At 48.1% G+C, this 141,157-nt stretch overlaps 1 protein-coding gene across 2 annotated transcripts; it reads left to right on the top strand.

Moving 5' to 3' along the window:
• The first annotated feature begins 76,347 nt into the window (after nucleotides 1-76,347).
• LOC144167749 (chitinase-3-like protein 1) lies at nucleotides 76,348-140,912 on the top strand. 2 transcript variants are annotated; one of them, XM_077696932.1, is made up of 10 exons: nucleotides 76,348-76,505; nucleotides 99,874-100,162; nucleotides 101,912-102,041; nucleotides 102,324-102,448; nucleotides 105,394-105,550; nucleotides 127,854-128,033; nucleotides 133,305-133,514; nucleotides 135,650-135,721; nucleotides 136,373-136,495; nucleotides 140,742-140,912. In XM_077696932.1, the coding sequence occupies exons 1-7, from the start codon at nucleotides 76,385-76,387 to the stop codon at nucleotides 133,320-133,322; spliced, it is 1,020 nt and encodes a 339-aa protein (XP_077553058.1). In that variant the 5' UTR covers nucleotides 76,348-76,384; the 3' UTR covers nucleotides 133,323-133,514; nucleotides 135,650-135,721; nucleotides 136,373-136,495; nucleotides 140,742-140,912. The 2 variants fall into 2 exon arrangements, with proteins under 2 accessions (XP_077553058.1, XP_077553059.1); XM_077696933.1 differs by lacking the exon at nucleotides 135,650-135,721.
• Nucleotides 140,913-141,157: the final 245 nt, after the last annotated feature.

Raw genomic sequence — 141,157 nt, 5'->3', positions numbered from 1 at the left:
GTCTGCAAGGGTGGCGTGTGGCCACCTCTCGCCTGATGACATCCCTGGCCACATCAGAGCGCACCAGGGACGTGCAGACTGGAACCATGGGGGAGTCGTGGTCTGCTTTGGCCAGATCACCTGCAGCCTCGCTCCCTGGTATGCCAATGTGGGCAGGAAACCACTGCAGGGGGAGGCTGCAGCCTTCTTCTAGCAGGCTGCGCAGGTTGGCAGCGACGGACAGCTCGAGGTGGCAGCCTCCATCCATGGCACCGATGCCCCCCTCAGACGGAGGAGCGCCGGCAGGGAGTCGCAGAAGATGGTGGCCGCTGGAGTTGGGTACTCTAGCAGCATATGTCCACGGCCAAGGGTAGGTCTGCCAGCTCGGCCACGGTGGAGCTGGTGTGAAACGGCAGTCGGAATTGCCGGTGGGCTCCTCTGGCCGGGATAGTGCAGGCGGCAACGACTCTCTGTTAAGGGTTAGGTGAGTGGCGTCGACGTCTGTCCGCCCCTCAATTCAGCCATCTGGCCAAAAGACGCAAGAATTCCTTGAACGAGAAGTTTACATAGCCAAAACCATTCCGAACCACTAAAGCTAGATACGCATTTTATGCTTGTCTACCTTGTGTAGCAAAAAAAGCATATATTTGAGGCAAAATATGAATACACAACTGGTACTCGCCGTGCGTTTTTAAATGAATAAATATGGGTTTGATTTTTTATGGTTGGAAAGAAAATAAAAGCATTGAAAACCAAATTTTGACCCTAAATACAAAATACTAAATACAAAAAGAGCTCGCACGAGCCTGGGCCTTGTGGCAGTGTTCCACAATCAAGGTTAACAAAAGGTTCTAGTAGATGGCGCGAGCACCGCAAAGCCGAAAATTCAATTGGCTTTACCAAACCTCCTTTGTGTTTACAGTGGGGGATTTCAAAGGGAGGGAAAGAGCGTGACAGGTGCCCGGTGGAGAAAGGGGTGGCATTTGCGTGGGAGGCGTGGTAGAGGACTACGGTCTTTCAAAGAAATTTGCCGCGAAGGGAGCATAAAGGCGACCATTTTATTTTAATTTCTGCGCAAGAAATTTCAATAGTCCCGAAGTCCTTGCGCGGAAATTTTACTATACATCGTACACGCGATACACACGCATAAGATTTGCATGATTGTGACGCAGACATTGCCTGCAGAACAAAGGTAATGCACGCGGAAGCGCGCTCTGAGAGGGGGTAATTTCGTCTTTTCTTTCCCGGCCCGGCAGCGCAGACAGCGCTTTTCACGGGTGAAAGTGGGTGCTGAAGCAAAGACGAAGTGCGAAGCGGGAAAAGAGACGGCATCACGTTGACTGGGTCACGCATACTCACATGCTACTATAATCTCAAACTAGCCATAATTAGAGCAGGCCACCCGTGCAGCCCAGAGCAGGCCGCTCGCGTGTTATGGACGAGCGTTTTGCGCACCATACAAATTCTTTTATTTAAGCCCATTTATGCATTTTTTGCATCTTAAAGGGCCACACGAGTGGATTTGTCCAACTGTTATTGTTTTCTACGTTGTGGAGTTCAGAAAATGTAACCCGCTATATAACATTCAGTGCATTCCCGGAGCCTAAGTTTGTCTGAAAATCTCCAAAAAAGAGAAAATGTCTTGCGCCTTCTGCCGGCGTCCTTTTAAACCAAAGCGATCGCGTAACATTTATTTCAAGCGTGGTTTTATGCTACCGTATAGGCCTCGAGATCCCTATGTTCATTATTATATTTCACGAGCTTTTTGCTATTTCAGCGGCCAACCCCTCAAACTGCCGGAAACTACTAGACCAGGACACTTGTCCTTACAATGATACCCAGGAAAATGAGGAAGAGGGAGTCTACGTGGAAGACGGAGGGCAAGACGGGAAAGAAGGCGAGGTAAAAGGTAAATGACACTTCTGAAATCAATTGGGTCGTAAAGACAAATGCTCATGAGTAGGCCGAGAAAGGGAAACATTCAACATACTAGTGTGCAGGAGGATGTTCTTGGGGCCTTCACCCAGTGAGAGCTATCGTTAGTCTAGAACGTAAACTGCGCACTCTGGATTTTAAGTGGAAATAAAAAATAAGACCATGTATATTACTTTATTCAGCGGCATTTTAAAGGCCAGATTTTTGACAAGAAAAAATATTGCACGAGTTTTAGGCGCTCGCACGCATTACAATAACCGAAGCTTATACTACCCCTTAGCTATTGTATGAGACGGGAAACGTAGCAGCACATATCAGTTGTCCCAAAAATTACGTGTGGAAATGCCGGCAATGATACGTGCGATTCAAGCTTCGTTATTGCTACCAGTTCTCTTTTTACAAAACTATTACATTTTAGCGGTTCCTAGGTACATCGAGGTTGGGGCTGTAACCTTCGCTGTAATAGAATCTGTGCAGGGGCAACAGCGTAAGTACACACCTTGCGCTGTTGTCTTTCTGCAGATCATATTTCCTACTCAAATCTTACGCCGGGCCTTGTCGATCGCCGAATTCGTACATTCGGTCACGCTGATTTTTCGTTCTAAATCCTTGCTGTGAAGCCGCCCTGAGGCGATTTCTTAAACTCTACAGAATTTTCTGCGTCTTTTCGTGTGACCTTGTATGTGGTTTTATTTGTTTTTTGTCGGTATATATAATAAAAGAACAAATACGCGCAAGCCTATGATCATACATCACATGCACAATCTATCGCATAAATTAGAACGAAATAGTGGCAGAACGCGTCGATGATCAGGTTGCACTGTCAGCCACTAATAATAAGGTAGGAGCACAATCAACGCAAAGCTGCTTGTACAATCACCGCAACAAACAGGATTCATGTATGAAGCAGAGAAAAACCCAGAAGTTGGAAAGGATGGCCTAATAAACGACTGGAACATGCGAGCCATGTTCACCGAGGTTCAGGTGACGACAGGATCATAACTGCCCCTGCCATACGTTGGTTGTACGCTCCTATTTGCACTAACTGATGGTTGTGGGATAAAAACAGAGAACAAGTGGCACATGAAACCATCAGAAAACATTGTTTATTAGCGCAGGTACAACGCACACGGAAAAGGTGACATTGGCGGATTCATAGCAACAAATAGTACAAGCCCAACAAGTTCTTTGAGAGATCAACGAAGCAATCGGAACTGCACAAGAACCTAAGTGTTTTTGAAGCTGTGAGCCAATACTTCTCCACGGAATAAATTTGCATGCCTAATTGCGAAAAAAAATGGTGTCACGCAGCCGCAATAGTTGCCTATATCGTTAAGAACTACCAATTATTTCTAAACAAGGTGTCAGTTTCGATATACTTCTGCAAGATGTTCCGGCATGCACATATATTACAAATGTCTGTTTATTTTTAACATTGTAATGATGGTTCCTAAACCATATACATTATGTCCTTCGTAGAATCAAACGAATTGGAATCCAGCTCCGGTGTAACACTTCCTAGCGGTGTTTGTTCTTTTATTTTTGCTATTGGTCCTCGGTTTTGTTTTTCTTCTTGCGCCATGGTGAATACAAGCAAGTTGATATTGAGTGTTTTCGAACGTACCCACATCATGCATATTTTTTGTAAAAGAAGGGCCTTTTACAACAACCTATAATAATTGTAATGAATATGCCTGCTCTTTACAGTTACCGCCCCTGTAATAACATGGTGTGTTGTCATATTAAAACAAAGGAACGATGAACACAGAGCGAATGCGGAAGTACAATTTATCTCAACGAACATAAGATTCATTTTATATCGGATACACACTCTGGAAAGAGAAACATAGAGAGAGAGAGAAAACTCACAATTGAAAGACAGAGTTTCTCACGGCGTTTCAGTTACATGGTTTTCTTCCGGGTGTTGGGGCGTACGAAAAAGGGATATAGAAATATGTGGACCGGCAGAGAAAAAAAAAGAATAATGGCGTGTGCTTAGTTATGATAGGAATCTAACTTGATTTTTTGAATATGGGTAAGAGTATTTGCTCTTTCAAAATTTGGCCCTTGCCGTTGACAAAAAAATAACAAACAATGACGAGCACTGCGCTGCTTCGATACACAAATTCATCGTCCTAGATATTAATCAAAACTGGAGGTCGTAGGAGGGTTAATTTGTATAATACTTGTACAAGTTATCGCTTACAACAAGACAAAGAGAATAAGGATGCAAAACAAGTGCTGTCTGCAAACTGAAGGACCTAATTGGAAACCCTCAACGACAAAGTGGTGGAGAGAACACGATACGTGAAATGTTATATCGCGCGTCCAGGTGGCGTATTTCTTCTAGGGCGCAGCCCTTTGGCGGCCGTCTCTGGGCTGAGCCGCGTTGTCGGCGTAACCGAGGGAACGATGGCAAGACCAACGAGGGTAAGAGAGAGAGAGAGTAAACATTTATTTCTGAAAATTGGGTGGGGGTAAAAAGGGGGTTAAAAGAAGACGGACAAGGGCGGCCACCCTAGTCCGGTTGGCCACGTGCCACGGCCGCTGACCTAGCCCGTTCGACCAGTGCAGCCTGGTCCTTGAGCTGGCCGCTGCGCAGCACGCACTCCCACTGCTCGTAGGTTGGGTGGGTGGGGGGTGAAGGGATAGTAGGGCACTGCCACACCAAGTGGAGCGTTGTCAATGGGGAGTTTCAGTGTGTGCAGTTTAGGGAGTAGGTGGTTGGAGATATGTGGTGTAGATGTTGGTGGTTATAGAAAGTGTTGGTCTGTAGGCGCCGCCAGATTCGAGCGTCCGCGGTGGGAAGGGAGGGGTGAGGTGGTAGGTAGTAGCGGCGGGACTGATGGTAGTGGGAAAGCATATCGGCGTAGGTGGGGGGTAAAGGCTGGAGGGTAGGAGGGTCTGAGGGTGGTGGGTGGTTCATCCCCTCCGGCAATGCCCGGTAGGTTAAGGCGCGGGCAGTGGCGTGAGCCACCTCATTCCCGGGAAGAGACGAATGCCCTGGGATCCATACGAGACGGATGTCCGGTAGTGTGGGTCGTTGGGTGAGGATGGAAAGGGAGAGGTTGGTGATGCGACCCATAGCGTAGCGACTGCAGGCGGATTGGGAATCAGTCAGGATGGTGATGTGCGTAGCAGGCGTGTGTGCAATGGTGGGTGCAATGGCCGCCTCCTCTGCAGTGTCAATAGATGTGGTGTGTATGGTGGCTGTAGTGGTGGTGTTGCCTGTTGAGTGTATGATTGCGATGACGTGTGCAGGGTGTGTGCTGTATGGGGCGGCGTCTGTGTAGTAGGCGGTAGGGTCTGTGCTATAACGTTTAAGTAGTAGTCGTGTGCGGTGTGAGCGGCGCCCCTTGTTGTAGATGGGGTGCATGTACTTTGGTATTGGGAGCACTTGGATGGCAGCGCGGGTTGTGGGGGGAAGGGTGCAGAAGGTTTCGGGAGTGGGGTTGGAGGGGTAGCCGAGGCGGGTTAGGAGGTGGCGGCCACTGGAGGTAGCTTGTAGCCGCTGGCGTTGATTTGCAAGGTGTGCTTCAATAAGCTCGGGAACAGTATTATAGATGCCCAGCCGAAGGAGGCGTTCCGTCGAAGTGAAGTTGGGAAGCCCAAGGGCTTCCTTATACGACCTTCGTATTAGTGTGTCGAGTTTGGCGATCTTTTGGGATTTTATAGCAAGTTATGGGGCGCCATAGACAATGCGGCTCGTGATCATGGATTGCACGATCCGGCAGGTGTCTGCCTCTCTAAGTCCGTGTAGGATAGCAGTGCTGGGAGACCTGCCAGGGCAATATTAAAGAGTAGAGGCGATATGACAGAGCCTTGTGGTGTGCCCTGCGCTGACGTGTGAAAGCAGTCACTCTTGTGTGGGCCGATGCTCAGGGTAGCAGTGCGGTTCGAAAGGACCGCTCGGGCATAGTTGTATGTTGCGGCGCCGCATCCGGTGTGTTGGAGCTGAGTTAGAATCGCTGAGTGGGTTACATTATCAAAGGCGCCCTTTATGTCTAATGCTAGAATGGAGCTTGGGTGGGTCTTGCTCAGTTTGTCGATGACTTCTTCTTTAATTTGGAGGTGTATGTCCTGGGCGGAGAGGCTGGCCCGGAACCCGAACATTGTGTGGGGGAGCTGGGCAGTGCTTTCGAGGTGGGCTGTGAGCCGATGGGTGACCAGGCATTCCAGTAGCTTGCCAATACATGATGTCAGGGCGATGGGCCGAAGATTGTCTAAATTGATCGGCTTCTTGGGTTTTGGGAGAACGCTGATATCTGCATGGCGCCATTGTGGTGGTAACGTGCCGCGGCTCCAATGGTCATTGTAGTATTTGAGGAGGGCCTCTAGATGTTCGTCGTCGAGATTTCGTAGAAGTTTGTAGGTGACTTGGTCATGTCCGGGTGCGGTATTGCGGGTGAGTTTAGCGAGGGCTTGAAGGAGTTCCGTGTTGGTAAAAGGTGCGTCGAGGTCCGGGTTTTGGGCCCCTCGGTAATCCGGGTGATGGGGTGGCCTGACAGGTGTTGGGAAGAGTCGTTGGCGGAGCGTAGAGAGAAGCTGCGCTGGGGGTTTGCGTTGGTTGTGTATCAGACGTGCGATGTATTGGTTGGGGGCCGTTTTGGAGGGGGATGTGCCCATGAGTTTGCGGAGAATGTGCCAAGCCCATTTGGTCGTTAGAGCCCCCGCTAGTTGATCACAGAATGAGCGCCAGTTATGTTGTTGAAGTTCTCTGGCATATTGCAGCGCCGATTCTGTTAACTGAGCGATGCGGCGTTTTAGGTTGTGGTTGTGTCGATTGCGGCGCCAGCGATTCAGGAGGCTTCGTCGTGCTTCCAAGATGTGGTCGAGATGGTTGTCAGCTGCTGGGAGATCCTCTGTTAGGTGGATGGTTCTGGTGTGTCGAGCCTGGGTGTCGATTATGCTTTGTGCCCAACGGTCCAGGTCTTCTGCTGGAGTGGTGCGGGGGAGTGAGTCCACGCGGAAGGCCTCCCAATCTCTTAGCTTGGCCACACCTATGCGGTGTTTGTGATGGGGAGAGGGGATGGAAATTTTTATGATTAGGTGGTCGCTACCCAGGGTGTCTAACTGCGTGGTCCAGGTTGGATTTGCGACGTTGCGAGAAAAAGTGAGGTCGGAAATTGTGTCTCGGGTGACGCTGGTGCCGATACGGGTGGGTTGAGTAAGGTCATTCTGTAATGTGAACTGGTGGTGCTGAATGGCGTTGAGCAGTGCCGTGCCTTTCCGTGTGGCTTGCGGGTGTCCCCATGTGACGTGGGGGGCGTTGAAGTCGCTTATTACGATGCAGGGGTCCGTTTTGGCATGGCTGCTTGTGACGTTCAGGAGGGCTTCAATGTCGGTGAGGGGTTGCTTCGGGAGGCTATAGACGTTTAGTATATAGATGCTGGGGGTGGTGGGTTGCTGGGGAATGAGTTCGATGAGCACGTGGTCGATAGGAAGCGTGGTGGGTATCACTTGGGCGGTAAGAGTTTGGGATACTAATACGGCCGTACGGGTGTTGGGGGGATTGGTATATGTATCGAATCCTCGAAGGGTGGGGTGGGGGGTGTCGGTTTCTTGCAGTGCAATGATGTCGGCTGGATGTGAGGCGAGATAAAGTTCGAGGGCGGCCTTTTTGTTTCTGAAGGAGCGGCAGTTCCACTGGTATACCGTTTATGGTGGGCGGGCGGGGGGTCTATTGGCCATCTTGGGTTCGTTGTTTTTTTATTAATGGTGGGTTATCTGATTGCATTATACTCTCTATGTGTTCGATGCGTTCGTTGAGGGAACGGAGAAGGTCCATGGCGCCGGTTATGGATAAGGTGAGGTTAGCCGTGAGTTGCTCTTGATGCTTTTCTACTTGCGGGATGAGAACAGTCTGGAATTGGCAGTCGATGATTGTGTTCAAGCGTGCGTCGACAATTGCTTCATTTTGGGCGTTTGTAACCTCCTTCGGCAGTGGGGGGAGGAGGGGTGAGGGGGGTGGTTGGGTGCGTTCAAATTCAAGTGCTTCGACACGGGAGAGGAGCTTGGCAATCTGCTCTTGAAATGTGGACATCATTTCATTTAGGTCGGGGGGTTTGTGCGGTTGGGTTAGTTGGGGAGGTGGTAGAGGCGTGGTCGATGGTAATGGGGGGAAATGATCGGTAGGTTTGGTGGTGGTAGTGTAGGGTTGAGCAGCGGGGGAGCGCGCGGCAACAGCAGACCAGCTTACCTGCCGGGATGTATGCGTGTTGGTCTTGCGGGTGGGTGGTTGGGGGAGATAGCGGCGCGGGCAGTCATTGCTCGCCGTGGCATGTGGGAGAGAACACGGCTGACATTTGGGTGCACACGAGTCGTCTGTGGGTGAGTCAGCGAGACCACAGTCTACACACTTTGAATGTTCTGGGGTTGGGCAGACGTCCGTCCGGTGTCCTACGTCACCACACGCACGGCACACTGGAACAGTTCGTCGGAATGGGCGGCAGCGGTGCATTACGCTGCCCACTTTCCCGTAGAATGGCACGTACTTCGTTTGGAAGGTGAGCAGGGCGGACCTGGTGTGCCCCATGAAGCGAGCGTGCAGAAGAGTCGGGCCGTTTGATTGCAGGTACTCCATGAGGTTAGTGCTTGTTATGGCAGAGTCTAGTCCGTGTACAACTCCGCGACTGGTGCTGGGAGGCGGTTTCATGTAAGTACAGAATTCTAGCTGACGGTTGGCGTACTGAAGGTTTTCAATTTCGCTGAGGGTGATCGCGAGCTCCGGGTCAGCGGTGCTGACCACCATAACATAGAGCGTAGGTTGCAGGAGTATGGTCACTTGCTTGAAAAAGTCCGGGAGAGAGAGGCCACATTTCGTTGCGAGTGCCGACGTAAGGGTTTGGGTGGTGAGTGTGGCTACGTGGAGGCCGCGCGGGCGGTAGACAATCGTGAAGTTGTTGGGAGGTAGGCGGACGGGTGGTTCTCGGACGGCAGGTTTGGTTGTCGGTCTTGCCGGCGGCGAGTTTGGCGGACGCCGGCGGGCGGCTTGCTTCGGTTGTTGGCGGTTTCCTTGCAGCGCTTGCGAAGTACCGTAATCCAGGGGTTGGTGCATCCGCTCGAGCCCGTTTCGGCAGCGTCCGCGTCCATAGACGCAGCCGGCACGCTCGGCGGCTGCGGGTGAGCGTCGTCGTCGTCATCCATTGTGCGTCGGTGTCGCTAGGCCTGCACGAGGCCTAGCTTTGCCGGCGAGGTGTCGAAGTTGTTGTGGTGAACTAATCGAGTTCCGATGGTCGCGCCTGGCTGATGTAGGTATCGATCCGCTCCGAAGGTGGTTGGGCGCTCGATGATGAGTTCGGTTGTAAGCTGGGGCCGAAGATTCACAAATTGTGAGACATTAAACGGGAGCCGAAGTGGAGTGTGAACTACCACGTCCGCCCCCTGGCGGTGAATCCCAACGAGGGTAAGAAAACGTGAACGATGAAAGAAAGCAAAGGAGGAGAGTGTTGCGAAATCGGGAGGGGAGGGCGGTTCGCCGTGGCGGCGCGAGCCAGCGCCGTCCGAAAGAGTGCGGTGGAGGAGAAGAGGGGGCAGTATGCTGTGCCCGCACGAGGCCCTCGACGGCACGACGCTTGGCGAGAACGTTAGGGGGGCGTGCGTGTGACTATGATGTGCATTCGGTTAAGGCGTAGCCCGCGGTCCCTTCCTCAGACGCACTTCGCGCCGCCGACGCATAGGCTCGTCATCGCTGCCATCGATAGAACCCACGAGTGATAGCTGCCTCAGCGCACTGCTGCTGCGCCCAAATATCGCATTATAGGGAGTATCGTACTCTGCTCCCAATTTTTTTGAACTTGACATTTACAAGTCAGCGTGGAGTGCTGCATCTTATCCTTCATCCCGCCGTATTCACTGTTTTTAAGTTGCATGTGAAGGGTGTTAGTCCTAGAAACTCACCGCTGTGAAGACAGCGTGATTCCTAGTAATGACAACCGCACATTCCGATCAAATATGTTTGTCTGTCCCTACAGACGAACAAGTAGCGCAGTAGGGGTACTGGCACTCTTCCGGAAACGAAACTGCAGCCCTTTGTGTTTTAGGCGGTCTACATTATTACATTTTATGTGTGCCATGAGGCTAAAGCCTCAATTCTCGGGCAGTTGCTCACAGACTACACCCGGCTTTGTATTCCATGTTGCAGGGTTCAAGCCTGGTGTGCGGCGTATGTGCTATTTAACGCTGCCTTATTATTTTGATCTCACCAATGAGACTGCGTACTTGTGCACGCATCTTATAGTCGGATTCGTGAAGACGCTGGATAATGGCACGCTGACGATGGTGCGGACTTCAGACCATGACCAGTACGAAGCTCTTCTTAAACTCAGGAATTGCAACCCAAAACTAAAGGTGCTTGTAACGACGGGAATCAACAACCACAATAACAACAACGGCTCGTCCAAATTCAGCCAATTGGTCAACACGACGGATGGCCGGCGCAAGTACGCTCTTTTGTGTTGTTCTTTTGTTCATTCAAGGATAAACTCCGGGCGGACGAGGTGTTTGGCGAAAGTTGGTTGCGCCGGTGCCACTATTGGGTGAATTTAATGTAGCACTTATCTCTAAAAAATGCTTTACGCAAATACCCCCCTCGAGTACATTCCACGAAGCACATTTCAACATGCATCCCCATAAGCTAGGTGTTCATGTTTCCCTAAAGCTGCTTATGCTGGTATGGACTGGTTTGTTCCGAGCTCACGTAAAACTAATACCATGCCTTAGAAAATTTCCAACAAATAATAATAACCGATACTGACGATAACTAGAGAATTTCGCAGTGCACACGTTTTCCTCCGCAGCCATCATGAAGTTTTTTCTTTGACAGCTTTGTTAACTCATCTGTGACGTTTGTTCGGGAACACGGATTTGACGGTCTGGACGTAGACTGGGAGTACCCTGGACACTATTTGAATAACCCTGTTACAAAAAATGCTTCCGAAGACAAAGAAAACTACGTCCTTCTTCTCCAGGTGATTCGTCGTAAATTTCTTACGTTGTGTATTTTACGGCGTTTTTTTTATAGTCTATTTTGTGCCATTTATTTTTATTTCAGGCAGCCTGCACGCAACAGGCTTAAAAATATTGGACAGCTAAGAGGTATTGCGAGACGATAGTGCGTGTTTACAGCGAAGTGCGTGTTTACATTAAGGATTTAACAGCGATAGTGCGTGTTTACATTAAGGATTTAACATTTCGTATGAGTCAGTTTTTGGTTCAAAAAATCGGATGATGTTATCACCGAAGCTTTTTCAGCGTGCCAGTACATATGAGAGCAAGCTAAGACAACAGCCTTCGTTTACTCCCAAGTGGCCCCTCAAAACGTTAGGCTTTATATAACGACGGTGCAATTGCTGATTATGACGTCTGCGGCATTGAGTGCTTTAAGCTTGTTTGAACTCACTGCAGTTTCCTACATACAACAAACGTTCCACACGTGGCTGTTTGTTAGTTGGTCTGCATACAAAGTAGAAGCGTTCTAGGGAACCGGCGCTTCCTTCCTAGCAAACGACAGCATAGAAATCATCCTTAGTTATATAACACAGCTAGTACGTTAAAGTCTTGTTACTCGCGACACGCCGTAGCTGCACAGAATTCTATTCTCTCCTTTTAGGCCCAGGTACAAGTGCACGCATAAAACGATTCGAAGCTCACTTTTAATAATGCAAAGATTTACTACTTTCGTCCAGCGGTTTCACCGCGAATACGCAAGTTCCCCTTTCACCGCAGACACGCCCCTTGCGACACACCCCTCAAAGCGCATCGCGTGATTCCCCGATCCGCTTTCGGCGCTGCGCCCAATGCCCCGTTTTCAGTCGTTCTGCTCCAGCATGTGCGGCAGTGGCCGCGGTGGTTGCGGCCGATCATCTGATCGGCAGCCGACCACCACCGCAGCGTCCCACGCATGCGCCGCTGGGTCGTCTCGGGCTACGTGACTCGTCTTGCGCCGCGTTCGCCGTGAATGAAAGTGCGGCCTCACCTCCTTTTGTGAGCGTTGCACGGAGAGAGTATACGCTCTTCTAACACATATTCTACTTCGCACTAAAAAGGCACTTTCACGAGCTAAAAAGTCTATATAGGCGCGAACATAGAAATAGGCATTTATACGAACAATGAAGTATTGCTTAAATGGAATTAATCAAGCGAAGGATGAAAGAGAGTTGCTACACGGACAAGCGCTAACTTCCAACTGATGATGTATTTTAGAAGACAGAAATATATCAGTATTCAAACATTATCCGGATTGCGCGTAAAACATGCCAACCAGACAGGCACCCCGCATAACAAAGATACCCACCATATCTATAAAAAAACGGCAAACAAAAACGCGTGATTTAGCATGTGCGGAGCACCGCCACAGCGAACAGATAACACAGTTCTTTTCCTGATAGACTGAGGGATGGCATACTGATGCATACGTCGAGACGTGCCATTTCGGCGGCTTCTACTATCTCTCTTGTTAACTGATTGTTGCTCCTAAAAATGCTTCGACACTCATTGTACAGAAAGGGCAGTCCTTACGAAGGCCATAATCCTTGAAATGGGCGCTCAAGGGTACGGTGTGCGCACTCTGAACATTCCTAAGGTGTTCACGAAGGCGGACGTTAAGGCACCTGGATATCTGGCCTACGTACTTTTTTTCCGCAGGGGCGTGTAATGACGTAGACGACGTTCTCAATGGAAGGAACAAACTTATTTTAGATGCAACGCATCTCATGCTCGCCCCTCTGTCCTTCCTGCGTCTGTCCGGCGTTGTCCGCACAGCTGCGCCTCTTCATGTTTTATCTGGCAGCCTTTCTTCTTTGAGTTTGCAGGAGATGTTTCCTTGCAAACGTTTGACGGTTTTCGTCGCGCTGAAAAAATTACATTTACCTGGGAACTCGCCTCTATTTGATTCAGCCTGTGAGACACCTGGTGGATGTACGGAACCACGGTCACTTTTCCAGCCTTCTTCCCACCGTCCCGATGTTCTTCAGGAAAGGCACGGTTGGCGTCCTTGAGCAGTTGATTGACGAGGGAAGCAGTAAAATGCCGCAGTTATCCCGCCTTCAAGAAACGGTCCACCTGACCCTCGAAACTATTCGTGGAGTGGTGGAAGCAGGGATTCCTCTCCGGAATGGTGAGGCAAACTTTTGCAATGTCATGCTTAACTACTTTGGAGTGACCCGAAGAATATGGGAGCAGCGGCTTCCTGGCGCGGGGCCTGTACTTCCAACAGGTTGGTTGATCCTGAAGTGCAGCCGTATATCCAGGAAGCGGATCATGCCTCCTTCTAGTACCTCAGCGTCCACCGAAACAAATGGAGGACCAGCGATACGGCTGAGTCAAATCATTGAACTGATGGGTCGAGGGCTATGAGGTAGTCGTCAACGTAGCGGAAAACCCGAATCACGTTTGCCCCTTCTAAAAGCACTGCCAACCTGCGGTGATAGCTGCCAAGAACAGGTCACTCATGACAGCGGCCGCGCACTTGCCGATGCAAACATCTTGCTTCGGAGTAAAAATTTTCCAATTCCACTCTGCAAACGTCAACCTCAAATAGAAATATACCAGCTCCAGGAAACCTGGAGTGGTCACCTCCGCTGTATTCTGGAAGGCTGTCACCCCGAGAGAGCATACGCTCTTCTAGGCAGCTCGTAAGCTCGTCGTGTGGCATCGAGTAGTATACACCCTTGATATCCACGCTAAATGCCTTGAAACCCAAACCGGGCCTCTCCTTCAGGAAGAGGATGACAAACGCGGAGTCTTTGCACAGAAACGGATCATCGATGGCAAGGAGGCCTAACTGCCCTCGCAAGAACAGCGCAAGAGCGCAACACACTCGAAAAGACGGAGGCAGGTTTCTTGAATTTTTTTTTTGGTCAAGAGGCTTTATATCCTCCTCTCTGCAATAAAGTCATTTATTCATTCACTCTGCTATGACAAACAAACCCGGTGCCCCCCTACGAGTAATCGTCTCACAACGAGGTACGTGGCAGAAGTGTGTTGCGCTGTTCTTGCTAAGCTAGTTAGGCCCCCTCGCCATCGATGATCCATTTCTGTTCAAAAACTCTGCGTTGGTCAATCGCTTCCTGAAGCAAAGCCCGGTTTTGGTTTCAAGGAATTTAGCGTGGATATCAAATAATTATACTACTCGATGCCACACGACGAGCTCATGAGCTGCCTAGAAGAGGGTATACTCTCTCGGTGTGATAGCCTTCCAGAATACAGCGGGGGGGGGGGGACCACTCCAGGTTTCCTGGAACTGGTATCTTTATTTTAGGACACCGTTTTCCGAGTGGAATCGGAAAATTTTTATTTCAAAGCAAGGTGTTTGCATCGGCTCGTTCGCGGCCTCTGTGATGAGTGTCCTGTTTTTGGCAGCTATCGACCGCAGGTTGGCAGTGCTTTTAGAAGGGGCAAACGTGCTTCGGGTGTTCCGCTACGTTTACGACTACCTCATAGCCCTAAACCCATCAGTTCAATGATTTGACTCAGCCGTATCGCAGGTTTTCGATTTGTTTCGGTGGACGCTGCGGCCGCTGGTAGTTACCCATGAGGTACCAGAAGGAGGCATGATCCGCTTTCTCGATATACGGCTGCACTTTATGATCAACCAGCCGGTTGGGAGTACGGGCCCCGCGCCACGAAGCCGCTGCTCCCATATTCTTCGAGCCATTCCAAAGTAGTTAATCATGACATTGCAAACGTTTGCCTCACCAGTGCGCTAAGGAATTCCTGCTTCCACCGCTGCGCGATTAGTTTCGAGGGTCAGGTGGACCGTCTCTTGAAGGCGGGCTACCCGCGGCATTTAAATGCTTCCGTCACCAATCAACTGCTTTAGGACGCCAACCGTGCCTCTCCTGAAGAACATCGTGCGGAAGGAGAAAGGCTGGAAAGGTGGCCGTGGTTCCGTACATCCACCAGGCGTCTCACAGGCTGAAGCAAATAGAGGCGAGTTCCCAGGTAAATGTAATTTTTTCAGCGCCACAAAAGCCGTCAAACGTTCGAAAGGAAACATCTCCTGACAACTCAAAGAAGAAAGGCTGCCAGATAAAACATGAAGAGGCGCAGCTGTGCGGACAACGCCGGACAGACGCAGGAGGGACAGAGGGGCGAGCATGAGATGCGTTGCATCTAAAATAAGTTTGTTCCTTCCATTGAGAACGTCGTCTACGTCATTACACGCCCCTGCGGAAAAAATTGCCCCCACCTCCTCGAAGGGAATCGTGAGGAAGTGCGAATGCATTTCTTGCGCCGAGAGTACACGGCGTAGTAATTCTGCCATCGCCTTGAGAGGCGCAGTACCGGCTAGGGGGAGCTGTCAGGCGAGGGGAGAGGCGCGCGCCGAGGGTGAGTGCAAACCTAACGGGGGGAGAGGCGCGCCAGCTGAAGAGCATGTGACGTCACGGCGCGAGGAGCGGTGCGGGAGCCGGCGCGGGCGCGTGCAGCCACGGCGCGGGAGGCGGAGCGCGCGCGGGTCACGTGGGGTGTGACGTCGCTGCGCCGTTGCTACAGACGCTCCTCTCCGCTCCTCGCGCCGTTGCTAGGGGAGAGGAGGAGGAGCAATGCGGACGGCGGATTCAGGGTCGCTTATAAAGTGCATCGCACTTAAAAAACGTACGTAGGCCAGACATCAAGGTGTCTTAACTTCCGCCTTCGTGAACATCTTAGTAATGTTCAGAGTGCCAACACCGGACCCTTGAGCGCCCATTGCAAGGATTCTGGCCTTCGTAAGAACTGCGCCCCTCTGTACAATGAGTGTCGGAGTATTTTTAGGAGCAACAACCAGTTAACAAGAGATATAGTAGGAGCCGCCGAAATGGCAAGTCTTGGAGACGCATGCATCGTATGCCATCCCTCAGTCTTTCAGAAAAAGAACTGGGTTATCTGTTCTCTGCGACGGTGCTCCACACGCCGCGCTAAATCACGCCTTTTTGTTTGCCGTTTTTGTATAGATAGGGTGGTTATCTTTGTTATGCGCAGTGCCTGTCTGGTTCCTACGTTCTTTGCGCAACCCAGTTAATGTTTGAATACTTCAGTATTTATGCTTTCCGAAATAAATCATTAGTTGGATGTCAGCACTTGTCCGTGTAGCCACTCTTTTTCGTCCTTCATCTAATTGTTCACGCAGTAAGCATTAATTCAATCGAGTACCAACTGGCCTAATCTCTCACGTTAATTTGCTTAAAGCAGCCATACAGACAAAATACAAGTTTGCTTTATTCGAAAGATTCCGTGCTTTATGGTGGCGCCGGCGCTTTCCCGGCAGTAAATGATGCCGTATTCACTGAGAAATTGATGAATTTATGTTAAAACTTTCATTCTCCCTCCAAGATCGGCCACCAGGGGGCCAACACAGTCGAACACGGCTTGTTTCGGCTCCCGTTTTAAGCTCTTCTAAACCCGATCTACCGCTTCTGGCCATTCGCTGACTACACCACTGGGCTCCCTACATCACCGGGAACCTGCGCAGACACCCCGTCTGGACTTCTCACTCACCAGACAGCTCGGCAACGGGACCTTCTCAACCGACCACGCCGGCCCCACTGCCCCACTGCTAGGCCTTGCCACCAGGCCTAATGAGTGCGGTCGCCATCCTCCCAAGCCGGCGCAGCGCGGCCACCTGCGCCTCTCTCCTGCCACGTCGCCCGCACCGGGCGCGCTCAGCTGTCCCCAATAATGCCTCACAAATACGCGGGTACATCGCACAATGCTGCCTCTAACGCGAACGCCCCTGGTAACGTCATTCAGCCAACGGACACTCCTTCCATCGATTGCGAAGTAGACACCTCGCACAACGCCGCCGCACGTGTACCAATGGACACCACCAACGTGGACGCCCCCGGCAACACCACTCAACCAAGTGACCACCCTTCCATCAGTTACGACTCCCTCAGCGGGCGCACTATTCACGCCCCCAGCCCATGGTTAGAGGCTGTGGCCTCTCGCAAGTCTAAACACCGCAAGGACAAGCTGGAAAGTACTCCAGAGACCCCCAAACCCACCCCGACCAAGCCCCTCATACCTCCACCCAGAATTCCATCTACCCACTACGTCACTGTTTTCCGGCCGCAAAAAGGGCACCAGGTTTTAGACCTCTCCAGTCACGACATATCGCAAGGCCTCTCCCAAGCCAGTGGAATCCAAGACAAGCAATTTCGCGCCCTCATCACATTTCAAGTACAACCTCAACAAAACTTGTTTGTGATTGGCACACCAGACCCGTATGTCGCCGACAGGCTCGCGCAACTCACAAGCATCCCGTTCCGAACAACACAGATGGAAGTCACTGCGTACATGAAGCCACACCCAGGGACGTCACGGGGTGTCATACACGGCCTCCCCGACGACATCACTCCTGAGAAGCTTCTGGACTACTTAGATACAAACCACCCATACCTGATTCATGCACGCCTTATGGGCCGCTCCAAATCGGCACTCCTCACTTTCAATGGTACCCGTGTGCCTTATTACGTGAAATTCAACTGCGAACTGATCCGATGTCGCCCATATCGGCGTGTCATTCAAGTGTGCAAGCAATGTGGCGAGATGGGCCATCGGCTAGACGTCTGCCCTCATCCACAATGACAACTGTGCACGAATTGCGATACTTCAGATCCAGCTGCGGACCACACCTTCCAGCCTCAGTGCAAATTGTGCAACGCGCCCCATATCACTGCAAGTAAGGACTGCCCGAAACGCCACCTTCCTGCCGCTCCTAAGCGCCGCCAAGATGCGGCCACTCCAAACTCGAAGCACAGCCCCCTTGACTTTCAAGAGGACTTTCCGACCCTGCACCCCCTCCAAACAAGACGGCCACCACCACGAGCACCCCAGCCAGACATCCAACCGGCAAGCTGGTCCGCCAAAGTTTCTCACTCTCCTTCTGCTCCATCCACTCCCCACTCCCCACCACCTGCCTCCCCGTTCACTTTCGCTCAAGTCATTACACACATCCAAGAGAAAACCAACGAGGTCCTCCAGCAGCTCTCTGAAATCCCCAAGCAAATCCAAAACCTTGCGGCGAAACCCCTGCCCCTTCCCCGCCACCATCCATCGACCTGGAACGAATACTCACCAACATGGAAGAGAAACTCTCTCAAACTGTCAAGCAGATCACAGAATCACACACAACAATGATTACCCCGCTATGCGAAGGACTCCAGACTCACTCACAGACAGGACAAGCTAGAACTAGCATTCCGAAGCATCTCAGAATCACTTCACTCCTCTCATCCCCCCAAGAAATCCAAGCATCTCCCGTATTATGACTAAACCGCCAGACGACCGACTTTCGATACTACAATGGAACTGTCGCTCCTACAACAACAAGAGATCCCAGCTAGCACTTTACCTCACCTTGTCTCACTCCGATGTCACAGCGCTGCAAGAAACAGACACTCCTCACTCTATATACTGTTCCTGGATACCAAACCTACACGCAAGACACCCTTCATCGGACGGCAGTACTGGTGCACAGCTCCCTTTCTGCCCAGGCGCATTCGCTCTATCAGGACATCCCTAACACGTTTGTCGAACTGCTGCCCCGCCAACCACTGCACCCGAGCACGTAGATGATAAACATATATAGCCCTCCCAGGCAGAACTTCCACGCGTTCGAGGAACTTCTCCACGCTGCCAGTCGCATCTCGCAACGTGATCCCCTCCTCGTCCTAGGGGACTTCAACAACCCCCACACCCTGCTTGGGGTTACCCACGGGCCACAAACAAAGGTGCAGCCTTAATCCGAGCCACACACAACCACGACCTTGTGTTACAAAATGACCCTTCTATGCCCACTAGAATCGGCAACAGTGTCACTCGTGACACCATTCTGGACCTCACATGGTCCCGGAATTGCCCTCACACCGACTGGACCTGTCACTCGGAAACCCTCGGCAGCGATCATTATATCATCACCATACAGATAACGGTGCACAAAAAACCGCTCAGCAGAGGTACTGCCAAACTAACAGACTGGCCCTCCTTCAGAAAGGACGCCGGGGCCCTTCCACCCATTATGGATGATCTCAGTGCCTGGACGGAGGCACTCGAACAAAAATTCAAGCTCTACACTCATGAAGTGACACTTACCGACGATCACCCAGCAGTCGACGGCCATCTGCTACATATCTGGGAGGGGTGCCGCAACCTCACTAAACGCTGGAAGCATCAGCGCCACAATAAAACACTCAGGAAACGCATTGCCCTCCTCTCTATCCAAGCGAAGGAATATGACTACACGCTTCATCGGCAGAACTGGTTCTCGCTATGCGACCAACTCAAAGGCACGGTAAGCTCTAAACGTACCTGCCACCTACTTCGCCACCTACTTGACAACACCACCTCCCGTACCCAGAGTAACCACCAAATACAGAGGCTTATTCGAAACAGTTCTCTTCACCCGAGAGATCTGCTCCATGCGGCTCAGAAGAACCTCTTCGGCGCTCCCGCAACCTACCCCTCTCCCCCCACTGAGACTTACACCGGCATTCCCAACCCTGCACTCGACGCCCCGTTCACCATGGAAGAATTACAGGCCATATTAGCTAATCTGAAACGTAACCCCACACCTGGAAAAGATCGCACTACAAACCACCACCTTCGTAACCTCGACATCCTTGACCTCGACTCCCTCTTGCAACTGTTCAACCCTCACTGGACGAAGGGCACTCTTCCAGAGCAGTGGCGGCATTCGAAAATTAATTTAATTCCAAAACCCCACAAACCTGTTTCGCTACCATCACTACGTCCGATCGCCCTTACATCATGCATTGGCAAACTGTTCGAGCGTCTTGTACATCACCGCCTCACCGACTACCTCGAAGAAAAGCATTTATACCCACTGACAATGTTTGGTTTTCGCTCCAAACTGTCAACGCAGGACATTCTTTTACAACTTAAGGAGCAAGTGCTAGACCATCTGAGCCGCATCACGCCTCGCACCATCCTTGCGCTGGACGCAAAAGGCGCATTTGACAACGTTACTCAACAATCGATTCTAGACAACCTCAACGCCACCCACTGCGGGTCTCGCACCTTCAACTACGTTGCAGCGTTTCTCCGAGACCGAACGGCTACTATCAAGCTCGGAAGTATAACCTCAGCCATCATCAGAACACCTCAGCCATCATCAAGGCACACCGTAAGGATCTGTAATATCCCCCCTACTTTTCAATATCGCCTTACTCGAACTACCTACTCTTCTGAACAAAATACCCAACCTTCAGCATGCCATATACGCCGATGACATTACTTTCTGGACTACCTCTGGTTCCAGTGGAGGACAGGAAGACGCCTTCCAAAAAGCTGTAGACACCACCGTCAACTACCTACGCCCCAGGGGCCTGACCTGTGAACCTGCCAAATCAGCCCTTTTCATCCTGCGGGCCCGATCACGTGGCCGCCCTCCTCCTCCCACACCTGATCCTGAAGTGTCGATTCAAGGTGAACTTATCCCCTCGGTGACCACCCTCCGCGTCCTCGGCGTCCCTTACATCGGGACGGCACGGGTACAGCGCTCCTTCCGCAACTCCAGACATCCATTACTCGCCAAACCCATCTTATCCGCAGAATCCGCAGCCGACATCGCGGCCTCACAGAATGGGAAATTTGTCGTCTGGTCCGAGCTCTCCTGATCAGAAAAATCCCCTACCCCACACCATACCTCAATCTTCGACCACAAGAAACCGCTAAAATTGAAGCCTTCACGCGTAAAGCATACAAAACAGCTAATGGCCTCCCCATTTACACCTCTGCGGACGAACTGCTCAAGCTGGGCATACACAACGTCCTTGGCGAGCTTGTGGAGGCTCAGAGAAACTCCGAACTTCAACGCCTCAGTTTCACAAAACTGGCCATTCCGTTCTCCGCACGCTCGGCTACCCTACACCGCTAAATCAAGACCAACCACAACGCCTCCCAACTACCATCAAGCACCGTATCCACGTTTCCCCCATACCGCGCCATATGCATTCCACCTTCAACCGAGGCCGTCGGGAAGCGCGGGTCCGCTATCTCATGAAGAAGCTAGCGGATGACCCCCAGGTCCGTTATACAGACGTCGCCTATAACTCCTGCGCTCGACGCACAAATTTGCACGCTGGCCGAATCTCCACGCCTGCCACCACGCACACCAACAAAATACAGACGGCAGAAGCTCTGGCAATCGCCTTCGCAGCCACCACCCACGCTAAGCATCCGCACATCACTGTAGTCACCAACTCACAGCAGGCATGCCGCCTCTACCAAGCAAGTCTAGCCCCACCCCAGGCCATTCCACTCCTCCAGCGTCTACCTGACGAGACCACCATTACGATCGTCTCGACTCCCGGACACTCCAGCCTTCTGGGGAATGAAGCGGCCCACGCCGTCGCCCGAGCTCTGCACTTCCGGGCATTCTCCACCGATGGTCAAGTGATCACATCACCCCGCACGAACGACCACGACCTCCTCCAAATTCCTCTTGATAACACGTGCAATGCCCTTCTGTCCCACTACACCCTTACCCGCCGAGTCTACCCCCTCCACACCATTCCCTAACCAACCAGCAAGCCATAATCTATCGTCGCCTTCAGACCCGTACCTTTTACAACCACGTCATCCTCCACCAGATCGCACCTACTATCTACCCCCGTCAATGCCAACACTGCGACACCCCACTCACCACATTCCACCTCGTATACTCCTGTCCCCACTCCCCTAACCCACCCCCCTTCCCCACCCCGGAGCAGTGGGAGACTGAGCTGACCAGGCCGGACCCGGCCCGCCAAAAGGCCTTGATTTCTCAGGCCATTGAGTCGGCCCGGTCAAGAGGCATCCTGGACTAGGGACGCTTCACCACCACCATTTTCCCTTTCCCTTTTGCTCCAATAAACGTTTGCTACTACTACTCCCTCCAAATCGCATGTTTTTGTGACTTCTTTCATGACGTCACAAGGACGGGTATTCAGATGAATTTCCAGTGCGTCATTAGGCTCTCCAGCCTTGCTTAGCGAAAATCCTCTCAGATGGCGCTACCATACGGAGCCGAGGACGTTGTCCGCCGTTGCTTTATTTTTAGATGCGAACGCATCTCATTCACTCGCCTTGTCCCTGCCTCCATCCGGCGTTGTTGTCGGCGTTGTCAGTATCCACCCCTCCCTCATTCTCTTCACCGCGCCAGCTGCGCTCTCCGCCGCTGACCCCCACTCCTCTCGGATAGCGAACACTCTCTCGCGAGGGGCATTGGATTGGATTCGATTGGATTGGCTTGGCTTGGATTGGATTGGATTGGATTTGAATTGGATTGGATTAAGGTGGATTGTGTTGGATTGTGTTGCGTCATAGCCGCGGCAGACGCACTGGCGCCGGCGCATGTGCACTACTCTCTCTTCCGCGGTCTCTTCTCCTTCGGGCGCGCTGCGCATATAACCGGTGTGCTGCTCTCCGGCGGCCTTTCGGTCGACGGTTGCTCTCCGCTTGCGCTTGGAACCCCCCTCAGCGTCGCATCACACCAGGGTTCCCGCGAGGGGAGGTGGGCGTAATTTGTGACCGCATTTGCACCTGGCTCATTTTTGTCACGGTACGAAGTAACCGTTTCGTAAAACATGGAGTATGCTCGACAGACAGGGTCACGTAAGACAACGTCGCTTACGCCAATCTGCCAGTGTCATGTAAGACAACTCCAAGGCGGCGGACTGCTGTGCAGCTAAAACAAGCGTAGTGCGCCCAGTACCAGCAAGAGTGCGCATTGGTACTTCTATGTTTGCGTGTATTTTTGTAACTTTCATTGTTTACCCCAGCATTCTTACGGCTTTAAAATGAATATGTATTACATTTAGGCGCAAATAGCTCGTTCGGGAAGCTAATAAGTCCTGTCTAATTTGCCCCTGCTTTTATCGGCCTCAGCCAATCGCACAGCTCGGGACATGACATCATAGGTTCTGTTGTGGGAAATCAGCTAGTGGGTCGCATGGACACTTTCTTTTTTCCTGATTATGTAGCTTATTTGGAGTACATTGGGCGTTAAAAGTGTCAATATGATTCTACAATGTAATCTTTCCAATGAACTAAACTTGTGTTTTGTCTGCATGGCCCTTTTAAAGTGTTTCAGTTCCCTACATTCATGCTTAAATGCCAAAAAGGCTTGATACGAACCTAAGAAAAAATAGACATTTTGCCTAAACTTCCGGTCTCTAGTAATAAGGTTAAAGCCAAAATATTGGCTTCTGTTCCCGTCATCTGCTTTAGGTCGTCGCAAGATGGAACAAATTCTTAAAAATGCATCTTATATAAACATTTCGTGCACTCTTGCGAATATTGCCGTGAAAAATTCACAACTATACTTCCAAATTTCGGACACAAGAGTGCGCGTTCACTAAAAAAAAGAAGTGTTATTGCATAAAGGCAGCATTTCGCATGCTAAGCTTTTTAACTCTCGCCATAACACTTCCAAAATACCTTTAAAAAGCTGAAGAATATTTTACGTAATGCGATTTCATCAATTCCTGCTTATCAAGTAACATCGCTCCTAATGGGTTTGATCTGTAAAAACTCAAAATCTTTTCTTTTACTCCTAATGTTTTGCTCAAAGTAATATATTGCCCTGCTATCAAAATTCCAAAATACAAAAGTCACGAACTTATGATTTCGTCGTCGTGAGAGTTTTGCGACGTACAGAAGGGCTGCACATGCTCCTCCCTTTATGTTCGTATCTTGTTATTATAATTAGTGAACGGGGGGGGGAGAAGGGGTAGCTTTGAAAGGTGTGCCTGCTATTGCTCCACCCTATCAGCTCTTCTCAAACAATTCGCGGTACATGACTAAAATTCACGTCGGACTGTTTCCTTCAAAAACGGAATGAGTAGGCGCAATATATCTATCTAGTGTTCCAATGTTCGTTAGGGAATATGACGTCCTCCAAAGAGGCATGCAAGGCAACTCTCTTTCGCAGCTCTTTGAACAAAACTAATCTCTTCATCGCATGCTGCGGGGCAGCCGACAACGAAATGTCCCCGTTCCCCTGGTGCACCACACGTAAATGGACCCGCGAGCGATGAGATCAGTTTCAGCTTGAGACACCACGCCAGTGTTCATGTTGAATTAGTCCTGATGTCCTGCCCTTTTCATTGCTTTGGTAATGCAAGGTTGGTATTGTGGACGCCAAATAACTTTAACTGTTCAGTAACAATGGTATTTAAAATTTGCCGTTCGGCTGAAGCAACTTTAGAAATAACGAGAATATAAAATCGCTTATCTGACCGGGGTGTCAGCAGCATGGTTCTCTAGTATGTGTGTGAAGGGAGTCATTGAAAGCAAAACGTTGAGGATGTTTTCATTCACATTATGGTTGAGTCGTATGAAGAGTTCGAAAGTGCGGTTTACGGGAATTGCGTGCTGCACTAAAGTTGCATCTTGGCTGGGAGGCCGTTAGAAAAACCGCACGTGGCACTCGATGGGACTTCATCTTTTTCTAAGGCCGCCTCAATTGCAAAGCCCTCCGGCGTTGTGAACGACGTCATATGGCTAGACGAGCAGCCCGTAACAAACAATAAGGCTGACAACTCCGCAGTGAGGGAAGCATGAAAACACCTCGAACGTTACAATGCGGCTAAACGATAGGGAAGAAATACTGATAATTTAGCATTCTGGCAGACTGCATTGACAGTACTCTTCTTTTTGTTGCTTTAGGTGAGTTTTACTTAACAGGCAATTTTTACTTAACATATTTTTTTTGTGCAGGAACTACAGGCAGCGTTTAGGAACAATTCAGATCCGGGATACTGCAAGGACCTGCTGCTGTCGGTGGCTGTCTCAGCCACGAAAAGGCACATAGACGACGGCTTCGACATATACAACATCTCGCAGTACGTTTGAGCATTATTATTGTCGGTTCAAGTTTCGTTCTCTTCGTCCTAAGTCATCCCTGTTAAATAAAAAGACTCAGACTGTACTAGATCTGAGACTCGTGCCTAACCGCAGACTTGGTTCCGTTCAGGAGAAGTTTACTGCCAAAAACAAACTCCTCAAACCAATGTGTACGATTATTTTATTGTTAAATTTGTAATTCCCCTTGAATTGCGCTGGTCAAATAAGACGGCGCCTGAACAATCGCAAGTTTCCGCGAGGCTTAGAGACTTCATAAGAACTATTTAGCTCTTGTGTGTTATATAGGTCAGAACGAATCTTTGGTAGTCTTAGGGTCAGCAGGCTTATCCAGAACATCAAACTTGCGAAAAATATTTCTACCTTCCGATTTTGCCGTCCCTCTTTAAAGGTTTTAGCTAGGCGGAAAAAAGGTTAGGGAACTACCCGAAGCAGATTCGTTCTTGGCATACACAGGCAAGATTTATTTGGTTCGTTTACTAATTAATAACAGAGTTCAAATGGGTCCTGCTCGTTCTCTTAAGCGTGTGAACCAGACTCATCCTAAATGCTTATTTATTAAGCGTCGTTAAATACACCTCTTCGGGTGCATGCTGCTCTGTGAGTATGCAACACTGCGTTAGGCTTCAGAATAAGCGCATAACCGAATTACTGAATGTCGCGTTTACCACAAGAAACCTGCAGGTTTCTTGTGGTAAACGCGACAATCGGTTGCCAGGTTAGTACAAACTCGGCAATGCTTCTACTCACCCAGCCGCCATATACTGGCTCGCTTGAAACATTTGCTCTATTATTTTCACCAACTGCTAAACCTACTTCGCTATTCGGCCTCATTAGGCTAGGGGTTGAATCTCGGGGATCTACGCGAACAGCCGGGTTTCCAGCCAAGGGGTGCCAATATGTTCTGCCGCGATTAGTCATTCTCCTTTAACTCTGACACGTTTTGTTAGGTCACTTCGACACAGATTCTTTTTGTAAATAAGGGCGGTTTCTAACCTCTTACGTCCGTTATGTGACGGAGCACGTTCGATTCGCATTGTGCATCCCACAGGAACTGCCGGGTTTGCAGCTAACTGAGAACGAAATATGGCCGGGGGGATATCCCTAACAGCGGCATAGCCAGAAAGTATTTTCGGGGGGTGTTTCGGGAGGCCACCGGCAAAAGAAAAATAATAAAATATAAAAAGGAAGATAGCCTTCGCCCAACCATCATTTCACTTTAATATTGTTATATAATTTCCTTATTTTGTTTTACATATTAATATACCAATCTCAAGTGTGAGCAACTTGGACGAGAAAAAATGGCCGCGTATCTGCTCCTTTCGTTGCAAATGTCGCCGAAAGACGATAGTCTACTGGCTCCCCTGTCAATTAAAGGCCTCCCTTCTCTTTCTGGCTCACCTCTAATGCTGTTACTTTCCAGTCTCGTTCCTCTCAAGATAACACGCTAGAGGTTTTCTCAAGTCAAATTAAATTAACCGCGTTCTACTGCTCCAAATAGGGTGTCTCGATGCCAGCGCTGCCGTACGGTGGAGACGCGCGTGAATCGAGGCGCCCTACTACCTCTATATAACCACGTTGCCCCACTGCACGAGCGTTCCAAACGGAACGTGGATCCCATCTTTTGGAACCTTTTGTTGCCATTGCTGTTTTACTTCTAAATGCCACCACGAGGTAGCGCTGGCAACAGCAGGCGTAAGTTTTCTGTTGATGTAGTATTTCATTTTCTATCGCGAAAACCAAGCATCCATAAATTTGTTAATAAATGAACACTGCAAATATCACTTATGTATTGATTTTCTGCCTGATATTTGCGTGATGTCTTGTTCTTGTTCAACAAAGTTTACAAGTATGAACATATAAACCGGGCTTAGACGTTTACATTTGGTTTAGATTTGGCTATGAATATATAAGACTATTGGACGGGTGGCTGAATCGAGTTCCTGACAGACAGACAGACAGACAGACAGACAGACAGACAGACAGACAGAGCAAAATTTCTGCGTTTAAGTATCCCAACAAAGATCATCGTCTTTTAAAAAAACGCGGTAACGACAAGTGGACAGTGGGAGGAAGCTCCGCTCAGAAAAGTTTGAGGAATTCTGACACCGAAACACCCCCCGCCCCCACGGATTCCTAGTGATTTATTTATTTATTTATTTAGAGACCACGTGGAGACTAGTGGAGACCACGGCCGACCTGGGAGCGCGCGTTCACACCGGCAGTGGTGCGACGAGAGGTGTGACGTCATGAGCGCCCTCCTGTGATTTCGCGAAAGTTCCACCTGTGATCGTTATAATAGCAAAATGGACAGAATTGGTCGAACGAAATTGTGAAAATGAAATAAATAACAAAAATATTAAAAAATACGCAAAATGGTAAATTGTATAAGGCAATGCATTTCCACAATAGAGAGTTTTAGCTGAACGTTTCTACGGTCCACTCCGCTCCGATGGCAAGCCGGAGCGCCATTCCGCATGCGTAGCGCGCTAGGGCGCTAGTGGTGATACCGGAACGAGGCCCCTTCTCCGCTAGCCGTTGCCTCTTAACGGACCGTCGCTGCAGCTGACGTTGCCGCGCGGAATTCCAACATGGCTGCCTCCCCGCGAGGTGGGCGCACTACGGTAAACTGCGTTTCTTCAGTTGAAACACGAGCGACGGAACCGCAAAAGCGAGCTTTCGCACGGAAGTGAAAACCGTCGGCCGAACCGGGAGCCTGCTTCTACTGCTTCTACGCAGCTCCCACAAAAACAGCCTTGTCTTGGCTATTCGAAAATTGAACGGCTTCCTTTTAAAATATTTAGGACCATAATATCGTTTCAGTTACTACAAATTATATGAAAAAGTTGAAATAAGGCAATTTAAACGGTATTTTACTTTGTTTCAGTGAGTAAAGTATCTATGGATGTTTGATTTACAAACGCACACGGCACGAGCAATGACGCCACTAATTCCCCGTTGAGGGAGATACGGTTATCGCTTAGATAACAGCTTTTCGATCTGCTGACGCTCCGGTTGTGCTAAGCGGGCCGTCGTTAGCGGAGCGGACTGTCATAAAAGGTCAGCTAAAACTATCTAAAATTGCAGATTTTGCGGGCGCTCCGCATGTAATCGTTACATTACCGTAAATGAAGATAATGGGTCGAAGAAAATTTTGAAACATGAAAAAATAAAAAATAATAAAAAAAAATTGGCGAAAAATGGCGAAGCAGGTTTAACACCCTGCATATTCACAAGAATGCAGATTTCGGGAAAGTTCCACCTGTAATTGTTCTAATAGCGTAAATGGAGGTAATTGGTCGGAGAGGATTTAGAAAAACTCAAAAATTTGCCTCCAAAGAACTAATACACATGTCAAGCGCCTTAAGAATTGTACGCACAAGTAGACAATTCTCTGAATTTCTGCAGAATATTTCTTACTTCGTCGACTTTACTAAGTTTAATCTCTTTATAAACTAACAAAATGAAGTCACATTCTTCAAAGCACAAATCATGCCGCGGATCAGTTTTCGCTTCGCGATCGACCTGTGGAGATGCGTCGGTGGTTCGGCGAGCCCATCAGTACGCGCAGTCAATTCAATCCGCAAGAGTATGCGTGCGTCATATAGAAACGTCACAGGAAATTAGCAAGGAGGATTCAGGAAGGACAAGAGCACTTTCGAGTTGATTTTCCTACTAAATAAAATCACTTGCACATCCCAGTGACCGGCTAAAGATCTTCACCGAGGTCAGTCCGGTTATAGAGATCTCGGGCCGCCTAGTTGGTTAGTTCATTTCCCGGGAGAGAATAGCGGCCCGGTGTCTAAAACAGGCGAACAAGACTAGAACGAAAAAAAAAATAACTTTATTTTGCCGAAAGAATTAGGGGGCGGTGGGCGCGACCCTAAGGGTGGCGACGACTTCAGCCGCTCGAGTAACGAGCTCTTTCTGGAGCTGAAGGTCCCAGCAGTCCAATGACTCCATACACTGGTCGGGAATTCATGGGAGGGAATGGGTCTTCTGCACAAGCCCACATTTCGTGCTGAACGTTGCGCTTTCAGCTCAGCGGGAGCAAAGTGAGGATGTGCAGAGGGAAGGGCGGACGTAATGCAAGGCGGCTCCGCAGGGAAGAGGTTCCGTTTCCAATTATACGTTTGCTCCCCTGTGTTGGAGAGAAGCGTTCATAAGGGTCGTCCTAAAAGTACAGTTTCTTCAGATCCTGGTGAAAGGACTTTTCATCTCCATCATACATGTGAAGCAGAACTAAAATGATTTTGCTTTTAACCATGCGCCCGCCGTCAGAGTAATATGCCGTGGAGAGTGTGCCACGTTTTTGTGTGTTCATTTTATTGCCCATGCGGTCGCATAGGATCTCCCATTGATGGTTGGTGAGATTTGTAGCGTGGACGTCGATTTCCTTATTCAGGCGTTCCAGGCGACGCGAAGAGCGCGGTTGTGCTTTTGCTTCTGGGGGTGGTTCTGGATGCTTTCCTTCGCTTCCCAGATCTACCTTAAGTTTGCTTCCTCTGGGACCACGTGTGTGACGAGGACAATGTGTTGTTCGCTGTACTGGACGCAAGCATTGAAGTCGTCAATTGATGGAGCAGCTGTCGGCACTACGTTAGTTGGACATTTGACAAACAAACAGTGTGTCTTCGACGCATGGCTTTTGTGATTCGTGCTGTTAGAGTAGTTTAAAGAAAACTATGGTCGCCGCCGAGCGTTCCGAAGTAGTTTGGCAAATGTGGCGTCCGCGACATTCTTAACGAAACTTAGGTCGGGTGTCGGGTCACACTGGACGCTGTTGCGTCTCCTAGTGGAATATGCGGGGTCCGTGAGGAAGTGAGACATAGAGAATGTGCATTCTCCAACAGCATTCGCCCTCTCTTGGTGTCTGTCTAATATACGAACATTGCAATCTCCGCGATGAAAGAGCTGAGCTCTTCCGTACTTCTGTCACTGGCGTGAAAGCCAGCCGGTGGTGCCATGGTATTCTTGGGACGAAATAGGCTCACTTTCAACTGCAGTAATCATGCGAGCTGTAGTGCCGAGGACATATGCTGCTGTAGCAGTAGCATCTGCTGTTGCGAGCGAACCGTCGCCGTCGTAGAGCACAGCTGTTTCTTCCCCGTCCTCCATCATCGCCGGGGAGGGCGGCCTCGCCCCTGCCTTGCATGGGCTTAGACAGCCGGCGTGATGGGTAGAGGCTTCAATCAGCAGTAAACATGCTCCATGTCGCGGAAAATCTGTGTGAGTGGTCTGCATAGGTAGGTATTCCCGAACCGAAGTAGAACATCTGAACTTGAATTCGGTGCTAGGGCATCAAATTCACAGAGCCGAAAATGGTGGGTTATCGAACAGCTGACGTCTGTCAGTCGCATAACATGCGTTGTCTTTTTTTTGTATTTTTTGTTCAGTTTTAAGTACATTTTAATTTATTGGTCATGGAAAGTATAATTTCCTTTTGTAGTGCAGCCAGTTCTATAAGACGATCTGATGCAGATTTGTTCTTTGAGAGCAATCACATCTTATTTGTTCACGTGCGTCACTCAGCGGGCCCAAATGGGTCTTGCTTGTTCGGTGCGCATCATTTTGTGTGCTTTCTGCTCCTATCGTTCTTTTCCCTCATTGTCACGGTTCGATCGTCAATCTTGCGCGCTGTTGCTGATCGTGGAGGCCATGAACAACACCCGCGACCCATGCCACGTATGAAAGCTTCACCGCGCTCTCCCTCTGCAGGCAGGCGCGGCGTGAGCTGCGTCGCACGTCCTGTTTCTTCTTCGCCCTATCCTATCGTTCTTTCTCCACAGCTTCGTGCTTCCTGCGTACCGTCGCTCTTTGTCCCACGTTCTTTCGCGCTTGCCGAGGATTAAAAGCTTCAGACACACGCACAAATCTCTTTCGAGCGACCACCCTATGCTTACGCAATAATTGGCTTTCTAGATGGCTACAAATAGCAACGACCTAAATCTTGGTTCCCCGAAAGGCTTTTGTTGCCGTTGTCGCTCTGCACTGAAGCAAGCAGAAATGGACTAGTGGGTTGGAGAATGCATTTCCTGTGCTTGGACTGTGAAGAGGCAAGCGAAGGGATAGACCAATAAAAAAGGCGACGCATTTGTAATCAGCGCTGTTATTACGCAGTGAATTAAAGCTAGCTTTATTTAAGTTAGATAGTGTCTAAAACTTACTGAATTGTACCGTGCGAGAATTCACCATTCCATTTCGATACACATTATCTCCACCTGTCTGTGTGCGTCAGAGTGACTGTGTCTGTAATAAATGAGCTCTAACAAGATCACCATGCAGACGGAGCGGAGACACTGTAGGGACCACTTGATGATGGAAACGTACCTTAAACCAAAACTTGTGCACAGTCAACAAGATTTAAGGTAATCTGATCTCTTCCAAAGGCTACAGATCCGTTTTACCGACTTCCCTCACCTACATTGGTCTACAGACTAGAAGATGTTCATCTTGAAAACCTGCTGCGGACTAAAATCACCCTCCCGTGCTGGGATTTTCAAGGACTGACAGCAGAGCTCCAGATAGCGCAAGCGCCGCACTACTCTGGACTTGGTCTTCTTACAGAAAAAATGAAACTCTTCCGGGGCTTTCAACGGCGTCTCCGAGCTAGTCTGCGTTGCCGAACTGGGTCCGAAAGGACCGATCAACATAGCAAGGTTTGGGACAGTTAACCCGATTCATTTTAGGCTGCACGGGGGCGCCTCCGATTCACAAACTGAGCGGCACAAACGCGCCCGCTTCAGAAAGGATTTCTCCTTTCCTTAAAGGAGCCATGAAGAGAAAATACAACTTCGTGTAATTTGAAAGAACTAGGATTCAGTATCTCACTCAGCTCCATTACAACCACAAAATATGTTTTTTAACAAAAAAAAAGCAAGAAGTATTTAAAAATTTTCAAATTTTGCGCCACAGTGACGTGTTATGAGAAAGAATGACGTCATACGGGCCAACAATAAAACATAATTTTCAGTGCGTTAACTGCACGTTAGCATTCAAGTGATGCGGACAAATGGAACTAGAGGCCCTATTACAGACGTCCAGTTATGTGTCGTCGTGACAGGTCAGTTAGGCGGCCGCCAATAGCACAGACAAGGTTCCGTGACGTCATAGAAAAGTTGCGGGAAATTGGCTAGGGGGTCGCGACTGCTTCACACGTTTTCTTTAATATCTCCGTTACTTGTTCGAAGATTGCGATGATATTGGTGTCATTGTTATCGGGACTAAGCGGTCTTTCTAATAAACCCAACTTGTATTTTGTCTTCATGGCTCCTTTAAGGACCGACTGACCCCTGTTCAACTGCGGTTCACATAGAACCCCTCTGCACTTAAGTTCCCAAGGTCAATACTCAAGGTACCCGCCGCGGTGTCTCAGTGCCTAAGGCATTCTGCTGCTGAGCACGAGGTCACGGGTTCGATTCCCGGCCGCGGCGGCCGCTTTTCTGATGGAGGCGAAAAGCAAAAACGCCCGTATGTACGAGATTTCGGCGCACGTTAAAGATCCCCAGGTGGTCAAAATTAATCCGGAGCCCTCCACTGCCGCGCCTCATCGCCTGCGTTGCGTCGGCGCGGTCAACCCTACAATCAATCAATCAATCAATCAATCAATCAATCAATCAATCAATCAATCAATCAATCAATCAATCAATCAATCAATCAATCAATCAATCAATCAATCAATACTTAAGGTAATCAAAACTGGAAAATTAACTTTCAGCAAAATTTCATGCCCGAGAATAACGCCGCTGCTCAGAAACTCAGTCAGTTACGCAGCACACAGCATCCGCGGGGGTCAGACAAGATAAACCTTAACTTCATGTTCTGACGTCTGTCATCCTATGCACACCAAGTTCCTTTCACTTCTTAACTGATCTTTTCAACCGTTGTTACTTCCTTATTAAAGCGAAGCTGTATATGACTAGGCGAAAGGTAAATCCGGTCGTCCAATTCACGCAGAAAACTCCTCCTGTTCAATTCTATGCGCATGCGCCGGAAAAAAGCAGGTTGGAGAGGAGTTAGAATGGGAGAGGGATTGGCTGGGTCTATCGCTGCAAAGCGCGAGCACAGCGAGCTACTGCGTGAAGCACAGCTCAAACGACAACTGTGGGCAGGAGCGGCAACGATGCTGGCGAAGCACCGTCAACATGGGGATAACAAACAGCGGCCGCACGTTCCTTCGAAGCTGGGAGGCCATGCACTACTACGTAGTACGCAGGCCGAACGTTACAGCACGGCTAGGTCAGTGGGTATACCCCCCAGAGAAGCGAGAATTCCGTCACTAGTGCCAACTTGTCCCCTGGTTCTTGGTAGAACAAACCGTCAAACCGAAAAAAAATCCTTGGTACTGCTATGGCAACGCTCTCGTTGATGCGCGAGGAGACAATGCCGTGCCGCTTACCGTCTGCTATGGGCTCAACGAGCACGACTGTCTTCGTGTGCCGCAAGCGTGGACCAACACCGCTTGCATTTTTCTTTTCAGATGGTGTTGCTGCTGCACATCTTGCTTTCGACAGTTTTAACTTGCTAATTTGCTTGGATTCTCGGCACGTGCACAAGACATTTGTTTGGAAATCATTCTCAGTTCAATAGGCACGAGCTAGCACGCCCTGAATCGTGACAATTTTGTTTGGGCCAGAAAAAGGAGTAGGCGGGAAATGCGGTTTATTCGCGAATTTTATGAGCAGCGTATCGCAAACGAAGAAATCGGCTCATGAGAAACTGTCGACAAGTAGCTTCACATGCTTACAAAAGTACTAAAAATGCCTTGTGCCAACAAAAATAAATTCATTCTAAAGCAACAGAGGAAGATTTTTCGATTCGCCCTGCAGCTTTTCTTATAAGAACAGCGATATGATGTTCATAATTTAGTCTGAATAAAAAGTGTGCTTACCTGCCGTCCGCTGGGAAGCGGAAAAATTTCGCTGTACTATTCCTCCCCCAGTTGTCGCACCACACAGCAGCGCATCACGCCTTGTGTCCTTTTCTCAGTTTCTCTGACATTTTGTGCCCGTTCGTACTCACAGACACCAAAATGTTTACCATTTAGGCATACTACAAATCTTCTACACGTGCATAGAGTAAAAGCGGCAGGAGCAGACGAACAGGATGGCAGCAGAAGAGATAAAAGCTAAAGCGCCGCCCGTAGGCGCAGCGAATGAAACGACTAAATAAATAAATAGGCCGTCATAGAAAGGAAATAGCCAAGAACACATTTTATTTCTACACATAACTCCGTCACTTTACTTTATACCTGCGTATGTTGGAAAGGTAAAGCCACATGTGCTAAAGTTGCTGAATTTTCGCTTGGCTACCAGCGTCATAGCGTAACTTTATTTCCAATACCGAAACCAGCCGAAGTGATTGATTGATTGGAGGGTTTAACGCACCGACGCAACGCAAGCGATGAGGCGAGCCGGAGTGGATTAATTTTGACCGCCTTGGGTTCTTTAACGTGCGCCGTAATCTCGTACACACGGGCGTTTTTGCTTTTCGCCTCCTTCAGAAAAGTGGCCGCTGCGGCCGGGAATCGGACCCGGGTGCTCGTGCTCAGCAGCACAACGCCTTAGCCACTCAGCCACCGCGGCGGGTATTAGCCGAAGTGTCCGGCCCCTGGTTACAACTTCGCTGGTTAACACTCTTTATGTAGTGCATGGGCGCGGTTTTTAATAGCGGAGCTGTTGTAGCTGGCCGTAATGTGTGGCGCGTAACGAGTTACAAATACGAAGCAAATGTCCAGCGTTCGTGGGCGCGTGACTCTGCACCGCCGACCATCCCCGGCAGGCGCAGTGGCTCCAAGGTAAATATAACTGGTAGCGAAGCTTCCATAGAAGCCCATACGTTCAGAAAATGGCGGCTCTTAAGCTGCTCATGGGGCTTAGCGCCATCTGTGTGAGGAGGGAACACTTCCGGCGGAACAAAAAATAAACAGGATGTGACGCAAGATCCGGTCAGAAAGTGACGTCATTTTCATGGCATTAGCGGGAAAATTTGACTTCAAAATAGCCTTAGCAGGACTCTGATCGCTGAGGGCTCATGTCATTGCCATCTGACGCAAGTTGGCGAGCCCTTGCCGTGCGTGCTTCAAGTCAACGCCAGCTTATACTCGTGACTAGAGAAACGTACTTTAGCATACTGTCGTATGATTCGCCTCGGTGTGTATAAAAGCATCTTGCATTTTCTCTGAACCTTTATTCTGTATTCATGCCTTGCACTGCTGTATAAAAGCAATCAGTTGTTTATTTTGATTGCAGCGGGTGGCAAACGTACATCCCCCCCCCCCCCGACCGGAATTTTTTTTCTGCCTTGGGATACAGAGCCCAAAATGACACTTGACCACTCTCCCCGGCCCCCCTTTTATATAAAAAACGTGCCCACTCCTTACCCCGATACCAATTTCTACCAACGCCACTGCTAAGTTTAATTGCGTCGCACATACGCAGGTAGGCGTGCGTGCCTTAAGTATAGAGGTTGTATAATGCTTGCTCAGTTTGTGTACTTCTGTTCTAAGAGAAGAAATAACGCAAAGTCATGCTATAATCAAGACATTTGAATTTTATTCCAGGATGAACATAAAACAAATTTACCACACTGCACAAAAAGAGCACGTGTATAATAAGTACAAAATGTTCATGGGCACTACATGCATTATGATTTTCCTTACGCGCCGAAAAATTTACTTTACCCGTAACACATAGCATTATGAGCAATGAAAGCGTCAACAGCAGAACTACTTCGAAACAAGAGAAAATAACTAGGCACTGCATCTTGACGCAGAAAACCGAGCCGCAGGAATGCCGATTCACGAAAGTGCAGCGAGCACACCGCAGCTGTCCCGGCGTCTTATCAAGTAGACAAGGGTTTCTACAGAAGTTCACTCAGTATTCACGCCTGCAATTTCCTGGTTGCATTATTAAGCAAGTGTCGCAACAGATAAGTAAAAAGAGGAAAAATGGATCAATGCAAACGAAAGCGACGGCAGTATGTAAAAGCACATAGCAGGAAAGATCTGGCAGCAGCGCAGCACGGAGCAGCACAACACAGTACTGCGATGGAAATAATGATTGCGCATACAAGTGCGGGAAGCAACGAGCACTACAAGCGTTGTAATGCAATAGAGAAGACACTGAGATATACAATTAAAGCGACTCGTTTAAATTCGAGTGGTACTACGCCGAGAGGTCCTAGAGTAATTGACACAACTTGCTCTGAGGCAGCCTGAGGTGAAATCAAGAGATAACTGTGACATAACAAAGCTTTAGACCCATTTTTTTCGAAGCACCACCACGTCCCCTTACACAACCCCCGTGCACATATTAACAGTACAATAGTTTCGCGTTACCTGTGGAAATGAGAGGAAAATGGTGCAGTAAAACGCCAGGTGTACGGGAGTTGCTGTTGCAACTTGTACAGCACATCGTTTCCGTAGGTACCGACGAAAGCGCTCCGGTCCAACCGTTGGCAGCATCGTCCCGTAGTTCACCGTGCCTGCCGGGCACGGTACTACACGTGTTCACCGACGATACAACGCACCTCGCAACTCCGCGTACCGCAAAAATTAAGTGCACACCAAATTAACAAGGAAAAACGAATGCAAATGCGCACCACCAAAACACGCGAGGGGCGTTTCCTAGCAGACGAACTTTAGGAGCGTCTTTCCGATCACTACAAGGACTGCATCACAAAGCAATGACATGTGCCATTCTTCAGAGGGCGCTACAAAAAATATTTTTAAGAATGAACGGCATTTTCATAAATTATTTATACACTGTGCCTAAATAAATGTGATTCAGAAATAAATATAGTTCGTAAAATATAATTGTTGTTTTATTGTTGAACAAAACTTGGTTTTTTGTTACTAGTGTTTGTTCCCTCCTCACCTAGTCGCGCTTCAATCGCCACTCCCATAAGCCCCCATGCTGATGTCGCTGGCAATAGGTTCTGAACCGCTTTTTGCCCGAACCTTCGCTACCATTTATATTTACCTTGGTGGCTCTATCAAAAACTAAAAAAAAAAAAACTGGCGAAAACGTTGAGGAGCCCCTCGTGTTACCTAGCAACCAACAACGCCACAGTGGCGCAAAACCTGCTCCCCGTAACCTCGACGCTACTCTAGGAACGCCGCGCATGCGTCGTTCACTTATGCGACGCTGCTGCGCCGCAGCAGTCGTCAAGCGCTACCCCGCATGTAATGCTTAGCATGAGGAAGAAGACGATATAGGTGCACATGACGCTGATTACTAGTAGCACAGTGCAAAGGGACGACGGAATATTCAAATAAACAATATCAAGCCTGTAAAAATGCGTGGTGATGTGTCCTTCAGTGCTCACGTACAAAGAAATCCTGCAGCTTCGCGATGACTTAAGGCTTCTGCGACTTAGCGCAAGTTGTGCAAGTTTTTCTAAAGGAAGTGTCTACTCTACCGGCAACCGGGAGAAATGCGTAGCAGGATTTCTGCCGGCACTCGCTTCTCATTGGCTTACAATAACACGTGACATATACCTTCAAAATAAGCGTTTTTGTTGTTCTCACGACACGTCTCCAGCTGTACAGTGTCAATTTTTTCGCACCGCCTCGATCGCATCGCGAAAGTTGCGCTTGGCGGTGTTGCACCGTTGGTAGGATAATTTGATTTTTACCGTTTTACTGGCAGTTTGAAGGCCTTGCGCTCAGCTCCGTAGCCTTCGCTCCGACATTACTTATCTAGGAGGAAGACCGGAAATCTCCGAGGACTTGTTGTGGACGCAAATGTCTTCAGTGTGACCATACAGCAGGCACTGTACTAGCGAGGTGTCTCCGGTAGTGAAAGCATGATGAATTAGCGTGCGAAGCGATGTACATTTTCGCGCCTAGTAGCTGTACTACGACTGGAATCTGCTGCTCGCAGTAAGAGGGGCGTATTCCGCGTTGTGAAGTACCGGTATAATTTTCCCGGACAGATCATAAACTTGCTCTAGCTACCGTCGCATTGATTTGATGTACCGCAATTTAATGCAGTACTGGTAACTGTTTGAGTTCAAAATTTTCGCTGGATCTAATTTTACGTTGATCGGTCGCATGAACATGATTGATTGTGGTGGGGTTTAACGCGCCGACGCTACACAGACGATGAGCCGCGCCGTAGTGAAGGGCGTAAAATTGCATGCCCGATTTCCGTTGTGTTGTTTTTACGCCATTTTCCGTGACCGGGAACCTACCGCTACACTCGTGCGTTCAGCGACGAGCTCGTCAATTAACTGCACATTCGCATGACAGACAGTCAGCTGCATGAGGCACTTGACGAGGTTTATTAGTTTTGAAATTGCACGTCATGAAAGGTGTCTTTTTAGCACTTACAACACAAAAAACGTTCAGAAACAGTGATGAAAAAACAATCATTTCAAAACAAGCAGAACATTTCAAGCTACACAGGACATCGGGGGGTCTTCAATTGCATTCCCTGCATTTCCAAAGCTTTGCCTTCGGAGTCTGCTTGAGCCCGGCACATGTTTGATGGCTCCAGCACAAGCACCAGACACACATTACAGACTTCTCATCATGCAAGTTTGTCTTGCATTTATGGCACTTCCATGGCTCATCCTTCCTAATCTTCATTACCATCTGCACAGCATGTCACGCATCGTTACTGAAAAAGCGCCGTGTAAGGCTGACATCTGCACATTCATCCCGAATGTCATCAGGAACATGGTGTGGCCTCTGTCCAACCGTCTCTTCCCCAAGCAGCTTGCCTCGCATCGTTTCTGCTGCCTTCTCAGCTCCGGTTAACCATGTGAGCAGCTTAATTTTTTTTTTCTCTGAGAGGAAGCTTCGCATAGGGCATTTCACCAGTTCGTTTGCGCTTTTTTGGTATCCCTATGACAGTCAAGGCTTGGCCTTTTGGTCGACCACACTTCCTCATGGCCACGGGCACCTTGATTTTTTCTAGAGTGTCCAAGGGTCCTCCTGTAGGCTCTCCGTTTCCTTGGTCCGATTGCCCACATGCCTGCACTTCATTATTTGTACATGAGCCTCCGGGAAGACTGATGCTGGGCTCAGGTTCTGCAATTAGTTCGGACAAATATTCCTCAGCTGTAGCGTCTATGCTGGTCATTGTGTCACAACCGTTCAAAAGGCCAGTTAGCGGTTGTGGCGATCGCACCACGGCGACAGTCACTTCTTTTCCATCTCGCCAACTCTCAAGTACAGTTTCTAGGACTTTCATCCTATTTTTGAATGAAGCTGTGGAGCCTTCCGCTGTCACGTCGGCCAGCTTTAATGCGATCCCAGCTGCCTTCTTGTACTTCTGGGGGCCAGAGAGAGCTCTTTCATCTACTCTAGTGGCAACCTGTAGGGGCTCTGCTTCATCGTGGTCCACATTTCCTGTCGAACCATAGCTGCGGATGTATCCATCCAAGAACCACCTCTCAGCACAAAGTGCCTGCTCAAACCTTGGCATGTTGAATTCGTCCCTTAGAGCAAAAATACGCCTACAAGGCAGCAGCATTGCTGTCCTGAAAGCACAGGCACAGTAGTCGGTTCCTGTGCAAACCTTCTGTGCATCAGTGTGTGCAGCAGGGCTTTTCTTGACATCCAGTTCTTCTTTTACACGATCATAAGCATAGGGCGTCAGCAATAGAGTACTGAACACTTGCTTCGTCACAAGTGGTTACAACACGGTGTTTCTGCACCATTGCTCCAGCCTTGCATTCCCTCTCATTTCCTTGTGTTGCAGTGAGAGAATACAAGCTGTTAATAAACTCTTCAAGAGAGCTGAAACGTTCGACAAGCTTTTTTAATTTGCAATTCATACTCTCAGCACGGTTGTATGTAGCGTTAAAAACGTTCCCGTGCAACCACTTCAAGCCCATTACCCACTCTGCATGGATGGAGTGCCAGTTCTCATTAAAATACTCCACTACTGATTGTGAAGCAGACATCTGCAGTAGAGAATACAGTTCCTGGTACTGCTCTTCACTATTTGCATATACCATCCGCTGCAGGATGTCGAGAGCTGTCTCCTGTTCGCCTTTTGTGATGCCAAGTTTTAGGACGCTGACCTCTCGACGAAAGGCCTGAAGTGTATGAAAGGCACAAATGTGCAATGCTGACAACGGAAACTGCTGCTTCACAACCTGGCGTTCCTTGATGTCTTTGTCGGCCATCGTCACCCTGACTGCTTCCCACTGAGGATTTAAGGCTTTGAAGGCCTCGAAAAACCGGTGCAGTGTTTCTGCATCTTCTCTTCCAAAGACTCCAACCGCCACAATTTCACTTTCGCCGTTGCCATTCTCAATTATTACCAAAAAGCATGCCATTCGGGTGTCCAGCAGCTTGTAAGTGGCATCCACAAATATGAGCACTGGATACGCTTCAAATGATGCTTTCATGTGCTCATCCTGAAAGTAGAGTGCCTGTAACTCGTTGTTCTCGTCGGTGAGCAGACGAACCGCTGCCTTGTGTTTTTCCTGCAGGATGCGCACAACTTCAGGCAAGTTATTCCTTGGCTCAGCACGTTTTCCTTCTGCGGAAATGTTCGAAAGGTCTTTCAACGAAACAGCATGGCCGCTCTCTCTTTGTATTTGCTCTCTCACCAGCATCTTGTTAGCTCTTAGCTTCAACAAATGACGGGCCTTGGCCTTGAGGTCAGGGGGTAATCGTCTCTGCTGGGGAAGCTGTTGAAAGAGCTGTGGTGCCACGGGATGGTTGTGCTCGAGGTTAACAGAGCGGACCTCCAGGTGACTTCCCTCTTTGTTGGCTGCTACGTAAATGCTGAACTCGCAGTCCTTCTTGAATGTCCTGCAAATAAAGGACGGCAAAAGACAACTGTAAATCCAACAAATCCAGCCCAATCACAACAGTGGCTCACAAACCAGAAAGGCCCCACATGGTTAGAGCATTCAATGCTCACTCATGCAATGTACCAACAGGCCCAGGACCAAGCTTTTCTACGATATGCAATGGCATGCTGCCAAAGCGCGGCCCTGGAATATGTGCTGCGAACAGCCGCGGGACAAACATTAAGGGCACGACGTAACGGTTCCTGGCAGCGGAATATCCCAGCTACTGCAGTAGCACACAAATGAAGGCGGCAGCGACACACGCCTCGCTCTCGTTGAATAGCCTGCCCTGACTGGACCAGTTAGAGCCCACAGCAACCTGCTTCTCCACGTACGAGTGCAGCACGTGTACTGCGCCTCTCCATCTGTCAGCGTGGCAGCTCCAAGCCAGTTCACGACACCTTTCTTGTGCAGGCCGTGCAGAAAACTTGTCCCTCACGCACAGATTCTACACGCACGAACTTGAACTGAACTACTGAGACTGATGCAGGACTCCCGCGACTGCACAATAGGAAATAGGCGAAGAGGGACTTACGATGATTTGCGTGCACCCTTGTTGCTGCAGACGAATTTCATGCCGCCGTGGATGCAGCAAAATCGAAGTTGGTAGAACTTCAATGCTGCAGGCATCTTGGATGCAATTTTCCCGACGCGCTTTTTTGCCGCCTCGATAGTCCTTGGATCCCTTTTCCAAAGTTGCACGGAGTTTGCAGTGCTGTATCTCGTGATCCTCTGTTCCAGTTCAGCAAAAGACTCAAACCATTCACCAACAGTGAGCACAAGATGCATCGTTGCTTTGTTCCGGCAACCGTACGCACGGAGTACAAGGGCCTGGCATTACCGCTGCATCGTTGTTTTGTTTCGGCAACCGCACGCACGGAGTACAAGGGCCTGGCGTTACCGCTGCATCGTTGTTTTGTTCCGGCAACAGCACGCACGGTGTACAAGGGCCTGGCGTTACCGCTGCATCGTTGTTTTGTTCCGGCAACAGCACGGACGGAGTACACGGGCCTGACACTAAACACTGGTTGGCCGACATACCGTAAGCAGAACTGCGCACGAAAGCCAGTACAACAACCAAAAAAATACATCAGTCCGAAGGGTGCATCTACAGCGCACGAACCGCTTCGCTAGGACAACTTTGAAAGCAAGTGAGGCACAGTGAGGCTCGTGAGCTGACAAAACGCTCCAAACCCTGTGCAGGTTAGGTCACGTGAGAATAACGAAAGCTCATGGAGGAAAGAAAAGGTTAGGAGAGGCCCTGACGTCACATTTGTGAAGCCGAGTCCCGCCATGACTTGAGCCCACGGAGCCCAGCACTCTATCCCATCATCCTTTGCTGTCTCCGGTTTGGTTTGACTAACATGGCGTCGCCCTGCCCTGCCGCTTCGAAGCGAAAACAGCTTCATCGCTAATGCCTCGGTGCGATGTCATCTTCTAAGCTGTAGATTTCGCCTTCAATTTGCCCATTCTAACCCTCACCCGAAGTTTAAATCGAAAAACGGCCTTCGTTTTTGAGATAGAAGGACGATTTTTCAGCTATTAAGCCTGGCTAAGTAGCGTTTGTCGTCGTCATAGCAACAGGCTGGCGGGATGGCGAACGCAGACGCCTCCGACGGCAGAGTTTTCAAACCGGCCTAATTTAAAAACGTTTTTCGTAGCGACTGCGCTGGTTTGCAAGCGTAGCGAGGCAGCCACATGCCAAGCGTCTTAAAAATTCGTCCGTTCTATTCGCACAAATTTGGCCGCCGCAGTTGTAAACAAGTAAGCAACATTGTCTATGGGCTCAAGAAAACTCACGTGACTTCCTCCACACTTTTAGCAATGCATTGGGGTGCTAGGGGCCTCTCCTGAGTATTCTTTCCTCCATGCGAAAGCTCTTATTTTCAAGGGAGGCATCACGTGACTTTGTAAGCCAATGAGAAACGAGTGCCGGCAGAAATTCGGCTGGGTATTTCTCCCGGTTGCCGGTAGACTAGACACTTCCTTTTCTAAATGTAGTACAGCTGTTCCTCCTGCCTAGGCCTTGATGTTACACTTCTTCCTTTTTTAATGTTTTTCGGTGCAGGTATGCGGACTATATGAATCTAATGTGCTACAACTACCACGTTTTCCAAGACCACAGGAATTACACGAGGCACAGCAGTCCATTGTTCATAAACGAAGAGGAATTGAACAGTTCGCTTATACCGGAGAAAGACAGGGAATTATTTGCCACGGCCTACGTGGTAAGGTCATTTTTTTCCGCGTTAAGATCGCTGCGCGAGGTTCTTAAAAATGGTGACAACGCTGTTATAAAGTCGCATGTGCTCAAACAGTTTGACACATTTTATAGCTGACAAACCCTCTATGGCTAGGGGATACAATGAATTTTGCAATTAAGGTAAATGGCAATAAAATACAAAATGCTAATAACCGTTCCCTTTACAATAACAGATAAACTAAATCTTACAAAAGCGATTCTTCTTTTATGGCTCCTTGATCGAAAGTGAGGACAGAACGACAGGGAAAAAAGCGATTTGAGAAGTTAGAAGCTTGGCAACACGAAAATATTGGATTTAGAATATAACTTTTACCTCGTCCTAATTCCCAGCTAGGTACTTACAAGTGAACGTTTTGGCGAGTTGGCCTGTGAGTATATAGTTATAGTTGGTGCGCAGCTTTCAGTACTGGCGAATAAACACAAAGGAATAGGCTGACGCAGGCGAAACTGTCCCAATCGTTTGCGCCAATCTGTTCTTTTTTTTTTGGTCACCTATATAAATGGGAAAATTTTCGTCTGTATGTGTCTGTCTGCCAGAAATGTTACTGGTTTGAGTGTTTAACTTACTTTGAATCGGTGGGTATGAGATACTTCGTAAGAAGAGCATGTCATAGGAAGAAAAAAAGGAGGTAGAGTGAGATATAAGTGAGGAGTGAGAGGTAGCATAGGAAAATAGGAAAGTACAAAGAAGGAATGGAAAGAGGGATTTGGAAGGAAATAGTGAAGTGAAAGGGGAAGAATTTGAGTGGAGGGAGGGATACTCAAGAGCAAGGGGAGGGGAGGGCGAAGAAAACTTGACGATAATGTAATTACGTGACGTGACCAGAACACGCAATATATTCCCAATTATTTAGAGCTGTTTGGAGGATGTGTTCAGAAACTTGTGTGGGGAAAAATAGGGGTATGAATAGATCGGAAATGCCTGATCCACCTATGATTTGAGGACGATAAGGTATTTTTAGTCAAAACAGTCCGTAATTACAGAACATGCTCTAACAAAAGTGCTGGAAAAGCTTGGTTGCAGAGTTAAAAATACACAAAAAGAAAAATCAAAGCTTATATTTGATAAGCATGCATCGGAGCGGTTCTTCAAGGTAGGCAACGATGTACTGGAAAAAGTGAGTAACTACATTCATCTTGTGCAAGTTGTCAGTGCTGACCCCAACCACTTAAAGAGAACTAAATGGAGAATACGTACGGAAATGGCTGCATTCGGTAAATATTTGGATATCCTGAGCAGAATGCTTCCACAAAAAACACTAAAAAAGCGGGTCTACAACCAATGCGTCCTTCCGGTAATGACTAAATAGGGGGGAATGAGGAATGGCATAAACACGGGGTCTCATTAGGTACGTTGAAAGATAACTTCGATTGGCCGACGGGCCAAGAAAAGAAAACTGCTAGGGGTTGCACTTAGCGATAAGGAAAGCAGAACCGCGGATTCGCTAGCATACCTATGTTGATTATCTAAGCACGCGTACATCGTTCCTCTATGCGTGCACGGGTGGAGCGGGGGGGGGGGGGGGAGGCAGGGGGGTGAACTCGCCAGACTTCGCGAGTTCACCGATGCCTTTCCCGTTATGCTGGTAGGAGATTTCAAGGTGGACGACTCACGGGCCAGTGCGACATGACTGCCCTGAGTAGTCGAGCGGTTTTAGACGCAGGCAGTAAGGTTCCCTCAGATGTGGGTGGGAAATGCTCAGCTCAATGTTTGTCCACTAGATTAAAACCCTTGTCTTCCGACTTTCATTCCTCTAATCAGCAAGGAAGTGGGCTCAATCAAAAGTTGCTAATAAACGTGCTCTTTTTTTTTCGCGCACTACTCGGAGTGCACCAGCTTCGCAAGTAATCTTTCTTCAGAGTGGAAGAGAACTGAATTCGTTTGGTTTTTATCTTACACCTGCAAAGTACTTTGTCTACCGTTTAGTTTAACCATTTGTTATTTGAATGTTTTTTATAATTGTTTCTGGCCATAACTAGTTCGTTTATGTATGTCTATACAATTGCCATGGCTTTTATGAAGATTTTTTCGTCCTACTTTGTTGCTGTGTTTGTTGTGTGGTCTCTACATGGTGAGCGATTACAAAAAAACCGCCGTTAATTGCATAGCTAATTCTTTATTCAAGTGAAACTAAACTTTATTACGCTAATCCTATTTACCGTAGGTATACAGGTATTACAGAATATGATATTTGGTTTTGTTAGTGGTTTGTTTTTACTGTTTTCATCCATAGAACCGCCTGTCGTAACTTCATTTACAACACTCCGATTGGCGTGTGGATTACTGTGTTTTTGCGTTACTTCTTGTTTATTATACGAGTTTTATTTTATTATCTGTACGGCAACACTAAGGCCAATCGCTGTTTCTAGGCACGTAAAAACGTGATTGATCGATCGATTGATTGATTGATTGATTGATTGATTGATTGATTGATTGATTGATTGATTGATTGATTGATTGACGTCTACGGCACTACACCCCCATTATCATCAGCATCACTGGAAAGAACTCTCCCCTACCCCAGACGGGGACACCCTCAGGTCTCTTGCGGGCACGAAACAATTCCGGTAGCGAACGTTGCTAGAAAACTCTAACTCAGCTGGATAGTCCTCAGTTCAAACAATAAGACGCAGGCACAGGAAATGTCCGGCCAAGTTATTTTACTTCATATGCACGTGGGCCGTGTAAACTGCAACAGCAGTCTACGGTAACGTTATTGTTTCTGCAGAAAGCGCTCATTTACTCAATTAAGAGCGCAATAATGAAGGCGATGCTCGCGTGACACAGACCTTAGTCCCCTCTGCGTTTGTGTCTCTTCACCTGCATCATTGTTTCTTAATCTTAAAACCTGCCTTTTGCTTTCTCTGCACAGAACTACACTGTTAATTATTTGATTGAGCTGGGCATCAACACAAGCAAATTGAATGTCGGCCTGCCGTTGTTCGGCCGGACATTTAAACTAGCGAATGCGTCAGATCACGATTTATTGGCCCCAGCCACTGGGCCCGGGCCAGGACGTGGTAAAGGCATGGTTGAGAATGACTGGGTAAGCTCCATTTCTGTATAAACGGCTACTCAGCTTCTACCTTAGTCGCAATTTCCAGTGAAAGGAAATGTTCATTAGAATTACGTACTAGAAAGGAGATCCACGCATTCCGTCTATGCCTCTTCAGGTTTCATGCCTGAAATAACCAATTAGTCGAAAGAATGACAATCGAGAATATAACATGGATGCACGAGGGAACACGATGAACATAGCATCATAAAACTAAATTGGTGAAATCCACTTTTTCTATAACTGCTTCCTGCCCATTGGCATCCACCAATGCGTTCGCCCGAAACCTAGCCTTCCCCAGGCGCTCATGGATTACCGTAATTACCCGATTCTAATGCGCCTACCGATTCTAACGCGCACCCAATTTTACTGGCCAGAAAACCTAAAAAACTTGTACTTTCGATTGTAACGCACAAGGAACTTTGTGAGCAAGAAAAACGAATGCGCGAGAAACGAGCGGTTTATTTCTCGAAGTAATCTCACTCATCTCACTCCTCGTCGCTCTCCGCTGACCACAACATCTCGTCCTTGGTGCCGTCAAGCGCGTTCGCGATGCCACAGGCACACTTCATAATGAACGTTCAACCATGATCGATGGAATCGTGGCCCGCGCCTCGCACGCCCATCCTGCGAACTTCTCCAGAGGCGCACACGCCCTGCGCCGCTCCCTTACCGCAATCTCGAACGCTTGGGGGGCTGGCGTGAGAAAGGGACTCACCTTCATCAAACACGAGAACTTCCTCGGCCGCAGCACCATCGAACACTGCGCGACCGAGGTGGTAATCGGCAAGAAGCGGCAGGAATCCTTCCTGCTCGTGAACGTCTACAGCAACCCCACGCACAGACAACAGAAGTTCAAGGCTCTCCTGCACAAAGCGACACGGACGGCTCCGAGCGAAACAATTGCTATCTGCGGAGACTTCAACGCCCCCCACAAAGAGCTGGGATACAGTCGCACAACAGTCAAAGGGCGGGACCTGCTCGACGAAGCCACGAACGCCGGCTTCATCCTCTACACGAACCCGGCAACCCCTAGCCGAATCGGCACATCCACCACGAGGGATACCAACCCGGACCTGTCCTTCGTCCGAGTGTCAGACAGGACCAAGGGTGATGTCAGGTGGAGCAATACAGGACATAACCTTGGCAGCGACCACTATATTCTCGAGTTGGTGCTACCGACCACCAGGCCCCACACAGAACAAAGGCGCAAGCACAGGCTCACGGACTGGGCCCGTTTCCGCTCGGTCATGGAAGGCACGCAACAGGACATCGCAGACATCGACGAATGGACCTCGGCCATCAAACAGGCGGCGTCTGAAGCGACCACAGAGCTGGACACTGATGATGACATACAGCAAGTGGACAGCAAGCTGGCCCACATGATAGAAGCGCGACAGTCGATGCAGCGTCGGTGGAAGCGCCAACGGCACAACCGCAGGCTCCGAAAACGGGTGGCGGAGCTTGGACGAGCCATCGAGAAGTACACTCAAGACCTGTGTACCCAGAGGTGGTACGCGGCATGCAGTGCTGCAGACGGCCAACTCCACAAGGGTCAAACCTGGAAACTCCTTCGACATCTCCTGGACGACACGTCGACCCGGGGATACCAACAGCACAGACTGTCCCAGACCATGCTCACTGCAATCAGAGAGCTGGGAGAGGAAGAAACGGGCAAGCGGATAAACGCTAAGTACCTGCCCAGCACAGCAGCCGAACAAAATACCAAGGCGCGGCCAACCCGACCCTCGATCAAGACATCGAAGAATGGGAGGTACGCGCAGTGCTGCAGGAACTCAACTGCAAATCTGCTGCCGGCCCGGACCAGGTCCCCAACAAGGCCCTGCGAAACCTCAACGACGGGGCGGTCACCGCCCTCACAAAGTATTTCAACCGATGCTGGCAAGCGGGAAAACTACCCCCACAATGGAAGACGGCCCGGACGGTCCTGATACCCAAGCCCGGCAAACCACCCAGCATTGAGAACCTGCGCCCGATCTCTCTTACATCATGCGTGGGAAAGGTCCTTGAGCACGTTCTCAGGAACAGATGGCAACGCTACCTAGAAACCGAAGGCCTCTACCCCGACACCATGCTAGGGTTCAGGGAGAAGCTCAGCACCCAAGATGCAATGCTGTTGCTGCAACACGAGATCCTCGACTCGTCCGTCCCCACCCGCGACAACAGGGCGGTGCTGGGCCTCGACCTCCAGAGTGCCTTCCACAAGGTGCGCCACTCGGCCATCTTGGCGCAGGTCTCCAGGCTGGGCATAGGACGACGTTCGTACAACTACATCCGGGACTTCCTGTCTGAACGAACCGTGAAGATCCAAGCGGGAAATTTACAACTGTCAGAAAGGGCACTGGGGAGCGTCGGTACTCCCCAGGGCTCCGTCATATCACCACTCCTTTTCAACCTCGTCATGATCGGCGTGGCCAACCGACTGCTCTCGGAGGTCCCACAAGTCCGCTATACCATCTACGCGGACGACATCACGCTGTGGGTCCCCGGGGGCAGTGACGGCCACATCGAGGAGACGCTGCAGTCAGCAGTGAACGCCATCGAAGACCACCTGGATGGTACGGGCCTCAAGTGTTCGCCGCAAAAATCCGAACTGCTGATCATCCCTCCATCGGGCAGGTACCGCAAACAGGCAACGGAAGACTCCGCGAAGATCAATCTTCACACTAAAGACGGCACCGTCATCCCCAAAGTCAAGACACTCCGGGTCCTCGGCATGTTCCTGGAGGCCAACAGAAGCAACGGCACCACAGTAGACCGACTCATCACCAAACTCGGGACTGCCACCCGTCTCATAAAGAGGGTAGCCACGAGACACCACGGAATGATGAAGCAAGCCTCCTCCGACTGGTCCAGTCCTTCGCCACCAGTCACGTGGCATACATCGGTGCGTTCCACTACTGGAAAGTGCAAGAACGAGACAAAATCAACGCAGCAATTCGCAAAACCCACAAGGCCGCACTGGGGCTTCTGAATTGCACCAGCACGGCCAGGCTTCTCGAGCTGGGGGTCAACAACACACTCGAAGAGATTGCAGAAGCTCAACGAACCTCGCAACTAGAACGCCTCTCGACGACCAGAACGGGCAGGAGCATCCTCACCCGGCTGGGCTTCGCAGGGGCAACAACACCACCCCAGCAGCAAGAAGCCAGAGTCTTACCGGCGGAAACCCTACAAAGGCTCAAGATAACACCGCTCCCACGGAATGTCAATCCCGACAACAACCCGGGGAGACGTGCCGCAAGAGCCAAGGCCCTTACAGACACGTACGCGAACGACACCGGCGCCCTCTTCGTGGACGCGGCCAAGTACGCAGACAGAAAAGACACTTACGTGGCAGTGGTGGTCAAAGCCACGACCGGTGAAGTGTACAGTGCCTGCAGCATCCGGGCCCCGTCGGCATGTCAAGCAGAGGAAGTGGCCATTGCGCTTGCCCTCACGGACCGTCGGTGCTCGACGATACTGAGCGACTCCCGCTCGGCAATCAAGAACTACGCCCGCAACTCAGTATGTACCAGTGCAGTGCGAGTGGTACATTGCAGTGCAGTGAACGACTCGGTGCCGGCCACCCATCTGAGGTGGTTCCCGGCGCATACAATAACTACAGGCAGCGGCAGCAGCAGCCATCCCAACCGCAACGAGACGGCGGACGCCGCCGCGCGAGTACTTACCAACCGCGCGGCCGCCCCCACCGCCCTCGCCTCGGCGGAAGGTGCGGACTGTGAAGACTGTGATATGTGCACTGATGACGACGACGAAACGGATCCACTACTCGGGTATGCGGAGGTGCTGGGCTGGTACCGGTACGGTCGCCGAACCATGCCCCCGCCCCACCGAGGACTGACACGCGAACAGGCGGTGTTATACAGACAACTTCAAACTAGATCCGTGCTCACGCCGGCGCTTGCGCGTTACTTGTGCCCGGAGGTGTTCGAAAGTGAAGTGTGCAGTGTGTGCAAAAGGGCTAAAGCAACTTTGACCCACATCCTCTGGGACTGTGACCTACATCCGGAAGAAGCGGTCGCCTCTCCCGGGCGACTGCCTGAAGACATAGCTCGTGCAGTGTTTTCGCAGGACTTGACAGAACAATTGCAGGCCGTCCAGCGGCTCGAGGTGGCTCTTGCCCGACAAACGCGTGGGGCTGAGCCGGCTGGAGACCGGGGGTATAAACCCCACAGGTCGACAGCGGGCCGGCCTAGCGGGAGTCGGGGAGGCAACACCCCGAAGACGCCTTAACTACGTCGGGTGGCGGGCGACCCTGCGTGGTCCTCCCCGCTACCTCCGCCGGACATTCTCAATAAAGTTTACTTCTCTCTCTCTCTCTCTCCAGAGGCGCACGCTTCAGCCGACCACTCGTTTTGAACGCGTGAGAGCCATTGCTGCCATTGCTGTTATCAAGTGCGCAAGTGGGACGATTTGACGATTTGTGTGAACGCCGATAGAAAAGCCTGGGCGCCTATGCTTCCTGCGTCCGAAAAATCGTTGCTAAAAGCTTTGGCGCCATCTTGAGATGGCGAAGGTGATGGGCGGGAAGAAATTTCCGTTGTTTCGGCAGTTTCGGTTTCGTATCCGATTCTAACGCGCATGCGATTTTTCGACCTTTTTTTCCGGAAAAAAGGTGCGCGTTAGAATCGGGTAATTACGGTAATCCGTTTTAACCTGGCACACTGAATGCTAAGCGGAAATTTTTTTACGTATTCATATTTGCTAAAGAGCATTAATTAAGTAAACAACATCATAAAATACCAAAGTAAGCGTCGAGGTTTCTGCACAGACTATAATTGTTTGGCAGCATGTCGCATTTCAACTCCTTGCCGGGTAGACGGGTCACCTCAAAACGCACTTCCCCACTCCTTTTCCAAAAGCAAAGTGTATTAACTTTTTCCAATACCTCTTCAAAGAAAACATGGGAGCAATAATGGACACAAAATCTTTGCTCCCACTTTTTAAATAAAGCGGTACTTTTATTGAATCCCTTTTCCAGGTTTTGCCCGGGCTGAAGTCTCACGTCCAATACTCAAACTTAAACAGTCATAACATGCAGTCGAGTGAAGTAGATACAGAGGTTCGATAATTTCGTGTGCTATAATCGTATATGTCACGTGAAGCATGTTCAATTGTAAGGTTGTGCCGGCCCGACATCGGACACAGGCAAAATATCCTGACGAGACAAATACATGAAGTGCACCAATGAAATCGAACTTAATCAAATCGGAACAGCTTTGACAGCTTTATAGACATACATCAACACGCATAGTCCTCGGAATAGTCCTTGTAGCCTAATAGAATAAATGGCCTTATCCCCAAAAGTTCGGGATCGCGATCGGTGGTTGTGATGGCGCGCTGGCTGTTGGCGTGGTTTTGGCCAAGTAATGACGCGGCGTTTGGGCCGTGCGCTCGGCGGGCGACTGAATACGCTGCGTTAATGAAGCTGGAGAGACCTCGTTGTGAGTCTTCAAGGTGAGAAGGAGGGTGTGGTTCGGCGTTAAGGGCCCCTTGGCATTGGCGTCCAGCCGAGAACTTTCCAATCATCTCGTTTTGTTCCCCATGCCTCCGATTTGCCACGCCTCCTCCGCTTCTCCGCCTCTCCTTATTTCCTTGCTCCTTTTAATGCGTAAAATTCTTTGCCGAGTACCCCCACAGCCCGGACGGTGTTACCCCCTGTATTTCCACAATAATGCAGGTTTCGCAGAAGTTCCACCTTTAATCGTTACAATAGTGTAAATAGAGATAATAGTTATAAAGAGTTTTGAAATACCGAAATATAAGAAAAAATATAAAGAAATACTGATAACGGCGAACCGTGTACGCCCTCTATTTCCACAAAAATAAAGATTTCGCGGGAGTTCCACCTTCAATCGTTATAATAATGTAAATTGAGATAAATGGTCCAACAAAATTTTTAAAAACCAAAAAATAAAAAAATATTCTTAATAGTGACAATGGCGAACCATTGTAACGCCTTTAATTTCCACAAAATGCAGATATCCCAAAAATCGAACTCATATGTGCTAGAAAGTACATATGAATTTGATCTAGTATGCAGGTTCCCGTTATACAAAGGAGGTAACGCTCTCAGTAACTGTTCATTGATGCTCCCTACATTTTTTTTTTAACGCACAAAGTCTGAAGACTAAGAAATACCACCTTTTTGATGCTCTCGAATACCCTGATGCTCCAACATTGTTTTACAGCAAAATAAACCACTTATTTCTTTTCAGACTCGTAATTAGGTGGTTGGTTCGGCATCCATAACAAATATACCTTTAAAACATGCCGGCCCCCTTAATTCAAAGGAAATATTCGATGCGGCTATTAGAGTCGGCGGAAGAATCGAAACTCTATGGTTCAATAAACCATCGTGTGTGTTTATGATGGAATGGAATGTCTTATTTTAGCGTCTTTTTTCGGACTAGGCAGTAATTAATGCCATGTGTGTGACATCTTCGAACAGGTGTGCGAGTTTCTGAACACGAGCGGCACGAAATCCATGTATGTCGAAGAAATCGAAGCTCCGTACGCCTACAACGGGACGTACTGGGTGGCCTACAACGACGAGAGAGCAATTACTGCTAAGGTATGAGCTGTTATGCCAATTATATTAGAGGTAACGAAACTAGGACGCGAGTTTACCAAGCATCCGTCAAGTTTGTGGACATTATTTTTGCAGTAGCGAACAGAAAACCGTCTGGTTTATTGCTTGTATACCTCGAGCCTTATAAATATGGATTTTACGCTTTTAACCCAACGTCAATTGCTAGGCATGCTCAAAAGAACCTCTGGAACCTTCGGATAATAAACGACAAACGTTTTGCTTAGTAAACAACGAAAAAGTAGCTGTAGCAATCAAACAACCGCGGCATGAAATTGTTGAAGAACAGGACTATATGTAAGCTGTATAGTGAACCTAACACACGAGCCTATGGGAACGACAGCCATAATGTGCGTCTGTAAACAATGTCATCACTGGAACACTAAAATATGCGGAATCGCCTTAGACCGTAATGTGTTTGCCGCTATACATTTCAGGTTTTCTGGGTCATCATGGATGTAAGTCTTCGATTCGCTACAATCGATATGGCCCCGGGTATTAACAATCACCCAACCGTTTGGGTCTGATAACGTAGATGGGAGGGGGGGCTTCTCGATAAAATTGAATGCGCGTAATTGTTAAGTAGTTTTCTAGTTTTGGGGGGATAGCGTTACACCGCTAAATCATCACTTCAGCTACGAAAAACATGTTTTTTAAAAAAAAAACTAGAGTAGTGCGCGTCAGGCTTGTCTAGGGCAAGCGAGCGTGCGGCTTCCGAGCACGCTGGCGACATCTGCTGATAGTGGCTGGGTTGGAGATAGCTTGCCATTGCGCGTGCGTGGATCTCGGACAGACTGGGGTCGGTCGTCTTATAGCAAGGGCCCCTCAAACTTAGAGACGCCACGCCCCACAAGGGGCGCTTTTATTCTGCAGTGCCAATCGTAGGTGGTGACACGGGTATAAGCACGTAATTTGACGTCATGCATTATCAGTGCAGCCGTTACTTAATCGCTCAAAAGTTTCGACGGAAAGCGCTGCACTGCGTTTTTGTTGCGTGCTTTACGTTTGCTAAACGTGAGATTCAGAAGATTAGCGGAGGTCGTTTTGTAGTATTACGTAACCGCCATCTATCTGGCCTGTCAACGCTCCCAGCTGCAACTGTGAAAGACAAGCGCCCCTCGAGGGTGGTGGCGTCTGCAAATTCGAGCGGCACATGCGAAACGACGACCGGCCTGACCGTGTCCGAGATCGGCGCACGCGCAATGGCAAGCTATCTCTAACCCAGCAGCTATCAGCAGATGCCGCCAGCACGCTCCGAAGTCGCGCGCTCGCTTGCCCTAGACAAGCCTGACGCGCACTGTACTGACGCTTTAATGGGAAAGTAACGTTGTAATTTATAATTATTCCTGGAATTTTTAACTCTACAAAATTATCTTTTCCTGCGTATGTATGTTCTTATATAATGGTTTCAACCGTACTAATAGTTGTGCTGCTTGAACTGGATGATAGGAACAATCTATGTTCTTTACAACGGAAACAGGTCTTTGTATACTATAGCTGCTGCTGAGTGAAACCGGCGTAGGTAGGATAGAACTCATGCTTATGCTATTCGCTTCCCAACCGCGGCGGCCGCTTCTCTGATGGAGGCGAAAGCGAAAACGTCCGAGATTTCGGCGCACGTTAGAGATCCCCAGGTAATCAAAATTAATCGGGAGCCCTCCAATATGGCGCGCCTCACCACCTGTGTAGCGTCGGCGCGTTAAACCTCACAATGAATTAAACTCAAGTTATACAATTCGATAAGACCACGCGTGTGGCTGCGAGTACAGTGAGAGGGCTACATAGTAGTAGTGAGAGGGCTACAATAGTAGATCTCCGTCCACACAACCTGAACTCACACGCGTCCTTGTAACAAACATGAGGCTGCATGGTCACCACATACGAGAAGTGTCGCTTATGGGCGAGGGGGATAATACAAATCTTTAACGGAAGAACAGAAGTAGTAGCAGTTAGTAGTAGTAGTAGTAACAGTTAGTAGTAGCGCGGTTATGACACTACGTTCATTACTGGTGAAGTCATCCCCCACAACGCCCCTGCCGCGCAGTGCAGTAATGCAGCAGTATGTGCGGAACTAGCGGATCATGCAGCCGAACATTGACTGACACTAGCAGAGGGTACGTCAACTAAACCGATATCATTACCTAAGCACCTGCCTAATAAACATCAAGCAGACTCACTAACGCTCCATGTTGGACACAAGAGTGATTACGAATTTATGTGCCACCATTCTTATGCAACTTCCACCCCAAATCTGTTAATCCGTCCGTAACGTGCAAAATGATGTCCTCTATAACAATATACGGGCGCGACGGGCCACAAAGTCCCCCCCCCCCCCCCCAACCAAAAAAAACAATCCCTTTCTTTTCAATAAATCCTTCGGCCTATTCGGAACCCTAAAAGAACTGGCCCTTTAGCAAAGGAGGCTAAGCTCTAGATCCAAGGGCCTATATTATGGTGACAGCGGTCAACATAATATGTGCAAGGGGGTGTAAGAGGGTTGAGAAGCACGTAGATGCCCGTAGACCACTGGCCGGTATAGCGGCTTTACGGCGTATACAGTCGTTACAGCTCACCGGTAATCCAAGCGCGGCGGCAGGCATTGGTGTACCTGTTAATTACAGACTGCCGTTTTTCTTCGCTGATTTAGGATTTCAGGAATCAATGGTCCATAGGAGAAACCGGAATTTCGTTAGCCGGTGCGTGTCCGCTATTCACGGAGCCTGCGGTTCAAGCATGACGACAGAACTGCGCATGATAGAACAGCAGGTGAAGAAAGGCACCAACATAATAACACGGGCCGAAACAGCCCAGTGACAAAAGGGCGTAAAAAACAGCACAGCGTCGACGGGCTTCCGGGGGATGCATAAATGGGAAATGATCTACACTTTCATGGAGTGAAATTGTTCTGAGTGCGCCAGATCTTCTTATGACTTTCTTCTTCTATTTCGTTTCTCTTTCCTAAAAAAGTTTTGATTTTGTTGGTTTCTTTTCTGAAACCAACAAAATGTGTGTCTGTGCCCACTGTGGCTAAGAAGTGGAAACTATTAGGGAAACAAAATTTACCAGTTTTAAACCTTTTTATTACAATTGTGCCATTTTCATGTGTAAATAGTGCGGTGTGGTTTTCCTCGTCACGTCACATTTTTGCACGTCACATTTGTGCACCTTGAGCTTCCTATCAGAGCGAAAATTACTGTCGTATAAATCACGAAAGCTATTTATATTAGGTAGTGTCTATTATCCCGGCAACCGTGAGAATTACCGTCAGAAATTTCTCACGGCAGTCGCCTCTCATTGGCTAAGCACGCTACGCGGAGATCCTATGGTATAAATATTCCCTACAAAGCCGAGTTCTCAGCTGCCCCTGTAGTATAGTACTTGGTTCAATTACACGAGAAGACTCAGGTTCGAATCCTACTATGCGATGTTTTTTTAATGCGTAAAATGCTTTGCAGAGTACCCCCACAGCCAGGACCGTGTAACGCCTTGCATTTCCCCAAATATGCATATATCGCGGAAGTTCCACCTGTAATCGCTATAATGGCGTAAATGGGCATAATTGGTAGAACGTAATTTCGAAAAACTAAAAAATAAGAAAAATACAATACAATTACAAAAAATGGCGACCGTATAACGCCCCGCATTTCCACAATATTGCACATATCGCGAAATTTCCAAATGTCATCGTTCTAATAACGTAAATGGAGATAATTGGTCGAACAAAATTTTGGAAACCTAAAAAATAAGATCAATATTTTGAAAATGCAGAGAATGTCAAAACGTATACCGCATGTCATACCACAGTAATGCAAATTTCGGGAAAGTTCCACCTGTAGTCGTTATAATCTTGTAAATGGACATAATTGTTGAACGAAATTTTGAAAAACTAAGAAAATAAGAAAAATAAAAAATAATTACGGAAAATGGCGAACCGTGTAAGGCCCTGCATTTCCACATTAATGCAGATTTCGCGAAAGTTCCGTTTGTAATTGTTCTAATAACGTAAATGGAGACAATTGGTCGGACGAAATTTTGGAAAACCAAAAATAAGAAAAATATCAAATAATTACGTAAAATGGCAGTTCGTAAATTGAGATAATTGGTCGGAGAGGATTTAGAAAAACAAAAAAAATTTGGATGGAGAAAACTCACACTCAAGACAGGCGGCATAAGAATGCTTCTTTTTTTAGCTTTCAGAATTTTTCGGTCATCGTGACTGTGTTAATATATTTTACTCCGGTTTTTACTATATAAAGAAATCACTGCACAGGACTTTCAGAATGGGTTGAATTACGTTTAATATAGGTTGTTTTCTGTGTCGTTTGGCTGGGTTGTTACAGTTTGGCTGGATTCGCGTAGGTGAGGACGCGTTCGGTTTGTTCACGCTAGGTTCGGTGAGGTTATTTTATGTTAGGTTACGTTGGGACGTAATATTATTCAGCAAATTTTAGGCCAGCCAGCTTTTATGGAAACTGCCGTGAAATTTTCTCGGAGGTAATTCTGACGACTGCCGTGAGATTAGACGCACTGTTTATATTAACGTTTTGTAGGCTGTCTTAAACGTTTCTACTAACCTTGAAAATTTAGCTTTTCGCAAATTGCGGTTAAGGTGGACTTTGTGACTTCCATATCGTAAATTTCCTTTTAGCAGCACCCCGCTGCAAATACATTTTGGCACACATCCGTTGATTCATCGTGTTGTAGCTACACGACATTCCTTCGGGGACATGGAAAGGTGCGAAAATTGTCATATTGCTTTGACAACCCTGCTGTAACAGCAGTTTTTCACTGAAGGATACGCAGTGTGTAAGCAAACCATTCTCACATTTCTTCGAAACTCATTGGATCGAGTGGATTCCTTAAACTACATCTGCATTCTAAAAGAATTCAATAGCTCACAGGTATTCCTACTCTATGTGATCATTTTAGGTCAACGTGGAATTAATTTTTTCTGCTACAAGATTAAAAATAGTTTCATGGGGGAGGGGGGGAGGTTACAAGTTTTTTTTCATCATTCGTTTTTGTTAATCGCGCCTCCATTGTGATGACAGGGTTCGTAGTAGCAGCCGTCGCGGAATTTATCGTATGACAGTCGTTTGCAGAAGCATTATTGCCGAAGCGGGGTCGCTTAACAGCGTTTCAAAAATTCTAATGGTCCCCCGTGATTCGCAATGGTCAACAAAGGCTCGAAAGAATTCGCGATTAACACTCTAACACTAACGCAGCCCATGCCCAAACGAATTCCCGACCGGGGAGCTGGGACACTGTAAGCAACACACAGGGTTTAAGGTCGACATAACGGTAAATCTAACGGGCCACTCAGATAAGACAACAAAACGGCGAACACAACGGTTCTCTCAAAAGTATCCAGAACGTTCCAGTTCATGGTCAAGTGGGACTGGACAGCGGCCAGTGCTTAACTAATCACAACAGGTTGCTATACTCCTGCATATTTTTGTTTTGTTTAGTGCCCTGCATGCACACGGATGCAAAGTTTGCAAAAGCAGTTCATAGAATGCGTTAGCTAAGCTTGATCACTTTAGACAAAGCGGAATAATACGTCAGCTTTAAGTGCTAAAAGGTATGAGATACCACGCAGTCTTTCTATGTTTCTGTGCGTTCGTTTATTGGTTCTAAAATATCGTACAATATACTTGCACACACTCCCGAAATCCTTGCGTCTACATTAATTTCTGAAAAGAAAAAAAATGAGCTCCGCTATAATAATAAGAAAAAACCTTTCTGCTAGTGTGTTACGCAGTTTTGAAGCAACGCACCTATCACCCCGAAATTAGGGGCCTCTGAGGTTGTTGCGCGTAAGCGTTTGAAAAGAGACGTCCAAACAAAAAAAAATCGCCGCGTATCTGCTCGCTTCGCTTCAAATGTCACTGAAGGACGCTATTTCTGAAGTCCTTGCCCCGTAGCTGCCTCTCCCGTTTTATCCGTCCACTTGTCACGCTGTTCCCCTATTTCTTCGGTCTACTCACTCGACGTTTGCTGAATTCAATTCAATTTTCCTGCGATCGCACTGCTGGGGTGTCATCTGTTTGAAGTGCTGGGACTTGTTTGGACTTCTCGCTCGACCTACGAGCACGAGGCTCGGCTGCAATCTGTTTTTTAAAGCGAAAGCTTTCTTAGTGGGACCGAAGGCGTCCTGTCAAAAAACTAATGCATTTCCTCATAGACCGGTTGGTCGACCAAAAAGCGCCGTTGAGATCTCTAGACACACCGCGTGCGTTAAACCGGGCTTCCGTTGTGTCAAAACGGTTACTCGAAAATGGCGAAAAATGAGCAGTTCTACATAATACAATACATGCATCGATCATGAAGAACGATTTTTATCTTTCGTATAAGCGTTTACTCAGTGCGTAAAAAATTGTCGCATGGGTTTGTTCGTTTGCGATTTGGGTCTTTGAAGGTTTCTTCCCTTGGATTGGAAGGATCTTTCGCGATCACCTCAACTTTCTCTAGGAAGAAATGGTAATCTTTTATTTGTTACCTATAACAGTATTTTCAACATGTTTTTTTTTATATTTTATCACGAAAGTGGAGCACACATCCACTTTTGACAAAAAAAAGAACACTGCAAATACCAGCTATGCGCTCATGTTTTTCCTCGAATAGGTCCAATTGTATCGTTTGCTGAACAATGCTAAAAATATGTAGCAAGTTTCTTGATTTAGTAGATTCAAGATGCGTTGCTTCTATAAATGTCTCGTTCTAGAATTCTTTTAACTTTGTCAGGGTGAATGAATAGAGGGACGGACGTGTGGTCGGACGCGCGCAAACACAGACAGGCAAACCAAAATTTTCGCGTTTGAGTAGCCCAAATGAGACTATCCTCTTTAACAAATATTGGAAGCTTGAGTCAAACGTCCACGGAGCCGCGGTCGGGCTATCGCGAATCTCTCATTTTAGTTACGGGGCCTTGTGTGTCCTAATACTTTCGTTTTGTTACATTTCAGGTCAATTGGACCGCTTCAAATGGTTATGGTGGCGTGATGACTTACGCACTCAATTATGACAACGTTAATAACACTTGCGGAAATGGGAGTTACCCCATTCACAAACTGATCCGCAGATTGCTCCCGCTGAGTGTTGATACGCCACTTGCACCAACTGTTACTGAATTATGACGTGTCGCCGAAAACAATTAATATATGTGATGTGAAATATGTGTAATTGAAACCAAATGAAGATCAAACCTGAGAAAATCTGTGTGGTTTGGAAAATAAAGTTTTTTTTTGTGTGTGTGTCAACCTTTATTCAATGCTTATTTTGTGGCTTCCCCCCCATCTTTCCTTTAATGCACGCGCGGTACTTGCCAGAAACTCTAACGACCGCTCTCTCGTCTACTAACCCTACATTGCTCATAGCGTTGAATGTGGTAGTGAATGCTGATACTGTAAGGGAAGCGTAACACCAAAGCCCATCGAGCGCAGTCGACTGTGCTTGTTTAATGGGGCCTGTGTTAGACTCTGCCATGGGCTTAAATAACACCGCTGCGTTATGTTGCACAGGTCTCGCTAGGAGTGTGGACTGAATTACCGTTATTAAAATGAAGACAAATGATCATGAATAAAATTTGGCGCAGCGCTATCGCTTTTAGACCCGCTGTGCAAAAATCAGAAGTTAACAAATTGAGACATTTTAGGTACTGTGTACCTAAATGGCACTGCGAATGGAACATGTTTAGTGGTTCGCGAAACACACAGAAACGTCATAAGGAGCCAAACGTCCCACAGTGCAGGAATAATCGTAAAGGGCGAAACCTGCTCCAGGAAAAACAATGAAATTGACAAAGTCAGGCGTCTACAGGCCACTTCTCGCGCTGAGAGCTGCGATTTGAGCTCTCGTCATTGCCCAGAGCTTTTCCCTTTTTGTGTGGCTGCTCTCTGAAAGCTGCTGCGACCGCGTGAAATGACACCGGTCGTCTTGTTCGACACAGGTAGAGCGCGCGGACGAGCGAGCGGGATTTTCCCCCGTTCATACGTTAGGCGCGCCCTCCTTGGAGGCGGCGTTCCCTCAGCGCGATGCGAGCTCACGGCTTTGCCCCTCTGCGTGCCCGCACTGAAACACGCGCCGCAAGTACGCGCAGAAGTTTTCCCTCTCTCCTCGTTTCTCACCTTTTCGCGAACGCGTTCGGCAAGCGAACAACGGAACGCGTTTACGTTCACTTCGCTAGGCTGGTCGGCTCCCGACTTCGGCTCGGCCACAGGCGACACCGGAACCTCAACTAGCTCAGCCGATGTTGGCCTATCATCGGGAGCATCAGCTGGGACTGAAACGGGCACGACGAGCTCTTTAGACACCTGAATCTCTACGATCTCGGCTGGCCGTTGCTCGAGGTCAGCTACCTGAGCTGGTTGCAGGACGGAATCGGCTTGCCCAATGGCGAGATCGTCATGACTCCCAACTGAACCGTGAAAACCGTTTGCTGCCTCGACTGTGGGCTTTCCCACCACGTCGCTCGTTTCTGTACTATCGTCCGAAGGAACAACCTCCATTTCAGCGGACTCGTGTTGCCTTTCGGTAGCCTCATGGTTTGCGCACTCCCGCGGAATGCTGTTAGCCCGCGAACTGCGCGCGTTCGGGTCGACAACCGTTTTCAAGGCCTCCCTTGATCTAGCGCACTTCGAACATGGCGACGAAACATCTCCGCTCACCGTAGGGGACTTACACACAGTGTACTTACGCTGCCCTCCGTCGTGAGCCTCTGGAAATGCCCAATCATCGCTTTCTGTCTGAGTTTCGCAATTCCTCACAGAGGTGGCGACCCTATTGTTACTCAAGCTCTTCGCAGCGAGCCCAGCTGGTTCTTTCCTCGGCAGTTTCTCAACATTGTACCCCTTTTCGCTTAACAGCTGATCCGACCTGTTCGAGAATAGGTACCTGTACTCCGGAAGAAGTTGTGGGGATACTGATGCCTGCGTCACAAGTTCACCAAACGGACCTCCGATGCTGACCTTAGCAATCGGCAGACGCACGTTTCGTGCACCTACGGTTGGCTTCAGCCAAACACACTGCCCCGTTAGCTGATCCGGTTCAACGTACGAAGGGTGGACCATGTCTACCATCGCCGAGGAGTCACGAAGAACTCGGCACGGTTTACCATTGACGACAAGCTCACGTACGTACGGCTCTAGAAACTGCCTGCTGTCCTCACTCTGATCTAGTACGTGAAAGACTGGTTTTCCTTTCTTTCAACTAGCAGCGAAATGTCCCGTCTCGCCGAAGTTGTAACACGCAGCCTGTCTGCGCACTTCAAAAGCTTTCTTTATGCGCTGCTCCTCAGCGTCTGCTGCTCTCTTTTCCTTATCTGAGCCAGTTTCTCTATCCACGAGAACGACTTCCCTTGCTCCACCGTCTTCCTGGGGAGCTCTGCCTTTCGGCCTTGATTTATCAGGCCTCGGCCTGAACTCTTTTTGGCCGTCTGTCGGCCCCTGTGCACCTCGACGTGCGACGAACTCGTCGGCTAGTTGAGCTGCCTGATCCACAGTATTTACCCCTGGCCTATCTTGCACCCAGAGTCTCAGGTTCTCCGGTAGTCGGCGGTAAAACTGCTCAAGACCGAAGCACTCAACTACCTTGTCGTGCTCTCCGAAAGCCTTTGCCTCTTTGAGCCACTCTTCCATATTTGCCCTCAGCTTGTAGGCGAACTCCGAGTACGACCGCCCCTAGCTTTCTCGGCTTCACGGAACTTCTGGCGAAATGCCTCTGCTGACAGCCTGTACTTACGCAGGACGCTCGACTTGACTTTCTGGTAGTCCTCCGCCTCCTCCTTTGGCAAGCGGGCCATCACGTCGGATGCCTCACCTGGTAAAAGCGTAAGCAGCTTTTGCGGCCATGAGTCTTGGCTAAACTGGGCCCTCTCACACGTACGCTTGAAGTTGACCAAAAAAAGACCGATGTCTTCTCCTACCTTGTAGGGTCGCATTAGGTCACACATTCGCAACGTAGGTCGCTCAGTCGCCGCAGACTGCACGCTGCTGCCACTCTGACGTCTAGGTCGAGACGCCTCGACGTCTAGATGCTTCATTTCCAGCTCATGCTGTCGCTCCTGTTCTCGCCTTCTATCCTCGCGTTCCTGTTCTCGCTTTTTCTCCTCGCGTTCCTCACGCTGGCGCTCAGCCTCTGCAGCCTGACGTTTCTCCTCGCGTACCTCACGCTGGCGCTCAGCCTCTGCAGCCTGACGTTTAGCGGCCTCCCTGTCATTGATCAGCTCAATGCACTCTGACAGCTCGTCATCGTCAGCCCCAACAGCGAGTATAGCCTGTATCAGCTCTGGCTTTCTCAGTGCGTCCGTAACATCCAAGCGCAACTCTTTTGCAAGCTCCAACAACTGCGGTTTTTTTAACGCCTTCAAATTCATGGCCGGTCTAGAGTACTGCTTTCCCACTGCTCCAACAATGTTTTGCGCGAATAACCCACGCGACAAAAACACACGCCCTACCAGCTATCCTCAGAAGCCTGGTAAAACTCAGTGAAGAAAAGTCCCGCACTCACCCTTGACCGCCGTGAATTCTGCGAAGTCCGAAGCCGCCTTGACGTCCATGGTGTTGGGTCTCGCACCGCTGGCTCCAGGTGTTACGAAGTTGTCATCCGACCGCTGCCAAGCAGTTGTTGCGACCGGGAAGGCAGACTGCAGCCGGGGAGAGGTCCAGAGCTGACAGGCCAACGTAACTGTTTACTTCATAGCGAGAGGTGAGCCGAAGTCAAAAAAACAATGCCCCGACGGGCGAGGTTACAATACAGGACTCGAGCAGAGCGACCGCATGGATTCGCTGCTCGAACAGGAATGAATTTCAGCGTTTGGGCTGCTTCTATTTATACCCAAAAGCAGCAACCGTCAAAACGCCAAGTAGCAACACGCCACGAACGTCACAGACACACACAACGCTCTTTCCACAGTTCGTGAGTCATCGATGGCCTCGTTGCACGTGGAGTCCGAGAGAGGGGAGAGAGTGTCCTTCAAACATGCTGATACATGGCTCGCCGGACATGTCGACGCGTGACTCACCGACGTGCTGGCACCTGACGTCTGGGCGCACGTCCGAGAAGAATGCCTGGGCGCGCCGCCGAATGTTGATCGCGCCGATAGCGAAGCGTCCGAGCCGGGCATGTCGAGACACAAAAGTATGATTCACCGACACGCGGGGGCCTGACGGCTGTGGCGCACGTGGTGGCTTCGCACGTGGTGGCTGATGCGGGAAAATACGGCGGCGTTGGCCGATTCGTAACAGCGGCTAAAGCAAGCGTGGTTCACGCAGTACCAACAGCAGTAGGCATCTGTACTTCTATGTTTACGTGTGCTTTCGGAACTTCCACTGTTTGTCCTACCATTCTTACTCATATAAAAAGAATGTGCCCTATATTTAAGCGCAAATAGCTCGTTCGGCAAGCTTGGAAGTTCTGCCTAATTTGCGTTTGCTTTTTCCGACCTCCGCCAATCGCAGAGCTGGCTGGTAGGACATCATAGGTTCTGTTGCGGCAATTGAGCGAGTGGGTCGCATGGGCTTTCCCTTTTTTCCTAATTACACAGCTTATTTGAGCGAAGTTTACGTTAAAAATAGTGTCAGTATAATTCTAACGCGGCAGTCTTTTGAATGAACCAAACTTGTGTTTTGTATTCATGGCTCCTTTAATCACTTCCGGTGCAAGTTACGTGGACGCACACAAATCTATTTCACACAAATGTGCATCGAGCAAAGCCATCGCTCATACATTTCGCATTATTGGTGTAAATTGCCATTGCGAAAGAACATGATTGATGAATTTTATAATAAAAACTTTGTCGCTCGAGTATTTCATGCACTGCGCATTATCTGTGCCCATTCCTATTATTTTTCTTTTTTACATACTTGCATGCTATTACAAGTGAACTGTTTTGTATTTCAAGATTTCCCGGTTTGGAAATTGCGGTTTTTTGGTTATGTTATTTTTAGAATTTAACATGCCGTCGGCTTATATGCAATGCATTGCAAGATGTACTGTTTCTTGAAATGTTGTACTGCTGTGTGTGCGCAGTATGACTGCTTTTCCTTAATTTGTGATTTGTATATGTATACTTCAATATTACAGGTACCCCCCTGTGATGACCTCTATAGCCTTGGTAGTTCGATTGAATAAAATGTTCAATGCAGTACAATATCTCCTGCGACCTCTTTTCAACTTCAGCAGAGTTACTTCAATAAATGCTTTCAAGCGAATACAGAATGATGTCATAAAAGTTAACTCTGCAGTCGTTTGCACGGCACAAACACATTATCTTCAGAAAATATCCAATAACCGAATTCGGCCAAAATCTAGGGAATTCAAGGGAATTTCTTCATCTGAAATAGGGATACAGTTGCTTCGCAGGTTGGCCGCTCTGGTGGTACAGCCAATGGCGGCGGCACCTGCCGTTACGTTTTCGCAATTTTATACGTTATTTTGAGTGGTGTATTCGTCGTCTGGGTGAGGTAATCCATCGAACTAGAGCAACTTGTGTTTTGTCTTCACTGTCCCTTTAACTTGCGCTGAAATCTCGATGCACGGGTGTTATCGCTTTTCGCCTCCAACAGAAAAGCCGCCATCGAGGCCAAGATTTAACCCGAGCCACTGAGCCACCGCGACACTACAATGAACAAAACCAAACATCACATAGATTTACGCGTCACAACCCTCAAAGAGGAACTGAGTCACAAACAGCGCAGGAACGAGACGAAAAGAAGATCACACAAACACGGCGCTACTCGTCCGTGAGCTCGCACACTTCCTCGAAAAGCCATACCACCGTCCCAAGTATGGACAAGTAGAGCCATCCAGCGGCAGCCAGGAAAGACGTTGCGCACGGCAGAATGTTTAAAGGAGCCATGAAAACAAAATACAAAAACGAGCGCCGTGTTTGTGTGATCTTCCTTTCGTCTCGTTCCTGCGCTGTTTGTGACTCAGTTATGTACCAACTGGCCCGCCTACAATCTGTGTTGCACTCAAAAAGGAAGTAAATGACTAAGAGCAACGCACGAAAAAAATACAGGCTCCCCTGCAGTTGCATATGCTGCAGTCTGCCCCTATAAAACGGATCATCATTCATAAAAACGACGCCACCCGAACACAAACAACAATGTGGCTGTAGAATTGTACGTCCCTTAAGGCTAACCGTAATCGCTCAGTTTCTATGCCGCGGAACACCTTCCTAACATGATAGCATTACAAGAAGTGAGCACGGAAAAAATTTAAATGAGTTGTTGCACAATATATGTCAGTGATGAAACCTCCCAACAACAATATTATGCCGAGTTATTATAACCGACACACAAAGACGACACCGAAAACGATCTATTATACACTTGCGGAAGCCATACCCGCCACAAAAAGCAACCAAGCCTGCATCTACTGCACATAGGCGTCCCATCCGGACCAAACGCTTACAAATAATAACCAGTTGTTAGGGGTCACTTTTATCCTTTTATTTTTTAGTAGTCGTTTATTTTTAGGCGCTTTTTTTACGCTCTGTGGCCACTCAGCAGGATGGGAGTCCCTGTTATCTGCTATATTCGGTAGCTCAGCACCCAGCACCCTGATTGCAGATGGCATGATGCCGTTTAACAATCACCCTGCTCAGTGGCGACGCCGTGTGAAAAGGCGCTTCAAAATAAACGACCATGCGTCGCTTCTCAAACAAGCAATTCCCATAACAGTAGACCGCACTCTCAAACGCTATTGAAGAGTGCGCATGCGCGAAGTTACTGACTTTGCAGCCAGACGGTGCAGCATTCCTCGGTGGCTGTGCGCTCTGTCGTTCGTGTCTCTTTTAATCCCCCCTGTGCATACCGCTGCGAATGGCGTTGTGAGAGACCCCGACTTCGCCAGCGTGCCGAAGTCGTCAAATACCACTGCCGTAGTCAAACGAAAGGGTGACGTGCATGATTGTGAGGACCCGTACTCCTTCAGCGGTACGCACCTACTGCTGGCTCGCCACCTTCGGATCCTTGCCGCGGGCCCAGAAAGGCCTCCGACTTGAGATGCGAAGTGCGAAAAAAAAACAGGAAAATTCCGAAAAAATACCTTTTTTTGTTTCTTTTTCGGCGCAGTTCGACAAATTGGCCAAAATTTCTAATGGGAAAAAAATTCCCCGCATTTCCCCGAGGGGAAGAATGTGAAAGTGCGAATGCACGAGTTGAATTTGCGCGGTTCGGTAATGTTCGCGAAAGAGAGATCACACACACACACACACAACTACAAAGAAAGAAAGATGCATTTATTCACAGACACCTATTTGTGTTGTCGTTGTACTTGATTGCTAGAGCGGATCTCAGCTTTGAAATTTCGTGTCAGTACTCCTTTAAGCGGGTGCATTAGCCCTTCTCACGCCCGATTCCTGGCCAATCCCCCACGTGGGTATGTGCCATGTCAGCGGCCAGGCAGCGCGCGCCCATCTCCCCCCGTTGCCAAGGAAGACGAGGAGATTCCTGGCCAATCCCCCACGTGGGTATGCTATGCGGACATCGCCGGTGGACGCAGGTTCAGGGTCGCTTAAGAAGTGCATCGCACTTAAAACGCGCAGAAATAAAGCTTAGGCAGCTCCCAGCATTGAAGGCGAAACTGAAACGTCGCACATGATACCGAAACACCAAACGACGGCTGACCACTCACCATCGACATCACATAACGTCAGCTCCAGCGTCAGCGTAGCTTCATCGTACGGGTGTGGTTTTTCATGTTTTGGTGACCATTATTGTTAAATTTTGACTTTCCCTGGTACACTTGTGCAACCTGTGGCGGAAGACCGCATATAAAGCCGTGTGGAAGCAGATTCTGCAATGGTACTGCCAATTTCCGGCGTGCGGATGCACATCACGTTCGGCGAGACCGTTGGATGGAAACGGGGTAGCTGCAAGCACACTGCTCAGTTCGTGAAATACCCAAGACAGGAAGGAACATCACGAAGCCGATCTCGCAACCCATCATGTAGCAGTCTCAGTTCAAGCAAAAATAATGGCGCAGTAAGCAGCGCAGTAAGCAGCGCAGCCTCATCGACTGGAAGGGTTATTCAGTTGGTCGATACGATGACACTTCAAGTGCAGAAGAACGCAGATAAAGCGTTGGAAAAGTCAATATATGCTTCCAACTTACTGTTTTCCAGCCGACGCAGCTTGGCTGGTACACTGCTCGACGCTGAGTACAAGGGGGCTACCGTATCCATGAATAATTCTATTGAAAATGCTTCATGCATCAGCCTTGTCACTGACGGCAGGGCTAACGATGAAGGAGAGTCAGTTATAAACTTTGTACTGTGCACACCATCCCCTTGTTTTTAAGTCAATCAACACCGGCACCAGCAGGCATACTGCGGCCTAAATGACAGAAGAAATCTGTGCTGTTATGTAATCGTTACGTAGCTCAAAGGTGAAAGCTCTGCTAACCGACAATGCCAGCAATATGAAAGCGACATGTTCTCTCGTTATTGAGTGATTTCCTCATGTTGCAGCCATTCGTTGCGCTGCCCACTCTCTGAACCTGTTGATGAATGATCTCCTTACTCTTGGCACAATCCACGATGTGCACAAGCAGATTAAGATAAAATCAAATACGTGAAAAAACCCACGTGCTGCTAACCACATTCAACGAAAGGCAGGAATCAAAGTACAGCAAAAGTGTGAGCTGCAGCCTGAAGCTTCCAAGCAAGGCAAGATGGAGTGGTGTCTGTCTCTCCTTTGAAAGCCTCTTAAAAAACATAGACCTTGCAGAAAATAGCTATAATGGAAAACTTGAAGTTCGACAAGGCTTTTAGGCTGGTAGTTGTGGACTAAGAAGAGTTCTGGGTCGCATTGAAATCATGCCATACTTTGCAGGAACTCCTCGCAAAGGATATCAAAGCTGTAGAAATGACGGAGCCCTGCTGTCCGCCGTCACAAATTTGTTTTACAATCTAGCGGAGGATGTTCCCTGGAATCTGTAGTGATCTGTTCTTTCGCCGAGTGAATGATATCTCGCCGAAAAAGTCTTAAAGACACGAAAAGCGTTTACAGTTCATCCCGTGCACTGTGCAGCAAACCTACTTGAGCAAGGGAAAAATTTGACTAAAGAAAAAGTCTTGTCTACGTTTAACTGGATCTCGGAGTACAGTACGCACATGAACCTCCAAGTTGGAAAAGTGTACTCCGATTTGGCACAATACAGGACCAATGCAGGCATATGTACAAGGTCCGGAATATGGGCTTCCGCTAACCACATGCCGCCTTCAAAATGGTGGGAGGGAATCTGCACGACTAAAACAGTGATGCCTCTGGCTCGAAACATTTTACAGATTCCACCATCATCAGCTGCTTGTGAGCGGAACTCGTCCGACTTCGCCAACCTTTATACTCCGCGTAGGAACAGGCTGCGTAAAGAAACAGTGCAGAAGTTTGTTTTTGTACCCGGATATCTCAATATGATGAAGAATGCTACAGATGAAGCCAGTGATACTGGCTCTGAATAAGAGGTAAAACTCATCTTTTTGCTATTTTGATCAATGTTTTGATAGTCGAAGCCACGACTAAATAGCCACAGAAGAGACATTTCAGTGTTCTTTCTTCTAACTGCCGTAACAATGCTAGGAAGCCGCACCAATTCACAGAGAACTGAGCGAATTCGCGGTGATGCATCTGGCCTGCATTCGATCTGTTAAACCCTGCATTCGTTTGTGAAAAGGCAGAACGCATTTCACTTCTGTTACATTTATATAGTGAGAGTTATGGCTTTTGACAATTGGCAATAAACTATTGCCATATGCTAAAGAAAAATGTTCTTTTTTCATATTTTCCGAAATTTCGGGAAAAAAACGTGAAAGAACAGGTTTTTTCCGATTGCTCAAAATTTCCATAAGTTTTGCATCTCTACTCCCGACACGATTCGACGGGTGTCGGTGCGCGATCTTGGCTCGTGCGTCGGGGCACGCAGCGCTCTACCACCCCACATATACGCGCGATAAACTACCAGAGCTCCGTGGGTTAGCTTCGAGTAAGTAAATACCGCGGCGAGTAGCATTGTGAGCGACCCCGCCTTCGCGTAGGGTGGCTGCCAGCGTGCCCACATCGGCTATGTTTTTTCAGCAGATTTTGCAGTTATTTAATTTTCAATATAACACCCCCGGGCGGGATGGCGCTGCGGTAGCAGTGCTGAGTGGACGTGTTCCTATCGGCTCCGTCCTTATGCCCGCTTTCGCAGTGTTAATTAGTTTGGATCCCGAAGATTTGGTTACCGATGTGTTCGTTAGGGTGTCCGCTATCACCCGATACCCCAGTTTCCATCGAAGGTGTGTTTTTCATCGATTTATCGGACCTTTCCCGGTTCATCGCCACGAGGAGCCGCTAAGCCTAAGCGAACCGAGGGCTCGCTAGGCCTAGCCAGCCGTTCTCTTGCCACGACAACATGGACAGTTCTGCGCCACTTCGACGCATGGTTCCCAGGTCTCCCAAGTGTGCGTGCAATAACAATAGACGGATAACAAATTACGCCCGAGGAATTTCAGCGCCCGCCCAGATGGCTGCACATCGGCGGGCACAATAGCCGACCACGCCGGCAAGCAACGCAGGGTGTGGAGACTTCTCTAACCGATACTCCGAGCTTGCAGCAGACCCCTAAGTTCAACAAGCCCCTCCGGACAGCAGTTATTCGGGCAGCTCGCATGCCAGCTATGCCTGCAGACGATATTAAGTTTGCCGTGCGCCCCGCGGAGCGCTCGATATTTCCAAGGAAGGAGCTGCATGCATGGCAACCGCCATCATGGCGGCAGCGGGAATTGAGAAGGTAGATCGCGCTGACGATATGGCGTGTCCCAATACCCAGAAAAACATTATGGTGCTAAGTACACCGAGCATCGAGCGAGCGGAGAAGTATGCTCGAATTCAAGTCATCAACGTCCAAAACAAAATATACGAAGTGAGCACTTTACGGAACGACCGCCCACGAGGGGCATAGGGTTCGAGTACAGCGAAGCCGAAATAATGCAGCATATCATTACCATGTACAACCCCCTTGCCGCGGTGGCGAAGCTTATCGGGAACACGACGACAGTAATTGTAGTGTTCAACGGTACGAAGGTTCCCAGATATATGCGTTACTGATCCACGCTCTACCGGTGCAGTCTCTACAGAAAGCAAATAGAAGTTAGCAAAGTATGGGGCAAGGTCGGTCACAGGCGCGACGTGTGCCCCACACCGAATGCACGAGTTTGCCTTACATGTGGAGTTTGTAATCCAAAAGAGGGCCACAAGTGTGTGCCCAAATGCAAGCTCTGCGGCGGAGAACACCCCACCGCGGACCACCTCTGCAGAGCCAACTACAAGGTTCCATACGTGGTGCGGCGGCGGCGATGGGAACGCCGTAACTCCAAAGAACATCAAAAGCAAGCACTCGAATCAGGCTAGTTTCCACGCCTTGGACGCTCCCGATCACGTAGTGCTTCCCGTAGCGGATCACACAGCGCGTCGCGTTTTGCCTCACGCCGTGCTTCCCGTCGAGCAACGCGCAGCGTATCCCGCGGCCGTGACTCATTTGACAGAGTCAGCTGGGCGGACGCAGCAAAGGGTAAAGTTACAAGCAGCAGCGTCAGCTCCAACAGCGCCACTTGTGGCCGAAGCACTCCGAACAGCTGGCAGGCGTGGATGAACAGCCCCTACTACGAGAACAACTCCGCGCAACCAACGCGACGCTGGTAAAAACCAATTCCAATTCTAATTCCATGTCCCCCCCCTTCCCTATCTGAAGAAAAAAAAGAAAGAATGTGGGGAGCGAGACCTGCTCGAGCTAGGCTATGGCAGGTTTAAAGCCAATATAAAATAAACAAACAGGGAGAAAAGCCAACCAAACAGTTTTAAGAAAAAGCCAATTTGATGATTTTTGATGATTGAAAACCACGCGTCGGCTTCCCCAAGAGCTAGGCGAGGTCAAGAAAGAACTCCAAGCACAGCAAGCCCAGGCAACCACTGTCCCACGTCAGTCACCCGAGACATCTATACCCGCCACTACCCCTGAGCAGAGTATTGACACGCCATCACACCAAGGCGCACAATCAATGGACACAGCCCAAGACGCGCCCCAGGAGGAGAAGACCACTGATCCAACCCCCAAGAAACGAGCACGCACGTTATCACAAACCACATGGAACTGACCCAATTGGAAAGTCAGCTCGAAGTGAAAATTGAAGCGCTCACCAACACATGCACCAGCACGGCTGCCATCACCGACCAACGACTGGCGCGGCTGGAGGAGTTGATCACCACGTCCTTCAGCAACATACAGAAACGGTTCGAATTCATTGAACAGACCCTCAAGCGAATAGTCTGCAGCCACATCTTTGCGGCGCAATTCGCCAACCACCCGTACCTGCCAGAACAGACGTAAGCCCCAACTCCGCTACAACCATGTCCCGGCCCCAAGCCACAATAGGATCGCTGCCACGCCTTACGGTCTGGCAGTGGAACTGCCACAGTTACAACAACAAGAGAGAAGTGCTAGAACAACACATCACCTCAGGACCCAAAGAACCCGACATGATCCTGCTGCAAGACACGGCGATGGCGACCCCCACCTTCCCTGGGCACCGCGGTCCGGCGGAGGGACGAGGCGTCTACACGTTCGTCCGCAAAGGGCTCTCGTTCGTCGAGCACCAACTCAAACACGGCCGCAGCAGGGTGGAATACACCTTCACAGAAATCCTTCCAAGCAAACAACGGAAACGCAGCCTGTTCATCGCCAACATCTACAGTAACTCCGAGCAACACACAGAAATTCAAGACTCTACTACACACAGCCAGCACCCAAGCCAAAGACAACACTTTGCTGAACGGAGAGGACTTCAACGCCGCCCATCGAGAGTGGGGTTACGTGAATGACACGGCCAAGGGACGGGACCTGTTACAGGATGCTCTGGACCGCAACTGTGCCCTGTGCTCTGGACCACAACTGTGCCTCTGGACCACAACTGTACCCCGCTCATCCCACCCGCGTCGGCAATTCCGTAGCACGAGACACCACACCAGACCTTACATTTGTCAAGAACGACCATGCGGAAAACGTAAAATGGCACAACACCGGCGTCGACCTGGGCAGCAATCACTATATCCTCAAAATTACGGTACCCAACCTATTCCGGGGCAACATCATTGCACACAAGTGGACGGACAGGGACGGTTTCTGTAAGGGACGTCCCACCACAGCGCAAGACATCACAGACATCCAAACCTAGACGGCAGAGCTCCGCGATGCAGCGAAGTCAGCCACCAAGACCATTGAAACGGACGAGGACGTCGTTGCCATGGACATTCGCCTGTGCCATCTGATCGAGGCCAAACGTTCGATACAGGCGCGTTGGAAGCGGCAATGGCTGAACCGCAAATTGAGAAAGACGGTGGCTAACTTAAACAGGGCCATTGAGCACCTCCTATACGAAACCAAGACCAAGTCACACCAGCGGGACCGCCTGACTCGCCTCATGCACACCACCACACAATATCAAGGAAAATACGCCGTCATCAAGAGCCCGGAAGCCAAGTATCTGCCGGACACGCCAACGGAAACCCACCCGCTGTACGGGGTGCTGACCAACGCGTGACTCGACCGAGACATTACCATGTCAGAGGTGCGGGTAGCGCTGCACGAGCTCAATACCCGCTCGGCAGCCAGCCCTGATCTCGTTACCAACCTGATGCTACACAACCTCGATGATGCATCGATAGAGTCCCGAACCCGTTACTTTAACGAATGCTGGCGTTCGGGCAAGCTCCCCTTACAGTGGAATACAGCGAGAACGATCCTGATCCCGAAACCGGGCAGACCACCGGATAATGGTGGCAACCTGCGGCCCATCTCGCTCACGTCCTGCGTGGGCAAGGTGCTGGAGCACGTGGTAGCCGCCCGATGTCAGGAATACTTGGAGAAGGAAAGCTCGAGACGGCATCCACACACGATTCATAAATAAAGGTCTTAGGGACTGCACATTTTGATATAAGACGAGTTATATTGCTCTGAAAAACGTCTTCCCAAAAAAGCAACGTGGTTTAGAGGTGAAGCCGACTTTAAATGAATTGGTGTAAGCTTGGTTTTTGTAAGCTTGCTTTCCCACGTTATGGGTTGTACAGTGAAGCATCGACATCTACGGAGGTAGCATGGTTAACGCAGCACTTGATAGGCCTCGATCTTCGCGACCGCTGCGCCGCCTGGTGCTGCATTTCCGCGGCGACTACGGGGTGTGCGCTGCGGAACTGGTAGGGGCTCATGCAGTGTTTTGGTTCTCTTTCGCTGCTTTTTGCCTCTCCCCGCATTAAAAAACTTGTTTTTCTCAAGTCTATAAGCAAATAGTACGTTTCGGCCATTTCAAAAACAGATGAGGCTTGGTGGAGTGCTCGAACGCCAACAAAAACTGTCTGCGGATGCGGTTCTGCGCTATTCCTGATCGCTGTTGCGGGCGTCAGCTACGGAAGCATCATATTACCAATATCCCCACTGTGACCTCCGAACACGTCAGACACAGGTGAATTCATATGCCACCTCGTTTTGGCCGTGATATCGGCACATTTAGAGGTTGCTTTCGCCTTGAAGCTTCGTTTTGAATATATACGTCGCAGAAAAATACGTTTCGGGGATGTGATTGCCCAATACCTGACAACCACTTTGCCTTTTATGGAAAGCCAAGCCAAAATGTTAAGCAGAGTGCGAGGCTCTGCAACATTAAATATGTGCACGCCCACGCCTTATAGCAAGAACCAAGGAACGTTAACAAAACCACGGAATAATAAGTGGTCTGCACGTCTGGAAGAAACGGAAAAGCTCTTACGACAATGAAAAAACCCTGTGCAGCTTCGAATGCGCTAAAGACGTTTGTATAAGCTTAAGCCATGTAGGACTCACAAGACCCAACTAGATGCGAAATGCGCTGCTATTTCGATAGCGCGCTGGGGGGGGGGGGGGGTCACTATTGTTGTGTTCGAATTTGGAACGAAATCAAGGAATCAACGTTTTAGTAATCACACACACACACACGCTGCGCGTTCACTTTTGTTTTTCCACTTCAACGGACAGCTGATCACTCGGCGGACGCATTTCTTGAAGTACAGGGTACACAGTTCACAAACGATAAAAGGCGCCGTTGGAAGCGTGTACTATCTGATAAAAGCCTTCTCATTTTAGTTTGTGCTATTTTCTGCAGGCTCCCTGCATCATATGGAGATGTTTGCAAGAAACGTTTAGTCTCGGACGCTGCTTACTCTATAAGCCCGTCGCCGCGCTGCTCGCGGAGGAAATATTGTGGGTGCTCACCTCAGGACAAGATGACTCAGCCTTTAATTCTTTGTCTTATGCTGATACCGAGTATAATTTTATATTATGCCCTATACCATCAGGTGTAGCAGTGCCAAAAAACACTGGACCTGCAACCAATCCCCAACCCCTCCATACAAACAGTGGACGGCGCGGTTGACCAGCAAAGACCCTATGTTCCAGCTTGACCTGGTGCAAAGGGCCCGCGCAGCCAGCCGGACTAGGGATCCCCTCCACCAGGCGGGTGCCGTAACAACTGCCCCTGTTGTTGTCAATAAAGATTTCATTCATTCATTCATTCATTCATTCATTCATTCATTCATTCATTCATTCATTCATTCATTCATTCCTCGTACCTCTTTGTAGAATGTTCGTGACATTTATGCAGCATGGACTTTTCCAGGGTAGTCATCAATATCTGAGGCATGATATTGCCAAGAGTAGCTGGCGTTTAGTCAGGTATTAGTACTCCGTTAGTTCACGTAAGCGCACAAAACCGAAATCCAACACGTGTATACCCGTAGCATGACCACCTGAAGAACGGCTGCTCACGGGGACACTGTTAGTAAATTTCAGGGCAGTGGACATACGTTCAGTTCCATGGATATGCCGGCTTCGCGACTCCCGCCTGTGACACACGCCTGTCGCTATAGAGACAGAATGTACCACACAAAGATCGCGTCAGAAACATTTACACTCTCGTAAATACACCACACTTGCAAGCACAGTCACCTCCTCGAGATAAACATGTATTGACAACGCATGCAAACGGTAAAACTCAGTCATGAACATACCGCAAAGGCAGTGCCGACAGCGGTGAGCGGACCGGTGCGACCCTCGGCCGCTTTCGCAACGGGCCGCAAGGGGATCTCAGTGGCGCCCCTACAAACCCCTAAATAAGGTCCCTGTATACAGGGGCCTTACCCCTAAAGGCAGCGCTTATGCCGCATATTCCTCTACACCACCACCGCGGATTTCATAAGTCGTTTGGTGGTCCTGTGCAGCTACCGAATTTTTTAATAATTTCAGGGGAGCGTTGACCAGAGGGGGGGGGGGGGGGGGGTCAGCGCCTCATCACGGTAGAAAGCGGCCAAACGAGCAAGAGTAGGTCGTATGCACGGAACGATCCCGCCATTGCAACCGTCATCTGTGTGGCTGTTCCAGCAACCACGACACAACTCCTTTTCTTGTAATCGGCCGTCTATCTTCAATGCTGAGCGGGGACCGAAATTTCGCGTGCGCCTTGTTACTCTCCAAATCCGCTTAAAATAAACTTTTGGCTCTCCCGCTCTCACTCTCTTGTTCTCTCCCCCTCTCTCTATCTCCCTCCCTTCCTCCCCGAATATGGTAACTCCATATGTGGAGCATTCGCCTGGCTGTTGACGAGTGAGCTTGTCAATCCATCATAGTTTATTTATGCTCCTATAAATATTTCTTCTATGTGACGATTAGGTGGTGACATTATAAACCAAAATAAGCAACGTCCCGGTGTTTGCACATGACGTAGACTTTATCATTTGGGAGTGCTTTCTTCAACGCTTAGAGGTTAGGATAGCGCGACCCCAACCTGTACAAACAACGCCGTGAATTCTTGCCATGTTGAACGCTGGGTTTCCTCGAGATTACGTACACATGCTACTCTGGAGTTTCGTCCGTGTCGCATTCATTTACGCGATCCTGTTGGAGAAAGTAACGAACGGTGAAGTCAATATTTCGGGTAAGCCTGCACCTCGATCGAGATTTTTGCATTAATTGCCATTGGGACTAAAAAACCGTCGTCTTTGTCTTTCGAACAAATTTCCTGTGTTTGGGTGACATGGGGGGCTAGATGCTAATTGCAGGTGCTTTAACCGGAAATCTTGACCCAATTACTTGATCTCTGTGATTCAGCTGTTAACAAACATTCGCAATAAGGATACAGGAGAATCTCCTCGACAAATCAATGGTAGTTCCCGCAGTTTGTTCAGGTATGTTCTTGCACTCTGTCTCACAGATTTATCCATTAAATTAGCTCTACGAGAGTGTTGTTGTTAATTACCCTTGCGAATTAGGCCCGCACTTGATGCACCTCAACGTTTTCATAATCCAGTAGGTAACAACTTCACGCTCTTTGCATACGATTCCTTCTCCATGTCCGGTAGTTTATTTATTTTTATATAAGGATATACTGCAGGACATAGGCCCAAGCAGAAGAGGCACAAAGAGCCGGGGCATAGTGCAAAGGACAATCAAAGGGCACAAAACATAATGCTACATGCGGCAGTATCCTCAGTTTCAGGGCATAGTGCAAAGGACTAGCAAATGCCACAAAACGTAATACTACATGCGGCAGTATCCTCAGTTGCAGGGGCATAGTGCAGAGGACTAGCAAATTGCATAAAACGTAGTACTACATGCGGCAGTATCCTCAGTTTCAGGGGCATAAAGCAGAGGACTATCAAAGGGCACAAAACGTAATACTATATGCGGATGTATCCTCAGTTGCAGGGCATAGTGCAAACGACTAGCAAATGGCATAAAACGTAATACTACATGCGGCAGTGTCCTCAGTAAGCTTCAATGCAATTGTGACACTATCCGTTTCTCCTGCATTGAACTATTCGCGTACACAGCAGGCGTACGGAGTGAAAAACGTAAATCTTTCTGCCGCAATTTGTCTGAACGTTTTCCCGTTAGGTGCCATATCACACGCCGTCAAAGAGAAGATTTGGAATGTATTCCCTTAACATTACAGGCCGCGTACAACGATGAAGGAGCCCAACAAACCTCGTTCAGTCAGGCTGTGGTATGAGATCGATGCCTTTTGCAGTCTACAGATGAATAAGGCCGCTTCCAGAGTTAACAGTCTTGCTTCACCGGACTAGACAGGAAATGCCGACGCAGCAACGAATGCTCCAATGGCAAAACTACGGTTAGACGGTGAAACAACGCCAATTGTGAAAACCGTCCACCCTCTTGTTCGACTTCATTCCCCCTGGTGACCGAATGATGTTAGATGACTGAGCCCGCCACTTTCTAATTGCATCAATGGCGGAGTTCTTCGTGAATTTATCCGCGTTACATCCCTGTTAAACAGGCTGAAAGGCCAACTTTAATTGTCAAAGGGCCATATAGCTTGTGCCAGGGGCGGAAATAGAATATCAAACGCCTGTGCGTTGACCAGAGGTCGGCAAACTCACTCATGAGTCCACTTACTCAGACTCATTTCGACTCAAACTCACGCGTGAGTTTGAGTTTGAGTGAGCGCGAGGCTATTGTGGCATGGTGAGTTTGAGCTTGAGTGAGTTTGAGCCGAGTGAGCCCAACTGAGTTTGAGTCCGATTGAGTTTGAGTACGCCTGAAACCTAGTGAATTCTGAGTCCATTTTGAGTTCTGAGTACATTTTGAGTTTGAGTTCCTTTTGAGTTCTGAGTACATTTTGAGTATGAGTCCATTTTGAGTTCTGAGCACATTTTGAGTTTGAGTCCATTTTGAGTTTGAGTACATTTTGAGTTTGAGCCCATTTTGAGTTCTGAGTACATTCTGAGTTTGAGTACATTTTGAGTTCTGAGTACATTCTGAGTTTGAGTACATTTTGAGTTTGAGTACATATTGAGTTTTGAGTACATTTTGAGTTCTGAGTACATATGAGTTTTGAGTCCATTTTGAGTTTGAGTACATATGAGTAGCCTAGCAGGCAGCTATGGTTGGCTGTTAAGTTTTATGCGTCGCTGTGGGCTTGGAATTCAGGTTACCTGCCGGTACGGCACCATTCGCGATCCGCGTGATCGGTTGGGAGGGAGGGGGTGTCTGATTTTTTTTACTTTCTTGTTGAATTTTCATGACCCTAAGCACTTGCTGTATACCAAGTTTTCGCGGCTGGCGCGTGAGTGATACTTGACTGGTGAGGTCATAAAAAAGGGTTGTGTTAACTTTTCCTCCTAATGGATCCACTTAGAGGGTGGGAAAGGGTGTTGGGAAATCACACTGCGGCGCTTGCTTGCTTGTTGTTCGCCTGCTACTGTTAAAGGCTTGATATATTAGGGGTCACAAATGAAGAGGTGAGAGCCGGGGGGGAAAGGGGGTGAGGGCTGTCCCTTCTGCTGTTTCAAATGAATTAGCTGAATTGACTGGGCAATGCCCCTTTAGACAGAATAATGACCGCATTAGATTGGGTGAAAAGTCAAACTGATGACGCTAAGGCGTGTAAGGTATCAAATGAAAGGTCCCGATTAACAGAATCACGCGGGGTAAATAAAAAACGCTGCCTGATTGTAATCATCAGGTATTCATAATAAGTGATAGATTGGGTTAAAATTCTAAATGACGCTGCGAGGGCATCTGGAGAATCAAATTCAAGGTCTCGATGTGGGGAATCATTCGGGACAAAATGAGTTATGGTAATATAATGACGTAGTCATGGTTAGTCATAGATTCGGTTGAAATTTAAGTTCATTGCGCTAGGGTGTGTGGCGTATCAAATTAAAGGTCGCGATGAGGGTAATCAAGTGCTTCCTGATTATTATCATGACATACTCAAGGTGGGTCATAAATTAGGTTAAAACTCACAATGACACCACTGGGTGTGCGGGGCATCAAATGGAAGGTTTTGTTGAGGGAAATCACGTGGGACAAACATGCGGTTGGCTATATCATGAGATAGTCATGGTTAGTCATTGATTGGTTTAACATTCAAATTGATTCCGCCAGGACGTGATGGGTATCAAATTAATGGTCTTGATGAGCGGAATCACGTGGGTGAAATACAAACTTGCTTCCTGGTTATAACCGTGAGATAGTCATGGCGAGTCTTATATTGGGTTGAAATTCGAAGTGACCCTGCTAGGGCGTGTAGGGTATCAAATTAACGGTCTTGACGACGGGAATCACGCGGTACAAATAAAAAAAAGGCTTCGTGGTTTTAATCATGAGATAGTCAATATGAGTCATAGATTGGGTTAAATTCAAGGTGAGGCCGCTAAAGCATGTGGGGTGTCAAATTGAAGGTTTCAATTAGGGGAATCACGTCAGAAATTTAAATAATGCGTCCTGGTTACAGTCAGGAGAGTCATGGTTAGTTTGACTGGCATGAATTCTATATGATCCTGCTAGGGTGTGTGGGGTATCAAATTAAAGGTCTCGTCGAGGGGGATCACGTGGGACAAATATAAAAATGCTTCCTGATTATAGTTATGAGGATATAGTAAATGGTATCTTTCTTCAATTGCTGGGTAGGGTTTAACCAAAATTCCCTGCCAACCCGTAAGGCAGTTGTGCTATATCGATGCGAGGGCTTGTCCAGAGATGTCCATCAATGCGGTATATAGTAATAAAAATATTGGCGTCTCATTGCTGAATCAACGAGGCAGGATGAAACACACACACACACACACACACACACACACACACACACACACACACACACACACACACGCACGCACACGCACACGCACACGCACACGCACGCGCGCGCGCACACACGCACACGCACACGAGCACACGCACACGCACACGCACACGCACACACGCACTCGCACACGCACACACAGACACAGACACAGACGCAGGCACGCACGCACGCACACACACGCACACACGCACGCGCACACACACACGCACACGCACGCACGCAAACGCACGCGTACACACGCACACACGCGCACACACGCACACGCACACACGCGCACACACACACACACAAACACAGAAACAGAGACACCCACACGCACACGCACGCACGCCCATGCACACACGCACACACACACGCACACACACGCACGCACACACACACACGCACACACACGCACGCACGCGCACGCGCGCACACACACGCACACGCATGCAAACGCACACGCACACGCACACACGCAAACACATGCGAACACACGCACACACGCGCACACGCGCACACGCACACGCACACACACACACACATGCAAACGCACGCGCACTCGCACTCGCACACGAACACGCGTGCATGCTGGAAATTAACAGCTGGGTACGGTGGCGGTAATTCCTTACAAAGATAGCGTGGTGCTGAGTCGAGCTACGAGAGCTCATCCCACCTAGCAAATGCTAATAAAAACTAATACAAGTGCCTCGGCCAACAACGAGGCACTTTTCTGTTTGTCCCACGTGATGTCCCTCCTCTAGACCCTCAATTTGATATCCGACATTCTTCAGCGCCGCATATCTCCGAATTTTAACCCAATCTGAGACTATTCATGACTCCCCTGTTACACGGTTCGCCATTTTCGGTATTTCTTTCTTAATATTTTTTTTAGTTTTTTAACATTTAGTTTGATCAATTGTCTACATTTGCGCTTTTATAATTATTACAGGTTGAACTTCCGTGATATCTGCATTTTTGTGTAAATGCAGGGCGTTACACGATCCTCGTGGAAATAGGGAGAGGGGGGTACTCGGCAAAGAATGCTACGCATTAAAAAAGCAAACGCATATCCATGAACGCCTCGCGCTTCACAGATTCGCGGGGACAGTTCGCTTTGACGCAAGGCGTTTTTTTAGGATGTAGAGCAAGAATGCACGAAACCGTAACATTAAACAGCTTCGACATAAAAGAACGGAGCAGTAAGCGCACATCCCCTCGCCAAATCTTGCTTGTTTCGGCCCAGGGACCCAGCACACCATCTAGTCTGAACCACCTCTGTCATAAACACGAACACGGAGCCTACATCAAGAGTTTGGTATCCAATATATACGTACAATTGCTTGCAACCAGCGCTAGTCATCATGGGCAGCAGGTATAGCTGTATTAAATCTGCAACGAAAATTGTCTCCGACCTCACAGGAGCTACGATGTCATGTCGTGCCGAATGCAAGAGTTTGAGCTCACGAATTGGCACCCGTAATATTTTTACCACGCGTGAATTTGACAACACTGAATGCTAATGAAATCAGAGTCCATCTGAGCCACAGTAAATTCCTAACACGAGAGAGTTGTGAGGCCATTTGAGTTCTGAATTCATTTTGAGTTCTCAGCCCATTTCGAGTTCTGAGTTCATTTTGAGTTTTGAGTGAGTGAGTGAGTGAGTGAGTGAGTGAGTGAGTGAGTGAGTGAGTGAGTGAGTGAGTGAGTGAGTGAGTGAGTGAGTGAGTGAGTGAGTGAGTGAGTGAGTGAGTGAGTGAGTGAGTGAGTGAGTGAGTGAGTGAAGACTTTATTAAAATCGCTTGCAGGCGGCCTCCGTTACCGAAAGAACCTGACGCGGCCCTACGTCTTTCCGGCTGGGCTCTTTACTAGGCAGCTCCCTGGCGCTACTAGTGTCGAGGTCCTCCGGCCTGCCCGCGCTGGGCGGCCGGGCCCTCTCGGCTTTCGCTCGGGCGATGCTGTTCAAGTGCCGCCAGGATCTGCTGGACGGCCTGTAGTTGTGCGTCCTTGTCACTGCTCCGCGCCGCGGTCAGGTACCACGGCGGGATCTTTGTCTCCATTGACGCTTCTGTAGGTCTTGCCGAGCAGTCCCACAGGATGTGAGCCATCGTAGCCCGCGCACTGCGGCGCACTTTGCACGTATCGTCCTCGTATTGCTCGGGGCACACATGCTTCATGATGACCGGGGTCAGTAAGGAACCCGTCTGCAATTGTCTTAGTACCACCGCTTGCTCCCTGGCCAGGCCGGGGTGCGCCGGCGCCATTTCTCTTCTTCTCATCCTATAGTATGTCGTGATTTCGTTATATGTCCCCATCCTGTCTTTGGTTTCCCCCCACAGTTCTGCAGACGGGTTCGCTCCAGCCGCCCGGCCAGTTAACACTCGCGCGGTAGAGTTCGCCGTCTCATTGTGGTTCACATTTTGTTCTGACACTTCGTTCCCCGCCTGTGCGGGGAACCACTTCACTGTCACGTGCCTGTTCGCGAAGTCCAGCGAGGCGAGCAACCTCACTGCTCTACTACACACTCTCCCTCTGGCGAAGTTCGGCACGGCCCCTTTAGAGTCGCACAGAATGGTCCTAGTGTGTGGGTCCGCGATGGCTCAGGCTATAGCCACCTCTTCGGCACATCTCGCCTCACGTGCCCGGACACTTGCCGCGGTGACTGTTGAGCCGGTCTTGGCGTCGATGACCACTTCCGCGTACGTCTTCTTGCCTCGATACTCTGCTGCGTCCACGTACCTCGTGCCCGGCATCTCAGCGTGCAGCTCGACCATGGCCTTGGCTCGGGCCTTCCGCCGTTCTCCGCTGTGTTCGGGTACATTTTGAGTTTGAGTCCATTTTGAGTTCTGAGTGCATTTTGAGTTTGAGTCCAATTTGAGTTCTGAGTACATTTTGAGTTTGAGTCCATTTGGAGTTCTGAGTCCATTTTGAGTTGTGAGTACATTTTGAGTTTGAGTACTTTTTGAGTTTGAGTACATATTGAGTTTTGAGTACATTTTGAGTTTTGAGTCCGAGTGAGTTCTGAGTTTTGCGCTCAATGTGAGTTTGAGTTTGAGTGAGCGCAGATGTGCTGCTCAGCAGTGAGTCTGAGTTTGAGTGAGTGGTGATTCGAAAAAAAATTGAGTGAGTTTGAGTGAGCCGCGCCAACTTTGCCGAGGTAAGGCGATGACTGCGGTCTCACCTCAGGTACGAGGTACCAGGCAGACTGTAATTTTCAGGGGCCGCAATAGCTTGTGTCAGGGGCAGAAATAGAATATCAAACGCTTGTGCGATGACTGCAGGCTCACCTTAAGGTATACCAGGTACCAGGGCGCGATTACCACAGTCTCCCTTAAGGTACCAGGTAACCACCTGGTACCTGGTACCTTACGTGAGACTGCAGTCATTGCACAAGCGTTTGATATTCTATTTCCGCCACTGGCACAAGCTATTGGGGCCTTTGACAATTAAAGTCTGCCTTCCAGTTGGGCGAGTTGGTGTGCCACATGGTGCGAAGAGTGCGAGAAAACGGGCACTAGGAAAGCCGATGCGAAACAAACGGTACAAACCAGGAATTTCAACTCGATGGAGTAGCAAATCGCGTTCCTCTAATAGCGAACATATAGGAACCAGCGCTAGTACCCACGATGCCCCTTTCCCATGGGTACAACCCATTGAGTTATGCGTTACTTGCCATAATTATTTCACCTTTGTGCGCAATCAGGAATTGCCGCCTTCTGCAAATATAAAGGGTTACAACCGGAGGATTGGGGTTAAAAACAGGATAACTGGAAATGGCCTTTTTATTAGAACTATACCGAAACAAATTGTACGACAGTCGTGAGCTGAAACCACTGCATACGCATTGGAAGTTTTATCCCAATAGGTGTTATTGATAGCTACCCGTCCCAGTTTTATAACAAATAATATTGGCTCGTGCGAGAGGCGCGTGATTACAGACAAGGCCGCGTGCTGTCCCGAAAGATGGAATTAAAGAGGCCTCCAGTGTAATCATCATTTGAATAGCGAGAGATGAGGGGCAGAGCGTAAGGAGTGGGAGATACGAGGGAGAAGAGAGGTAGTAACTGTTTCAAAACAGCGCTAAATCGTAGAACTATGTTGTTTTGCTTCTAGAACACGTTTGGAGGGAGCGATGGGAGGAAAGAGAAGGGAGAAAGAAAATGGCTGCGTGTATGCTCACTTCGCGGGAAACGTCGAAAGATGATTGTCTTTTCCCGCTCCTACCACGTAAATGTCTTTCTTCTGTCCGCCACACGACTCTCACGACCTCTCCCCCCCCCCCCCCCTCCTTGCTCGTTTTACGATAAACACGGCTGAAGTTTGCACAAGTCAATTCAATTTTCTGGCGTTCCTCTGCTTGCGCGCCATCCACTGGAGCCTTTTGCTACTGCTGGACTGGGAATTCCGCCACGAGATCTAGGCTCTGGAATGAGTCCCTTTTATATTTCAGGGTGAAACCATGACTTTGAATGCGTATTTTTATTTGATATCGGAAATGCCAAGTACACATATATTTTTATTAAAAGAACACTACCTGTGCAGTTATGTATTGATGTTATGCCTCAAATATGCTGTGCTTTTTTTTTTTTTTTTTGCTCAGCAATGTTGACATGTATATTTTCCGATTTAGTGGTTCTGAAAGGTTTTGCCTACATATGCTTCTCGTTGAAGAATTCTGTGTCCGGGTCGGTAAATAGAGGGAGGAACGGAGGGAGGGACAGGCAGACGCAGACAGACAGACAGACAGACAGATCAAAATTTACGGGTTCAGGTAGCCTAAGAAACAGTATCGTCTTTAGAAAGCATTAAAACAAGATGACCGCTGGCAGGGGGAGAGGAGAGCAGTAGTTATGTGGCAGGAACGGCTGAGGCCTCATTGTTCTACGACATTTTCAGCGAAACGAACAGATACTTCAATACAATGGACTGGTGGGTTTATTTGGTTTATTACAGCTAAAGAAATTGCGTGCTCAGAACAGGACACAAATAAAAGGGACGACGACACACATTACTCTACTCAATTATTTATTTCGAAGAAAAGACGTTTGTTTAAATTGGGTTTCTTTTTGTGTGTTTATAGAAAACCTTTCTAAACCGCAGTGTTTTGTTTCTAATAAAGCTGTGAATATGGCACCTGTGACGTCCTTATTTTTATTTGCGTCCAGGTTTTACCTTTCTTTCTTTTATAGGCAAACAGATACGTGCCTAATTGTTTTCATTTCCCTACAGGTATACAAAAACATAGAACTGAACTGACCTCCCCGGCCGTAATAAAAATGTACTCCAGCATTTTCAAATACGTAGGTCCAGCATTTTGTGTTAGGTGTTTATTTGACATCATAGCCAATTTCTCTTCGTGAAGGTGCAATTTCAAAAATTCCGCGAATCTATTTACTTTTATGTTAGAACAAATACTGAAATTGATTTTTGGATGCATTGTGTCCGTAACAACCGTAAGGAAAAAACTAAATGGGCATATCAAGCGTCTGGACACTTACTAAGAAATACTAAAGACAGGTAATTTACTCAAATCCAAAACTGTCGTTTTAGGGCTTGGTTAGGCAAAACACCATAAAACAGTTTTTAGACTTTCGGATTGGTCGCTTATACTAAGAAAAATCTATTTCGGTATCTCAGCGGGCTTGCGAGTTTGAGGAGTGCATGAACAAATATTTTAGCTGTTTTCACCCTCTTATTGGGGTAATATTTTAAAACCCGAGATATACTATAGCTTGACAATAATCTTTTTTCTGGCATTTCAAACCTCTAGGGCCAGCCATTAGGCTTGGTGTTGATGTTACCTATTTAGCCTTATCTTTCCGTTAAGGGCGTAACTTTAAATTTCTTACCCTTGAAGCAACTTCTTACAGCAAAATCCTTCAAATAGTTTTTGCGTATTTGTACGAGTAACATTTATCAACAAAAATCAATTTTATCTATCAATCGGTCAAACATATATTGGGGAATCTATATGTACACTCAATATATTCCGAAATGCAGCATCGAATTTCAGGTGTTCGTTAGGGCGAAGCTCTAAAACAGCTTTCTAGACATTTTCATGGACGTGTATATATCGACAAAAACTACTCCCTCATCACAACAGAAGCGCGAAATTACCACTAATTCGCAAAAACAGAACTTTCCTCTTTTCCTTCAGTAGGGACGTGATTTCTAAAAATTCAGCCTTAGTATGCCCCTACGCCATGATAGAAACGTACTCCAGAGATCTGAAGTCTCTAGTTTCTAGTCCTGGCTGCGCAACAGTGAGTGAGTGAGTGAGTGAGTGAGTGAGTGAGTGAGTGAGTGAGTGAGTGAGTGAGTGAGTGAGTGAGTGAGTGAGTGAGTGAGTGAGTGAGTGAGTGAGTGAGTGAGTGAGTGAGTGAGTGAGTGAGTGAGTGAGTGAGTGAGTGAGTGAGTGAGTGAGTGAGTGAGTGAGTGAGTGAGTGAGTGAGTGAGTGAGTGAGTGAGTGAGTGAGTGAGTGAGTGAGTGAGTGAGTGAGTGAGTGAGTGAGTGAGTGAGTGAGTGAGTGGCGAAGTAACGGAAAGAGTAAGGAATTGTCACAAGCAAAGGAATGATAATTACATTCAGAGAACATATGCACACCACCGGATGTGAGCCACCTTAGGGGATACGTCAGTGGCATAATAAAAGATCGCGCTGCCCTACACGCGACGCTTGTTACGAAAATATAATCGGTGCCGTGCATACCGCGATCAAGCATCTGCACCAGCAGCAAGCGTAAAGCTCGGCGGCGACCGCAGTACGAAGATACCCGTTGAACAATTCAACATTAATGCTTTCGCCCAATACATTATTAGGAGTGATAAGGTGTCCTGGGATTTTCTTTTTTAATTCATTAAAAGAAACAACGTTATCAACAATATTTTTTTAAAAGCTCCAAGGGTTGCTATTGCATTACCACGTGATTTCCCGAGCACGGCCTGTAAACCACATGACGACCTCACTTCAACACGGCTGTAAATTCTCTACTGGAATGTTTAGAGCGTTCTGAAACTTTTCCTAACCTACATTAACCTATCATATCTCAATCTTTGGAGCTGGGTGCCATACTTTGGTCCCTGGTTAAAGATGGTAGCGCTGGACAAGCTGCTCTTTATTCACATTTGCTGTAGGAGATGCACAAAGCCAGTTGGAATCCACCTCAAAACCCTGGGGTAACGTCTTTTCCCATTAATTCCTCAAGAACTCCCTACACATTCTGAGCGTAGGGGATGAATTAGTTGAGCATACGGAGCTGGAACCGAACGGGTACTTTTCCAGGAACTGAACCTGAACAGTTATTTTCTAGCACGCTGAAAGCGAACTAGAAGGTAAACTACACAACAAACAACGGGTACTGGTTAGCAGTTACCAATCCGCCTTCTTTAGGACAAAGTGTACGCGTTTTAAATGCAGAGCATTTCTTTAACTCACGATGTCACCCGTTCTAGTTGTCCATCGTCGTCCGCACCGCTCCCCCTACACTATATAAAAAAAAATAGTTACCGGCGCCTGGTTTCGTTCCCACGATCATGCGGGCGGAACGCAAGGTACATGGGGCTCTACCCATTGCGCCACAAAGCCGACACAGAATGGAGGGCTACGAACGCGCCTTATATCCTTGACTCATTCAAACTACGTCAAGAAGCTGCTGATACAACGCCTAATAAATGATGTCATACCCACCTGCTAATAAATGATGTCACGTGACCACGTAATTACGTCTCCTCATTTAATTACAATACAACAACCAACAGCAACAAGTGCAACAACATTAACGTAACGCAAACTACTTAACGTCGTGCACCCCCGGAAATGCTCTGCATTTGATCGTGCCCCTCGCGAGGGGGATGTTTAGTTTCCTGCCGCAGCAAGAACCAGGCGTCCTCCTGCGCAGTTTGTGGCGCATACCCACTTGGGGGATTGGCCAGGATCGTTTCACTTACTACATGCCGGTTACGGCAGGGTTTGACTCCTTCCTGCTTGCGTTCTTCTGATTTCTGGCACCACATCGCAGCAGCACCATCAAAATTTTGTGGTGTTTCATTTGCAACTTCTTCGATTAACGCATTGACTTCCGCGGCCGGCCGAGGCCAAAAGCTCTTTGACCGGCGAAACGCGGCCGCTTAGAAACTTTTTTGTTCTGAAGTTGTACTTGAGTATACCTTAAGTTTATATACTCCTAACCCAAGCCCCCCCCCCCCCCTTTTCTTTAAAGCGAAGCTTTCTATGTCTCACTTGTGGCAATGTAGGAAAAACTGACCTCAGGAAAGCCAACTTTACAAAATGGGTTTCCACCAAGAGCACATGGTGATGGTGATGATGACAAAACGCGATGTTTTTTCAGATATGAATGCACCACAGGAAAGCCAACTTTACACAATGAGCTTCCACAATAAGTACGGGGTGATGGCGGTTATGATGATGATGCTGCTGCTAACGATTATGATGAAACTCGAAGCTTTCCCTGATACAAATGCAGTCTGCAATTCAATCAGCCTAAATCCAAATAAACGACAACGATGACCTAACCGAATCCTCACATTCAAATGACCCAATCACAAACTAGTAGATAGGAAGTTATCACATCGCATTCGGTTAGCTCGTCGTTGTCGTAGATTAGTACTGTGGCTGATTGGATTGGGGACTTTGCATTTGTATCGTAGAAAGCTTCGTGTTTCAACCATCTTTCTTCCAAAAAGGGGTGTGAAAACTGCCCAGCACAAAACTTTCAAACCATGTTCCATGAACTAGCCCGAGCTTTATCTAGGTTCACGACGTAACAGTTCGTCCATCCATCGCCGCTAATGCGTGGTCAATAGCAATCACGGCTTTTCTCTTTAACCTTCCATCATCGCTAAATTCCGTGGTCCGTGCTATTCCTTCTGTTGCGTCTCCCACCACGCTAGGCTTGTGACGATAAATACAAAATACAAGATTGCGTTATTGTAAAAAGAACTAGCTTCTGGTAACTTGATAAACTCCATTCTGGCCGGCAAATACGTTGTTGTAAGAAAAAAAAATATAAACGCCGGAAGGCTTCCAAACTTTACGCTGCACAACGTCAGCATGCGACGGAATATGTGAACATTAAAAGCAATGATATCAATGTTTTAATTCCTGTTCAGCGTTTTTCAAATACAAACTATTCATTAGAATTCAACTGTTAGGATCGAACGAAAATAAGGGAACAACTAGGACACAGTCATGTTTCCCTGCGTGGCATTGGTCGCCGGCCGCCAGTTGTATGAGCCAGCCACTGTGACGAGATAAGTGTTGAGCGAAAGTCACGTCTTGTGTTTTTTTTTTCCTAACGTCTAAACTAATTGTTTAAAGGTTAATTTAAAGTTGCATCACTTTTAACAGCGGAGCTGTTGTAGCTAGCGGTAACGTATGGAGCGTGACATGCTAAAAACTGTGGTTGATTCCTCTGTCATAGAAATCGGGAAAACACGAAAATGAAATGAGCAGCGAAATGAGCATGATTTGCGGGTCGGCGGCTGTCTTGTGGGTGTGCTTCGTGAGCGAAGTCCTGCTGGCGGTCGCTTCGGGAGAGGTGTACTGACGTCATTTCCGTGATGGATATGGCGTCAGTGAAGTCTTCGTGTATCCCGTCATTAAACACTTTCACGTCACAAATTAATACCCAAACTCTTTAGTACTAAAGGTTTCTTCCCCGCAAGAAGACCGGTGGGCAGGGGTGCACCCTCTACAGGCCGCTTGCTTCGTTGTACTGGCGTCATTTCCGTGACGGATATGACGTCAATAAAATCTTCGTATATCCAGGCATAAAACACTTTCATGTTAAAATGCCAAGAAACTGTCGAGCTCTCGCGAGCGCGTGCCTCGCGGCGACCGCAAAGCGTCCTCGGCGCGCGCAGTGGCCTTACCAAAAAATGGCGCAAATCCTGAGAACCGAGAAAATGGCGAGCGCTTGTGACATCGTGCCTCGCGGTGACTACCGAGGGTCCCCGGCTCGCGCAGTGGCTTAAGCAAAAAAAGAACAGGCGAGAACTTACAGGAGCGCCTCGCGTTGCCTAGCTACCAACAACCCCACAGCTGGCGCAACACCTGCTTCATGGAACCTCGACGCTACTGCAGGAACGCCGCGCAGGTGTCGTCACGCATGCGCCGCCGTAACGCCCCAGCTGTCGTCAAGCGCTACCGCGCATGTAATGCTTGGCATGAGGAACAGGGCGATATCGATGCATATGGCGATGACTGCTACTAGCACACTGCATAGCGATGACGGAACATGTAAATAAACGATTTCAAGCTTGTACAAATAGGTGGTGATGTGTCCGTCAGTGTTCACGTAGAAAGAAGCCCTGCAGCTTCGCTATGGTTGAAGCCTTGAGCGATTTAGTGCGAGCTTTACCAGTTTAAGGGGCGAAGCCCCTGCGGGGCTGAGCTGTTGGCGTCTCCTGTCGTCGGTGTCGTCGTCGTAATAGTCGTTTGTCTCAAGTAGTCGCGGTACTAAAACACCGGGAAACACGTGTACTCCTCACGCTGGCGCGTAAGCGGAGCTCCGACACCGCGTACTAAAAAAACACCGGGACACTCGTTCACGCCTCGCGCTAGAGAGCTTCGTGCTTCAAAGAAAAGAGACTTTTACAGCAAAGCTGTATCCCTGTACCCCCAAAAGGTTTCATCTCCGTTGGCAAAAAACGCGGAGGTGCCAAGAATACACTTGTACACTGCATGCTTCCCCTCAACGTTTCACGTTTGTGGAGATGGGCCGGGATTTTTTCATTCGGAAAGGGTTGTATTTTGGGCGAACCAAACCTGTATTTTGTGCTCATGATCGCTTTGAACAAATTGAACAACTAAAGTTATCACTCTTTTTTTGACTGGGTAATAGTTCTCTTAAGTGAACCGGTTCGCGAACCAGTTAGTTGCGTGTTTTAGCCGAACAGTAACTGAACCGGAATAAAATTAACTCAACCGAACCCGAACCGTAACAGAACCCGTATTTTCTTTCTTTTTTTTTTCATCGACAGGCGAGCACGGTTTTGCAGGTATCTTTAAACGAACTAAGATAAACCGCTGGACTAACTCTGACGCTGGTAACTTATTGACCTGACTTCATTCGTTTTGCCAGAATTGCTAGTATCTTCACATGGTTAGAAGAACTTTCCTATTCCCAGAAACCGAAGTACCCGTTGTAAGGAAAAAAGTTGCTCACCATGTCGGAGATTTGTTCAGTCCTACCATTTTCTTTTTAATTCCACTTGAAAACTGGCGTAAGGTTTATATTTTCCTTAAGTTATGGATTAGATAGTAAAATTTGGCCGCGATGGGTGCCATGTTCGACAGTATTAGATATTGTCCAACAACGCCGCTCTTGAATACCTCTCGAACATTGGACGAATTGACGGCACTCATTTGAAAGCGTATGCAAGTGGTCCTAGCAGAAATAAGTCTCCGATCTTCTTGAAATATATATAGCGCCGTGAAATCCCATGCACATTGTGTACGTAGGTTTCGATTAATTCTACTCCTCCCGCCTAAGTGAGTTTCCTGTAAGGTGCCCCAATGTAAAAAAAATAGTCACATGAGGCACATCTGTGTGGGGAGGGCATTTACCGTAATGATCAAGGTGAAGAGATGCCCTATAAATGGTTGCTGACGTACAACACCTTCCAAAAAAGCTCTATGACGTGAGGGTTCGGAATGCTCGCATGACGAACTTAGTTGTGGGGGAATTGAAACATAAGCGAAAGATCAGCGAACTTCAAACGTCACCCCACTTATTAGTCAACGCATTTCCGTGTTTAGTGTTTATCCATAGGTACCAGAATAACACAGAGAGAGAGAGGGGGGGGGAGAAAGGGAGAGAGAGGGGCTCTTTAATGTGAACTTGTGAGGTCAGCATTGCTAGTGACAAGGCTTGCAACGCCAGATGGGGGCTGACTACAATGATGAGTGGTGAATATTAGACATTAGGGATACGGCAGGAAGAAGGCAAACAAGACCCTTAAAGAAGACATCAGGCAAACGAAAACAACATTAATCATCTACGCCAATAATTTAATAAAATGCGTGCAAGTGAGCCTGGGTTGACGTCGTATTTATGTGCAAAACATGGATACCAAAAAAGAAGAGATTTCTTCCACGGTTTATCAGTGTTGCGACTCCTATAATTTATATATCGCTTAAAGCCCTTTACCTAGACAGATTATTACTTTTTGCGGAGAGAAAGATGCCTATATGACATGATTAGTATAAGCTGACACCCGCGATCTACTTCTTAGAAACAAGCTACATGGGACTACCCAAATGCTGACCCATGGCAAATAAATACGGTCACCTATAGTGATCGACTGTTGCTACCCGCAACCACAAACGATGTGCCGCAGTCAGTGCCAGTAGAGATCTTTATCAATAGGAATCTTTTACCAGTGAGGATCCTTGTTAACGTTATGCACGTCATGTGTCAATGCCCTCAATGGAGAAATCGAGTGAGCGAAAACTATTTGAATGCTGCACTTTAAGGTTTAAACTTTCCACCGCGTTGCTTCCAGAATTGATGGAAACAATTTCAAGGTTTTCATTTCTTGCCATATTACGTGATTGCACGAGCTCGGTGCACACTTTGTAGTCCTTAATTACATTGTTTAACCACATTAAATTTCTCAAATATACAAAACTACTAAATTATTGTAATAAAAAGGCTATTTAACTATTATGACATGGCACAAAATGGATTGAAGATGAAAATAGTTACAGAGAACGAAAATACCATAAAGCTTTCTACGACGAAGGAGTAAGAAATAAGTGCTATGACACTTCAGAACAAGGACCGTATAGAATCAAGAAATAAACTCACTGACGCTTCGGTCATGCAACAAGCTTTGTGTCGCATTTTGGGAGGAAATACATAGCCCCAATGCTAAAATTCCCGCAGCAAACGCATGATCATAAAACACTGTTCGTGCTAATGATGATCGTTCTGAAAGCCGCACGTAATAGTGAAGTGTTCCTTAATTGTATTTTTAACGAATTTGTATATGACGACAGCTGCTCGTATATTGATGTTTGGAATACATGATTTTCGCTTAATACTTGGTTGTTTGGGTGTACTGGGATTAATGAATTATTCAATACCTAGATAATGCCCCCCCCCCCCCCCCCCCAAACAAAAAAAGACTGCATACACAGCCACAACCCGTCAGACATTTGGCGGAAAGGGATCAATTACGTCCCAGAGTTTCTCTCAATCGAACTCGATGTATTGTCATAGTAAAGGGATTATGCGAAAAATTTAACATGCTATTCTGAACGCATTTGGCGGTAAAGTTTATTCCCCCCAAACTCAACCCCCCATCAAGCCGTTTAGAAATCAGCGGAGTTATGCGAGACGAAAAATCGCGTTCGCCGTAGGATAGGCTATTTTAACAACAGAGCGGTTTAAGCTGGAGCTTGGTCCGTTGGCAAATTAGCAAAAAAATACAAGAAAGAAACTCCGCCAGCGCGATGCGTACGGCACGGTGTTCGTGCAGTGGCTTTAGCAAAAAAATAATGAGATCACGGGGGTTTCCGCCCTGTGAGGAGCGCCCGACGTCGTTCAGGCGTGCGCGTGGGCTTGCGCCACGTGAGGCGATCCCGCCTTCGTAGTCGTCGTCATCGGGGCGGCGGCGCCGTGGCGCGCCAGTCGCTCAGGGCTCCCCCTCCGTAGAGGGGGAGCCTGGGAATTCTGCCGCGGGGTCGTTGAGACGGGGAAGCGCTGGGCGGTTAGGAGGGAGGCGACGTAAGCAGGCTTGACTCGGTCGGCGGCGACGACGTCTTCGCGGCCGTTAATGTCGAGGGTGACAGTCTCGGGTTCCCTCTCGCAACACGAGGAACGTGCAGTATATTGTAACGTAGTATTTTGCTTACATACTGCCGCTACTGTAGCATGAAGATCGGAAGGAAAAAGTCGAGACGTCGAAGAAGTTTTAAGGTTAACTTGTTTACTTTACTGGTAACATTGATGACATTTAGCACATACAAACTTGAAACAATTACACTTATTACATAGATGAAAAAGACAGTCAAAAGATTCAGAGTACTTAGCGGGACATAGCTGGCGGGCGAAGGGCTCCCGGCGGGAGGGCACGACGACGGGCGGCAGAGTTTTTGAAGAGAGTCCTGGTGCAGGCCGCACGCCGCCCTAGCTCTGTCCGCTCTCCCTCAATAGCCAGAGGGGCCGCGTTATATTTGCTTTGGGGGGACGCATTGGGGGAAAAAGCGCCTCCTAGCGTGTGCGGACGCTAGGGAACAAGGCTAAGGCACACCCGCAGCCAATCAGGAAGACGCTTCTTAGCTCCAATCAGACATGTCCCCGCCAAAGTGAAAAGAAAAAGATCACACACAGAAGACACAAAGTTCAAACTCGAAGGCGTCCGTTTCTGGCAGAAGAATTACTGGGGAGAATAAAGTAAAGGTATACAAACTCGAAAAGGAGAAAAGACAGGCGGCCGTTTGGACGAGACCGGGGGTCGGAGAACATAGCGGCCCGCGTAGGCGCGCAACGGGGGTCGGAGACGCCAGTGCGCGCGGTAATACAAGATACGTCGATGGTCCCTCTCGAGAGCCGCGTCTCCCGGGTCGGCCGACGGGCAGACACACGCGCCGGAGTCGTTTCTTAGAAAAAAGGGCCAGGGCCCAACCGCGTCCGAAGCGCCTTCACGCAAACACTTGGGAGGAAGAGCCCCGGCGGCTGCACAGAACTAAAAAACAACCAGAAAACATCAAGGGATCTCCTCTTCGCGACAATATGCACGTTCCTCGGGCTCTTTCTGCTCCCTTTCTCCTGGGATCCGCTATCTGTGTGAGAAGTAGGTCGACGGCCAGCTCTGCTGTTTCTTTAGTATTGCACCACTGGAGCAAGGTGCACCAATCTTTTTTTTTCCTCTGACAAGTTTTGCATTAACGCGAATAAAGTTGCGCGCCCTACATCAGGTAATTGAGTGTCGTGAGCCACCTTCCTCTTCCGAACACCTACGATATGCACAGGCTGCACAATTTGTTTCTTTTTCCACAACACGAAGTCTTCTGCTTCCAGTGCGCGGCGCGATGAGCGAGTAAGTGCAGGCTTTCGGGCACGATACTACAGGTTCTCCGGTTCTCGCAAAATTAGCGAACTGCGCCCCGGCAGCCCCCTAATTAACGTTATTGCGGCACCGTTCACGGTCTGCGCGCTTCCTGTTGTAGAAATTATAGCAGCCGACGTTCGTCTGTGTTGAAAACTGCTTCGCAAAAAAAATGGCTCCAATCCATGCTGTGAACGTGGTTGGAAAGCAAACCTTTAAATGACACCCACAACAATTGCCCATGCGACGTCACTTAAATTCACACACGTGGCTCTACAAAGAGCGAAACCAAAGATTGTGCCAGCCGTTAGCCGTTACCTGGAATTCGCAGGCGCGGAGTCCCGAACGCTGCAGCGTCGGCCACGGCCGAAACTAGAGCGGCGGACGCCACCGCTGTAGCTCGGCCGTGCGTCGGCAGAAAGAAAACGGAGAGAAGTGTTTTTCAATGGGGTGAGACAGCGGAACCTAGCTATCCTGATGTGCTAGTTCGGGGCTAAACCACCGCGCGACACAAGCGAGACACCGAAACAATTGGGAATGTGAGTTTAGTGATTCCCCTTTATACCGATTTCAAATTATTAGTTTGATAATTGCGAGAAAGTTGAGGGAAGTTTTATAATTGCTATTTATCAGAACCGGTTGCTCTTTTCGCCTTTTGTAATAACTCTTAATGCGCAACCACAATGGTATTCACCAATTTAGAAAACGGAGTCCCATTCATGGCAAGCAGTGCGCAAAAGGTAGCGTTTCTCTGGCGGCCAGATGTCTGTATATTGTCTCTACATTTTGTTTTCCCGCTCTGCAAACCAATCCTTAATGTATCTTGGCCGTACGACCACTTTATTCCGTCGGGTCCGGGTTAACCAGGAGGTGCTGCCGGGCAAATAATCAAGCCGTGCGAAGGAAGCGCGCAATGAACCCGAAGCTGCGCCAAAACAGGCCCAAAACAACCGTCGCTAAAGCAGACAACAAAGCCGTCGCGCCGACGCACCCGCCGGTGTGAGCAGCGCGCAGAAAACGCTGAGTAACCATTCGCTGCGCCATATACACTCTGCTCCATGAGTGAACCCCCCCCCCCCCTTCCCCAGCCTCATTAAGAGTTTCTTGTCCCGCACGACACGAAGGAACCATTGGCTGGTAGAGGTAGAAAGCTTTGCTTTAAAACCGTTCCAGTCGGGTGTCTATTTGTCGCTGGAAGAGTTTCCCCAGGCAGGAAAGACACATCTTGCACTCTGAAAACGCAAGTCTTTTCCCGGTTTCAGGATAAACCGAAGTTCTGCCGTTTTCCCATGCTGCGGTAAGGTAATGAACAACGAAATTAGTGCCACCGAAATCCCTATACTGGTTGGACCTTCATGTAATCGAGGTACACGTGAGAATTCCATATTCTGAACCTAAAACCCAAGGAGGACGACAGACTAGAGCGAGCTTTCAGCACATGCTTCAGGCTGACCATGGGTTCCTGGTGTCCTCATGCAACGGACGCGCCATGGCCTTGGCAATCCACAATAGCATGGGTGAGCTTCTAGAAGCCAAGCGACCTTGGGCCCATCAGCAGAACGCCATAGCCATTGAGCGTAGATATTCTCCCATAGGCCTGAATATGTGTGTTTAACGCACTTTTCCAAGTCAAAGGCCAGAATCTATTCACCATTTCCACCTTTTATTTTATGAGGCCAATGCTCGCCTGGATGATGAAACGAAAATGAAAGCAGCACCACTCAACGTTAAAGCTGTCAAGTGCCGGGCAGGGTGCATGACGCCGCGGCGGTGGCTAGTTAAGCTGACCCTGGATGAGCTACGATGACAGGCCCAGTCCCTAAAGCGCATCCCACTTAAAAGAATGGCTGGAAAGATCTATATCGGCAGAATAAATTAAATGTTCAATAGAAAACTTCAACCCAGACAAGTCCCCTGGACACGATGTACTCAGCGCAGCCTTTTTAACAACTTGAATGTTTAAATACGGGCTATCATTAGTTCTTTCCGGAATGTGGAGCGAAGCGTGTAACATCAAAGCTCTGCCTCCATCATAAGCTGCTTCAAAAACAGTTCTAATCCCAAAAACAGGAGAAATAGAAAAGATTTAGAATGTAGAGTTCAACCGGCCGATTTGTTGAACCAACGCATATTTACAAACATACACACGGCGAGCTGTGCGCTGTAGTGCCCTGACGCCGTGCTCATCGGAGTCACGGTTATCTAGACTAACCTGGAAAAGGCCTTTGTCTGTGTGAGCCGCCAGATTCTATTGTCGGCACTCGAGTAGGTAAACGTAGGTTAGGTTATTAAAGATGGCGTAGCGGTTGCATGCAGGAATTGCACCACTCGTCTGATCGTGAATAAGCAGCTGGAAGTACCCATCGATGTTCATCGTTCTGTACGACAAGGCTGCCCTCTCAGCCCCATATCGTTTTTGTGTATATGTTGAAGCTTTATGCCACAATATAGTTCCAAAATGACGCCATGGAGGTCATTGAACTACATGAGGCCCATGTTAAAGTACCTGCTTGTGCTGACGCCATGCCTGTTTTTTGTTTTGTTTTTTGTTCTAACAATTCGCTGTGGCGGTCGCCACCCTAAAGCACTTCAGTGCTTCTATTGGAAGTTTAGTCAATTGGACGAACCACCAGGAATTCTACGAAAGCGAATGGCCGTCCACTCCGGCGACTTTCGCCAACGTCACCTCGGTCACTACGCCGGTAAAATGTTGGGGTGCCCCTCTTGAGCACTACTGGGATAGTGAACCATACTTGAGAAGCCGAGTGCAAACTCTGAATCAGAGGCCAGAGAAACGGAAAGGGGCACATCTGTCAGTTTTTTTGGGGCCCATAGCCCGTAACTTATTATTTTTTTTGTCGCAAAAATTTTGTATGTAATGCAAGTACTACATTGTTCTTAAGTCAGCGCACACAAGTTAACAGAGTATTCGCGGTATTTGTCTGGGCATCTAAATAGGAAAGGTTCAGTCGAACCAATTGGTCGTCTCGAGTTTGGCCACTTCTACGTAAGGCAACCCGTAAACAGATTTGCTTTTTTTCCGTGATCAACGTGACCCTTTTCTGCGTACTGTACTTCAGGTACGGCTAGCGAGGGCATTGCCAGAACTGTTGGCATCGTCTAGTAACATGCCAGATGGCATTTACGGGTACTTTAAGGAGTTTGTCAAGTCCACCAAGTTTCGACCTCCGCGATTTTCCGTTGAATATTTGACTGCTGTAACGAAGAAAACATTATATGGTTATGTTTGGGATGTTATCTTTGCACTCTCTTTATATTGAGTTTTATACTCGTTTCGACCAGGCCAAAATGTCTTAGAGTGGGTGAAGCGTATAGAAGCGTCCCCTAGAATGAAGTTATTCTTTTTAAGCTACACACAGCAACATTGTCTTTTAGTACATGCATGCATGAAAGGGGGCTGTCTGTTCCGTGGGCATTGGAGTGCTCCATTAGTAAACAGCCTGATCGAGCACGTATTTCTTCAATGACGGGGAGTGGCTTTCCTTTGGGGTGTCCTGCAGAGAACGATCTATAGAGACATGCCACTACACTCATATGACATAAGGTTTTCTTTCTTCAGAAAATGAGAAAAAATGTACCCTTTGGCGTGGTGATGCTGATTGGCTACCATAGTATTTGGAGTTCGTGCATGGCCTGGCTTCAAAGTGCCGGGAAGCTTTTGGAAGTACGCTCACGGTGCGACGTAAAGGTAATCAAGGCGGCGCGCGGAAAATGATTTTTCGAGAACACTATTTCTATTGTTTTATTTGGTCGGCATCAGCCAATCACCAAAATTAGACGCATTGCGTCACAAGTGAGTGCAAGGAAGTATTTAATGAGTTATAACTCTTTTTTCTGTGTTCCTTGACACGTAATCACCCTCCCCTCCCCTAGGCCCCTTCCTTGTGATCCGCGCTCCCGTCTTTTAGCATGGAAATCTCTTCTGAGAAGGGACACACGTGCCCTAATTCCCCCGTGTGTCTGCTCCCTGCCCCCTAATCTTTCTTGGGTGGAGGAAGTTTCTGTCGGGAGGCTTCGGGCTGGGTGGCCCTCGCACCTTCAGTCGCATGTACATGGGGGCACTCACAAGACGACCCAGGAACTTGTTCCAAGTGTCTGTCTCCGGTGGCTGAAGCTGATGCTAAGCATTTTTTGTGAACGTGCCCGGGAACAAGGAAAGCTCAAGACGACGCGCTCAGAAAGGTTGGTCTCCGGTGAAATAAACCGGATGGCTACAACCGCTGCGTGCAGGAAGATAAATACTGCAGATCGCTGGTGGACTTTCTGCACGCCACTGGACTGCATGCATACCTGTAGACTCGAAAACCTATCGGTTTCGTGACCATCTGTGCTTTTCGCAGCCCCTCTTTCTCTTGCCTACCTACTTTCTTCTCTCTTCAGATCTTTAAACCTTCTCTCATATGCCGTGTGGCAAAAACACGAAATAAAAAAAATTTATTTGATTGAAGTTAGCTTTCAAACTGGCATAAGTCCTGTTCTGCTAGGGCAATATTTCCATTGGAGCAAAGTTGTATGCCGTCTGCGTCGTCTTTTAAAGGATTTTTATATGTTGAAAAATTTAGCCAAAATTGTCACACAGTGGTTGACAGTCCTTTACAGCGTTTTGTTGTTGTTGTTGCAGGGTACAACAACCTGACCAGTTTTCGGCGAGTGTGCTATTTTCAGGTGCCTTATTACAAGCCGCTCGATAATGAGACGGCTTACCTGTGTACGCACCTGATAGTCGGATTTGCAAAGACTGATAATGGCACATTAAAGACGGTGCGGCCATCGGACCCTCAACAGTACAGAGCTCTGCTTGACCTCAGGCTTTGTAACCCCGATCTGAAGGTAATACTTACCACTGGAATCAGCAACAACAGCTCGAAAAACTTCAGCGCCCTGGTCAACACAACAGCCGGCCGAAGAAAGTATGCTTTTCTGCGCCTTTCTTTTTTCGATTGAGACAATGCCATTTGAAAAATCAGAAGTTGATGCAGACTGCCGAGTACAGTTGAAAGAGACCGCCAGCTTGTAGCAGTATCTTGTAAACAAGCAGAAATTTGGGCAACACTTGAGGAATCGGTGGCAACTAAACTGTGCTCCTGCCTCCGAAAATCCCAGAACAAGTTTTAGAGCTTGCAATGAATGTAATGGGGACTATTTATCCCCTGTTTGACTGCTTGTGCACTGTTCGCACGACTTGAAATGTAGGATTTAAAAATTGGTGCTATTATAAATAAATAGATGTCAGTGTGAAGATAAGAGGGTACCGTGTATATCTCAAACAAGCATCCTCTGAGCTTTACATCCGTACTGGCTTTGTTAAGCAACGCAGCTTTTAAGCAATTGCCCTACATCGTTGATGAAAGAAAACAACTTTTTATAACGCCGCAGGTGTTTCGCCGTGGAATTTCTGGGCTACATTTATGGTAATTCAATTGCTATTGTCATTAAGGGATTTTTATTCTACGCAAAGATAATTGCGTTTCAATTCTAAGTCCAATATTTCAACCGTAAACAATTATTCTCATGGCAAATTTCTTTGGGAAGACATGCTTCAACTAATTTTATAGACGTCCTTGTAGTATTTAAATTTTCGAGATACTAGGATATTCCCGGAAGCAAAGTACCATACCAATTATTTAAATGGCAGTCAGAAAGGTGCAGATCCATACTAAGGGCCCATAACTTTTTGTAATAAATTCTGTGGAACTTTTCTACAATAACGTATCATTATTTCAGAGCAATCCGTGCGTTCAAGAAATGGTTTCCTGGATACGAGCTTAAAAAAGGATGATATCGAAAGAAGTGTTTTCGCTCCTTCGAGATACAGAAAATTTTCCGAGTACTTCGCATTTCAGAATTTACATTCCCGTAGAGTGTTTTTACTATGCTTAAGTAATACTCTGTGCTAGCGGGAATGAACAAGCCCCATAATCGGTAATGTTGACTTTGATTGATTGAACCCCAACATTCCAAATCCGGTGAGCTGCATTACGCAACATACAACGTACATAAACGCATCAGATGCTGGAAGACAAAATTATAAATAAATGAAGCGACACGAACAATTTATATTAATCATGCAGAAAAGCTCAACTAGGTTTCCACAACTTTCACACCACCCGCTTATCCCCCACGCATATATATTGTGAGGGCGAACCTTCTCATAGTAACGCGAACGACCAGTATTGTGACTAAATTGCCCCCGTCATGCTGCGTTGCCATCTCCGCCCCTACATCACGTTCGTTCATCATTATCTCAGCTTCACCCCGTCAAACGCGCGATGGTCGTCGTTTTGGGGGATGCTTGTTGCTCCTTTTCGGTCGAGCCCACCCTCGAGAATAAACCGGCCGAGAATAAATAAAAAAATAACGGCAGGCGGTTCAAAAGTGTCACCTTGTAGTGACGCATTGTGACCAAGTACACGCAAAAATGACGGGCAGAAAAGTTGGCAGCGATATGCTAGTGCAGGTGATTCGTGGCAACATTTTAGTCCGGTGAAGTTAAAATAACATGAATAGTATGAATACATCAAGCGAACTATACAGGTTTGCTTGCGTTCTTGCGTGCGTGCGTGCGTGCATGTCTGTCAAACGAATCAATGACTATGCGAACGCACACTTTAGTTGTGCGCAGAGTATTCCTCAATCTGCATGAAGGTTTTCTTTGACAGGTTCATCAACTCATCACTGACGCTACTTCGTGAATATGACTTCGACGGCCTGGACATAGATTGGGAATACCCCGCACACTACAAGTATGGATCACCTGAGGATAAGGAAAATTTCGTCACCCTGCTCCAGGTGACTACCTTGCATGATAGAGATGTGCCAATGGCATGCATGAATCGCTGCTCCCTATGAACCACTTTCTTTCATTGTTACGGGGCAGACGCGCAAAGCACTCACAAACGTTCAAGATCAAAGTTAGAAGTCTGTTTGCAATTTTTTGAAAGGCGCTTCTTTTTATATATAGTCTTTATAATAGGTGACAGCCTATCAATGCCACTGAAGGCATGAATAATCCTAGTAATTGTCAGGTACAACTAATGGCTTCGAGTTTCTTAAGTAGTCTTGTTTTTCTAGGAGCTCCATGCAGCTTTCACGAACAGTTCCGATGCGAACTATACTAGAGACCTCCTAATCACCGTCCCCGTCGGCGCCACGAAGACTTACATCGACCAGGGCTACAACATAAGCGAGATTGCAAAGTAAGCTTCAACTATGTTGTCATCCATTCACTCCTTCACCAATAAAAAGTTTGCCGGTTATTAGTTAAAAGACACGCAGCGCAAATCTTTTACTTTGACATTTCGCATTTAACCCCACTTTAATAACAAAAAATAAAATGAGCAAATCAGAGACAAAATTTGCACATTTGTTAAGATTTGTTTGTATTTCCACATTCGTTTATATAAGGCAGTCTGCTGTGACCAGCTTTCATATATTTGTTTTCTTCTAGCCCAAACGATGTCTATACTAATTGTAAATGCATTTTGTCGCATATGTGCGTGCATTCAATGCTGGTGCCGTAGGCGTTAGAATATTCTGTGAGAGTTTTCTATTTATCAAAAGTACATATCCACTTTTTTGCTGATATCGTTTGTTACAGCTTCAGACTTCCTGAAGGTAAGCAATGGCGGTCCTTGTAATCCTTATCAATCCGCAGAAAACAGTAAACGTTGTCGGATAGCTGAGCCATATACGGGTCGTTTTCTGCACCGAAGACCATTCCATTGCTCCGTATCGAAATCTACGGTCAAGTCAGCTTGTCCTGTGGCATTGAAATGTACAGTGCTATCTGTACAATACTATCATAAAGGGAAACCCCCTCTACCTAGAATGCAGCTTTGTCTTCACACATTCATCTGAGCCGCCGTGAACGGAGTACGATGGAGTCAAGATAATGTCATTATTCTCAACCGTTACATAATTGTATTCAAGTGATAATGAAAACAGTGATTTAAAACAGTGCCAATGGTTCCTGGGGTTTGTGTAACATTCGAAATGTAAATTAGCTGTATGTTTACTTAAACAGCAGTTCTTGGTTCTCTTTTTTAGAATTTTGTTTTCTAAATGCAAAGATAAGCAGCCGTATTTTTGCAGATGTGATTGTGCCTAAAGCCTGAAATTTTTGCCGGATACACGTTCTATAGTCGTCTCCTAGGCTGCCCATAAGCAGACATACAACTAGGTCTGGAACTGAATCAAATAACGCTAGGTGATTGCCATTAGGCACTTTTGGCATACAGGGAGGCATCGGCACAGGTACGAAGAAATTTGGTGCAATTTTAACTCGTATAAACACTAGCGGCGCATCTTAATGTCTAAAAATCATTCACCACCCGCCTCAACGCCTTCAACTATGCTGATGGTGTTATCACTTCATCTCTAATCAGGTACACTAGACCATGGATGTTGATCAACAGCGATTTTCCACATAAATTAATTTCTTGCATTGTCAAAGCGAAGCTGCCCCACACGCACACAAAAAGTCGCATTGAACTAATTGTTTGGTTTGATCCCAAAGCAAATAATTTAAATAAAACTTCGCACAACTAAGTTAGGACACAACAGTTTATTCTAGAGCACCAAGCCTAACTTAATGAATAGTATTTAAATTCGTGACACATATTTGTCAGCACATGCATTGTTGGACATTATCGGCTTTATTATTCGTTTTTTAGCCCCTTGGAGAAGGGCAGTTAGCTTTTGCAGCGCTGGTAAATTCAGCAAGAACGCAACATTTACAGGCGACAATCCAGGGATCTGTTGCATGTTTCCTAGCACAACAGCCGGCTGGGAGACATCGAACATTTTTTCAATGCTGAGCACGTTCGTATGAGTACAGTCTTAAATTTTTTTTGTACTTTTTCTCGTTGGCTAGTCAAACATGACCTAGCACGATGTTTACCAGGCCAGAAGCTACGGCTGCGCAACATATCCAGTACACTAGCCACTCTATAAGTGGATATGACTGTATTGAGAAGCAGGCCCCAACCTTGAGAAGCGGTCGGCAGTATTAAAACCACCGAATTTTTCGAGCACTAATCGAGGGCCTTTCGTTTACAGGGACCATAAGACAAAATACAAGCTTGTTGTATTTGAGCGAGCTAGCCTTTGGTCATTTCATTTCTGGTCCCCAATGGCGTTGCCTGCATAAGGAGAATATAAGAAATAGTAAAAGCTTTCAAATTTAGCGTGACAAACGTCAGAAGTGACGTAAGACGAAAATACTAAATAATTCTTATCATAAAGTACATACGTTGACTGAATATTAGCGTTCGAGTGGTACGGTCAAGCATAGCGCGGTGACACCGCTACAATCGCGTACTCATTTTTCTTGGCGTTGGTTTGTTCGGCAGCCGCCTATCGCCGAACCAAGTCACTATGACATCATAACGCCTAGGCGAAAAGGTGGCTGGTGAGGCGCCACTCCTGCACCTTTTTTCTCTATGATCAGCGTAAGTCGTTTAAATTTTGTATTAAAATTCTTACAGCTGTTGGTTTGAATCTTAAATGAATTCAATCATCGAGTTTTTTTTAAGGAACCAAACAACGATTCTACCTTCAGGGTCCCTTTATTATTGTAATAAGTATTGATTAATCTTAATTAGTTTTGGCCGTTACCTTGGTGATCAAATGTAGGGGAGATGGGGGAAGGGGATCTGGTAGGAGGAGGATATTTGGACTAAATTAGGGCTGGTATGCCTGCTTCTTGGCTTCTTGAATGCAGTAGAGAAAATATTCGACTACTTCATTCCTGCGTTGTGTATACACCCCTCCGGATGGGACTCCCGAAGCGGTTCTTGCCTGCCTTGATCTGGTGTTTGAGCGTGAGTTTGAGTTAGTTGGTCATGGCCCCTTCAGTGGCCCGAGAAATCGATGGCGAAGTACAGCCGTCTCGCCAAAATAGTTGTCGAACTAAAATTAAACGTAAAGAAAAGTAGTTCTGAAAACGGAGATAGAACGTGCACGATTGGGCGCATATTTCTACGTAATCGGGGAATGCCAGTTACGTATGTGTGCCCAGAATGTTCGTGGACGTTTGAAGTTCGTTTAAGGGAATTTTCGCTGTCTTGTATATTTTCAACATTGCCTTTAAACAAATAATGTTGAAAAGACAAGTTGATTTTTTTCTTGTCTTCCGGCACAGGTACACCCATTTTATAAGCGTGATGTCCTACAATTACCACCTGTATTTCAAGCAAAAAAATTTTACGAGACACAACAGCCCCCTGTTCAATCGCAGTGAAGAAGCGAACTTTACAAGGTTCAAAAATGAAACTATCTTCTTTGCGACAGCTTATGTGGTGAGCTACATTTTGCCATTTGTTGTGTCCTTCACGGAATAAAACGTTTCTTTAGTGTAAAATATTATTTTTCAAATCAGCCTGACATAATAAAACTGATCACCCTTTGTTGCAAATAGTGCACGCTATCAAAGAACATTAAGGTTCCCTCCATGGGAAATTTACTATGCCAAGACAGACGTTTCCATTATACATTAAACGTATAATTCAGTACAAGCTCGTCAATTCGAACTGCTAGAAGAAGCCGTCTCAGTTCGAATTGGTGAAAGTTCGTACTAACGAAAGCGAAGAAGAGCAAGAGCACAATGCGATTCGGGAGCAGTATGTCAACAATTTATAGCTTCCAAAAGTTGGTGATTGCAGCCTGCCTTCCAGCCTTCAAGGCGACAGCCAGCCTTTTTTTCCCTTACCAGCGAATGTGGCGGAAGGCCAGGCTGAAATCAAAGACTGTGACCTGCTCAGTAAGTGAGGTCAGGATTTTCTGCCTTAAACTGAGCCGACGAGTTTGACATCGAGTAAGTTTGGGGTTGGAACTAAGGTTGAAGGGACATCGAAAACTGATGTACTTACTTTCTCGCGTGGACACCGCCCTTTCACATTTTCTTATTTAATATGATGTCAGCAAAGCTCGAAGCGAAAATATAACCGTACAGGAATTAATGCGCGCATACGTACGCACGTCACGGCATACCCGAGGCTATTATGGACAGAGGCGTAATCAAATAAAAAGCATTGGAAAATTCTCCTATAATGGTATACGTTTCCAGTTTGAACATTTCCCCGAACTCTCCACCACTTCTCAGATTATAAAGCGAAGCTTTATAAGGCTGGGCGAAAGGAAAACCCGGTCGTCCCGTGTACACAGAAAACTCGTCCGGCACAACCCCCCGCGCATGCGCGAAAAAACCAGGTTGGAGAGAAGTTAGAAGGGGAGAGAGATTGGCTGCATTTTGTAGCGTGAGCTACACTGGCCGAGGTTGAGCAGTTTCGCGTGGCTCCTGGAGAGCCGTGCTGCACATGCGCGGGGCGCAGTGACGTCTCACGGCGCACAGCTGGCGCGCCGGAGCCGCCGCCACCGCCGCGACTGGACTGGATTGGAAATCGTTTCAGCAGCAGTAAGCGTGATAATCAGGTAATCCCAGACAACCAGGAAAGCTAAGAGTAACCAGCTGAACCTTAGCTCACGCTACGTATATCCTGGTATAGCCGAGCTAAGCCACTGTAGTTTTTTTGAAGACGTAACTATATATATACACTCTCGCATCTACGGACACTGGTTAGTGGGAACGGCGCGTCAAAGGGAGCGAAAAAGCGTCTCTCTCGCCGCTCAGCATGCGCGCAGCGAGCTGTGAAGCACACTTCAAGCGGCAACGGCGGGCAGGGGCGGTGGCGGTGCGGACAGAGCAGCGTCAGCGAGGCAAAGGCAAACACCGGCCGCACGTTACTTTGAAATGGGTAGGGAACGCGCCATACGTAATACACCGGCCTCAAGTTACAGCTTCTATGGAACAATCTGTACGGAGTGCAGGGGCTCACGCTTTCTGTTTAGTTGGGCTTTCGAAAGCTGTGAGCACAGGCGGGGATTGGCGGAAAGACCACGTGGAACACCCGCTGACCACACTATGAGCGGAACTGAAATCTGAAAAGGGGATCAAGATTAGAAAAGTACTTGCTTGTTGCTGATACGCGTGTAAGGTTTAAATTTCGAGTGTGGTGTATACAAACCCGGTTATAATACACACATGGCATGACCACAGCCATAACATGTCATCATGTTTAGCGTCCTCCCCACTTAATGTTAAATTGGAATTAAGAATAGTCTTTTATTGTGTGCAAATATATACGAATCTACGTCTTCTACAACGAATGTATGTCTTCTTTCGTATAATGCAATTATCCGACCAATGATAGAGTACGCAGTAGTAATCTGAAACCCATTTACAAAGTCCGATATTAATGAATTAGAAAGGTCGAAAAAAAAAGCTGTAAGATTTATTCATAATTCATATAGGCGCACCTAAATATCAGCTCTCCTTTACCAAAGCGGGATGTTGCCCGTCTCAGAAAGAAGCCGGATTTGCCGCCTGAAGTCCTTCTTTCAGTATTAGAGGGCATTACTTCATTGACACTTCTCGTATCCTAAAATATTCATCCGGTTACAATACAGGACTACGCCACACCTTTTCTATAACCCCATTGAACCCTCAACATAACTGTAACAAAAATTCCTTTTTTCCTCGAACTATTGTTGAGTGGAACGATCTCACTAACGAAACGGTTACACAGCAGTCATTGACTTCATTTGAAAAGTGTTCGTAATAAGATATGTATTTTTATTGTTGTGCATTTTATGTTCCATTGTTTCTTGCCTTGTTTTGTATGTATTTGTATTTACTTACCTGTACCTACCCTGCAAAAGTCTCGAGAGAGAGACTGCAGTATTTGCAAATAAATAAATAAATAAATAAATAAATAAATAAATAAATAAATAAATAAATAAATAAATAAACACCTTTCACCAGCACTAGCCCTCTAAAATTGCATCACAAGCTTCGCGATATCCTGCTACTACGCACTTATTAATAATTAACCTCAAGCATGAATGGTTAACAAGTATGCAGTATAAATGCTATTCTGTTTACATTGCAGCAGCGCGTGCAAAATTTCCCGACAGGAGTGGAGGGAGTCCCTTCGCCCCCCTCAAAGGAAAGTAAAAGAAGGACATGAGAGAGAGAGAGAACAAACCTTAATTTAGAAAACCGGGTTAGCGAGAGGTGGTGGCGGAGGACCAGATGTCCGCCGCGACCGCCAGAGCTCGGGAGGTGACCAGCACTTCGCTGGAATCCTCGGAGCCGCTGATGTGTGTGAGGACGTGGTCTAGCCCGGTTTGTAAGGTGTGTTCTCTCTGGTTATCACTGCTACATGGCACCCATTAAGTGATGTCGTCTGCGTAAATGGGGCTGCGAAGTGCGGGGGTGTTAAAGGGACACTGAAGGCAAAACTGAAGCTGGTTTAAAGAGAGAGACTGGCACCCGCAGAAAATGAATATACCGGTCTCTGGGTCAGTACCTTGAAAATAATCGCGTAAATAATAAAAAAAAAATGAAGCTATCGGCCGCCCAGCAGAGATGACGTAAACAGCGACTGAGCGGATGTGCCATGAGTCACGTGACGAACAACAGAACGAGAACAGCGCACACAATCTCTCAAAGAAACACAACATCTTTCTTTGCACGTTCACTTTCATAAGTCATAGGCAATTATAAATGTACGGGTATAATTCAAGCCGTGCGAACCGAGTGAAAAATGTAGGCTTGTAATTCTGGGAACAGGCGCCAGAGAAGACTGCGATAAATCGATCGGGTAAACAGAAATTACAGATTTGTGGCCTCTTATTTCTCATACGAACCGACATCGAGTCCCTTTAGGTACAAGTATACAAACTGCTCATGTAACTACTTACGACAGTTAATTAATCATGCAATACGTTTTTTTTTACCGGACGCGGTCGTGTACAGACGTCGTTAATGGAGGCAGGGACACAATTGGGATATATACTGGGATATATTCTGGCATATTTGTACATTGCACTAACACAGGAATACACTCGAAAGAAACTCAAAAAGAACCCTTATCACGATGATTATCACGAAGAGAAAACAATAAGGTATATCGCAAAAATGAATTGGTGCCACCAAATGAATATTTTATTGGAACAAACGTCCGTAATGACGTCGTGCAGGTGGCTTGCGATGCTGACGTGGCTTCATGAGAGAAAAAAATGCTGGGAGTGGCTTTTGGGTTACATTTATAACACCAAGCTTCTCCAATATCCGTTGCTCAAATTTATCCGTGAACTAATCCTATTGAGAAGAAAAAAAACGTCGCCACCGAGTCCGAGATGCGCCAGAAACACCCCGCAAGTATAGGCAATAATGCATTGCAGAAGAGAGTTAGTGACCGTTCTACCGTAGCATGGTCAAATTCCTGTTCGCGCATCTGCTCAGTGCCGCGTCCACGCTCAACTCGCTTACACTAAATTCGTTTAAAAAACGCTTTGCTGGAAAAACATCGGTCTGCTGAGAATAATATATTTGCACAGTATGTTTTGGTTCACATTGCAATGACTGGATACGCTGCGCCGTTGACTATTAAGATGAAGGAAGCGCGCACACTGCAAATTCACGGCCTCAAGGGTAAAGCAAACGTTAAGATATAATTAACGTTCCTCTGTGCACTGTGCATACACGAAAGATAGGGCGCACAGCCATCGAGGTGCGAATATGCATTTCAAGTGGCCATGCAAACGTGCGCGAATTTAACAAAGTGATAAGAGGAATTGTGAATCAAACGTACGTCAACGGCGCGGTCACTAGATTAGCTGGCCTTCAATTTTTGTACCTAGCCGCAATTTTGTTTCTCTCTACAGCCGCAATTTGTGCCGTACCGACCAAGCACATATTACGCAGCAAATCGCTCCAATGTCATAACAACGGGCTTATAATACTACCCGTGCCGCTTACACACAAAACATGACTTCACGCCACAAAGAGCTTACACGCACTCGCAACGCACACGCTACATGGTCAGACGCAAGCTGCCGTCGACTAAAACAAGCGCGAATTCAGGTGAACAATTCTTGCGTCACGAAAACCTATCGACAACCGACTGAACATGCTACGCCGCTGATAATTATGCCGGGAGTTAAGCTCGCACATCACAAATACACGGCCTCTTATCCAAAGCAAAGTTTACGACGTTGCGAACTCGCCGCTGCGCGCAATGCCTACTCAGAACAAAGGGTGGACGACGGTTGCGGAGCGAATACGCATTTCTTCGTAAGAGACCGCTCAAGCTTGCGCAAAATTTAACAAAGCGAGAACAATTAGCATTCCGAAACTTACCTAGCAAAAGAGGCTTGAAGCATGCCCGCCCAAATCCATGCAACCAAACTTTTCTCCTTTCTGCGTCGCGTTTCCCGGACGGAATAGCGAGTGAAGTCTTTTGCCATCCCTGCTTCTATTCGCGCAGCCTAAGGCACAACGCATCGTCACCGCGAAGCAACATAAAGCGACATCGATGCGACATTTGTTCTGAATGAGCAGCTAATTCTTACTTTGCTATTCGCTGGCGCCTACGATAGAGCCGGCACTGAAGCTGCGCAGCCAAACATGGCGCCGCACCGGCGGCGTTGCGCAATGTCCCAACCGGCGAGCCGACCCGGCCGCCGAGGCAGAATAAAAAAAAAAAAAAACGGTAGAGCTACCACGTGACTTTTCTGTTGGCCAATTCCATGCGGCGCTGGCCAAAGAAAAAGAAAATAGCAAAACACGGAGGAGAGAACGAGCGCGGGTGAGAGCGAAAGGCGGCAAGATCATAGAATGGCGCTACCTTAGTAATTTTTGGGGGCCTTAGAGCCGCATAGACGCTAGCGCCAGATTCCTGTCTAGTGTATATTGTAAGAAACTCTATGAGCGCGTCGGCCTTCCACGGTTCCGCTCTTCTGTGGACAGTAATTGGCGCGATTACTGGCGACGATTATTATTACTGGGCGAATTCTTACTGGTGACGATTCAACCCCGGACCGGGTATGTACAGTTGTTGTTGTTGAAAACGTTTATTAAGAAAAGAGGGAAGGGAGTTGGGTTAAAAAATTCCCCGCATTTCCCCGAGGGGAAGAATGTGAAAGTGCGAATGCGGGAGTTGAATTTGCGCGGTTCGGTAATGTTCGCGAAAGAGAGATCACGCACACACACACAACTACAAAGAAAGAAAGATGCATTTATTCACAGACACCTATTTGTGTTGTCGTTGTACTTGATTGCTAGAGCGGATCTCAGCTTTGAAATTTCGTGTCAGTACTCCTTTAAGCGGGTGCATTAGCCCTTCTCACGCCCGATTCCTGGCCAATCCCCCACGTGGGTATGTGCCATGCACAGACACCTATTTGTGTTGTCGTTGTACTTGATTGCTAGAGCGGATCTCAGCTTTGAAATTTCGTGTCAGTACTCCTTTAAGCGGGTGCATTAGCCCTTCTCACGCCCGATTCCTGGCCAATCCCCCACGTGGGTATGTGCCATGTCAGCGGCCAGGCAGCGCGCGCCCATCTCCCCCCGTTTCCAAGGAAGACGAGGAGATTCCTGGCCTATCCCCCACGTGGGTATGTGCCATGTCAGCGGCCAGGCAGCGCGCGCCCATCTCCCCCCGTTGCCAAGGAAGACGAAGAGCGTGCGCACCCGCTGCTGTTGCTATGCGGACGGCGCCGGAATGCGGACAGCGGCGGACGCTTCAGGCTCGCTTAAGAAGTGCATTCGCACTTAAAAAGTGGAGCACTGGGTGGCCATCCTATTCCGGTAGGCCGCGCGCTGTGGCTGCAGTCTTCGCCCGGAGAATCAGGGCTTCCTGTTCTTCGAGCTGGCTGCAGCGCAGCGCGCGCTCCCAATGCTCAGGAGAGGGGGAGAGGGGGGTAGGGAGGGGGGGATTGGACGGACATGTCCAAACTAGGTGGCTGGTGGTGTTGGGAGAGTTGCAGTATGGGCAGTTGAATGGGTAGAGGGTGGGGGATACATAGTGAAGGCGAGTGTGATTGTGGTACGTCTGTGTTTGTAGGCGCCGCCATATGCGGGCGTCGGTGGTTGTGAGGGAGGGGTGTGGGGGGGGGGGATAGAGTCGTCGGGAGTTCCGGTAGTGGGCTAAGATGTCAGAGTACGTTGGGGGCAGCGGGTGGAGGGTTACGTCTTCGTGGGCCGGTACGTCGTTGGTCTCTCCTGGGAATGCCCGGTAAGTGAGTTCGCGGGCGGTGGCGCGTGCCACCTCGTTCCCAGGAAGAGATGTGTGGCCAGGGATCCACACTATACGGGTCGTTAGGAGCGATGGTCGGCGTGCTAGGATGTTGGAACTGATGCGAGTTGTGCGTCCCGTGGCGTAGCGGCGGCAAGCGGACTGGGAGTCGGTCAGCACTGTGATGTCCGATGAGGGTGCATTGGTGATGGCCAAAGCGATTGCAGCCTCCTCTGCCGTATCAATGGATGTGGTTGGTATTGTGGCAGAAGCTGTGATGATGTTGGTTGAGTGGATTACTGCTGTGGCATGGGCCGGGTATGTGCGGTATGGGGCTGCGTCAGTGTAGTAGGTATCGGGGTCGGCGCCGTACTTTTTGAGGAGTAGGCGTGCGCGATGTTGGCGGCGACCTACGTTGTAGATGGGGTGCATATGTTTGGGTAGTGGAAGGACATGAATGGCATCTCGGGCTGCTGTAGAAAGGCTGCAGAATGTTTCGGGGGTTGGCGCCGTAGGGTGGCCCAGGCGTTTAAGGAGGTGTCGTCCAGTAGCAGTGATTTGAAGTATTTGAAGCTGGCTGGTAGTGTGGGCTTCAATCAGTTCCGACAGGGTATTGTGGAGCCCAAGCTGGAGGAGAATATCTGTGGATGTGTAGGCGGGTAGGCCTAGCGCTGACTTGTATGCTTTGCGTATGAGGATGTCGATCTTTGCTGATTCTTGTCGTTTCAATGCCAGATAGGGTGCTCCATAAGTGATGCGACTTGTGAGCATGGCTTGCAGTATGCGACACGTGTCTGCCTCTTTGAGGCCGTGGCGGCGAGAGCATACCCGTTGTATTAGGTGCGTGAGTTGAGCCACCGTTTTCTGCAGGCGGGGGAGGAATGCTGCCCCCGATCCATCGTGGTGATATTGCACTCCGAGGATGCGTAGTGTGGGTACTGTCGGGACTGGTTGGCCATCGATTGATATTTCGGGGTCTGGTGTTGGTTGTAAGGGGTGGCCGCGTGTTCTACTTCGGAGTATTAGGAGGGCCGACCTGGCTGGTGCGCAGTGAAGTCCACATGTGCGGAGATATGAAGTGACGGTGTCGGTAGCTTGCTGCAGGTTGTCTTGTTGGAGGCCCGGGGAGCCTTTGTTGGTCCAAATTGTAATATCATCCGCATAGAGTGCATGGGAGATCTCCAGGATGTTTGAGAGCAGTGGTGGGAGTCCGGCCATAGCAATATTAAATAGCAGGGGCGAGATGACTGACCCTTGTGGTGTTCCTTGGGCGGGTGTGCTAAAGCGATCGGACCGATGGGGGCCGATGCTTATTGTGGCCGTACGATCGGTTAGGAACGCGCGGACGTAGTTATAGGTGGACTGGCCGCAGCCTGTATTTTGTAGTTGATCGAGAATTGCGCTGTGGGACACGTTGTCGAACGCTCCTTTAATGTCCAACGTCAATATGGTGCTTAGATGCGTCTTGCTGAGCTTATCAATTATATCTTCTTTCAGTTGTAGGTGAATATCTTGTGCTGATAGATGCGCCCGAAATCCAAACATGGTGTGCGGGAGTTGTTCTGTATCGTTGAGGTGGGCAGTTAGGCGGCGTGCGACAAGGTGCTCCAGTAGTTTGCCGGTACACGATGTTAGAGAGATTGGGCGTAGGTTGTCCAGGTTAACAGGCTTGTTTGGCTTGGGGAGTAGGCTGATGTCGGCATGCCGCCATTGTGGGGGTAGCGTGCCATTGGCCCATTGTTGATTGTAATATTCAAGGAGGGCGTCAATGTGGTCTTCGTCCAAATTGCGAAGGAGTTTGTAGGTGATGCGGTCGTGGCCCGGGGCGGTGTTGCGAGTGAGGCTGGATAGGGCCCGTAGAAGTTCGGTGCGGGTGAAAGGGGCGTCCAGAGCCTCGTTCGGGGTTCCCCTGTAACCCGGGTGCGGCGAAGGTGTTGTAGCCGTTGCGAAGAGTCTGTTTCGTAGCGAGGCCAGTAGGCTGTCGGGGGGCTGGGTATTGTTATGAATAAGTCGAGAGATTGTTTGGTTGGTGGCTGTTTTGGAAGTGCTGGTGCCCATGAGACCTCGGAGAATGTGCCATGCTCGTTTGGTCGTGAGCGTCCCGGCGAGTTGATCGCAAAATGTGCGCCAGTTTTGGTTTTGTAGTTGCTTCGCATAATCTAGAGCGGTTTTGGTAAGTTGGGCTATGCGACGTTTCAGGTTGCGATTATGTTTGTTGCGTCGCCAGCGATTTAGGAGGCTACGTGTCGCTTCCCAGAGGTGGTCTAGGTGGGCGTCAACTGCCGGGATTTCTGGAGTTAGGTTGATGCTTTTGGTGTGCCGAGACTGAGTTTCAAGGAGGCTCTGTGCCCAGCGGTCCAAGTCTTCCGCAGGTGTGAGGCGTGGGAGGGGATCCTCGCGGAAAGCTTTCCAGTCTGTCAATTTAGCTATCCCGATACGGTGTCTATGATGAGTAGAGGAAAGCGTTATCTTGATAATGTGGTGGTCACTTCCTAAGGTCTCCGGTAGAAGACTCCAGGTGAGATTATTGGTATAACGCGCGAATGTTAGGTCTGGGATAGTGTCCCGCGTGACGCTTGTGCCCATGCGGGTGGGTTGCATGACGTCGCTCTGCAGCGTAAAATGGTGCTGCTGCGAGGCCTGTAGCAGCGCTGTGCCCTTTTTAGTCGCTCGCGAGTAGCCCCAAGTGATGTGGGGGGCATTGAAGTCGCCCAGTACAATGCAGGGATTGGAGTTGGCTTGCCGGGCTGTGGCATTCAATAAGGTTTCGATATCCGTGAGGGAGTGCGTTGGGGGGCTGTAGATATTCAAAACGAATATGCTGGGGCTTGAGGGGTTCCGTGGTATAAGTTCAATTAAAACGTGGTCCGTCGATGATGCGATTATAGAGCACTGCACGGTCCCGGGCCGGCCCGAAAGCCCGGGCCCGACCCGGCCCTACGGGCCGGGCCGGGCCGCCCGAAGTCGATTTTTGGTGGGCCCGGGCCGGGCCCGGGCTCAATGCCGCGGGCCCGGGTCGGGCTCGGGCTCGACGCCGTGGGCCCGGGCCGGGCTTAAATTCATAGGCACGGCCGTTAATAGGTCCGTCGTGAAGTGTAGAAAAGAGCATCAAAATGAATATTCTTGGTTTATTTTTGCGCGATTCTTGCTGTTAGTTGTACGCATTGTTTTAAAAACGTGTTTTGCTAGGTCTGATGGCCACTATACTGCAATCTTAATGACATTTCTTGTACTGCATCAAGATTTTATATTTTGGTGTATAACATACCAAAGATACGATTACAAGTAATGCCCAAGAGGGGAAGGAATTAATTCAGATATCCCGGAGCTGTGCACCTATGTCTATGTATGTACACGTGTGTTTTAGATGTCGCACCAATCAAAACGCGGCTGCCGTGGCCGGGAATCAAACACGCGTGCCAGAGAAACACCACCGCTTAACAACCACTGCAGGTGAAGTATTTCAACGCGCGTACATACTCGTTGATTCAAATGCGTATCAAAAAATTTCAGCAATACCAACTTGTGGCCGAGACAACCACGTGAAGTTTCCAAGAGCCTGGTAATCAAAGGTGATGGTGTCTCTCGTCTAAGAATACGAGCTATTATTATGCCGATGTGGCGTGAACTGCAGACGGTGAAATCTAAACTACGCGCACTTCTAAACCCTTATTTTTTGCGTTCAGTTAGCGTTCAGTTTGCGTTCAGTCAGTTGACGTGCTTGTACAGACTAGATGCTCCGTCTGATCGCCCGGAATATAATAAACAAACTTTCTTCAGCGTCAAACACCGGGCCTGGTCACACACGCGCAGGCCCTCCCTAGGCCAAAAAATAAATTACCGGGCCGGGCCGGGCCTGGGCTTGAGATGGCGGGCCCGGGCCGGGCTCGGGCCAGACTCACTTATGAATGCTCGGGCCCGGACCGGGCTCGGGCTAGGTGTTACGGGCCCGGGTCGGGCTCGGGCTTCGCGAAGCGGGCTCGGGCCGGGCTCGGGCCTTAAAATCAGGCCCGTGCAGGGCTCTAGATGCGATTGCGACCCCTTGTGCTGTGAGTGTGCGTGCAACTAGGATGGCCGTACGGGAGTGGGGAGGGTTCGTGTACGTGTCGAATCCTCTGAGGGTGGGGTGGGGCGTATCTGTTTCCTGGAGGGCAATTATGTCCGCTGGTTGCGTAGCTACGAAATGTTCGAGTGCCGCCTTTTTGCCTTTGAAGGATCGGCAGTTCCACTGATATATGGTGAGCGGGGGTTGGGTGGGTGGCTTATTATCCATCTTGCATACGGGTTTTCTTTGTTTCGGGTGGGTTGTCGAGGTTCATTATGCGTTCCAAGTGCCCGATACGTTCATTGAAGGTGCGAATGAATGTTTCTGTAGCATCTGTGAGCATCTTGGCGAAATGAGCTGTGACTTGCTCATTCATTTTTTGTACCTGGGGCAGGACGTAGTCGTTGAACCGTGAGTCGATAATTTCTTCTATTTGGGCTGCAGTAATGGTCGCAGAGGGGGGAGGTGGTGGAGGGGGAGGAGGAGGAGGTGCTGGAGTGGAGCGTTCCGCTTCGAGTGCTTTCACGCGAGCGAGTAGTTGGGCGTTTTGCTCTTTGAGCGTCAAAAGCATGGCGAGTAGGGCTGAGGATGGTGGTGGGAGTTCCATTTTGAGAGGTGGTAGTGGGTTGGTGGTTGGTTGTAGGGGTGGGAAAGGGTTGGTGGTTGTGTGTGGGGGTGGGGGTTGAGCAGCAGGAGCGCGCGCCGCGATAGCAGACCTGCTTACCTGGTTAGGGGCCTGCATGTTGGGCTTGCGTGCGGGGAGTTGCGGCAGGAAACGGCGTGGACAGTCCTTGCCCGCCGTGGTATGAGGTAGGAGGCACAGCTGGCATTTCGGGTCGCACGAGTGACTTGGTGGTGGGTTGGATAGTCCGCAGTTCATACACTTTGGGTGGTCGGGTATGGGGCACACGTCTGACCGATGTCCAAGTTCCCCACACACTCGGCACACTTGCACCGATCGGCGGAAAGGGCGGCAGCGAATTAACACACTGCCCACTTTCACGTAAAACGGGACGGATTTCGTTCGGAAAGTGAGGAGTGCTGACCTTGTTTTTCCCATTATGCGGGCGTGAAGCAGAGTTGGTCCATTTCCCTGAAGGTACTCCATGAGGTTGTCATCGGTGATGTCTGGGCCGAGGCTGTGAATTACCCCGCGGCTGGAGCCAGGGGGTGGCTTCATATATGCGGAGAACTCAAGTAGGCGGTTGGCGTGTTGCAGGCTTTCAATTTCGCTGAGCATGATTGCGAGGTCCGGGTCGGCTGTGCTGGCGACGAGCACGTTCTGAACGGGTTGGAGCCGAAGAGTCACTTTTCGAAAGAATTCTGGGAGGAGGAGGTTGCACTTCTCTGCAAAGGCCGCGGTCAGTAATCGGGTCGCCAGGGAAGCTACATGGAGTCCTTCTCTGGGCCGGTAGACGATCGTGTAGTTGTTTTCGGGCAAGCGGGGAGGGGGCTTTTTAGTGGCGGAGCGCGGTGCCGATGTCGTCGGTCGCTGGACGGCGTCTTGTGTCGAGGGCGACGCGTTTTTGCCTTGATTCTTGCTTCTTTTACGCAGTACGATGATCCAAGGGTTGGCGGAGCCGCGTGTATTTTCGTCCGAAGAGTCCGTTTCCATGCTGTTGGCTTGCGGCGTCGAGGGTGGGGGCTCTTGGCTCATCGTGCGGTGAGCCGGCGTTGCTACGACGAGTGGCGGTGGCTAGGCCTACAAAGTAGGCCCAGCGGAACCGGCGTGGTAGCCAAGTTGTCGAGGCCGACAAAATGGGTTTGGCAGGTGTGTTGTGGCTCACCCTGGTATCAGATGGTCCCTAGTGATGCTAAACATTCGCTAGTGGTGGTCCTTTTGGCGAATGCAGCGTAGATCCGCCGATGCTCAGTCGGAAAGCGAGAGCCGAAACGAGGCGCGTTCGCCTGTGTCAGCCCCCTGGCCGGTGGCCGATCATGTGCAGTGGGCGCGACTTTTTTTTAAACTTTTTCGGCTTGCGCCGGAGTCAAATGACTTGTTCGCCCCTGTAAATGACAAGAAGCGAGTGCTACTCTTATGACAAACAGGAGGCAATCGATCGCCCGTTAATTTAGCGCTTCGGCTTCAAAGCGCTAGCCGTGTCGATTTGTTTGTTCGGAAACATTTCTTGATTGTCTTGAAGTTGAATAAAATGTGTGAGTCAAACGGGGTCTTTTGATTCAGGGCGTTATGTGCTGCTATGCTTCCACTACGGTGCGTACTTAGGTAAAACGATACTATTTGTATCATGTTTTGCACGTTTTTCATTCCGCACTGGCGCCAAGGCGTTTGTTAGTTGTGGTTTTGGCGCTCGTAAAAGCTCTAGGCACACATCTGGCAGATGGGCTAATGGGCATCTCGCTTCGCAAAACACTCAACAGATGGCGCATTAAGATAGATAGATGGAAAATTTATTGTTCTGGGATGGTGGGGACGAATCAGCCGCCTCGGTCTAGCCAGCCGCTGAGGGCCCTGATGATGTGGGCCGCCAGTTCCCGTTGCTCCTGGAGACTCGCGCAACATCCAGTCACTCTCCGGTGTAATTGTGTGGTTGGGTAGGGTTGTAAGGGCACTGCCACAGAATTTGGTCCTGCGTAGGGGGAATAAGGCAGTGCGGACAGAGTGAGACAGGGGTGTCTGGCGGGCGTTAGAATAGATGGAGCCGAGTGGGTGTGTGCAATATACATGTTTGCGCCTGCCGAATGACTACTTGCTCGCGACGGGTGAGCCCGGAGTGGAGGGGAGGGAACGTGCGGCGTATGCTTAGAAGGTCTGCTAAGGTGAGGAGCGGAGGGGAAGGACAAGGATTCGTGTGGCGGGCGTCGACAGGGGCCCAGAGGAGAGGTTCACTGGCAAGCTGACGAGCGCGGGTTACCATATCACGGCGGAAGAAAATATAGCTTTGCCCGCGGTAGCAAGTTAAATGTGAGAAAGGTCAGTGGGAAACTTCGAAATAGACAGTCGCAACAGTCGAGGAAATATGCTGGTGGGATTTGCAGAGAGAAATACCTTGAGGTTGATGAACACCTTTTACAAACGAAAGAATAGAAAATGGACATGGAAAAGTCCCGATGGTGCAACAAAAAACAAAATTGACCTCATTTTAAGTGACAACCCAGGTATTGTGCAAGACGCAGATATGCTAAGCAAAATTCGAAGCCGAAGTTATAGGATGGCAAGGCGCAAGCTAAGGCTGAATCTCAAAAAGAAAGAAGAAAACTCTGGAAAACTAAGAACCTCTGCATGGAGACAATCAGAGCCTCATCGCGGGAGTTTGAAATAACTCTTTGAAACAAATTCGCGCTTCTAGACGAGCACAACGAGGTTAGTGTAGACAGGCTAAATGAGAACCTAACATCGGCGCTCAGTGAATCAGCAGTAGCTGTGGCAGAAGCAACATCTAGGGAACAAACTGGCAAACTAACTTAAAAAATTAAGGAACTAATTGCCAAAACGTAAGAACCCGGAAGTGTCAGTATGGTAGATCAGGCTGAACTAGCCGCGCTGTCGAAACTGATTAACACAAGTAAAACCAACGCCATTTGTGCATATGACATGGCAGTCATGGAGGAAACGCTGCAAACAGAGGGAAGCTTGAAAGCAACTAAAAGAAAGCTAGCCATCGGCAGAGATGGATGTACGCACTCAGAGACGAGCAGGATAACATAACGCACATCTTGGACAGGATGATGAAGGCAGCAGAACGATTCTACACCAGGCTGTATGCCAGCGACGTTATACCAGGAAAAACTGCTGGTAGTACAAGCTTAAGATGCAATATCCCACTAGTAACTAAAGAGGAGGAAGGAAAGGTTTTCAAAGTCATGAAAAGAAGAAAAGCTGCAAATGACGACGGCATAACCGTGGATCTTTTGAAGGAGGGAGAAGATATTGTTCTGGAAAAACCCGCTGTACTATTTTCGGAATGCTTGAGGACTCAAAAAGTGCCCATAGCCTGGAAAAACGCCGACATTATTTTCATTCATAAGAAGGGAGATCCCAAGCAAGGACCTCAAAAATGACAGGCCCATTAGCCTACTCTCTGCTGTGTGCAAGCTATTTACCAAAGTAATAGTTAGCCGCATAGGTCACAGTTTGGATTTCCAACAACCCAGAGATCAGGCTGGGTTTAGGAAAGGGTACTCAACATTGGATCACATTCATGTTGTCAATAAAGTGATAGAAAAATTCGGAGAATACATAAAAACCCAGAAAGCGTTTGATACCGTACTCACAGCAGCCGGGCTCGAAACGCTAAAAGTCCAGGGAACAGAGGAAACCTACATAAGACTTCTAGAAGACATATAATGAATGAACGGGCAATATAACCCTCCACAAGCAGAGAGATAAATTCCCGATCTGAAGGGAGTACGACAGGGAGATACCATCTCTCCGAAACAATACACAGCATGTCTGAAGGGGTATTTAAAAAGCTTGACTGGGAAAACATAGGATTAAGGATAAAAGGAGAATAATGAGCCCTTTGAGGTTTGCGGACGATATAGTATTACTGAGAGAGACTGCAAAACACCTGCCCACAAAGCTTGAGGAATTACAATCAAAAAGCATGGCCGTGGGGCTAAAAATAAATATGAATAAATATAAAGTAATGAGGAACAAGCATGTGAAAAACGTTTTCTTCAGCTTAGGAAACGAAACACTAGAAGAAGTAAAAGAATACAACTACATCGGACACATGGTTAATGCTGACCCCAACCACGAAAGAGAAATCCGGTGCGGAATACGTGTGGGCTGGGGAGCACTCGGCAAGCATTCCCAAATAATGAAAAGTAAGATACCTCTGTGAATCAAAAGAAAAATCTACAACAAGTGCATGCAGGCGGTTTGACGTATGGATCTGAAAAGTGGCGCCTTACTAAACAACTAGAAAGCAACCTTAGGTCGGTCCAACGGGCCACGGAACGAATAATGTTAGGAGTGCCACTCAAGTACAGGAAACGAGCTACCTGGATCAGAGAACAAACTAGAGTACAAGATATCATAGTCAAAATAAAGAAAAAGAAATGGACTTGGGCTGGCCATGTAGTGAGGAGGGCCGCAGAAGAGTCGAAGCTTGAGCCCGTTGGTACATAACTTTTAACCGATGGATAACCTGTGGACAATTAGGGTGACAGAGTGCATACCAAGAGATGGGTCTAGAAAGAGGGGAAGGCCAGCAATCCACTGGAGGAATGAAATAAGGAAATGCGGGGATAAACTGTGGACTCGAGCAACGCAGGACAGGAGCAGTTCGAGGCCAGTGGGAGGTGCCTTCGTCCTGCAGGGGACCTGAGTAGGCTGACGATGATGATCATGATGACCAGTTAAACTAACACATGTCGCCACGTTTTCAAGTCGACTGCATCGAAGCGACTAAGACGTAACGATCCATAACGAGAAGGCAAATTAAAAGAGCGCCCGTGTCATCGTTCTCGCTGTGGTTGCGCTGTCCGCTGGACGTTTTCTAGGTAAAGTAAAAGGCCGCGTGGCACATTCACATAGTTTAACTACCATCTCACGTCCCGTGCGGCGCCAAGATGGATGCACAGAGTGGCAGGTAACGGAAGTGTGGGACAGGCAAGTTTTTTAGTTGTATGCGCGAAGTGCGCGACCAGTGGCTCCTGTGGCCGCGATGGTTCGTTTGGTAGGTTTTAGTTTTCCTGCTAGACCACATCGCTGTCTCACTCGCTTCCTGCAACCCTGGTCCTCATGCGAAACGTCATGAAATGGCTGGAGGAATGAAATGAGTTTTTCAATTGCTAATTTCTCGACAATTAAAGCATCATTCGCCGCCGAATAAACACTGAGAGGGCTTCGGGGCAGTTGGACTTTTGTCTGAGCCCAACTGGCTATCTGCATTCCATGTCCCTTTAAGGAGCTGGTGAGCAAATGGACTGAAGTTAATGTTAAAAAGTAGTGATGAGAGGACTGCCCCTTAGGGAGACCCATGATTAGGCCATTGGAAAGATGTGGACGGAATGGGGCCAAGTTTGATAACGGCTGTGCGTTGGTGAAGACAGTTATAGATATAGGTATAGAATCGGGTTCCCAATCTGAGGTTCCTGATGACTGCGAGTGTTCGCTCCTGTGATAATGGTCAAAAGCCTTGTATTGGTCAAGTGAGAGTATCGCAGTTATCTTTGACAGGCGGGTATTCTATTAAGTCGTTGTGGAATTGAAAAAGGGCGTCCTGTATGGAGAGGGCGGGGCGGAAGCCTAATATATTGGGAGGATATAGATTGTTATTTTCTAGATAGTGGATAATACTGTTGCAGATAACGTGCTCTAGCAATTTTCCAATGCAGGAGGTCAAAGATATGGAGCGGAGGTTGTGTACAGAGGATGGTTTGCTTGGTTTAATTATTAGGGTGATGTCTGAGCGTTTCCAGGCTGCTGAAAGGGTGCCTGAGGTCCAGTGTTGGTTATAGAAATCGGTAAGCTGTGTGATTGCGTCGTCATTTAGGTGTCTAAGTATCATATTTGTGACTCAACGTGGCGCGGGGCTGTGTGCCGGAGCAGAGGGGACATGGCCGATTTCACTTCCACTATAGTGAGAGTGGAACCGAGGTTAGTGCTGCATTTCGTGCTCCCTTGCAGCAAGTTGTAGTGGGGTTTGAGGGTAGCGGTTGGGGCATGTACAGGCCGTTAAGTGTTTTTTATGGTGTCTTCCGGGGGTGTTTGGAGCGAGTGAATTAATTTAATTTTACAGTGTTGGGATTGTTGTTTGGTGTTATTGGGGTCCATGAGGCAGCGAAGTATTTGCCATGTCTTTTGGGTTGAGAGCTGTCCTTTGAGGTCGTCGCAGAGGGAGATCCAAATCGATCGTGTGAGAGTTTGGGCGTGCTTTTCTATTTCTGTTCGGAGGTGTGCTTGTTTGAGTTTGAGTGTTCTTCTGTGCTTGTGCTTACGCTATCGTTTTTTTTTTTTGGATGCCGCAATAACCTTCCCATAGGTGAGTCATGTGAGGGTTAACATATGGGGTGGGGATTTTGGGGTCGGTGAGAGAGGTACTCTGTTCCTTTGCATGTAGGATAGATGTGATCCATGTTTCGAGCTCATTTTTTGTTTTAGGGGGCGGGATGTCTCGGCTGTTGGTTTGGAATTTGTCCCAGTTGGTAAGTATGTGTTGATTTCATGGGGCGCGGGTCGGTGTATGAGCGCTAGAGATAATTTGTCTCTCAGTGATGAAGTGATCACTTCCTAGGGATTGTGAAAGTGGGTTTCATGTGGCGGTAGATATGTTTTTTGTGAAGAGAAAAGGAGACAAAAGAGCACAAAAAGAACCCAATTCAAAATCTAAAAAAAAAACAAAAGCTTCTGGATGCAGTGGGTGTGCTGTGCATAATCGATTATTTCCTTTGTTTTGGTTTGCCATCAAGGGCTTTGTAAGATGCTTCATCGTCGGGCTTACAGCACACGTCGAAACCGCGTGAGCTTGGTGCATCACGCTAGTTGCGAAATAAATAACTATCGGACCCCGTTGTGTCGTGGTCAAGTAACCAGTCTGTCCATCCCCTTCTCCCCAACGAACCACGAAATACAGAATGACAGTGGCCCCTAGACTATCCCCCCACCTTCCTACGCTTGCCTGCGTACACCTCTCGAAGAGAGCTTTCAAGTATACTAGCTTGTAGAATTTATTTAATTACTAAAGATTGAGCTCTTTAGTAGCATAATTACTTGTAATAACTACTTCCGATATTGTCAGTGCTGTATTTCGAGTTTTTTTACCCTGGTTTGTATAACATCGGTGCGAACAAGTTTTCTCCGTGAATAGGCTTTATCTGTACTGTATCTATAATGAACGTGGACTTTAAAAACCCGGTAATTTGATTGCATTATGAAATAGGTATACGAAGTGAGTGCTTGCCGTTGGAGTGCGGTCGAGTTATAGGTGAGGTGAGATTGAGGTGAGGTCTGTGGTGCCTCACGCATGCTGAGGGGATGTTGAGAATGATGATTACAGTTTGAGGTGAGGTCGAAACCGGCGCGGCCATTTTCCCACTTCTGGTAGGCATCGAATGCGTTTGTCTGGCTGTGTACCAGGCGCTAAGCCACCGGCGCTGGCGCATAGTTCAGATTATCCGTTGCGGAACCTACTCGCATTCTATTTAACGTGGTTTTTCATACATCGACTTCCATGCAGCTTGGCCGGACTAAATAAAACCGTTAGACCTGCCCATCAATTCGAATTACTGAAGTTTGAGAATTAACGAGGTTTCACTGTGTTCAAAATGAGCAGACCTCCTCCTGGTGAACAGAACGATGCAATGCATGGCTAGTGACATGTGACAGTTCTATTTTCAGTAATGAATGGATCTTTTAACTATGCCTATTTTTCCGTCACAACCTTAAAGGAGCCATGAAGACAAAACACAAGTTTGGTTCATTCGAAAGATTGCCTCATTAGAATCATACTGACACCATTTCTAACGTAAACTTCACTCAAATAAGCTGTGTAATAGGGAAAAAACGAAAGGCCATGCGACCCACTCGCTCATTTCCCGCAACAGAACCTATGATGTCATACCAGCCAGCTCTGCGATTGGCGGAGGCCGGCAAAAACAAACGCAAATAAGGCAGAGCTTATAAGCTTGCCGAACGGGCTATGTGCGCTTAAATTTAGGCCCCACTATTTTAAAAGCAGTAAGAATGGTGGGACCGACACTGGAAGTTACTAAAGCACACGTAAACATAGAATTGCCGATACGTACTGCTGTTGGTACTGCGCGAACTATGCTTGGTTTAGCTGCACAGGACTGTGGGGCTTTGGGGCAGTTTTAGACGACACTGGCCGATTGACGCCAGCAACGGTGTCTTACGTGACCATATTTGTTGAGCGAGCACTCTGTTTCAGGAAACGATTATATTCTCCCTGAACAAAAACAAGCCAGGTTCAAATACGGTCAAAAACAAACCAGAGGCAGAAAACGGCTTGCCACGGTATGGTGGCGCCATCTAGGTTCACTAACGGAAAACAAGGCTTTCCAATCGGCTGCAGAGCGGTCGGTTCCTGCGATGTCATTGCGGACCAGGGAAACGCGCGATTTAGCGGGAAAATCAAAATTTTAACGTAAATTGATTGATTGCTCAGTGAATAAAACATCGCTTGCATCCGGACAAGCGCTGGGGACACTATAAAACACGAAATCTTTCGCATGCCAAAAACTTGTATTTTGTCTTCATCGCTCCTTTAATTCTTGTACATGAGTATTGCAAAGCGACAGTTACAATATGTTTGGCCAGGGGCCCTATTCTCGACTGCACAAATTGCCGGCATTTCGCCCATGTTTTTTTGCGTAAGCACGACGTAAGCAATCAGTGACGTGCTGCACCTATAGCTATGACGACATGCAGTGTAATTTGACGAGTCACTCATAAAGATCGCTACAAAGGTATCAAATATCGTGCAAGAAAGATATAAAAACACTTGGCATGTACTATAAAAATTAAGACGGTCGCTGAGGCTGACAAGAAAAACACATTTCTGGAGGTCAAATTTGGCGCCAACACCACAAGGCGATCGAGTAACCTTGATCCAAAAGCGAGCGAAAGGCGGATGTTGAGCCGTTGAGCTAAAGAACATCACACAATTTTTTTACCGTATCTTTCAATCGCTTTTATTAACATAGCTGGGCTCTCTGCTTCAATGCAAGCTTTGTTGCGTTATCACCTTCCCTGCCGCCACCGCCGCCACGCCATCGTCTGCTGCTATGTTACAAGTTTATGGCGTGATCACAGAAAAAGACGGCCGCGACCATCGCTTCTATTACACAAAGAGCAGCGAAGCGCTACGCCTGATAACCGCGGAGCGCACCGATATCGCCGATTCATTCATTCGTCAAGCTCGACTGCAATCAGCGCTGTAATGAACTAAATAGTCACTTTTCATTGTTATTTTCCTCTTGAGTTCGATCATGTGACCCAACAGCTTACTAGGACAAGTATGGACAAATGCCATGCATTGGGTTCTCTTTGTCATGGAGAGGCTTGTACTGCCCTCTGATGTTGCGGTTACGCCAAACAAATAATTTTTATTTCACTGCCAAACATAAAAGCAAAATACTGCATGTTATTTGTATGTTCCATGATCGCTGACTTGGAAGCAGTTGAAACTATAATTTGTTTCGGTAGGAAACATGCTTTAAACAGCGCGCATGCGAAACTGCGCCTGCTGCAAATTGCCGCACATTTCGCGGCGCCGTAAGCCGGGGCAATATTGTGCCCTATTTTGCTGGTGTTTTGCGACAAAAACAGCCGCCATTTTCAAGCTGTTACGTAGCATTACGTCACTTTTACGCAGGCTGAAGTTGCCAATGCATGACGTAATCGTTCCCGCCAATTGTTTAAAATACGTCACGTTTTCTCAGCCAATCACAGAGGGGGTGTGTATTACAAGCAGTATTGTTGTTGAATAGCAAAGACAGGCTTACGTTGTCATGTACGCTGCATTTAGTCTGGTTTTCATTGCCGGCCAAGAATTATGCGCCTTTAGTAACGAGAAATAAGGCACACTTTAGAACTGGTGTCCGTAGACGACATGAAACGTCAAAATGACGACAGCACACACAACCGCTTTGTCAACCGGAAGCACGTGACCAAAATTGAAAGCCAATCAGAAAAGACTTCCGGAAAATTGCCTGAATTGCCGGCAATTTGTGCAGTCGAGAATAGGGCCCCTGCCCGTGAAACAACTTCCTTCTTCTATAGCTGGTATTCACTAGCGAGGCGCGCATGCAGGAAACCATGTGAGTGCGCCGTCACTGGTTACGTCGGGCTCCGCGGTATGGCGGTACTTGCCCGTGCTAAGCACATGATTTCCGTCGGGCGTTTGAAACTCTACCGCACCGAACGCAAAGTAATGCCCCGAGTCCAATGTGAGTGCGATTAATAACACCTTTGTTGACGCCACCGCTGCGAATCGGGTTGGAACGGAGCAGACGACGCACGCCGCTCATTCTTTTTTTTTTTTTAGCGCGCGGGAGCAGTGGCACAAGCCGCGCCATGTCCGTGGCGCATCGGCCATCTCTGTGGCCGATTCCAGTGATGCCAAGCGACGAAATCGAGAGCTAAACGTTTCTATGAAAACCACCTATAGGTGCCAGCGCCGAGGAAAATGACGTTGGACATTCAGCGACTATGGCCTACAATGTGCGATATTGTCACGCCCGACTATTGTTGTTCTGGTCCTTTAGTGATCAAAGGAGACCACACGACCAAACATGTGGAGATGAAAATTGGGGAAGGTAGGCGCAGCCGAGTTGTGGAAATGATGTGTCCATAACTCAAAAAATGTTGCAGTAGAATATAAAATAAACCCAACAGTGCTGAACCACAACAAGAAAGGAAATCGTGAAGATTAATTATTGCACAGCGTGAGCCATTTTCACGGAAGTAGCGTCACTCACTCCCACTTCATGTGCACCCTCGTCCTTCTCACTCTATTTAATTTTCTTTCTACTTACTTTCTTGTTCAGGCCTGGTCTGCCAATTACTTAATCCAGCTGGGACTGAATAAAAGCAAGCTTAATGTGGGCCTGCCACTGTTCGGACGCACGTTTACACTAGCTGATCCGAACATGCACGACTTCTACGCACCTGTCACGGGACCTGGACCCGGTCGTAATAACACCAACGGCATGGTAGAGTACGAATGGGTAAGCGCCATTTTTGCCGAAAGCACGATTTTTCGGACCGAATTCGCGACACTTGGTGGTGGCTCCGAATTTCCGTAAAACTTGGGATTGAAGTTGCTTGTCCCTCTAATGGTGTTTTTATAGCTTTGGATACGATGCGCAAGATGCTGCCAAGTTTGCTAAAGCCTCAATAACCTTTTGTTCTAGCTGAAAGACCGCACTGTTTACCGCTCTTGCAGGTTTGGTTAGACGACAAACGATGGTTTCTTTGCTTGAAAATTAAAAATTCGGCAGAAACACTTAAGACTGGCCTACGCGTAGGGACGCGAAAGCGTTAAAATCCCGCGCGTAGAAGCTTTACTTGCGATCATCACTGCTGCTCCGATAACATCATCATCATGAGTGCCGATCATCACGTGGGCGGATCGCTTCAGCTGCTTCATCCTTCTCAGTCGCAACTAAAGCTTGCGGTTTCCACGGTCGTTTCTCTCTGTACGGAGGTCTTTCTCCCTAGAGCCTAGATTCCCACAACTTGGTGCGAAAATGCGGGACCGAACCAGGGACCTTCAGGAGCTTGAGGGGAAAGATAGATCCGACAGACAATCAATAAAGTGCAAGTACACCTGCACAGCCTGACGACCAACTCTACTGTTTTCATTAGAGCGCTTGGAGGGAAATAGATTTCGAACTCGACCATTCCGTTGAAAGAAGAAACAGTGATGGGTTCTTTCCGAGAAGACAACCCATCAAAACAAAAAGCCTGATGTGTTGGTAAGGCAAATTGCTGTTCTAATTGCATGGGACATTTATTTGGATGTGTTGACTGGAAGCATTGAATGCTTACGGCCTCGTCTGAAAGCAATCGAGACCCGACTTAGACCCGGCAAAAAGTAGTGAAGGAATTCGCAAGAGTTCATTCCATAAACGTCATAGAATTGCATGCTTGCACCGAGCAGCCAGACGTGATATCAGCTCTTGAACAAATTTTAGAGTTAAAAGTATTGGAATCAAGGACCAACCAGCTACTCATAGAGATGACTCCATCATACCTGAATTTGTTCAACCCATTCCGAACCATGATGGCCGAGATGACGTCACTACTCCCGGAGAAAAGGCGCACACGTTCCCGAAAACTTCCAGGCGCCGGGAAAAGTCTCCACTATCTCAGTGACCCTACAAACGAATCGATGTCTGTAGCAGGCTCAAAAAAGTGGAATAAGGCAAAAACAGACGTTAAGGGGCATTTGGTCCAGGCAAGGAAGGGAATACTTGTATAAACATCACCCTGAAAGCAAGACAGGTCAAAATGCATCGGATGAGCTGAAACCAAGATCAGTCGTGCTCGCTAACAATGACACAAAACCATGTGCGTTGAGGAGTCTGGCTAAAAAACCGAGGGTTAAATGCTTCCGCGTAAGGTTTCCACTTTTATTTCCTGCACCTTAAGCTATGGGAGCGTCTGCAGCGGCTTCACGTCTATTTTCCGTGTTTTAGCGCGAGTACTTTGTGAACCGGTGCAAAAATGGTCCTCGATTCCGCGACTCAAACGGAGCTCACTTGTTCCACGGCGAAACCGGATTTTCTCATTCGCCAACCGCCTCACGGTACACCCCCGAACCCTCCTACCATCACTATAACTCTGAGACAGATCAAAATCCGTATAAGGTACCCAGGACAGAAGTGCTAGGGCTTTCAATACAATACAATACAATACAATACTCCAATACAATGCAATACCATACAATACAATACTCCAAATACCTCAAACTAAACACCCAAATCACTCAAACCATTAGTCTTCTCCGATGCATCGCCCCCCCCCCTTCGCCCTAAACGGGCGTCAGGGCCTCAAGGAGGCAGAACGCCTACACTTCATTCAAGCTTTCATTATCAGTCGACTCACCTACTCGAGTAATCACGTACCGCAGTTCCACCCGTGCAGCAAAGTAACTTTAGACAGTAAACCACCTGTTGCCTGAAGTTTACAGAATCTCCCTGCGGGTACCTCACAGCGTTCTCCTTTCCAGAGTAGACTTGGTATCCGCAATACCCCTGAAGAACTTATTGAGGCCCTCCTTATGAATCAATACTCCCGCCCGCTGCGGAGCTGACAATTATTTGCCGATTGCACATTCACATCCTCTGATTCTGATTGCAGGGTTTTAACGCACCGACGCAGCGCAGGCTATGAGGCGTGCCGTAGTGGAGGGCTCCGGAATAATTTTGATCACCTGGGGATCTTTAACGTGCGCCGAAATCTTGTACAAACGGACGTTTTTGCTTGTCGCCTCCGTCAGGAAAGCGGCCTCCGCGGCCGGAAATCGAGCCCGCGACCTCGTGCTCAGCAGCGCAACGACTTAGCCACTGAGCCACCACGTCGGGTACATTCACATCCTCATCTTCACCAATTATACCCTACCGATTCCCCCTCTCATTCAACACGCTATCCTAACCCGGCCACTACCCCGCAACATACACCCCACAAACCACGTCGCTCGTAGGGAATATTGCGCACGTTACCTGGGGAGACAATGTCGCATCAAATCCACAGGCCACTATGTCGATACCGCTAGCTACTCAAAACAACACAGCATATGTCCTGACGGTCATTAACGCTGATAAATCCCCCCCCCCCTTCCCCTAGCTCACCATCCGCACCCACTTACCTACTGCGGTGGAGGCGGGAACTTCGCCCGAAGGCGGACATCAGCCAAAGATTACAAAATTCTTCAGCGCAATTCCCGCAAAACGTCCGTGGAGCAGCTGTCGACACCTGCCTACACCGGTTTAGGAGGTAATGAGGCGGCCCACATAGGAGGTAGAAATTTTACTGCCCCAGCGAGCCCTCCTGTTACCACTAACCATGAGGCGCAATACACTCGAGATAGCCTTAATACGTACACGGCTATCACCGTGCACTACCAGATACCCTCTCCTACCACTCACTTGCTACAATGCAAGAACGCTTCTACCGGCTTCTTCAAACTAACACCCTTCCGTGTCGCAAACACCATCGCCTATACCCTGACCAGTACCCATTACCAATATACCCCTCTGCGGAGATGACGACACTATCCTCCACAGTATTGACGACACTATCCCCTATATTGACCAACAGGAGGTGGCGTTGGTCGGCTCTGCCCCCCGGGTTCAAAAATCCGTAGTGGAATGTGAAGCCGAAGTGACAGCTGGGCTGCGCCCAATGGTCACTACGAATAAAGTTTATTCCTTTCAGAAAGAAAGAAAAGGTCGTAGGATGTAGAGGACGCCTGAAGGCAATAGAAACATTTTACCTGTGTATAAGGTTTGGCCAGGTAACCCTGCATATCCTCCGTGGCTTCTTTCAAGTCCTATTATTTAGTTGTTTGTGCAGGGTCTATATCAAAAAGGGGTTTACCTGCAGTCACCGCGCAGCAACTGGCTGTTTGTCAAATATACATGCACTACCCCGGTTTCACCGATGGGTCTTTCCTAGTAAATTCCTCTATGTCAGCGTTTGTTATACCGACATTACATTACGAACACAAAATTAGACTGTCCCATTATACTTCGTCATATGCGGCGGAACTTTACGCTTTTCTGTTGGCACTGCGGTTCAAATTTTCAAAGTTTCAAAGTTTATTTCAAAAAATGCAATAATGTGCGATTACACAATGTAAGTATACAAGAAGAGGTTCCAAGGTAGGAAACAGGGGACGGGACGTCCTATGCTTCTACACCATAAATAGCGAGCATATAAAAAGACATAGTTGGAAGTTAGCAATCCATTAGCACATAACGGTAAAAAAAAATAGTGGCGGTGTAGCAGTTCCTCAAAACTGGTTGGTCCTCTCCGACCCCCCAGCAGTGCTAGCATCTATGAAACACACTAGCAGCGCTTTGAATGATTCATTAGTAATGAAACTTTAAACGTATTCACTACAGCCTCTGAGGTGCATCATATTGTTTTTCAGTGAATTCCTGGCCACTGCAACATTCCCGGAAACGCAGCGGAGGTGTCACAGCTCGCCAAGCGCATCAATTTGCAACCACAGGCAACTTGCCCCTTGTACATTCCAGACTTGCGACATCTTTTAACGAGAGCTTGTGGCAGCCTTTGTCACTCTACGCGGTTTGACGGATGGTCACAAAGCAGCCTGCTCTTTGACGTTGAACCATTATTGCGGTTCAAAATTCTAATACCCACATCCAGAGGCTTCAAGACGCTTCTACACCGCCTGCGTATTGGCACTGCTTACACAAAACATTTTCTGCACAAAATTGGCAAAGTTCAAAGTGCATGCTGTTTATGTAGTCATCCTGATGAAACTATTGCTCATGTCATTTTAGAATGTCCCCGTCATGCCGCTGCGAGGGGGCATTTTAAAATTGTGCTCATGTCTTAGACAATAGGCCGTTTAACCTTTCCAAAGTTCTCAGAACATGGTCAACACCAAGTCAGCGACGGCGTTCGTTTCTTGCCCTTAAGCTGTTTCTAGAATCGCTCATATTGTAGGATTTGATTAGTTTCAAAATGTAACTCTACCTTTAGCCTTAACGCCCCTTAGAGTTTACAAACACTACTAGCTACCATTATATTTTTATCGTGTTTTTCATTGTGCAGTTTCTTTCCCTCCTCCATTTGTATTGTATATTGTCTCTTCTCTTGCGTGTACTTTTAAAGACGATAGTTTTTCTTGGGCTCCTTAAACGCAAAAATTTCGGTCTGTATGTATGTCTATCGGTCTGTCTGACTCGATTCAGCCATCCGGCCAAAGTGAAACGCAAGCTGCGCAAAGTTCTTATATACCCACAGCCAAATCTAAACATCTAAGTCCGGTGTCAATATTCATACTTTTCAACATTGTTGAACAAGAACAAGACTTCAAAATCAATACATAAGTGATATTTGCAGTGTTCCTTTATTCAAATTTATGGATGCTGGTTTTTGCGACAGCTAATGAAATAATATTAACTGCAGAAAAAAATTCACTCCGTCGCCTGCTGTTACCCCCGCTACTACAGTCAAACCCGATTATAACGAACCCGGATAGAGCGAATTATGCTATATATCGAACAAAGAAAGATCAGTTACGAAAATGCACGCGTAACATATTCCTTATAACGAAGTTCACAACTGATATATCGAACTCGGGGCGCCTACAATTGCCGACAAAATGCATGGTCTCAGAGAGGCGATTGAGATGTTGATTGGATGCGATGGAGATGTTGAGCCTCCCATGAAGCGACGTCACTCCCGCCACTTTTTGTAACTGTTTCCGACGTGCCTGACTCCCGATTAAACCCTCCCAGTCAGCGAGTCCGGACTAAGATGGAAGCATCGATGAGCTGTGAAAACAGCTCCCCAACGTTCCCGATGTTGTGCTGAAAGGAGTGCCCTTCGAGGATTGCCTGAGTGTCGACGACGACGTTGCCTTCACTGCGAGCCCCTCGGGCGCCGACACCATCACCGATGTCATGGCTGCTGGCCCTGCTCGAGGCACCTAAGAGGCGGAGGATGTCGTGAGTGAAAGCCATCCGATGCTTAATGAAGCGCTTTCGGCAGTCAATGTGCTCCACCAATATTGCTTCGATATTGAAGGACACGGACTGCAACTGATGCAAATAATGTATCATCTAGAGAATGCTGGGCTAGTTGACACCGCCAAAACTAAAGTAGAAACAAGAATCACTGCTTCTTTGGAAAAGTAGGTAGTTACAGAGGAAAGTATCTTTATTGCTTGCAATAAATAGACAGTTTTGTGTAGGGTAATGGCATACTTTGTTGTGTTCGTTTCTGCATGCGGGGATGGCAGGAGGAGTGGGGTGGTGAGAGGGTCCCGCGTATTGCGAACTCGTAACAAAAAACTTGTTATACGTGGGTTCGGCCATTTCGAACTATTGGATACATCGAACTAATCGTGCATATTCTCTATAACCGGGTTTGACTGTATATCCCCTGGAGGCATTTTAAGAAATCAAAGGGCAACAGTAACGAAACGTTTCACTAGATAGGTTCGCGTTCTGCTTGTAACGCTCGTGGAGTAGGGCAACGTGGTTCTATAAACGCTGTAGTATGGTGCCTCGATTCATGCGCGTCTCCGCCGTACGACAGCGCCAGCAGGGGCTCGGCCAGTTGGGAGAAGTGCAGGATGAGCTCTGCTCGGCCGAGCAGGAAAGCGTCCCGCATCAGCCACAGCTGGGCCAGCAGGCAGCCACGTTTCATTAGCAGCTGCCACAGGTGCTGCACTAAGGAGGAGGATGCCATCGACAATGGCAGCGCTTTCTTTTAAGAGCAGGGCACTTTAGGGGTTCGCCTTGTCATTGTAGCTCACTCGCTGGAACCAAGTAGAGCCACACGGCGTTCCGTCGTAGCGGCTGTCGTCACGGCATAACGGAGGGGCTTCGAAAACCAAGCAGTTCATATAGTCATAAGCGTTCGAAATTCGTGAAACGCTGGTGCTTGTCATACATCTTCCCGTTGTTTAGCGCAAAGAAAACTATAGGTACATTTGAGGGAAAATATACGTGATTAACGCGTTTCTTTAGTTAAGGACGACTGTCGGGCTGGTTTTGACGATAGTAAACGCAAAATGTGGCAGTGCAACGCCGGCACGTGCGGGGAGAAAAGCACAAAGAGAACAGCACTCCCGCTGGCGCAATTTCAGGTAGGGGGCGCGCGAGCATTGCGAAGGCGGAAAATTTGAATTGCATTGGGTGATAGCAGTAAGCGAATAACGGCAGTACAGCCCATTATGGCGAATCACTGCTCTGCACTTCCGACAGCTTTCACATTGAGTGGAACGGCTTTAATTTTTTTAGGGTATTTTTCGCTTGTATTCCATCATCCACAAGCTCAGCAGAATCACGAACAAATGCAGTGCCTTGGGTTCTTCGTAATAGAGGGGCATATACTGGTTCATGCCTAAATGGAGAGAACTAAGATCTGCAAGGGACGAACACACCATAACCAATAGAACGGGCAATGATATTGTCCTAAGAGAAGCATTGCAATCGTATAGCGCACGTCAAGAGCTGTAGCTGTAGCTAAATCACCTTAAGGTGATCGTCTCTGATTTTTTGTTTAGTTTGTACAAATACAGCCACGTATATAGTGATCTACTTTCTCATTATCGCCACACTCGCCTCTACTGTCCATTTTCCATTTTCCCATGCGTCCCCCGAACGTGGCGCAGACTTCAGACCGGCAGTTATTTCAACTTCAGCGTACTCTCATACATCTCCCCCACCACCTTATCCTCGGCCCCCGCCATCATTGGACACAACTGCCCGCCTCATACTGTTCTACACAGTATTCCCATACTGTTCTCATACTGTTCCCGCTAATACTGTTTATACCGTTCTGTTCACATACTATTCCGTAATAACCCGATACCGTCCCCTCCTCATCCGCTCAATGGTGTCAATGGGAATGAGCACTGACCATGCTGCACCCCGAGGAGCAACCACGCCTGATCAGTCCTAAGAGTGCTGGGGAAGTATTGTTCCACCACAGCCAAAAGTGGTCAACTTCTGCGCTTCTCGTCTTTTATGTCGCCATCAATATCATTCCATCACCCGTTGCAACGCGTTCTACTAAGCCTACTTCATGCCATTGTGTGCATACAAAGACTCATACACGCTTTGCTTGTCTTCAGCGTTGATGACGCCTGGGAAGTCACCCAAGCTGCTGCCGCCCTCTCATTTGCAAGATACTGCAATATGCCCAGGTATTCCTTTTCCTGCGCAGGCACTGGAAAGCTCGTACCCGCCGTATCGGCTTGCCATGACGGGTGAAGCCACCGTGGCGGCGTGAGCGTGACATCATCGTCCCACGTCGTCACACCCCGCCACTGACGGCGCGCGGAGGAGCAAAAGCGCACCGTGCGCGAATGAGGGCAGTGCATGGCGTGCTCTTTGAGTCGGTGTTTTTGGAAAAAAGAGGCTTGAACCAAAGCGCGTGCTCCCAAGAGCGATGTCTCAAAACAACCGTATGAAAGACAGGAATGTGTTTCAAAAGAAGCATCTAAAGCAAACAAATGTGCCTCAGTGGAACACAAAGAACATTTGTAAGCAAGGTATCTGTACAAACCCCCCAAAACAGGTCCGTGTTTACGAAATTATAACAAATCTGCGACAGATCACTCCTATTTGTTTTTTGTTGGGCTTTTATTTGCGTATCCTCTATTCTAATCCTTAGATTATGCCGTGCGCGTTCAACTTTCACTTATACATTGCTTAACGTGCCCAACTGTAGTTGTCTTTGTTTGGTAAGAAGAGCAATTAAACTTAGTTATCGAAACAATGCAGCCCAACCTATTTCTTTTAACGTGTTTCAGTGCATCCGAGCATTAAATGATGTTCATGTTTTCTTTGAACAGGTGTGCCGGTTCCTCAAGGACAACTGCACGGTATCTGTGTACGACAAAGAAAGCGAGGCTCCGTATGCATACAACAACTACACCTGGGTTGCATACAACGCAGAAAGAGCGATCACTGCCAAGGTTAGCTCCCGGCTTAACTACTTTGCTGTGAATGCAGAACAACTATTCTGATTGATGAATCCGATGAGAGTTTGGGTACAGCATTAAGCGCACTGATAATTGTCAAGCAGAAGCCCAAAATTTATTTACATAAGTGGAGGAGGTGAAAAGCGAACGGCAAGGCCGAGAGGTTATCCAGGCGTAGACTGTACGCCTGGATAACCTCTCGGCCCTTTTGTTCGCTTTTCACAGGTTAGCAAACCGGGCAGCCCGGTTTGCTACCCTGCACTGGGGGAATGAGTTCAGGGGATAAAAGAGAGGGAAGGCGAAAAGGAGGGGATAGAAGCGGGGATGCGCAGACGCTGTAGTCTTTTTGTGGACATTATAGTAGTTCATCAAACGGTGTGTCATTCAGGAAGAACGAAGGTAAAAGAATGGCAGGAATTTTAACCAGACTATGGCCTAATTTGCTATCCTACACGTGGGAAAGGGAAGTTTCTGAGAAAGCTGTATAGCTTTCCTTTGTAGCCGTATGGCTGCACTTAGGTGGATGTCAAACTTTCCTTCACAGAAAGGGGAACAGTGGTAAAAAGAGGAAAACAGAAGAAAAGAGAAAGGTAAGGACAGAGCGTAAAGAGGTATGCCCAGCGTTATGACCCTATAGGCAAAATAGCTCAGTGAGTTCATAGAGCGTAGTCTTTTGCGCTGCAGTCTTCTGCACAAGTTTGTCGTTTTTAGAAAACGCAGGAGCGCTTTTGTCGCCTTGTGCGTAGGTGAAGGAGAAAGCCAGTGGCCCAGGATTTTCTCCTCAGGGAACGGCCGCTGAGAATTTAGCTTCTATTGAGTTGAGGAGAGCGACCTTCTTTCCGATGAAAAACATGCACACTCACAAAACACATGGCGTAGGGTCTTCGGTGCGTCACCGACTTCAAACGCCTGACTGTCTGCCATTCAGATAAAATAGGAGATAGCATTCGTGAATGCGACTTTCCAGCCCGAGACGACAAAGAACGGTTGCATCAGACCATGGGAGGCCTAATAGAAGAGAACGCTGAAGATGTTGAACCAGGGTATAATACGAGCGTTCGTGAACTCTGGGATAGTCCATTTGGCTATCGGGGTCGTCCGGGCAAGTTTGCGGAAAGTCCTAGCTGGGTCTATCCTGGATAACGGAATGGCCTCCGTTTCTTTGGTGTGACAAGCGGGCAGCAAAACGAAATGGCTTGGCTTGACTGCGCTACTGCACGGCTCACCGACCCTCCGGCAGAATCAGTCGGCCCTGCGTTTAGCCGGCGGCTGCTGGTTGGTCGTCGCAATTCGTTCGCTCAGTTGAAAATATGCCACGACACGTTTGTGCAAGTAAGAATGTGCCTTTAGTTTCTTAGTTTGTACACTGTATCAACTAAGTCCAAGTCGCTCCTCACAAGCGCACATGCGACGCTTCGCTGACTGGTACGCTAATACGCATATCTAAGGACAATTGAAGCCGGGAGAAGGGTCAGCGAAGTTAATATAGGTACTAAAGAATTAAAATCAACCGATACTTTTATCGTACAGCGTAAAACCAGGGCGCGGAAAGCACTTTTTGTTCTGCGCGAACTAGCACAGCGCTCAACAGCACGAACACACATCTGCGAAGGCTTTTCCGTCTAAGGAATACAGTCGCTCGACATGGGATATTGTGGGCATTTGGGAGACGATTACGGCATGAGCACTATACAAGAAATAGTCATCTAAGCTGCTTGAACTGCTAAAACTAAATTAAAATGTAAACTTCCTACACATTATATACTTTATATTTCCGCCGCTGTCATCGTTGGCTTATAGCCGAGTGGTTTGGCGCCCTAGGTATGTTGCTTTGCAAGTCGCAATCCCCTATAGTGCATGTTTTTTTGTGAAGTTGATTTATTTTTCGGCAATGCTTTCTATACTTATTTCAGCATTTTTTCGCAGTAAGGTTCATTGCTCCTAGAGCGCGTTCGCAGAACGCGTGAATACTGACACTCGCGCTGGCGAGTTCTCATTGGCGTGTCGTTGCCATAAGCAACGAGTGCTTTTGGGCACAGTCCCGGATCAGCCGGCCCTTCGCGTGGTGCGAACACGCCTCTTACGATACTGGCACGAGCCAGGCAAACTCCAAAGGTGGGGGAAAAGCGCATCGCATTTGAGCGTCTCCGGTGGCGCGGAGGGCGCTCATTCACTGCGTACACCTCGGCTAGTGATTGTTACGATTACAAGCCGTGCTGGTAGGCTTATCTGACGCATTTTGCAGCCGACAACACGGCAGAAGTGGGGTATGCCGACTACTGAAATTGCGATCATGCTCATCCAACGATGCCGTCGGATGTCAAGCATGTTTTACAGAACCGAAACTGAAACTGGTTTGAATGCTAATCTTGGACATCGTCCACTCACGTAGCACCTTGTGTTGCCGTCACTGCTGTTAGTTGGTGCGGCCGCCGCAAATTGCGCAAGGTAGTTTTTCTCCTTTTGGGTTCTATAAAATAAATACCACCTTATCGCACGGATAAACGATGAAAAGTGTGTTTATTTGAGCCAGTCTACGCAGTGAAAGTGAAAACAGAAGCTTGACAAATTCACCAGAGTGTCCTTTTAAAGGAGCCATTAAGACAAAATACAAGTTGGGTTTATTAGAAAGACTGCTTAGTCCCGATAACAATGATCCCAATATCATCGCAATCTTCGAAAAAATAACGGAGATATTAAGGAAAACGTTTGAAGCAGTCGCGACCCCCTAGCCAATTTCCCGCAACTTTTCTATGACGTCACGGAACCTTGTTTGTGCGATTGGCGGCCGCCTAACTGACCTGTCGCGACGACACATGATTGGACGTCTGTAATCCGTCCTCTAGTTCCATTTGACCGGATCACTTGAACGCTAACGTGCAGTTAAGGCACTGAGAATTATGTTTTATTGTGGGCCCATACGACGTCATTCTTGCTCATAACACGTCACTGTGGCGCCAAATTTGAAAGTTTTTAAATACTTCTTGCTTTTTTTTCGTTAAAAAACATGTTTTGCGGCTCTAATGAAACTGAGTGACATACTGAATCCTAGTTCTTTCAAATTAAACGAAGTTGTATTTTCTCTTCATGGCTCCTTTAAAGGGTTAAGACCTGACTTTATGAAGCACACGGTTATGCTGAGCAAAACACGTATTTCCGCGAAATGATTCCTGTCGTGAGTCAAAACTGGGATATGTGAAAATGAGACACGAAAGGCAACAGGACAGACGCAAACTCACAACTGCTCAATTTCGCGGAAAGATCCACCAGATACACTCTGGCACATCAGCAGGAAGTATACATCAAATTCTGTATAAAATTTTCAAGAATGTTGAACAGTGACAGCAACGACTGTACAAAAACAGTATTTAATTTTGAAATAGGAACGCGGAGAATTTCCTGACATAGGCTCTCTAGCATATGCGAAATACTTTCTCGTAAATTTATGGGCTGGCCATAGCGCACAGGTTCTGTGCAGAATAATTGATTTTGTTTTGTTTCTTATTTCTAAAAGAAAAGAATGCTATGTACGGATATTCATGGGTAAAGTCGTCTCTTGCCCGTTTCATGTAGTTAACATAAAGTTACGTAACCTCCAGGCCACCTTCAACAAAGCACCATTTGACGTTCACAAGACGGCATACGACGGCACTCATGGGTAAAATGTGTGCAAACTGTCGAAACGATGCCATTGACACGCTTCACGCTCAAGCGATGACCACGGCGACAATGTTTCGTGGAACTGAACTGGCACGTTTTTCCGCAATGGCATCTCATCATTGCTTTCCTAGATGAAGTGAACACGCAGAGGTAACTTTGTTGCTTACGGCGAGACAAGTACGCGTATTCGTTTTTTTTTTTTTTTTTTTTTTTATCGTGCTCAGCGCACATCCTGCGTCGTGCGCAACGTGAACGAGCAGCCGACGCGAGAGCGGCATCCACACTCGGAGGGGTTCGTCTCTCTGCCGCCAGGGGCCGGCTGTGTTCGATATCGGGGCGAATATTGACAAAACACGCCTTATTGGGCGGTGTTAGTCAGAAAAACGCAGTGTCAAAAACTTCAGGATTAAACATTCTCGCGGTTATGTTGTTTCAATTCCGTGTTTGAGGAAGCCAAATATGTAAACATTTCGGAGTCACGAGGTCAATACATCTCTATCAAACGCTTAACATTTTGTAGCGGATTCGCAAAGGAGATCTTCTTTTAATAAACTGTAACACCTGTTTTTTTACGCTGCAGGTTAACTGGACTGTTTCTCAAGGCATAGGGGGTGTAATGACCTACAATCTTAATTTCGACGATGTCAACGACACCTGTGGAGGTGGTCCTTACCCCATTCACAGACTGATCCGCAGACTGCTCCTCAATGAAACAGGCATAAGCTGATGCCGTCCCTCAAAGAAGAAACAAGAGCAAATATGTAACAAAATAAAATTTTATTTTATTTTATTTTTTAAGGAGCCAACGTCCATTGTGACATAAAAATACTGCGATATATACTGCTAAACACAGCATACCAATTTGCATGCAGCATAAAACAAAAAACATAAAAACAAAAGTTGCCCCAGAAAACCAATCGTCCATTAATTTAAAATAGACTAAGACAAAGGCATAGTGAACTCCAGTTAAGACGAACTCGGTTAAGACAAATTCTC

The sequence above is a fragment of the Haemaphysalis longicornis genome, unplaced genomic scaffold (assembly GCF_048455015.1).
Source record: "Haemaphysalis longicornis isolate Haplotype H1 unplaced genomic scaffold, Haemaphysalis longicornis Haplotype H1 scaffold_2, whole genome shotgun sequence".
In the NCBI taxonomy this organism is placed as follows: Eukaryota; Metazoa; Arthropoda; class Arachnida; order Ixodida; family Ixodidae; genus Haemaphysalis; species Haemaphysalis longicornis.
The sequence above is the reverse complement of the archived record's forward strand: the minus strand, read 5'-3'. Positions and strand labels throughout refer to the sequence as shown.

Coding starts and splice junctions, on each gene's coding strand:
- LOC144167749 (XM_077696933.1), top strand. CDS start 76,385: ATGTTGAACGCTGGGTTTCCTCGAGATTACGTACACATGCTACTCTGG. Junction 102,042..102,323: donor ATTTCGTCACCCTGCTCCAG/GTGACTACCTTG, acceptor TTGTTTTTCTAG/GAGCTCCATGCAGCTTTCAC. Junction 105,551..127,853: donor TCTTTGCGACAGCTTATGTG/GTGAGCTACATT, acceptor TTTCTTGTTCAG/GCCTGGTCTGCCAATTACTT.